Source organism: Rhyacophila brunnea, unplaced genomic scaffold (genome assembly GCF_057557595.1).
Source record: "Rhyacophila brunnea isolate RB1 unplaced genomic scaffold, BYU_Rbru_1.0 scaffold_13, whole genome shotgun sequence".
NCBI classification, from domain to species: domain Eukaryota; kingdom Metazoa; phylum Arthropoda; class Insecta; order Trichoptera; family Rhyacophilidae; genus Rhyacophila; species Rhyacophila brunnea.
The window spans coordinates 31,101,023-31,231,978 of record NW_028232785.1 but is presented as its reverse complement, the minus strand read 5'-3'; the positions used below and the strand labels follow the sequence as shown (position 1 = coordinate 31,231,978).

At 34.1% G+C, this 130,956-nt stretch overlaps 4 protein-coding genes and 2 long non-coding RNA genes across 8 annotated transcripts; 2 read left to right on the top strand and 4 right to left on the bottom strand.

The window, feature by feature from the left end:
* Positions 1 to 32,852: 32,852 nt before the first annotated feature.
* LOC147077274 (uncharacterized) lies at positions 32,853 to 41,772 on the bottom strand. Of its 3 annotated transcripts, none has more exons than XR_015069795.1 (4): positions 41,512 to 41,772; positions 40,899 to 41,162; positions 40,266 to 40,641; positions 32,853 to 34,149 (listed from the first exon to the last, which is right to left on the bottom strand). It is a non-coding gene; the product is annotated as an uncharacterized LOC147077274 (long non-coding RNA). The 3 variants fall into 3 exon arrangements; XR_015069796.1 differs by having other exon boundaries at positions 41,735 to 41,772; XR_015069794.1 differs by having other exon boundaries at positions 40,899 to 41,611.
* A 283-nt stretch (positions 41,773 to 42,055) lies between these two features.
* Positions 42,056 to 46,431, top strand: LOC147077273 (uncharacterized). Its single transcript, XR_015069505.1, has 3 exons — positions 42,056 to 42,244; positions 42,548 to 42,697; positions 46,324 to 46,431. It is a non-coding gene; the product is annotated as an uncharacterized LOC147077273 (long non-coding RNA).
* A 7,653-nt stretch (positions 46,432 to 54,084) lies between these two features.
* LOC147077272 (uncharacterized) lies at positions 54,085 to 64,528 on the bottom strand. The gene is made up of 3 exons (XM_085941481.1): positions 64,339 to 64,528; positions 57,651 to 57,806; positions 54,085 to 56,119 (listed from the first exon to the last, which is right to left on the bottom strand). Exons 1-3 carry the CDS (start codon positions 64,489 to 64,491, stop codon positions 56,033 to 56,035), a joined length of 396 nt encoding a protein of 131 aa, XP_085797607.1. The 5' UTR covers positions 64,492 to 64,528; the 3' UTR covers positions 54,085 to 56,032.
* An 18,272-nt stretch (positions 64,529 to 82,800) lies between these two features.
* Positions 82,801 to 88,236, bottom strand: LOC147077271 (uncharacterized). The gene is made up of 5 exons (XM_085941621.1): positions 88,058 to 88,236; positions 87,646 to 87,798; positions 83,507 to 83,656; positions 82,983 to 83,132; positions 82,801 to 82,860 (listed from the first exon to the last, which is right to left on the bottom strand). Exons 1-5 carry the CDS (start codon positions 88,196 to 88,198, stop codon positions 82,801 to 82,803), a joined length of 654 nt encoding a protein of 217 aa, XP_085797747.1. The 5' UTR covers positions 88,199 to 88,236.
* A 460-nt stretch (positions 88,237 to 88,696) lies between these two features.
* LOC147077270 (uncharacterized) lies at positions 88,697 to 94,895 on the top strand. The gene is made up of 3 exons (XM_085941620.1): positions 88,697 to 88,902; positions 89,209 to 89,358; positions 94,758 to 94,895. Exons 1-3 carry the CDS (start codon positions 88,756 to 88,758, stop codon positions 94,893 to 94,895), a joined length of 435 nt encoding a protein of 144 aa, XP_085797746.1. The 5' UTR covers positions 88,697 to 88,755.
* A 27,439-nt stretch (positions 94,896 to 122,334) lies between these two features.
* Positions 122,335 to 129,241, bottom strand: LOC147077269 (uncharacterized). Its single transcript, XM_085941039.1, has 4 exons — positions 129,027 to 129,241; positions 126,092 to 126,208; positions 123,653 to 123,805; positions 122,335 to 122,664 (listed from the first exon to the last, which is right to left on the bottom strand). The coding sequence occupies exons 1-4, from the start codon at positions 129,231 to 129,233 to the stop codon at positions 122,335 to 122,337; spliced, it is 807 nt and encodes a 268-aa protein (XP_085797165.1). The 5' UTR covers positions 129,234 to 129,241.
* Between the last annotated feature and the right edge of the window lie 1,715 nt (positions 129,242 to 130,956).

The window sequence follows — 130,956 nt, the reverse complement described above, 5'->3', positions numbered from 1 at the left end:
GTGGCGAAGGGTGGAGGTGGACTTTTAAGATCCACTATAAATAGTGCACACTTAACTTTGTAAGTCAAACGTATTTATGTTCATTTTATTCGATGACCATGACTGCAAAATTTAGATACTTAGTGTTTTTTAGTTTTAAATTTCAATTAAACTCTGCCTAATCCAAGACATAGTAAATAGTAAAAAAACATTTGTTTATCTATTAAATATCTAAAATTTTGCCACTAAATCATAGAAAATTTTAGATATTTAATATATATATATATGAATATTTTAATCGATCATGGTTTGGAGGTGTAGTGGTTTTGACGTTGCCCTGGTCCCGGTATAACCACAAAGGCACTATACCCTCAACCGGTCCTGCCCTTAGGCCTGGTTGAGAACTTTTGCTTAAGCTAGCTCAGCCTTAACAAAATGCGCGCCTTCAGCCGGCATTTCTTGCGACGATTTGGTGACGTCACAACTATTTCAGTCCGATCGTAAATGTCGATTTTGAATGAAACTGCGCGGCCTAGACGAAGCTATATGAACATGTAATAAGTCCCGTAGTACAGTCTGAGCGACTTTCAGCCACTCAGAGTGACCTATGGATGATTTCTTTCAGGTAGCCCAAACGGTCTTGTAAGACAAATGTGCGTAATTAAAATGTCTAGAATTAAGGCTAAAAATAAATACCTAATAACATGTAAACGACTTATGTGATATCATTAGCTAAATGTTGTAAACAAATGTCGATTCATAACTAATCCATTTTTGAATTATATAAAATCGAATTTTGTTTACGTGAAAGAATTTGAAATTTTACTTTAGATGTATTTGACGCTGCACATTGTAAAATATCTTAAATAAATAAAATATGATATCAGATAACGTCGTAATTAAAATCTAATGATTGAACATTGTGAGTATTAGCTGCGCACACTAAATTTAAATAATAAAATAATGTAATTAATTATAATAAAGTAATTACGAATTTACTACCTTCTTTTGTAGAAAAGTAGATAAAGGAATTACGTGAATCGGAAATCTAATAATGTAAGTCTGAGGACATTATTATTTTGTTAATTTACAAATATAAAATATTTCTTAGATCTGTCAATTAAGCCCTACAGGTCATTTTCAAATTGTAAAAAGTTACTCTAAACAGGTAAATTTCAAACCTTGCAAACCTATACTTGTCGTAGGAATATTATCTAGATCTAAAACTTTAATTCGAGTTTATAGTGCCCCATAAATGTAATTGTATAAATTTGAATCGTACCTACCCCTTGGCGAAGTAGAACCGGTGCGGAAAATACGGGTATAAAAGAAAAGACGAGATTCAATTTTGACTCATTCTCTTTACTATGATACCCCGAACTGTCGATTCTGACATGTGGATTAATAATACGCACCGTTTTAAACCGACTTTTCAATTTTCATTATTGTTATCCTGATAACTGAATCAGAAGATATTTATCTAATCTAGGTAGGTATGTTAAAAGTACCAGAAAGACTTTTGCGATGATTATGAAACTTGTTTCACCTATAGATACCTGTAGGCCGCTTGTTTTTACCTACTAATTAAATACTCGTAATTTTTCAGAAAAGCAGGGAAATAAACCGCTTTTCTGTAATTGGTCCAAAGACGTGGATCCTGGTCTGATTGAAGGAGGCAGAAAAAGGCCCCATTGGTATACTTTTCGCGTGTGAACACCTCCCGAATTGTCATTTACGGCTTTTTCCTATCTTCTTCTATACTTTAAGTTAATAAAAGCTATATTTCAATGATAAGTATTTAAACCCTTACGCATATACATAATTTCTTAATCAAAATTATGAACGATTCTTTAGATAATCGATGAAAACATAAATTTAGAGTGAAGGATTTTTCTATCTCTGACGTCAGTTTTTCGGGGACACCCCATCTGACGGGTATAAAAAGACATGTTTTTCTATACAAAGTCCGGTCCGGTCCAAAAAATAATCCGGTATAGAAACCGGGTGATAGTTGAACAGCTATTTTTGACATTTCGTGCACGTGGTTACGAAACAAAATTGAATTGAAGGTTAATAAAGTATTCGAAGGATCCTGACGTCAGTCTTTTACTAGGTGGCGATTCTTTTTGAACAATTTATATAATAATATTGTTACGGTGTGTTCAATAGTGTCGAATAGAACTTTACTTGACTACTCCCTCCGACTTAAAGCTGAGTTAGCCCAAGCAAGGGTTCTCAACATGGTCTAAGGGCAGGGCCGGTTGAGGGTTTAACGCCCTTGTGGTTATACCAGGACCGAGGTAACGTCAATACCCTGATAAAAGTTTGCAATCCCTTATAAATATGATAAAATAAATAATATTTCGCAAACTACGAGTATCTCCGCGAGAGGCGATCTTTGAGTACCTGCCCTGCGCCCAAGGCTATTTTCTGTTACTAAACCTGGGCTGAGCCAAGGTCGCTTCGATCCCAAGCAACGGTAAATTTTCAAAACCCAAGAAGACCTGAGAACATTCGGGAATTTAGCTATACTCTTCAGACTTCCTACGCATCTTCCTCCTTCTCTTCACAAATAATAATTAGAGATATTTTCTAATCAGTATGAAAAAAACTGCGAAAGCGATGGTACCACGCAAGGGTTCGCTGCCCACGTGACGGATATACCATGCCAACAGAAAGCCACGCTTGTTTCAACATTATAAATCAGTGTATCCCTTGAATTTTATAAAAATTCATATAACTACCTTTCAAGCACCCCGTGAACCTAATAAAGTGGATCAGTGTTACTTCCGATAATTTACCTAAAAAATAATTATATAATATTCCTATATATATAATTGGTTTATTTAATAAAACGCAAAAGTTTTTAGTGCTTCATCAACTTCCGCGTCAGAGAGGCAATTTTAAAGTTATAATGTCCCTCTGAAACGGACGAAACCAGTCCAGATTTATTAAATAGTATAAATAAAATAAGTATTTATAATTTTGCGATTTATTAAATTAATAATACAATGCAGTTCCAACATTTATTGACAGTAAACACATTAAAAGAAATTCCAATATGTAATTGACATAATTCATTATTTTTAAAAAATATTTATTGTTTTCCCTTGTTAGCTAGACACCACACTGCGCCTTCAAGAATACATGTCGCTCTTAAGTCTCTTAGCATAATTCCAAGTCATTCCAACATATCGTAGGTCTCCAGTGTGCACTCTATAGATAGATGGTATTTAACTACTTTCCAGGAAGCCAGAATCTATTTGGCTAGAAGCAAGTTGAAGTTTTTTCTTGAAACCCAGTAAAGCTACCACGTTCTCGGTACCTAGTTTTTTTGCTGTCCCGTGCATCCTCCGAACATTATGAATCCAGCGGTCTTAAGGGTGTACCTGTAGGCATTTAATGCTCCGCTCTTTGAAGACCACTGTAGGACGGCATTTGTCCAGCGGTTATCCACTCACTGATATACATCTCTAGTCTATTACCATTTCATCTGCTTAGCGAGCTCAATCACATCGCGTATTCCATTAATTTTTTTTGCAATCTTTAACCGTTGTGCCCAAGAAAAACCTTTTCATGTCAAGTTGCGCAAGCTATCCATTTTTTTTAAATTTTATCTTACATTAAGAGTTCATGTTTCAGATAATTACGTGAGCGTTGGTAGCACACATGGGTTGAACACTTTACGCAAACACAGTGTGAGGTAGGTCACTTGAAGATACTATTCAGGAATGCGAAAAGTATCACCTGCATAATATGAATATTATTGTTTTAAAAGGGTTATTCACCAGCATGTCTCATTTTATATTTTATAAGACTACTAAGTTGCGAGAATCTATATAAACATACATTGCATTGTTAAGGTTTTTTACTAGTATGTGTCATTTTATGTTTTTTAAGATTATCAGATGTTGAGGATCTATATGCACAAACTTTGCATTTATAAGGTTTTTCACCATTATGGGTCATTTTATGTGTTTTAAGATGATAAGATGTCGAGAATCTATATGAACATACATTGCATTTATAAGGTTTTATACCAGTGTGTGTCATTATATGTTTTTTAAGATTACTAAATATCGTACATCTATATGAACATAGTTTGCATTTATAAGGTTTTTCACCAGTAATTGTCTTTGAATGTACTTTGATATTACTATGTTGCGAGCCTACTATGCTTTGATTTTGATCAGAAATCGCGTCCATGTGCACCATTTTGTGAGTTTTTAGAGCATCCCCGCATCCAAAAACTGCGTTACAAATGCAGCAAATCAAATTACGTGAGAAATGGATTACTCTTCTAAGAATAAGTCGAATTTCCATCGGAGCATCTCGTTCTAAGATTTCTTCTTTAATGTTACTCTCATCTATCGTCACTTCTGAATACTGTATCGTTCTATCCTGGATGCAATCGTCTGAGAATTGTTGACTCTCATCTGTATCGTGATGCCTCATGAAAAATCCTTTGGTAGAAACCTAGAAAAGTCGTAATAATCGATATCAATATTATCAATTATTATGAGTTATAATATTCAATTTGTTTTTTTTGAGGCTTTTGTTTTTCAGCACCTTCAGACATTATTAAATAGCGAAGTGAGAGTGAGATATTGTTACGGAATCTTTTAACGGAAGTTTTTTTTGCAATCTTTAACCGTTGTGCCCAAGAAAAACCTTTTCATGTCAAGTTGCGCAAGCTATCCATTTTTTTTAAATTTTATCTTACATTAAGAGTTCATGTTTCAGATACTTACGTGAGCGTTGGTAGCACACATGGGTTGAACACTTTACGCAAACACAATGTGAGGAAGGTCACTTGAAGATACTATTCAGGAATGCGAAAAGTATCACCTGCATTATATGAATAATATTGTTTTAAAAGGGTTATTCACCAGCATGTCTCATTTTATGTTTTATAAGAATACTAAGTTGCGAGCATCTATATAAACATACATTGCATTTTTAAGGTTTTTTACTAGTATGTGTCATTTTATGTTTTTTAAGATTATCAGATGTTGAGGATCTATATAAACATACATTGCATTTATATGATTTTTCACCGGTATGTGTCATTTTATGTCGTTTAAGATTACATGATGTCGAGGATCTATATGAACATACATTGCATTTATAAGATTTTTCACCGGTATGTCTCATTTTATGTCGTTTAAGATGACCAGATGTCGAGGATCTATATGAACATACATTGCATTTATAAGGTTTTTCACCGCTATGTGTCGCTTTATGTCTTTTAAGATCACCAATATTCGAGCATCTATATAAACACACACTGCATTTATAAGGTTTTTCACCAGTATGTGTCATTTTATGTTTTTTAAGATCATCGAGTCTCGAGGACCCATATGAACATACATTGCATTTATACGGTTTTTCACCACTATGTCTCGTTTTATGTTCTTTAAGACTAACAATTTGCAAGCATCTATATGAACATACATTACATTTATAAGGTTTTTCACCAACATGTGTCATTTTATGTTTTTTAAGATTGCCAGATGTCGAGGATCTATATGAACACACATTACATTTATAAGGTTTTTCACCAGTATGTGTCATTATATGTCTTTTGAGATTACCAGGTATCGAGGATCTATATGCACAAACTTTACATTTATATGGTTTTTCACCATTATGGGTCATTTTATGTGTTTTAAGATGACTAGATTTTGAGAATCTATATGAACATACATTGCATTTATAAGGTTTTACACCAGTATGTGTCATGATATGTTTTTTAAGATTACTAGATATCGTACATATATATGAACATAGTTTGCATTTATAAGGTTTTTCACCAGTAATTGACTTTGAATGTACTTTGATATTACTATGTTGCGATCGAACTACAATGCACGACTACGCCCTATGTCGAGTAGTAAAAGGCAGACGCCTGATAATAGTACCACGATCGCAGCAGCGGGCAGTCATTAGGGCGTACCATAACGACCATAAAGCATGTCACCCCGGAGAGAAAATGACCAACAGGGCAATCGCACGACTATATTTCTGGAAGAAGCAACGAAAACAAATAGACGACTACCTCCGCAGGTGACGGACCTGCGCCAACAAGAAAAGGGGAGCCTTACAGACGACAGATACACAAAGGCCGCATACAGAAGCGCGCCGCCCATGGGACATAGCATACAATACCACTAAGAATGGCAGTTTTCATTTACACTGCGTATAAGACAGAAAAAATATGTAGCAAATTAAGATCCTTCCAAACTTTAAGCTACAGTATGTGACTGCATACATAATGATCAGTATAGCTCGCCCGGAAAATCTTTATGAATAGAACCACGCTGGAACAATGCTTATAAAGTATCCGTATTTACTTAGCAAATCCGTTGTTGATTTATGATAATTATAACTTTTTTTTCTAGATGCCTTTATGCCTCGCATTTACTAGAGAGTTTCATTCAGGAATTTGGCACTCAACCTAATCTACTTGATGCTAACCCAACTTATAACTGCATTTTATCGCAAAATTGCGTTTAGCGATGACGCTCATATTTGCTTAACAGATTTGTTAATAAGAAAAATTTCCTACACGGAAAAATACCAATCCAGAAGACATCTTATAATTTATTACATTCACAAAAATGCATCATTTGGTGCGGTTTACACGCTGGTGGCGTCGTCGCAGTTCTTCAAAAATGGGGACAAAGCTCACGTTAAGGTCAATGGATATCCTTGTCGAGCCATGATTATTACTTTATTTTAAATATGGAATCATTCTAAAGAACAGTGATTTTAACAGGAAGTGCCATACAGCTACCGCAACTATCGCTTTATTTGAATCAAGATTTGGAGATAAATTGATTTTGAGAAATCGACATGTCAATTATTAGCATACAGGATTGTGCGATTTGACATCTCTGGATTATTTCCTGTGAGGTTTCGAGGAGTCACTGTTTTATGCTAAAAAACCAGCAGCATTTAAAGCATTAGAACCCAACAACCCACAACCCAACGTACTATACGACCAATAGTGCTTTAATAAAAGTAGTCCGAATTGGGCGCCGAGAATTTGACTTCGGCCTATCGGACTTTAAAAAAACCACATTTGTTTTTAAACATACCTGGTCTAATGGCTTGTATTGTAGATACGAGCAGCCAGGTTGAGTTAATTTATCATTGATTTGGTGAATTGCATTCTCAACTAATTCTTCTTTAATGATGACTGCCTCATCATTATTCTCATACTTAATATTCATCAGACTGTTTTCACGCTTCTGAAAATAGCATTATAAATATTAAGTAACAGTATCATCATTACGATAAGCGAGAAAAGGTTTCCCAGAGATCTTTCTTCAGTAATTGGTCGCCAATGTTTGACTTTATTTGGCAGGTGAATGTATAATCACCGAACGAAATTCTAATTTTATGAACGATCCGACAAAATAGTGCACACTCTTTCGGTTATACTTATTTGTTTCAGTTGAATTAGGAGTACATTTTACAGATGGCTTCAAAGTTCATACAGCCTTGCCTATACCAAACCATGACTAATAAAAAATATTCTTCGATCTACAAAATATCCAAAGATCTGTATGATTTAATAACATAATTTTAGATATGTTATAGATAGACGAATAATTTTGGACTATTATTTATTATGACTTGGTTTCGCGGGGTTTTGTTGAATTTTAAAAACTAACCAACACATCAGTAAATTATGGTCACTTTAATCTAATGAAAACAAATATGTATGACTGACAAAGTTTTGTGTGTACTATTTATGTTGCATATTAGCAGTCTATGTACATCCTTCGCCACTGGATGATACCATATGATTATTATATGATTACAAATAAAAATATATATAGAAGCATATTATTCATATACGTTTCAGATGACAATATATAATACATTATATACTTAACAACAATAATCAAATGAGCATGTATAATATATGAGTTACCTGTGAATCACTTGCAAACGTCGACGCATCAAACTTATCATGCAAGTGACTGCTTTGGTCGCATGGAAAACCCACTTCATCGAAAGTCAGCGACGCATCGTGCATACGTTTATGGTAGTTTAAAATGTGCGCCGATGAAAAAAATTTACAACACACGTTGCAAACAAAATTTCTATCGAAAAATGAAACTCTGTGTAACCTCAGACGGACATGTTTCGCAGAAGTCAGGGCTATTTCCTTTTCACCAAATAACTGTGCAGATTGTCTCTCAAAGATATCAGGTGCTATCATACAATCCATGTCGCGGTTTACGAGCGGAGACTGTCAAGAAACAAAATACAAACATAAATCAATTAAAACATTTACACTAACAATATAAAAAAATCAACCAACATAAAGAATGCAAAGTTTCTGGACTATGACCACCTAGAAGGGCAATTTTTAAACGAAGCAGTATCGAAGTCATTGTATGAGAAAGTGATTAGAATGTATAAGAAATTTAATTTCTAATTAGATTTTGAATACCGCGTCTGAAAGTGGCGGAGGCTTTTGAGCTTCATAAGCTTCGAAGGTTGAGGCGCTAGTTTTGACAGATTAAATGTTGGAACGTAACGTCGAAAGGCTCTTTATTTATTGTTTTTTGTCTTTTACACATTACCGTTGGAAGTGTTGTTTTGTATTTAAATTCGCAATAAAGTATTTATCGTGTTTTGTTATACACAAACATACATATTTTATTAATATTAGGTTTGTAAAATACATCGGAAGTTCCGTTCACATTCTCGTAGGAACCTACTGACTATTGTAATAACACTATTATGAGGTAAATATTTAAGTAAGTAGCTTCTTTAAGGATTAATCATCTACGTACAACAATCAATCGTTTTAAGAATTCAGCGATAACTAATAAGTACTGATTAAATAATATGATAAAGACATTACCATATTTAGGTTATTTTACACGTACCCAAAATGGAAGTGATTCACGCTGAAATTTTGTAGTTAAGATTTGGTAACCGGACGGATCCATTCGAAATGACAGACGAGGCGTTTGTGAAACGATTCCGGTTATTGAAACCATTGGCAGATATATTCATTTCCAGGTTGGAAAATCTAATGCCAACCCCAACTAGCTGTCATGTGAGCATAGACAAAAATATAATGCAAACTCTTACGCAACCATAAAATTTAATGTCCATTCAGTATTTTTGTTGCATTATTGGACACCGTTCGAAGCACTATACCGCCCTTGAAGATACTGTTGCGTTTTGCTTCTTGTTTGCGTACTGCTTCGTTCAAAAATTGCCACGATTGAAAAGGCACGTCAATGAGGTTTGATTGTTTCGCTACGCTCATGGAGACACCCTTAATTGATTCACGGATGACCTACTATTTACTAATTAATTACCACATTTAAATGTCATGATAATTATATCTAATGGCCAACTAATACAAACGTGCCGTCGCGTTTTTAGGACTAAATGAGAACACAATCACTGCTGACCTTGACCTTTTAATTACCACATTTAAATAACACGTTAATTATATCGAATGGCCAAGTACTCCAAACGCGTCAGTCGCGGTGTTAGCACTAAATGAGTCAAGGCCGGTTCGGATCAGGCGAGAAATTTAGTAACTAAACGTGTTCGAACAGACAAATTGAGTCGAGTACTTTAGTAAAATCATTTAGTCGAGTCAATCCATTCCGTTGTAATTTCTCCGTCGAGTAGCGACCCCGACCGCCTCTCACTAAAAACCAAACATGTGATGATATCGAATCGAACTCTATGCATAGAAAATTTGGGAGGAAACATGGGTCAATACGACCAAAATCGGTTTATTGTTCGCATATGGTTACTAATGAATAATAGGTATCGGTTACTACGATATAATGCACCTACCTAATTCTACTGAACTCCTACTGCGTAAAAGTCTAAAATATTAATATGAACATCTCACGATAGGTATATAAATGCAGAAGAACCTCAATTTTTCTTAATCCTAAAAATATTATAATGTTCATAGGTAGCGCAATATTATGTAGAGAAAATGACATAGGTACGGAATATAATAAATGACCATCATTTTTAGGTTAGGTCCTGTCTAGACAGTTATTACTTTGACAGATCGTGACAAGTGGTTTGACGTTTTAGACCAAACCACTTCTGACGGTCAGAAAATGGTTCGAAGTTTGCTGGTACAGTGAACTAAACGTTAAAACTAAAACTATTCCGGTTTGCTTATGTGCAGTGCGCCAGTTTTGACATGTCAAACTGTTTAGCTGGAAAGCCTAAATTTATGTTGTCATGCAGCATGGTAGTGATTTAGAAAAATTTGAGGCTTACAACATAAAATTTTTACAAAAAGTTTTGAAAATAGAATTATTGGTCTATTCTCGCCCCATTTCCCGTAGATATTGCTTCTGTTAATGGTATTTTATGGCTGTAAGTAGTTTTATATAGACAATAGGCTTAGATTGTATTAGCTACCTAAAAAGTACTAACGGGCGATACATTTTATTCACCATACAATTGATCACAATTTTAGATAATCGCATTCATTATTGCTTTATATTCGAATTTATTGTGATATATAAATCACCATATTTAAATATACCTTTTCAAAAGATTTATGTACCTACTCAATACTGTCTCAAAATATCTGTTTTAGCAATCGCCAAAAACTCGAATCTACTCCGCAATTAATAAACGAAACAAGTATGGCCGAATTATAATATAATAGTTCCTTATGAAGTTTCAAAGATGCATTACAAAATCAAACCTTCAATGTAAGACGGCATCAAGGGAAGAAAACGGCACATATACCTAATGAACGTACCTGTTGTATTGGCCTGTAATCTGAATTAGAACAACCCGGTTGAGGGTATTCATCATCATATAATGGGTATGTTATATCTTCAATGATCTCGCGCTTGACGACAGCTGGTTGATTATCAGATGTTTTATCAGAGAGTTCCGCTATAAGGTACTGAAAGAAGCATTGTTACATTTTGTGAACACAATAAAACCAGTTTCAGTACACTAGACGTCCATACAACGATGTATAATAATTATATTTAACATGGATTAGTAGATAACCTAACTTATCACACGTATGTATCATAGCTGTCAAATTGTATAAACATGTAATTATTTGAAACAATGTTTAATATCACCTTATGTTCCTACATAGTATGTAAAAAACCCACAGTTTACAATATTAAACTAATTAATTTTAATCTCAATCTAAAGTGATTATAAAGGACTTTAGTTTCCAAAAACTAACCTCGAAATTGCAACTTGAAACGTCCGCATTCTCTTGCGTTACATGAAAGCGAGGGTCCGGGTTGTTTGGATGGCTAGCCAGCGTGTCAAACAAAGACTTGCCTTCTATATCGGAGTGTTCTCCAGCACATTCTTGCTTTACATCCATGTTAAGGGTATATATTACTATTATTACTGAAGCTATGTGTTACGTGACAGACAGGATCCATTTGATAATGTTAGAAAAGTGTTGCCACAATACTGAAAACTATTTTCCGTCGAAATTAATATATATAATAGGTCATTACCGACTCAAGTAGAAAGCCGTTAATTCACAACGACTGCAGTGGCGCACCCAGGGGGGGGGGGGGCAGGGGGCCCTGGCACCCCGCAAAAATGAAAATTATCAGAATGATTTTTAAACATTAAATTGAAAGCCAATAAACTATAACCTTTGGGCGTAGACAAACAAAAACACGGCATAAAAAATGAGTTGTAATAATTCTCCAACACCCTTTTTAGAAAAATTTCTTAGATTTTAATTTCGAAACACTAATGTCAGGTTTCTTTAGAAACCCAATCCCTAATGGACTGTCAAAAAATTCTCGGTGTCCACCCGAATTCCGGAGTGGTGTAGGTCATGGCTGGGGAGGGCTGACAGGGCTCTAGCCTTGGGGGCCCGGGCTGTGGGGGGCCCAGCGTATCGGGTTAACCAGATAAGTGAGATAACCATACATAATAAATTAGCTTTAATAGTAAAAAAGTCGCCTGCGGCGCTATAATACTTCATGACCAAGAACATTTTCAATTACTTAATAGGTATAATTGTGCAATATATTTTTTGATTATTATGTGTCGATACTCGACAGCTCCATTATTAAAGTAGATGTATTAAAAATCGCCAATAATTCACTGTATAAGTATCCTTAATTTTAACTTAAACACATTTTGAAAAACGTTAATGTAGTGTTTCACACTGCCTTTAATCTTAGCGGTAGGTAAGGGGCCCACCAAATATCCTAGCCTGAGGGCCCATTTCAGGATGTGGGGACCATGGTATAGGTACACTGAGTGCAATAGACAAAAGACCGATAAACGAGAAATTAGGCTGCGAAGAAGAAAAAGTGCCTATGGGACTAATTTACATTCTCCTCCTTGGCCCCCCCCCCAATATTAAATCCTGGGTGCGCCACTGAACGACTGGTCCTACTTTTTTCGTCCCCCCCCCCCGTTTTTTGTCTATGGATAACCTGTCATTGTTTTATAGAGTGCTTATACTGACGCGTCTGTCGTGTTCACACAGGAAAAAGTTTGATTCGAATAGTTACGTGACAAATTATACACTAGCATTAAATACACCTACAAAATGTAATGCATAGATCGATGCTACATATTTTTTGGAAATCGATATTACCACCTTTTTTTGTGAAGGACTAGTCTGATATTATATTATTTATACCTAATTTATTAATATTTGTGATTTGAGATTTTTAAAGTTAATTCAATTTGAAACGTGAAAGGGTGAATCACTATGTCAAGCAATCTGGGATCTAATTTTGACAGCTGAACAGTGGACCACTCGTTCCTTGTGCAAAAAGATAATAATATGCTCAGGCTAGATTAATCTAAAGATGGCGCTGAATAGGTACAATAACACTTGACACACTTCAATATGAATTAAGTATTTTTATGTTTTGTTGTCAAAACAAAACAATGGGGTGAAAATGAAAACATTTCCTCAATCATAACGAGATCAGCGCATCTCAATATTTAAAAGGCAAAACGTTGTTAAATAGTACAATTATTATAATCTTCAACGTGGCAAAAGAACATATCCGTCAGTGCAATACAAACCAAATAATGTCACCCGTATTTTGAGCCAGGCACACGGAAATTGGGTGTAATTTGCACCATGCACGGATAGACAAGCCAAAGTCAAAAGACATGGCCCGGCTCTATGTTACGACCGTACTCCCTGGATAAACGTCAGATTTTTATATTCAATACTTGAAAGCATCTAAGCGAGATTTTTTGAGCATAGACAATCATCGAAAAAATCGCTATTATATGGCGAAAACGCTATTATAAGCGTAGACAATAAGTAAAAATATAAAAATAATTTACAATGTAAGTATAAAATTCAAACATTTTAAATTAACAAAATTCGCCGTTTTCAAAAATCAGTATAGCATAATAGAGTTCGCCAATGCATTTCATAAAATTTAAATAATTATAAAGTAACCTAAAACATTCGTGCACACACCAAAGCGAATTATTCGCCAATCAAGCTCGTATTGGCTTACGGGAAAGAGAACGCGACGTTCAGATTTCGGAAGGGAATTAAGTTATTATCTTACAAAGTTCAATATGGAGCGCTGCGATTGTTTGACGTTTCGGTATCGAGCATTCAAATAATATATCAATAATTTTATATTATCATTGATACAATTATTTGCTCTGACACTGCCATCCATTCGCATTTACCACGTCAAAATAACCCGAAAAAAGCACCCGCATCGATATAGAAGGTCCGGTCAAAAGAGTCTCAAAAAATAGCCAAATATATGACAAATTTATGGCTTTCATTGTATCTTTTGATCCCCTGCGTGAATAAATGTCACGTTTGTTCATTAACAACAGGTAAGTAGAGAGCATTACAGCGGCATAGGCTTTTTTTGAGACTCTTTTGACCGGACCTTCCGTACCGATGGCGGGTGCTTTTTTTGGGATATTTTGACGGGGTATTTGGTGAATATTCGCGTTGGTTTGTGCGAGCCTTAACCTTCACATAAAAACGCTCTAAATAGATAAGTAGGTATGCGAAAATAAGGAACATTTTTCAAAATAACGTTATAGAAAACAATATTTAAATATAAAATTGAGCCATTTTAACTAAACGACATTGTTATAATTTCTTCACTGGCTTTTATTTACTCTTTGATTAGTGATTGTTTATATAAGATTGTAATATTAATATCCATAATCAGTATTCCGTATTAACGCATTACCGAGAAAATTAAGATTAAAAAAAATACGAGGTTAGTTTGGTATAATATTTAATATGAAAGATAACACGCTTCATGCATATTTATGATATGTATATTATGCCGAAAGGTAAGTTTTAAGTAGGAAAAGTGGCATTTTAATGAAAACCAGTGACGTTTAATTTCAATCAGTGTGAGCCGTTTTATCGAGGCTATTTGACCGGGCCATTTGTTTGTGGAAGCGAAATAATAAATATTATAAACTGGAGCCTGTTTTATTTATTATACATTTAATTAAATGAATATAAATTAAATACGGAATACTGACTATGGATAAATATTATTATCTTATAAAAACAATCACTAATCAAAGTGTAAATAAGAACAATTCAAGCCATTTTCACTCGTATTTCTTATTTTATTGATTAAATTTGAGTCGAAATTATCTGAAATAATAACAATATCGTTTAGTTATGTAACACGGAAAATTCTTATACAAAAAATATTGTTATCTATAACGTTATTTTGAAAAATGTTCCTTATTTTCGCATACTTAAGCCTCAATTACATTGAGCTTCTTTACGAGTTGTTTGTTGGCGAATTTATAATCTGCCTGTAAATTCGCCAATAAACAGCTCGTAAAGAAGCTCAATGTAATTGAGGCTTTAAGTACCTTTTCAGAGCGTTTTTTGACAAAGGTTTAAGCACGAGTGTCTTTGTGTCAAAGATTACTTTATAATTATTAAAATTTTATGAAATGCATTGGCGAACTCTAATATACTATACTGATTTTTGAAAACGGCGAATTTTATTAGGTAATTGAAAATGTTTGAATTTTATTCGTTGTAAAAAATTTTTATATTTGTTCTTATTGTCTACGCTTATAATAGCGCCTAAGCCATATAATAGCAATTTTTCCGATGATTGTCTATGCTCAAAAAGTGACGCTTAGATGCTTTCAAGTATTGAATATAGAAATCTGACGTTTATCCAGGGAGTACGGTCGTAACATAGAGCCAGTTAATCAACGAATTTTGGAAGTACGTACGCACTTTGTTGACCAGAGGGCAGGTGACATGGTTACACCTAATAATAATATTGTAAGTAATTAAACTATCGGTAGAGGCACAATAGTCATGGGTGTAACAGTATACGCTGTTAGTGTGTATTTGCCATTGGTGAATACGCGTAGTGCTTGAAAATATCGAAAGGCAAAACCCGAGTGGAAAAAAAATACCTACTCAAATAGTAGTACAAAACTTAAATCCAATAAAACACAGTTTTTTGTTTGATCGCTTCCACGGCATAGGCTTTTCAGTATTTCGGCCATACATAATAAATAATTACGTATTCTGGCAACACTTCTCTTAAATTAATGTACCTTGGATGGATGCTGTTTGTCACGTTCTTCCTGATATAAATTATTTACCATTAAAATGGACGTAAAGCGAGAATGTGATGGAGAACAATCTGATGAAGAAGTCAAGCTTTTGTTTGATACGCAGAATAGCCACCCAATCAGCCCGGAAGTTCGCACTCAAGTAAAGCAGGAGAAAGCCGACGATTCAAGTTGCAATTTTGAGGTTAGCTTTTTGAAACTATTTTTTTTAGATTTGAAATAATAACGATTAGTGTGGAATAATAATATGTTGCTTTTTTATAAACTTCGTAGTGATATACAATGATATTAATCGTTGATTTAAAAAAATAACTCGACTATACATTTTGACAGCTACGATACATTTGGTTGGGGCAGGTTATCTTCTAATTCATTTTGACTATAATTAGTATACATTGTTATATGGATATTATATGAAGTTACGTGAATTGGAAGTGGTTTTACTGTGTTAACCACAATGTTTCTTTCAGTATCTTTTAACGGACCTCTTTAATACAAAACCTGAGACTGATGATCAACTATCCGTCGTCAAGCGCGAGATTATTGAAGATGTAATAGACCCATTATGTGATGTTGAAGATCCTCAACCGGATTCAGATTACAGGCCAATACATCAGGTTCGTTCAATTGTATAATCTGTTATTTTTCTTCCCTTGGTGCAGTCTTATATCGAAGGTTGGAATTAGCAATACATGTTTTAATCTTAGAGCCGTTTCACACACGACACCGTTGTCTCGAGACGCTGCATGAATGGGCGCATTTAGACAGAGAAACAAGTGTGAATGTTATCACCGCTTTGTGAAAACAGTCTATTCAATTATGCGAATATATATTCCCCTAATAAAAATACACCCTTAGACGGTGACACAATTTAATAATGTGTATGTTTTGCTGTCTAAACAAAACAATGGTATGAAAATGATCGTCAGCATTTCGTCAATCATAACGAGAACAGCGCATATCGGTATATAATCATCATCAGCCGGGGTCATTCCACTGCTGGATGAAGGCCTCCCCAAGCTTTCTCCAACTCTCTCGGTCCTGTGTCGTTCGCTGCCACGTATTTCCGCCGAACTTTACCAGTTCGTCAATCCAGCGGCTTTTAGGGCGGTTTTTAGACCCTGTAGCCATTTCGTGCCCCTTGGGTACCACTGGATGACGGCATTTATCAAGCGGCCGTCCTTTCGGCGAGCAATGTGCCCGCCCATCTCCATTTCAGCTGTTTGGCAACGTCTATTACATCGCCTACTCTTGTCTGCTTCCTAACCCATTCCTTTCTCTTACGGTCCTTTCGCGTGATGCCCAAATTACACCTCTCCATGCCTCGCTGTTGGACATCACTCGTATTGAGGGTCCACGTCTTGCAGCCATACTTGAGCACGGGTAGCACACATTGGTTGAACACCCTACGCTTAAGACATAATGGTAGGTCACTCTTGAAGATACTATTCAGACGTCCGAAAGCACTCCATCCCAGCCTTGCCCTTCGAGCAATTTCATCGTGCATGCTTCCGTCTATGGACACCTGCTGTCCAAGATAGACGTAGCTGCTGACTTTCTCGAGTTGGGTGCCAGAAATACAGATAATCGCCTGGTCCGAAAAACAGTTCCTCATCACTTTTGTCTTTGAGACATTTATCTTTAGACCGACCGTTTGACTGACATCCGCGAGTTCTTGCATTCTACCTTGGAGGTCTTTCGGGTTTTGTGAGAGTATAACAATATCATCTGCAAAGCGCAGGTGACTGAAGTGTGCCCCATTAATTGGAACACCTTTTTCCTCCCAATCAAGTTTCCTAAATAAGTCCTCAAGAGTAGCGGTGAATAGTTTAGGTGAAATTGTATCACCTTGCCGGACACCTTTGTTAATGTAGAATTTACACGACCATTTGTGGAGTTTCGCGCATGCTGTGGCATCACTGTATATACTGTTCAATATGTTTATGTAGCGTCTCGAAATCCCTTGGTTGCTAAGGGCGTCTATAATTGAGAATTTTTTGATGGATTCAAACGCCTTTTCATAGTCCATAAAACCAAGATATAATGGCAGTTTGTACTCCTGGTAGCGCTCTTTTTTAGTTTCGAGATGGTTTGAGAGTATTTTCGTGAAAACCTTATACAGAATTGGCAGTAGACTAATTGGTCGATAGTTTTTCAGATCTTCAGATCGGTATATAATAACCAATGACATATAAATCAAATTGGGTTTTTTTCTCCTAAAATGTAAACACTGACGATGTCTTTTTCGTGACGGCTCTACTCTCTACTAGTCTCCAGAGACAGGACCAGGGCTCGAAATGGACGGGAGCGCACCGGAGCGCTGTTCCGGTTCGTGAAATCGGTAAAACTATTACTACGACTCGTGGAAAAATATTTTGACCGACCGGTCATATAATAGAAAATCTAACACAATTATTTTTATAAAATACACATAAAATTTGATAACTATATAAATATCTTCAGAAAATTGTTGAGCTCTCCGGATCGTAAAATTTTCCATTTCGAACGCTGGACAGGACAAACGTTTTGGTTACGATAAAAGTTCTACGTTTAGTCGGTGTAATTGACAATATCATCTGTACCATAATACCTACAAAATTTAATAGGTACATTATTGTTTATCAGACAATAGCTGCACGGAATATTATCAACTGCATTTCGGCAACACTTATCTAATACTACGACAGAACAGAAAGTTGTCTTTAGAACATTGCATACGATTGTTGATAAGCAAACATGGAAGTCAAGCGAGAATGTTATGGTGACCAATCTGGTACTGAAGACAAGTTTGATGTAACGACTAGCCATCAAAACAGCACTGACACGCCCACCTGTATAAAGCAAGAGAACACAGATGATTTCAGTTGCGATTTTGAGGTTCGTTTTTATTAATTAATTCCATTCCTGCAATCTTATATAATTATTTTAGCAGAATACCTACGATAGGTTTTTATTTTTTACTAATTGTTTAAGATACGACTGATTTTCTCTAAGGGATGCTTACATACTGTAGCTTAAAATTTAGAAGGGATCTTTATTTAGCTACATATTTTTTAATAAATAAATAAAAAATAAAAGGCGTAAATGTGAACTCTGTCATTCTTGGTGGTGTTGGCTTGTGTGTCTCTGATAACTACCTTAGGGATCGAGGGCATCCGCTGTTTGTTCTTCCACGGTGCAGAACTAACCTGCCATTAGTAATGCCAATTGGGATGGCAGTAACCATGTTTAATGAAATCGCTTCGGATATTGATATATTCCACTTACGTGAGGGTGAATTTAGGTGGACGTTGTTTTATAAGTTTTTAAGATAGGGTATATCAAAGTTCACTCTGTGTGCTTCCATCTACTTTTATTTTGTTACTTATTTTATTATTTTATTTCTTATTTTATTTTTTATTCTCTGTATTTTTATTTTTAAAAACTGTTAACACTTATTTTATGTCATGTCGTGAACGCTTTGAATTTTATAAATTGTTATGTTCATTATATGTAAAATAAATAAATTTGATTTGATTTGAAGAACATACGAGGATGTCAAACTTTCTTTCAAAAACCCTTTGACATACATTTAGACAGCTACCTGCCTCAATTATATAAATATGTATTGTTATAAAATAGGTACGCGAGCTCAAAATTGTTTTTTTATATGATTACAAAAATGTATAACGTTTCTTTCAGAACCAGGCAACGCGTCTCGCTGAAATTAATCCCGAGATTGACCTCCAGCTGGTTGACGTTAAACGCGAGTTCATTGCACACTCAAAACACCCATTCCATGATGAAGATCCAACACCTGGATGTTCGCATTCAGATAACGGACCAGTACAGCAGGTAATTGTATATTATGCTAGGTATATTTTCTTCCATTGCCTATGTATCATATCACAGCTTTGTGACTAAATTTCAAAAGTTATGTACATATTATTATCCTCGTCTCGGTTATACACGCTTAGTTGTACGAAGCTATTTATCTGGTTCACTAACCTATTTATCTGGTTCAGTGTGAGTGGGTGCATTGACCTCCAGTATTTGAATGTGATGTGTGTCCCTGATGATGACCGATCGACATATTCTTTCAGAAAGTACTTTTGTCATAACATTATTGTTTGTAGGTAGCAGAATATTGCTGCGATAACATTATGCACACGTCACATGCTGGCATGGCGACAAAGTATGTCTGTGTTTTTATCATTCCGCAGAATATTTTGAATGATCTCGTCGGTCCCTATTAAAAAAGTCGGATCTGCAAAATGCTATTTTTCAGTATGAGCAATCAAAGATGTTTCATCAAATATCCTTTGTGACCTATTGGTTGCCATAATGAATAAAAATACGGGTTATAGAAACATCGGTCTGTCCGGTGAACATAGCAGCAACTGTCAGATCCGACGCATCTTGCTCACCCGCGCCCAGCCAACAATGTCGGTTGGTAAGAACCGACATTGTTATTCGGACACTCTCAGTAGATCCGTCATCCGTCACTCGAAATTTTTCAAACAAACAAAAAATACTGTGATTGTGGTATAAATGTTTAAAGTGTTTAAATAACTTTTACGTAATAATTCGAAAATGACAAAATTTCAGATCCGACTTTTTTAATAGGGACTGACGATCTAATTTCAATGAACTTTAACAGTTTATATGTATGCGTACTTTAAAATTACTTGCGATATTGCATCCATACATAATATTGTGAACAGTGCCAGCGCAATCTTAAGATACAAAGCTTGAGCACAGGTATCTTATTGTACACGCATCTCTCAAACGAGTGATCCCACTGATCAGCTGTAAAATCAGATTTCAGATTTCAGATTTCCTCCAAAAGAACATAGGTAATTATAAGGTCTTTCTCGTTTCGTATTGAATTATTAATTTAAAAATCGCAAATCAAATTTATAACCTATCATAGTTTTTGTTATAAATATACATTCCTGTTATTCGTCAGTTATCAAAGTCCAACTATTTCTTCATGCAAAAAACGGTGGTCACATCGATTTCCAAAAGATGTCTTATGTAGCATTGAGCTATACATAACGTTGGAGGAAGATGTGTTAACTTAGTGTAGTAATAATGATGAACCTCATCTATCAAAATCAAACCAATCCCATTTTCAAGACAGCTGCAAACCAGCAGACAATAGATTAGGGATGGTCATATGTGAGGTCAACGAGAACCACATTCTGGATTTTCATAATTATATAAAGTACCACACCATAGTCACGTTCTCACATATATCGAGTAGGTTTATAGAAAGTGTTAAATGATATTACAATATATAATTTGTACACGATGGAATTAAAGATCTGAAAAAACACGGTTTCGGATAGAAAACGCGTTTTCTAAAATAATATAAGTTTCTATTAATAATTATGATTATGTCAAGCTTTTTAAGATTGTGCTTGATTTAAATTGAAGTATGTTCGGGACTCCGAAAATCGAAGTAAAAAATAAGATTATGTACCAATTTACACCACCCAGTACCACAGTCGGTTTTAATCGATCGATCACTCCGCGCCTTGTCAAGTGCTAGCCTTGGCATTCGGAAACTTTCCGAAAATGAGTGGCCTTACTTCTCCTGCGCCTCCCACTGCTGACTGATTAATTTTCTATAGCAGTGATGGTGAACCTATGGCTCACGAATGTTTTATGTTGAAGGGAAAAAAATCTTACCTAATATAATAATATAAAAAAAAACAACAAAAAGGTGATACAAATAAAAATATAAGTACTTATATACGCTGTTAAATAATAATGATGACAAAGCCGTGCGTAATTTCTATATTTTTTAATATTATTTATTCCACTAGTATCTGCCAATCGATGCGCAAGCGGAAACGACGAAACTCGTGCATAATCGTAATACGATCTGTCTATTGTATAAAAAAATAATAGGCTAATACTCTTCAAGAATTTATGTTTAACGTAAATATATAATTAAATAAATCGCTCCTAATGCATGAAATATAATATTATCGCAGTCACCTAATCAGGCGGCGGAGGAAGCCTTTTCGCGAAGTTATGATTTTGATCGATTTATAATGCTTGAGACCACTGTGGCGAGAGAATGCCTCATCTGATCGCAGCAATTCTGGTGTCATTTTCTGTGTAAATAACCAAGCTAAGTAATACAGTTACAAACAATTTAATTGGTACCAACAAAATTGCCTGCCCCAAATAAGAAACAAAAACTTGGTGGAGCTCGTTGTAGTAATTCTGACAGACAGTGAAAATGGAAAACCGTTCAGATTTTGGGAATATATAAAAGAAGTAAGGTTAAAATGCTCCCACGACTTTTTAAAAATTTGAAAACAAGGAGAAATAATATATTCAAAGAATAAAAGATATCCATTCGTCTAGAAACACGGTGAAATATAGAATTTCTCATTGTAATATTTAAACTTTTTTTAATAGAACTACCTTTTCATTATTCCATATATAAAAATTGCTCGGCACGTCAGACAGTCGAAAGATTATATTTAAAAAATTCGGCACGCGTGCCTACGTAAAAAGGTTCAGTAACACCGTGTCTACGTACAATATTTCTACCTGGATCTTATAATGAACTGTTATTGAAAAATCTCATAAATTATTAATACCTTTAAATGTCCTTTTTAGATTATCGCCAGAAGCACTGTAGCGGCTAATGTTACGAGTCTTATATCGTCCTGGGACGTGACTGAAGCACAAGTGTCTAGCGAAGACCTACACATTGAGGAGCAGGACATTAAGCAAGAACTCAAAGAATATATTGAAAGGTTGAAAGATGTCGCCTGTCGCAATAGTAAACGTGATATTTTTCAATCTAATAATATGGTAAACACAGAATTATTAGTGGCTGTTATACAACTGGAAAAAAAATCGTTTCATAAAGAAAACTTTGTGTGCAGTATCTGTTTTGATTTTTTTTCGTCGTTTGACCTAATGTTGCTTCACAAAGTGATACACAAAACCACAATTACGAAAACGACCGATTCCATTGCAAGGCCGGATAAATGTGACGATGGTCATTTTTCAAAAATTCGTCCTGTTCAAGTCATGAAGTCGCTCAAAATGACTCATTCGGGCGAAAAGCGATTTCAATGTGATAAGTGTAAATACTCATGCAGACATTCAAGTAACATGACAAAACACAAAATGACTCATTCTAGTGAAAAGCCATTCAATTGTGATAAATGCAAATACTCATGCAAACGATCAGATTACATGAAAACACACAAAATGACCCATTCTGGTGAAAAGCCATTTAACTGTGATAATTGCAATTATTCATGCACGACGCCTAGTAGGATGAAAACACATAAAATGACTCATTCTGGTGAAAAGCCATTAAACTGTGATAAATGCGTCTATTCATGCAAAAGACCAGATTACATGAAAACACACAAAATGCGTCATTCTGGTGAAAAACCATTTAAATGTGATATATGCAATTACTCATGCAATCGATTAGGTAGTTTGACAACACACGAGATGATTCATTCTGGTTACAAGCCATTTAAATGTGATATATGCAATTACTCATGCACGACGTCTGGTAGCATGAAAACACACAAACTGACTCATTCTGGCGAAAAACCATTTAACTGTGATACATGCAATTACTCATGCACAACGTCAAGTAGCATGAAAATACACGGAATGACTCATTCTTTTGAAAAGCCATTTAAATGTGATATTTGCAATTACTCATGCAGACAGTTGGGTAACATGAAATCGCACAAAATGACTCATTCTGGTGAAAAGCAATTTAAATGTGATGTATGTAAATAATTATCCAGACATTCAAGTGACATGGAAACACACAAAATGACACATTCTGGTGAAAAGCCATTTAAATGTAATATATGTAATTACTTATGCAAAAAATCAGGTAATATGAAAACACACAAAATGACACATTCTGGTGAAAAGCCATTTAATTGTGATAATTGCAATTACTCATGCACGACGTCTGGTAGCAAGAAAAACCACAAAATGACTCATACTGGTGAAAAGTCATAATGTGATAAATGTAATCACTCATGCATAACGTCAAGTAGCATGAAAATGCACAAAAAAACTCAATCTGGTGAAAAGCTACTTAAATTATAATTACTTGTGCATAAAATCTGGTAGCATGAAAAAACTCTGGTCAAAAGCCATTTAAATGTTATATATACTATTACTCATGCAGACAATCCATTGAAATTAAAAACAAAATGATTAATTCTAGTGAAAAACCATTTAAATGTGATAAATGATATTAATCATGCAGACATCCAAGTTACATGAAAACACACAAAATGACAAATTCTGGTAAAAAACCATTTAAATTTGATATATGCAAATACTCATCCATACATTCAGGTGACATTAAATCACAAAATGACTCATTCCGGTGAAAAGTTATTTAAATGTGATATATGCAATTACTCATGCAAAAAATCAGGTAATATGAAAACACACAAAATGAGTCATTCTGGTGAAAAACCATTTAAATCTAACATGCAATTACTCAATCACGACGTCTGATCATACTGTTGAAAAGTCATAATTGGATAATTGTAATTACTCGTGCATAACGTCTAGTAACATGAAAGTGCACACAAAGACTCAATCTGGTGAAAAGCTACTTAAGGAAAGACATGCTCAGCGTACGTCAAAATGAAGATTTTATGCTATTTTCAGAGCACAACCCTGGACATTCCTTAACCGTTGTAGATAATCTATTTATATAATTTTGAAGCCTTATTATCCTTTATATATATTTTAAACATTTGATGACTGCATAAAGTATTTTTATTACATAAAATAGTATTCCTTTAAACCTCTCGCTCTAATGTTTTAGAATATAGTCATATTTCAGTACGTCCATGTGAAGTGGTGTTAAGATTTTTTTATTCATTTTTAAAAGCATTTATAAAACCATTAGCAAAATACTATAATTTTAAAGGATTCAAGACGAAAAATGTTTCTGTACTATATATTTTTCAGAAATACTATAATTTTTACGCGTTTGTACTTTAATCAGCATCGAAAAAGATGGCAACACAGGTGTATATCAAGGTCTATGATCAAAGCGCTACGATCTTTGTTAAATTACAGCGTAAATCTCGATTTCTCAAATTACAGTATTACATTAAAATCCCTTTTATATTATTAACATGTTTAACATTTGTACTCAACTACTGAGTGATTATTCTTACATAATATTGCTTCTTTATGGTCTTTCGACCGACTTTATTTCTCCTTCATCCATAGTTCATTCGGAGAAGTTGTTGAGACTCAGCCAGAACTATATGACTTATTTACATTTCATTTCTACTTTGTCATGAGGTTGTCGTACCATTATTTAGTGACAGAATTGACTATTTTATTGAATATTTTATTATATTTTATTGAATTGACTATATTATTTAGTGAATTGATTTGTATAGTTATGTCGTTTAACTATACCCTTTTCAAACACCAACTGAAGGTCGGCGTTTTAGTTTATGTCATCCCCTCACAAGAGAAAAGAAGAGAATAGGTATATAAAATAATAATAATAATAAATAAAATAAAAACATAGCTACTTTAGAACGTAAGTACAATTTTATCCAGAGAAATAAATTTTTGTAAACAAAAAACACACCTACAATTTTATACAGAACAATAAAATAAAATTTCGAATACAAATCACATACATAATAACAACGGTTCTAATCCGTAGAACGCTAAGACTTGCTCTGGGTCTCTTTATCATCCTTAAAAGAGACATTAATCGACCCTTAAGTAGCAGTCACCAAACAAATGGAACCCCAGGTCAATCAACCCACGACAAAATACATGTCCAAGACGTGCTTGCCTCCTGTTGCTTGAACCTCGTTCGTATTAGGCCTTTCAGTATTCAGACCGGTCTTTAAACGGTCAATCCGATAGATCAAACCCTATCGGGGCTCGCGATCTATGTGACTTCGGGCATCCGAAATTAATGAGATAATGAAACTATTATATATTATATATATATTACTAATAATATTACTTTTAAATATACTTAACCAAATCATTGTGCAGTAGGTACCTCGTTCTTAGAAAAATATGACCCCATAATAATACAATAATATGAGTGGGGTCATTGGCATCATGGGAGAGGCAGTACAATAATTTGTGCAAAACCATATTGTAAGGCGACTTAAAGCTGTCAAGTGTTTATCTGTCTTGCAATATTTACCGAAAGACTAGATAGGTAATTAAGTAAAGTAATATAATAATAATGAAGGATTAACAAAATAGATGTACTTTTAAACTCTAATGGATTTACGTTTATAGTCGTTAATAGTTTGAAGTGTTTTTAATAACCTCCATATATTATCATAAATAATTAATTGTCAAAACCTAATAGATCATTAGTAATTATTATAAACAATAAAAATACTACAGTCAAGAGGTGTCAAACATCTATTCTGACTCATTACCGAGTTACTGACTAGACGGCGCTGATTCGGCTTCATCAGCTTAGGATCGCTCTTCACAGGCAGCACGAACATATTTGAATTTGACCGACATGTCTACCAACCTAAATTCGCCGTATTACGAATTGAAGATAGCCGCCGAAACCTGTTTAATGCATGGAATGCCTTCCTTTTTAATTTGGACAATGAAAATAATGCAAACGTACTAAAGTTATGACCGTCAATAATTCATTAAAAATTGGAGTTTCCGATTTTTCCCATTTGAAAGATGACGCCATAGTGTCATACCTTCGACTTGTCCCCCTTTGGAGATGTTTCCTCTGGGGGTCTATAGAGGTCGGGCTGACTCATAGTAATGGTCGATTACGAGAAAAAAATATCCTGCAACGTTGTTTGTCAGAACGCAAAAAAATGCAACGCTGCATTTGTGTTCACCGCTTTTGTGATGAGAGTTCGCTTATAGCGCTAAAGCGCTTCTCGCTGATAGCGAGTTCGAAAGCGAAAAAATTTAGGCTTCCAGAGATTGCAATAAAATTGTAAACATAATGTACATCTCGCGTTCCCAAAAATTGATAAAAATGTAATAAATAGTAAAAGTATGAGAAAAATAAAAATTGCTGGTTTAGACCAATCAGAGGTATTTATTTGTTTGTTTACTACTAAGTCCAAATAACAGACGATGACTAGCAACCAGCATACCGAGCGAAGAAAGAGAACGCATATTTTTCGCTCTGACTGGAGATGGCAATAACAATATGGGGTACAATGATGAATCGCATATTAATAATATAGTTTCCTTGTGCAAACAGGTGCTACCTACTTATGAATGGGATAGGTATTATGAATAAAAACGATAAAACCAAATTAGTTTCCGATTTTCTTTATTTATATCGACCGTGTTTAGGAAAAAGGGCGTAGCCCTCACAGAACAAATTTTACAGGAGAGGCTAAAAACGTTTTTTGAATGATTTTGGTTCAATATTAAAAATAAAATAGGGACAGACATTGGGTACAAGATGATTGATGATTTGGTGTAATATCTTTTCGATCTAATAATAATTAAAGAAGTTATTACAGAAAAATCATCAAAATTGAGGGTAAATGCCCCGGCACTTTCAAAATGCTTTTTCAGCCCCGGCAGGTTTTTATAAAACTTTCTTCTATTCCCGGACAAATTTGAGTGAAATTGGTTTTTTCTAGTAAATGATATAATCTTGGTTTATTGGCTTATTTGTGAGAATATTTAAATAAAACTTTCAGGAACAATCAAAAACAGTTTAATAATGACGAATAGTGTGATATTTCTGCCAGCAGATGCTTTTGTGAAGAGGAACATCACACTCTTTACACATGTACCGAGTCTCGCTCCTTTTTTTATTTTTGGCATATACCTTGCATAGCCTTGATGGATATGCCTTTTTCTACATCGCTAGAATCGCCTGTAAGGTATGTCTGGACATGTCTTCAGATAACCTTACAGGCTAATCCAGCGCCACATGATGCCTCAGAGCTGGTGAAGACGAGACATCGGTACCAAAAGACATTAAAGAAATTGAATACTCTACTAAAAAATCTTTAAATTCTAACTTACGACTCATTGTCAACATTCACTTTTACACTCGGGTCAGCAGTATACGGTTTAGGTGCTGGAGTGTAGTCTTTTGTTGACCACGGTTCAGTAACACTGGCACTAAGCCTCGCATTTCCTCCTCGGCTGCCTCTGTTACGACCGCCCCTACTTCCTTTTCGACGCCGTCCACCCGCTCGACCTCTGGTTTCTGTCCGAGATGGGCCAGGGAGTAGGTCCACGGACGTGTCGACTCCTGACACCATACTGGTTTCATCTAGCACCTCCGTAATGCGGTTAATGAAACCGTTGAAGTCGTCCTCAAAGTTGCTCGAGTGGCCGGCGGTGAAATCGGTGATGTCTGCGACATCGGTGGTGGCATCCAGTAGAACATCTGAATCAGAGTCATATAATAACTCGAATGCATAATCCTGCTCAGAGTCACCTATTCCAAAGGCCTCTCATTTCAATGTGTGAAAATAGGCTGGAATCAAAACAAAATTCCACATTAGTAAACAGAATTTAATTCTTGGGAAACATGAGGCTTTATCAAAATGTTCGATTATCTTATATAAATTATATTTTGCGTATAAATTATTATCTTGTGACGTAGCTGATCAGTCAATTATCTGGATATCATAGGCACATCGGTCGGTTTGGATTAGTTGTAAACAACAAAAAAATCGCCATTAGTAAACGAATTTTGAATGTTGGGAAAACACGTGGATTTAACTAAATACTCGTTCAAACACATTGAATTGTATAGAATATACATAATAATTCAATATTCTAGGCTTAAAAAGTGATATATCGTCACATTATCAAGTATTTGGTAAATAATGCGAACATTCAAACTTTGCATTCGGAAATTTTGACAGTACAGTCTCGTGTACGAAGAAACACGTAAAATTAATTTAAATTGCCAGAAACCATCAATAAACATATAAAATATCATAGATAACTTATTTATCTTACCTTATTGAATCCTTTTTTTTGCTTATTCATCTAATTTTTGTCCTCTGGAGGCAAATCGGTTGGTTTGGAACAGCTGTGAACAACAACAAAAATCGCCGTTAGTCAAGAAATTTTGAATGTTGGAAAAACACGTAGAATTAACTAAATACTAGTTCAAACACATATAAATATATCGAATATTCATGATAATTCAATATTCTAAGCTTATAAAGTAATATATCGGCACATTATCAAAGGGATTGGTAAATAATGAGAACATTCAAACTTTGCATTCGGAAATTTTGACAGTAAAGTTACGTGCATGAAAAAACACGTAAAATTAATTTATATTGCCAGAAACCATAAATAGTTATATAAAATATCATAGATAAATTATTTCTCTTACCTTATTGAATCCCTTTATTGCTTATTACTGTAATTTTCGTCTTCAAAATCAGTACGTAATTCGGTCACACGAGAGAATGATCAAAAATGGCGTCTCGCAATAATAAAATTGTGATTTTTATTTAATAATATCACAGTAGGTAAAACAGATATTGATATTTTATCTATACCAGTCGATACTGAATTTTATAATCTAACAGGATATGTTAAATGTTTTCGTTGGAAATACATAGATGTCACAGTAAACATATTTATTTAAAAACGCGCAACAAAACGAGGATCCTCGAGCGCGGTACTCAGCGTAATTATTGATATACCGAGGATTCTCGTTTGACAGCCTCTGACAGCCAATCCAGTCTTGTAGCTCTCCAAAACCCTTCATCGACACACCCACTCGTAAGAGCCAGCCTGACACATACATCACATACAACATAAACATCACCCCCAGGTTCATCTGGATAAGGAGTCACATTGGTATAGCCGGAAACGAAGAGGCAGACAAATACGCAAAACAAGCCACCACAGACAAAAGACCCACCACTTACACAAAATTCCCTCTCACGTTCGCAAAGAGGAAATTAGAAGATGACACCACATATCTATGGAACAAAAGATACACTGAATCCACCACTGGATCGACAACAAAAATATTCATACCAGACATAAACTCAGGAAAACACTTCACACGCAACACCACACTCAATCATGAACTCACACAAATGCTGACGGGCCACGGGGCAATGAGAGCCTACCTGAAAAGGTTTAAACTGAGAGCCGACGATCACTGTCCATGCGATGGAGTCGTGTCTCAGACAGTCAAACACATATTGGCCGATTGTCCTATACTTGAGAAAGAAAGGTGGACCCTCGGGGTACAGTGCCACCAGCAAAATATCACAATAGACTTATCAAAACCAGACAAAATACTCAACAACAAAACAACACGAAAACTATTCACTGAATACCTAACAAAATCGATCAAAAAAATAAAGACAGTAAACGGAGGGACATAAACACAAACACAACACAACACAGAAGGCACACACCCTCACAGTCTCATATCAATATAATGTATACTATTATTTTACTCTGTTATAATAACTAAAATTATTTCTGTGCTTTTTATATCATTAATTAACACATCTTTATTATTATTTATATTTTATATATCTCTGTATTTTTATCTCATTACTTTAACACAAATTTTTATATATGCTTTTCTTTTCTTTTATATTTTATACTTTAATATGTTATATATCTCTGTACTTTTTTTTTTAACTTTTTTTAGTTTAACACATATTTTAATATTCTATATTTTCTTTATGTTTACAATATTGTGCTCAACTGTAAATTATGTAAATGAAATATGAACAATGTAATACCTACTTAAGTAATAACCCTTGTACGAAAAAGCAAGGATATCAATAAACGAATTTAAAAAAAAAAAAAAAAGTACCGAGCGTGTTAAATCGAAACTTAATTAAAGCTCAAATAAAACCAGAATTCAGATAATAATTTGGCATTTGCGGCTTACTTCTTTTTTACAGAACGTGTATTTAGTTGTATATATTGTTAATATCTAATAAAAGCACTTTTCAAAAAATTGAGGGTTACACCCTTTTTCCTAAACACAGTCGATATATAAAATATAATACATATTGTCACTAAATACAGTTTTTAATCAAGCTATTGTCATACTCAGCAGGTACCTCCCGCTTGTCAAATGGATAAAAATGTTGGGTTCAATCATTCAAAACAAAAACTTCCGTCGGCTGGCATTTTGTTTAGACAGAACCAAGTCCAATCTTTTTGGACATAACTATTATTACCATAACAAGGCAAAAATTTAATAATTAAGAGGAGAATGCACAGAACATTAAAATAAATAACACCAATTTACAGACATAAACGAAAATACGATGACAGTTGTACAATTTTTTGTATTTAGTGACGTCACACGTATGATTCAATCAAGGAGATGTCTTTCCCTACCAGCGCATCTTTTCTATACACAAGACTATATCGGCCGCTATCGGCAACTATCGAAGGTAGTTTTTCATTTTTTTGTATCGAAGTTGGTTGTTTGTTTAATTGTCACAATACTAATACTTCGATATAAAAATGAAAAACTACCCTCGATAGCAATCTTGTGTACAAAAAAAGAAGCTTGCACACATTTATATTTTTATAAAAATCAATCTTTTTTTAAGTAAATATAAAAAATATTAAAACTATGCATTTGTCAAAAATCTCTTAATTACAACTATTAACATAGAAAACTTAATAAACTAAATTTTATTGTTGTTTTTATTTTATAAAACGCAATTTTTTTGTAGTACTTATTCCACTTTTAATCGAGAGACTAGAAATTAATAGGTATAAATTTTTGCACAATTATATTTTGTGTCTTCTCCAATATTATACCCTATTTAATATTTGGGATTGTTATAACATAAATAATATATTGTACATTATTTATTATTTTTATTTAATTTTGACTCATATATTGGTTGTATTTGTTTTTGTAGTCGTTCTCACTTCAATTGATTGTTTTTTAATTTTTTTTTTTAATTTTTACTGTAAATTTTGACTAATCATAATTATTTGTTGATTTTAATGTTATTGTAAGTGTTGATTGTTTCATATTTTGAGGTTGTTAATATTTAAAATAATTTGTTTAATGCCCCAGATGTAGTATGAAATATTATTTTCCAACCTCATTAATTTTAAATTAATCTGTTATTGGGAAGGTATTTTTGGACGGATAATTGTTATATTATTTCTGTCGCTTTGGATTTTGTTTGATAAATATTGTTTTAAAAAAATGTATTCAGTTGAAAATGTCCATCTGAGGCGGACGAAACCGGTCCTAATCTATTGATTAAAAGTCGAATAAGTAAAAAAAAAATGCGTATTATTAAATAAAAACAACAATACAATGCAGTTCCACCGTTCCACAGTTAACAAAATAAAAGAAACCAAATTGTAATAATATCTTAATATTACTTACCTAATAATAAGATAGGGTCCTTTGACAAATTGACAATTTATAACTTTTTCTACAATTGTAAATTTAGTGTGGACTTAAAATAAAAAATATTTTTCTTTTCAATGTTTTCAGATACATATTTATTAATGAATACGGTTGAAATTGTAAATTATCAAAAAAAATAGTAAAAGTTTACTTTTGACTTATCGGCCTACAAGCTAAGCGTAGGTCAAAACGGAGCTTTTATGGAATTTTCAGAGCATAACCCTGGGCATTCCTTAAACGTTGTAGATAATATATTCATATAATTTTGAAGCCTTATTATCCTTTATATTTATTTTGAATATTTGATGACTGCATAAAGTATTTTTATTACATAAAATAGTATTCTTTTAAACCTCTCGCTCTGATGTTTTAGAATATAGTCATATTTCAATACGTCCATGTGAAGTGGTGTTAAAATTTTTTAGATTTATAAACTTTTAAACGCATTTTCAAAATTATGATTAAAATTAATATCAATGTTATATATAGTGACATATTTACGATAAAAAAAAATTATTTTATAATCTTTTTGATCCCAAATTTGACAAGAATTAGGCATTTTGTTATTGAAAATGGGCACAATTAACACATTTGAAGATAATTGTAAAGATAATGATTATACGTCTTTGACCATTCAAATGTGATAAACATCCTATGAATAATGTTAGTTTTATAATGATTATTGACCTAAGAATAAAGTAGTATTTTTTTGAAATACGCCTATATATTTCTTTTTGCATTTTCCAGTGACTAAGCTACAACATACGGCCATAGCCATAAATTCACAAACGATGCGTGTTTTTGTGATGTTTTATGGTACCTGACTGTATGTATAAGTAATTTTGTTAATCACATTTCACTTTTCATTTTTTCTTTATTTTTTATTTTTACTTTCACATTTGGTTTTTCACCAGAATGAGTATTTTTAGCCAATTTCATGCTACCAGATTTTATGCAAGAGTAATTATCATAATTAAGTAGGTTTTCACCAGATTGAGTCTTTTTCTCTATTTTAATGCTACTAGACGTTATGCATTATTAATTGCATTTATCACATTATACCTTTTCACCAGTATAAGTCATGTTGTGTCGTTTCATGTTACTAGACGTCGTGCATGAGTAATTGCATTTATCACAGTTAAATGGTTTTTCACCAGAATGTGTCATTTTGTGTGTTTTCATGCCACTAGACTGTCTGCATGAGTAATTGCATTTATCACACTTAAATGGCTTTTCACCAGAATGACTCATTTTGTGTGTTTTCATGTGACTTGGATGTGTGCACGAGTAATTGCACTTATCACATTTAAAAGGTTTTTCACTGGAATGGGTCCTTTTATGCATTATCATGCGACTAGACGTTCTGCATGAGTAATTGCAAATATCACATTAAAATGGCTTTTCACCCGAATGAAGCATTTTGTGTGTTTTCATGTCATCTGATCGTTTGCATGAATAATTGCATATAACACATTTAAATGGCTTTTCACCAGAATGACTTATTTTGTGTCTTTTCATGCTACCAGACGCCGTGCATGAGTATTTGCACTTATCACAGTTAAATGGCTTTTCACTAGAATGAGTCATTTTGTGTATTTTCATTTTACTTGAATCTCTGCACACGTAGTAGCATATATCACATTTAAATGGTTTTTCACTAGAATGAGTAATTTTGTGTGTTTTCATGGTACTCGTCGTTATGCATGAGTATTTGCAAATATTGCACTTGAATGACTTTTCATCAGAATAAGTCATTTTGAGTGATTTCACGACGTGACCAGGACGAAATTTTGAAAAATGACCATCGTCACATTTAACATGCCTTGCAACGGAATCGGTCGTTTTCGCAATTGTGGTTCTGTGTATTGCTTTGTGAAGCAACATTAGGTCAATCGATGAAAAAAAATCAAAACAGATACTGCACACAAAATTTTGTTTATGAATTTTTTTTTTACCAGTTGTATAACAGCCACCAATAATTTTGTGTTTACTATATTCGATTGAAAAATATCACGTTTACTATTGTGACACGTGACATTGTTGTATCTTTCAACATGTTCCCCGAGATCTTTCTTCATATTATGTGCCTCAATGTGTAGGTCTTCGCTAGATGCTTGTGGTTCAGTCACGTCCCAGGACGATATGACACTCGCAACATTGGCCGGTACAGTGATTCTACCAATAATCTAAAAAAAAAACATTTAAAATTATTATTAAATTGAGATTTTTAAATAACAGTTTATTATAAGTAAAAGATCTAGGTAGAAATACTATACTTAGACACTGTGCTAGTGAACCTTTTTACGTAACGTACGCGTGCCAAAATTTTCCAAATATAATCATTCGACTATCTGACGTGCCGAGCAGTTTTTTATTGGAAAAAAATGAAAAAGTAGTTTTTTAATAATTCTATTAAAAGAGGGTTAAAAATAACAATGAGAGATTCTATCATTCACCGTGTTTCTAGACGAAGGCATATCTTTTATCCTTCAAATATATTTTTCCTGTTTTCAGGTTTTTCAAAAAGGTCGTCGGATTATTTTAACCACGCTTATTTTATAGATTTCCCATAACTGAACGGTTTTCCATTTTCAATGGCTATCAGAATTACTACTAGTAGCTCAACCAAGTTTTTGTTTCTTATTTGGGGCAGGTAATTTTGTTGGTACCAATTAAATTGTTTGTTACTGTATTACTTGGCTTGGTTATTTACACAGATAATGACACCAGAATTGCTGCGATCAGATGAGGCATTCTCTCGCCACAGTGGTCTCAAGCATAACAAATCGATCAAAATCAGAACTTCGCGAAAAGGCTTCCTCCGCCGCCTGATGAGGTGAGTGCGATAATATTATGTGTCATGCATTAAGCATTAGGAGCGATATGTTCAATTATATATTTTCATTAAACATAAATTCTTGAAGAGTATTTGCCTATTTTTTAATACAATACGATTTGTCATTTATGCACGAGTTGCGACGTTTGCGCATCGATTGGCAAATACCACAGGTAAAAATAATATTAAAAACTATAGAAAATACGCACAGCTATATCGTCACTATTTTTATTAAATTTATTAATATATATATTTTTTTAAATAAATTTTTATGTATTATATTAATATTATATCGACACCTCCTACGTATAGTATTGTAACTTCATAATCGCAACTTTACAGGAGAGCGGTTTAAAGATACAAAAGCTTGGTGTAAGTCGACCTTTTGAATGTTTTGCACCAAATTTGGGATGTCTATTGTCAATTATAAATAGATTTGTTTTGCATTTAAGGATATCTAATATTTTTTGTAGTTTATCAGAAAATGCTGTTACAACATTATACTGCGGAAAAGGATTTGTTCGAAATATTGTATCAAGCACATACAATAGTTTACGGCGGAACCTCTTACATGCATTTAGTTGTATGTGATACTTATCATAATTTACGTCGTCCTAGTTTTGTTGAAATATATTGTATATACTAAAAACATTTCGTTACCTAAGATTTTTTGCGTATTTTATATCATAATTCGGTAATAACAATAATTAAAAATTATGGTATGGGTCGTCAGACAGGTAGGTTGGAAAAAATACTCTCTAAATAAAATTACTTAATAAAACATAAAATAAATTTAAGTCTTTCATGACGTGATAAAAATTAAACATTCAGACAAAAATAGAAAAGAAACAATTTCAATCAAAAATCCAATTCAAGGAAGTATGTAAATATTGAAATAAAATTAAAAGCAAAAAATAAAAATTACAATCACTTCAAACCAACGTTCTTACGAATTCTTGGTAAATTAAAATATCAATAATATCAAAGTAAAATCAGACAAGGGAATAACAATGGGTGATTAGATGGAAGGGTGCACTTCAGGTTAAAATATACGTGAAACTGAAAAAAAATCATTATGCAACTATATTTTTAGTTTGGAATTAATTTTCAATTATATGATCTGACAAAAGAACCATGCAAAATTTTAAACATACAACCAAAAAGAAATTTTTTACACTGGCATAATATCAATTATTAAGCTGATTTTATTTTCATCCTACGAGAACACAATTTGGTATAGGTTTTCGTATTCACAAATAATAAAATCAATCTTCCTCAGAATCTGCTGGTGGAATTTCAGTGGTAGGTATTGACATGTATGAAATTACTGAAAAACTTGAGATAACTCCAGGAATGATTCCACTGTTGCACATATTCAGTAAATCATCTGTCTTAGCTTTTGGAATTGGCAATATTTGTGATTAAAGAAAATGAAGTTTCTCGTTGCGTGGGCTAGGTGTTACTTTTCACGACCATGGTCGAGTAGACAGTGCTAGACAAGTCGCACTTGTAACTAATCTTAAACGGATCATTGTGATTTTATAGTAATTTGCATTAGTCCATAATATATGATATTTTAATAGAGCTCTGAAATCAAACATGTCAACGTGATTGATCCCTACCACATCTTCGGGTTTTCTCTCTTGTTTTGCCCATCTAACTAGACAGTACCGTTCTGGAGGTGCAAAAATTTGTTTGTTTTTTGAACATCTTTCAATCAGGGCTTGAGCGCAGTCCTCTTCATTTTGCGTATGTCCTCATTCCAAAAATGTGTACTTTACATTAACATTATATTTATGGACCGCATAAAGTCATGTTAAAGTCATAATTAATGTGATTTCTGTTTGTTAGACCAAAACCTGAAGTCTTTTGCTCATTGGGCACAATATTTGGTTACAAAATTAAGTAAGCAACTTGAGTCCTCATTTGCACCTCGTTTGCCTTCAGCCTTCTGCTACATGTATAATGTAGCAACCATTTGTGTGAATTGAAAAACAGTGAAATTGAAAACCGATAATTTACGTTTATAATAAAATATACTCAAATTCCCGTGAAGGGCATTCTGCCATTTGATGATTGAACATCATGTTTATCAAATAATTTGAACTGACGATCAAGGTTCTTGCCATAAACTGGGAGTTGCTCAGTGGATGCTACTCTTACTTGTAAGTTTTTGAAAATGTGACATTGGTCACACTGGTCCTTTTTAGGGACATAGTTACACAACACAATTTAAAATTTTCATTGATTATGAATAATTGATACTGCCTTTCTGTTTGAGCTTTATGTGTGTATATTGTGGGTTCATACCATTCATTATATAGTTTAAACAGAGGGATAAAATCCAGGTCGCCATCCAAGTAAAATTTGCTTGATCGCTGTCGAACATAATATGATTCGTCCGGTTGGATGGACTTAACATGGTCGGAAACACTGATTTTCATATCATAAGTTAATACAACATTATAATGTTTGTGTCGACTTCGTTGATCAGGTATTAAAACGCAAGTTTCATTATCCACCTTGTCCAAAGCTGTGCATACGAATTGGTTACAAATAGAGAATGTAGCTAGAAACTTTTTTTGCAGACTTTTACCAATTCTATGTTATTTTCATTTCGTCAGATGACATTTAATGGTAAAACTTCGCCACGAATGAGTTTCAGTAAAAACTCTGCATTGCTTTTCATTTATCGCTAATTTAGCTACATATTTCCACTTTATTTCGATCACCCAAAACCTTAACCATTAAAAATGGGGTTTTTTTTAAGGATTATAAATCTCATGCCTTATGGTAACAGTACCTCTTTAGGTGATTTTTCATAATAATAGCTCTATATAATTTATCCAATTACTTTTACTATTAATCTTTTCGAGAGAATGTAGTCTGTTTGTATCAGCAACGCTGGCACTAGTCTCATCATCGGCACAAATAATGTCTAAAAGTTACATTATCATATTTTAATTGGCACCTGGAGGCAGTAGTGACTCTGTAAAAAGCAAAACAACTAAATAAACATGAATTTATAAAAGTTATCACACGTATACTATTGCAACTAAAATTGTATGTCGCCGTATAATATGATAAGTACTACATACAATTTATTTTACTAAAATAAGCACGACGTAAATTACCATAAGTGATAGATACAATATTTTTTTTCAGTTTTTTCCGACGTAAAATATGGTAAATATTACATACAATAATAGTTACAAGCAAAGAAACGACGAAGACAATGGTAAGTATTACTTACGATACTTTTTGTTGTCGTACGAGAAAAAAATTAAAAATATTAACTTACCTTGAATTCTAAAGTCACAGTTTCCCTGGGTAGAATTTATTTCGTCCATTTTTGTTTTACTATTATTATCCGTTTCTATAATATTATACGCTGTACTATTAATTGTCCCATCTGGCCTTCACACATTTTTGTGAACGCATAGATTTTCTATCAATTTTTGTATTCTTGACACTAAAGTGCTATAGATGCGGGCATATTGCGCAATTTTCATTGGCATTGTCTAGATCTCTTCATTATGGTATTTAATATTTACCAAATCATACAAAAAATACAATATAACCAAAAGTTCACACTGGTAGCGGTGTGTCACCTCCCGTCCGAAGTGAAGTATCGTAATTAGCAGTAACAATACACCCGCGCGGCAAGATCTCCGTGTGTTTCCCGCGTATAGTATTGCTAAATACTTTACCATACTTCACGTCGGAAAAAATTCAAGATATTTGAGATACAATAATGTGCAATGCTTGAAAATCGCACTTATAATACAATTTTTGAAATTCTGTAAATTGCATCATATGTAATACATACTATGGATACGAAAAATGAAAAAAAGTGAAAAACGTCATTTTGTTAGTTACAATAGTATACGTAGGAGGTGTCGATATATTAATATAGAATAATGATTGGTAAGCAGTGGGAGGCGCAGGAGAGGTAAGACCACTCGTTGTCGGGAAGTTTCCGATTGCTTGGGCTTAAACTTGAGTTGGCGTTGCACGGAGTGATCGATCGATTAAAACCGACTGTGGTGCTGGGTGGTGCAAAAAGGTACATAATCTTTGTTTTTACTTCGATTTTTGGAGTCCCGAACATACATCAATTTAAATCAAGCACAATCTTAAAAGGCTTGACATAATCATAATTATTAATAGATACTTATATCATTTTATAAAACGCGTCTTCTATCAGAAACCGTGTTTTTCAGATCTATAATTCCACTGGGTACAAATTAATTATTGTAATGTCATTTAACACTTTCTATAAACCTACTCGATATATGTGAGAACGTGACTATGGTGTGGTACTTTATTTAATTATGAAAATCAAGAAAGAAGTTATCGTTGACTTCATGTATGACCATCTCTAATCTATTGTCTGCTGGTTTGCAGTTGTCTTGAATATGGGATTGGTTTGATTTTGATAGATGAGGTACATCATAATTACTACACTAACATTAACACATCTTCCACAAACGTAATGTACCTATAGCTCAATGCTACATAAGACATTTTTTGGAAATCGATGTTACCACCGTTTTTTGCATGAAGAAATAGTTTGAATTTGATAACTCGCTCTGTTCTGGCAGAACACACTTACTGGAGAATACTAGTTTTGAGTAATTTGACTTAGAAGTTGATAACATATTTGAAATGGTCTATCATGTGAGTTTATTAAGTAATCGTAAAAAAGGATGACTTTAAAATAAAGACTGTTTATTTATTAAGAAGGTTTCCAGACGGTAAAGTTTGAAATAAGGAACACTTAGGTATAACTAACTCAATGTAATTTTTTCGTATTAGTGTCTTCTGCCAGAACAGTGACGAACTGACGAATAACAGGAATGTATATTTATAACAAAATCAATGAAAGGTTAAAATTTGATTTGCTATTTTTTGATAATTAAATACGAAACGAGAAAGACCTTATAGTTATGTTGTTTTACGGGCAATCTGGGATCTAATTTTGACAGCTGAACAGTGGGATCACTCGTTTGAGAAATGCTTGTGCATAAAGATATGCTCAGTGTCTCGTATCTTAAGTTGGAGTAATACTGTTCACAATATTATGTATGGATGAAATGACGCAAGTAATTTTTAAGCACGTACACGTATAAACTGTTAAAGTTCATTGAAATTAGACCATTCAAAATATTTTGCGGAATGACGAAACCACAGACTAACTTAGTCGACATGCCAGCATGTGACGTGAGCATAATGTCATCGCAGCATTATTCTGCTACATACAAACAATAATGTTATGACAAAAGTACTTTCTGACAGATTAGGTCGATTGGTCATCATCAGTGACAGACATCACATTCAAATACTGTAGTTGTACGAAGCGTGTGTAACCGAGACGAGGATAATATGTACCTTTTGAAATTTAGTCACAAAGCTGTGATAGGATACATAGATAATGGAAGAAAATATCGCATTATATACAATTACCTGCTGTACTGGTCCGTTATCTGAATGCGAACATCCAGGTGTTGGATCTTCATCATGCTTCAAATACACTCCATGACGATCGGTCATATATATGTCGAAAAACCCGTTTCTTATGTTGGCGTCCTGTGTCACAGGGTGTCACAGAGTGTAAATACGATGTCATAGCTGTCATACAATATGTATGTATAAATGTCGGAATGGCATAGATTTGATCATAGACACTAAAACGCTCTTAGCATATATGTGCCCGATCGTCATATAGTCTATTTGAACCTTCATGGAATGTGTGTTTTGCGTCTGCAACGAACTCTCGTTTAACGTCAACCAGCTGGAGGTCAATCTCAGGATTAATTTCAGCGAGAAGCGTTGTCGGGTTCTGAAAGAAACGTTATACATTTTTGTAATCATATAAAAAAACAATTTTGAACTCGCGTACCTATTTTATAACAATACTTACTTATATAATTGAGGTAGGTAGCTGTCTATATGTAGGTATGTCAAAAGATTTTTGAAAGAAAGTTTGACATCCTCGTATGTTCTTAAACAAATTGTAAAAAAATAAACTTATCGTAGGTATTCTGATAAAATAATTATAAAAAATCACAGGAAAGGACTTAATAAATAAAAACTAACCTCAAAATCGCAACTGAAATCGTCTGAGTTCTCCTGCTTTATATAGGTGCACGTGTCAGTGCTGTTTTGATGGCTAGTTGTTACATCAAACTTGTCTTCAGTACCAGATTGGTCTCTATCACATTTTCGCTTAACTTCCATGTTTGCGTATCAACAATCGTATGCAATGTGCTAGAGACAACTTGACAACTTTCTGTTCTGTTGTAGTACCTATTATATAAGTATTGCCGAAATGCAGTGAATAATATTCCGTGTAGCTATTATCTGATAAACAAGAATGTACCTATTAAATTTTGTAGATATTATGGTACAGATGCTAATGACAAGAACACCGACTAAACGTAGAACACTTAGGCCATCCTCCCACGGCGCAACTGAAATCTGATGGAACTGGTTTGTAAAGGAACTCATAAACTGACCAATGCGATGCTTCGCACACGGCGCTACTGAAACCCAGTTGAAATAATAATCACATAATCTCAAACTGTCAAACTGGACTATCAGCTGTGTTGAACAAAAACTGACAACATGCGCGCTGCAGCGTTTACATAATGTTATTTTAATTTTCCGATTAATATTTAACCAATTTTGGTAAGAAAATATGATTTTTCACCGAAATCTTATGATGTTGGTACCACTGTTTTACGGTGACTGGAAACTTCAGAGACCGCGCGACTAGCATGTCGCGTCTCTTCGCGACCGTTTTGAAGCTGAGAGATTCCAGTCTCGCCGTCAGCGAGCCGCCATTGAAATACATTAGCTAGATACTGGCTGGAATTTTAGTTTCAGTTCCGTCGGACTTCAGTTGCGCCGTGGGAGGATGGCCTTATCTTAACTAAAACGTATGTCCTGTCGCTGGACACTAGGAGAGAGTGGAGCCGTCACCGAGAAAAAGATATCGTCAGTGTTGACATTATAGGAGAAAAAAACCCAACTTGATTTATTTGTTATTTTATACTGAGATGCGCTGTTCTCGTTATGATTGAGGAAATGCTGATGATCATATTCGTACCATCGTTGTGTTTAGACAACAAAACATACATATTATTAAAGTGTGTCTCCGTGTCAAGTGTGTATTTTTATTATAGGTAGTTCTCACGAAAATACTTTTCAGTATTGCGGCAACACTATTCTAACATTACCTTGAAAGGATCCTGTCTGTCACGTAACGCGTTGCTTTTGGAAAATATACCCTTAACATGGATGTAAAGCAAGAATGTGATGGAGGACACTCAGATATAGAAGGCAAGCCTTTGTTTGATACGCTGACTAGCCACCCAAACAACCCGGACCCTCGCTTTCATGTTACGCAAGAGAATGCGGACGTTTCAAGTTGCAATTTCGAGGTTAGTTTTTGGAGACTAAATTCTTTTACATTTTTTTTAGATTGAGATTAATAACGATAAGTATACTATTATAATAATATGTTGCTTTTTTACAAACTATGTAAGGACATTCGATGACATTAAACTTTGTTTCAAAAGAATACTTGATTAAGCAATTTGACAGCTACGATACATCTGTGATATTATAGGTTAGGTTATCTGCTTAATCATGTTAAATATAATTATTATACATTGTTTATGGATGTTACAAGAACAGAAACTGGTTTTACCGTGTTTACAAAATAAAATAATTACTTCTTTCAGTGCCCAATGGCTGACCTCTCTAATATAAAATCTGAGACAGATGATCAACAAGCCGTCGTCAAGCGCGAGATTATTGAAGATGTTTCACACCCATAATATGATGATGAATACCCTCAACCGGGTTGTTCGCATTCAGATTACAGGCCAATCGTAAGTAGACATAATGTGTGCTGTCTTATAATATAGAAGGTTGAAATTTGAAAATGCATCTTTGAAACTCATTACACCATTATTAATTCGCTCCAACTTGTTTCATTTGTTGGTTTTAGCTTACACTAATAATATGTTAATACAATATATGTGTTGGTCTGTACATCTTTCGTTAAATCGTGAGTATTTAATTATGATAATTTATACATCACAATCATTCGAATGTAAAGCAATTTTATTGTCAATAGGTATCTTAAATTGCGATCCACTATACGGTAAATTAATCTCCCGTAAGTGCCTTTTAAGTCATGCAAGGTAAGATATGTAAAAAAAAAAAGTTCATTTGTTATATTGTTTAAAAAAAAATTGCTTCCAGCAAAGAGGAGGTTTATCGCACGCATCCCGACGCGTAAGCTGCTCGGCCATCGTTACGTTATTTAGGTGATCATTAGTTATTTTATCAAGAAATATCAGGAATAAACATAGCACAGTTGCAGAGTGAACATATTTCAATTATCAGTCAATTATGTTATCCAATCTTTGAATTTGCATTCAAAACTATATTAATTTTGTGGTATATGGCCACCGCGGAGTTCTTGACGAAGTGCATTCTGTACTTCCGGTTTTGGGCCACTTTTCGAGCACTGCTGGCGTATATTACAATAGCACTAACAATGTTGGTTTTCAAGGCGTCAATTGTGTATGGCTTATCAGCGTCACCTAGCCTCTCTGGAAATATTCCATATTAGTCAAATCGCACGACTTTGGCAGCAAATTGACAGGTTCATATCATAAATAAACCTGATGCAATATATCAATGGTTGCGGTCGTATCCTGATACGTTGTTTCATCCTGTTGACACCACATCCTGTACGGATCAATCCCATCCATACGTGCAACAGCAACAAATATCATTGATCATGGGCCAGTGCCTTATGATCTCCATTGACCGTAACGCGAGCTCCCACCTCTTTTTTAATAAATGACGTCCGATGATTCCACCAGCATGTAAACCGCACAAGCTAGTGCATTATTTTTATGTAAAGAAATCTGTTCTCCTCCGGATTGGACCCCATATGCGCCAATTTTGTTTATTAACAAACCAAGCGTCATCGCTTAAGTAAAACATTATTTATATCTTTGAATCGCTGTTCGATCGTCACTTTATTCATGATTTGCCTGTCTAAATACTGATCATAAGTGTCAAAAAGGATGCGCAGTATTACAGGTCGGTTTGACGATTAACCCTTTCGCCAGTTCTATTTAAGCAAAAAGTGAAACTCTTTTTTACCATTGTGGAATCTTGAAAACAGAGGGTAATGGTATTTCATACGAATCGAGTTGAAATATCACGAAATCGGTGATTTAATGTAGTACCTAATTATAATATTTCACCTGCCATGAAATACAAAATGTCGATTGCCTTTTTCATCTTTCACGAATGTAGTTATGTGCAGTGGATAAAAATTCATCTCTTAAGTAAGATATTTTTTGTCCACTTCTCTTTGTATGTAGTGTGTATTTTTAGTATGGATACGTGATTGCACCTCTCACCCTACTATACCTTACATTATACAATCAAAAGTTTATGGAAAATCTAACGACCAATAATTAATAGGCGAAAGCGGGATGTGCCGCAAGAGTGGGCAAGCCAAACGTCATTAATTTAATTCACAAATTAATTATGGGGATGTTTAATAATAATATTCCAAATTCACGAAATATTGAAATCATCCGTAGAAGTTTTGACTGGATATAGTAATTTTGAGTTTTGTTGTCTAATAGTCATTCCCACACCCCACAACACTTTCTCCAATATGGAGATTATCGTGTAGTGAGTGTTCTATTAAATGATGTGGAATTTCGAAGTATGATATTAAAATATTGTTTATACTATTGATCGAGGTTGTCTGATGAGATTTGAATATTTTTTGTGACTTTTGTTTCGCCCTTAAGCTAGGCAGGTGACAGTCACCCAGATTCGACTAGCTCAGCTATGTGATCTGGGGGTCATCTATGTGAGGATCTTGGAGTACATAGTGAAAACATTCGATGATGGTGCTTCACTACAGTTATTTTAACTAATAAAACTCACGTTCAGTATTACGATATGTTTTGTTATTGCACTACTATTATTCTATGTTCAAGGTTACATATAATTTATATATTGTATAATTTATAATTCTTAGAAAAACTGTAAAAAATATATATATAGTTTATATTTATAATTATACGAACTTATTCGTAGAATTTTATTGAGTATTAAAGTCCAAATCTGTTTATAAATATATATTTATTTAATTTTTATTAACTTATAAAAGTCTTAATAATGTCTTAATATTATAGAGTCGCTAATTAGAAAGTTGGAGAACCGCACACGCAATTAGGATGTACTTGCGGCATCAGGTTTGGCCATAAAAAGACGAGATACGCTGGGCGATTTAAAGTTTTACCTCTCAAATAGTTACATCTTGAATAAGAGAAGTTAATAGTTTACATACATAATGAATCCTTAGCTCATCGACAGGAATTGTAAGGATATGCGTTTAAATTTTATCGTTATATCGTCCAGTTTTGAGCTTTACAAACTATGATTTTTCATCTCTATTTATGTTCGGACATACTCGTCTAAAGGATAGATATAAAGTTATAAAGCCCTAAGATTATCTTAGTCTATTGGTTAATATATTATGTTCGCCTTATATCTAAGTTTATATAAATCAATCATGGCATCACGAATAATTATTCTGCAAGAAAATTTTGATTAATTCTGTTTAAGCATTACGGTATTATCTCGCTCACTCGTATGGAGTTTTCTATAGAAAATTGCTCACCTAGTGTGTGCTTTTTCCACTCACTACACCTTATACTTCAAACAAAACGTGTGTGCAAATTTGGCCCGAGCGCTGGCTCTGTCTGACATACGGAGTTATATAGCAATTATAAGAAGGAGACCTTGCACTATATTATTAAATTTTCGTAAATTCGCATTTGCATATGCTGCTTTTTACACGACTCTATATAAAAACTACGTATTCTGATACGTCATTTTGATTATAATATAATGGCAATTATATAATAATTATTAATTTAATCGAATCTATACAATGAGTAATGACATATTAAATTTGCTCGGTGATCTTATGACAATACAATTAAACATTTAAATACATATTAATTCGTTATGCATACCAGTAATACCTATAAATATATTTAATTATTCCTATATACTACATCTATAATACTTACCGCTAAGATCGACTCTTGGCATACACAGCCCATCCTGAGTAGTTGCTAAACTGGTCAGTATAAATTGCCGGACTTACTCCTTGGTTCTTACTTTGGATTTGTTATAGGTTGTTAACGTCATTTTATTAGCGACAGTATTTATTATAAGGCTGAAATATGCAGTTATGTCATCAAAATTTCACGTTCACGAACACCAACTGAAGGTCAGTGCTCTCTTACGTGTTGGTGTCACAGGCCTATGCACACCCTCCAACGACACTATTGACAGTTTACTCTCACTTCGTTATTTAATAATGTCTGCAGTTGCTGAAAAGGAAAAAAAATACAAATGGAATTTAATAACACATAACAATTGATAATATTGAATTTTTTTCTAGGTTTCTACCAAGGCAGTTTTCACAAAGCATCACGATACTGGCGACAGTCAACAATCCTCAGATGATGGAATCCAGGATAGAATGATGCAGTATTCAGAAGTCACGATAGATGAGAAAGACATTAAAAAAGAAATCTTAGAACGCGATACTCCGAAGGAACTTCGCCTAATTCTGAGGAGAGTAATCCATTTCTCACTTAATTTAATTTGCTGCATTTGTAGCGCAGTTTTTGATAGCAGAAGTGCTCTAAGAACTCACAAAATTGCTCACATGGACGTGATTGATGATCAAAATCAAGTGATCGTATTTTCTCAACATTGTAATATTAAAGCAAATAAAAATGCAAGTACTGGTGAAAAACCTTATAAATGCAATGTATGTTCATATAGATGCTCGCGACTTGGTCATCTCAAAACACATAAAATGACACATACTGGTGAAAAACCTTATAAATGCAGTGTATGTTCATATAAATGCTCGCAACCTGGTGGTCTTAAGATACATAAAATGACACATACTGGTGAAAAACCCTTTAAATGCAGTGTTTGTTCATATAGATGCTCGCGACTTAGTGATCTTAAAAAACATAAAATGACACATACTGGTGAAAAACCTTATAAATGCAATGTATGTTCATATAGATGCTCGCAACTTGGTTATCTCAAAAAACATCAAATTACACATACTGGTGAAAAACCTTATAAATGCAATGTATGTTTATATAGATGCTCGCAACTTGTACATCTTAAAAGACATAAAATGACACATACTAGTAAAAATCTCTTTAAATGCAGTGTATGTTCATATAGATGCTCGCGACTTAGTGATTTTAAAAAACATAAAATGACACACACTGGTGAAAAACCTTATAAATGCAATGTTTGTTCATATAGATGCTCGCATCTTCGTTATCTCAAAAGACATAAAATGACACATACTGGTGAGAAACCGTATAAATGCAATGTATGTTCATATAGATTCTCGCAACTTGGTTATCTCAAAACACATAAAATGACGCATACTGGTGAAAAACCTTATAAATGCAATGTATGTTCATATAGATGCTCGCAAGTTGGTCATCTCAAAACACATAAAATGACACATACTGGTGAAAAACCTTATAAATGCAATGTATGTTCATATATATGCTCGCAACTTGGTTATCTCAAAAGACATAAAATGACACATACTGGTGAGAAACCATATAAATGCAATGTATGTTCATATAAATGCTCGCAAATTGGTCATCTCAAAAGACATAAAACGACACATACCGGTGAAAAACCTTATAAATGCAATGTATGTCCATATAGATGTTCGCAACTTGATTATCTCAAAAGACATAAAATAACACATACTGGTGAAAAAACTTTATGAATGCAATGTATGGTCATATAGATGTTACTTAACTTAACTTAAGATGACTTATAAATAAAATGTTTTATGGCAATAGATCCTCGACATCTAGTCATCTTAAACATGTTTATATAGATGCTCGAAACTTGGTGATCTTAAGAGAGAAAAAATGACACGTACTTGTGGAAAACCTTATAAATGCAATGTGTGTTCGTATAGTCATCTTCATATTCATATTCATCGACATATAGTCATCTTAAAAAAATAAAATGACACATACTAGTGATAAACCTAACAAGCAATGTATTTTCATATAGATGGTCGCAACTTTGTGAATTTTAAGAGAAATAAAATGACACATACTGGTGAAAAACCTTATAAAAGCAATGTACTTTTATATAGTTGCTCAACATCTAGTAGTCTTAAAAATCATACAAAGACATACTGGTGTTATAACCTTCTAATCCTAACGTATGTTCGTATAGATACTCGCAAACTTATCCTTTATTTTATATTTATGTTATGACGTTTATGAAGACGTACCAATTATGCAGTCTGTCAAACATCATGTTGGTAGTATTGGCCACTGGTATTTATGTGACAAATTAGTATTTGTGGCATATCATCTGAGCGTATTGACACTAGGGAGTCCATCACGGGATCCCTCCCGGACAATTTTCGATACCTATGAAATCCGTGATTAGTAAACATTATCCCGAATCTTTCGAGTTGATTTTTTCATCAATCACAAACAATCGGTATGTGTAAAAAATCATTCTGTTAGTGACGTGTATGTATCTACACACGTCACTCGTGGAATCGCCGTTTGCTCGCGGATAATAAATAACTATAGACGTTATGACCTATTGTTGTAAGTTGTGAAGATATAACGTCTATTTTTTGTATGTAGAAGATTGCTTCGTGTGTGTGATAATATAATGTTCAGGGCACGATTAAATGAGACACAGTTTTGACATGGATTGTTTTATATTGTCCTAAAACATTTAAGATTAACATTAATTAAACTTTATGCGGAGTTGCTCGCATGATTGACTGTACTGTTGAAAGCCGGTTTTTCAATTCAATTATTGACTCATTTTATTATTATTGTCTATAGTCAATCAATGACCATAGACAACAACTTGACATTTGTAAGTTAAAATATAAAACTTCACATAACCATTTTTACTGCTGTACGTAATTGTAACATTGGAAGAATAATAAATCCGATTATTTAAACCAGTTAGACGTCACTGAAGTCATGGCACTTGAGCAGAGATAGTTACTACATTTAAATAGCGTGTTAATTATATCGAATGGCCACTTCACCGTTACGCGCTTGGTGCGTCTTTAGCGTGCAATGATTTAAACCTAATATGTAATTCCAAGATTTAACGAACACAATTTTCATACTAAATGTCTTAAAACAGTGTATACTATGTTTTGTTTACCGATTTTATCAATGCTATAAGAGTTGTTCACAAACAAAGTGAACCAAGTCCATTCTGGTTAGTTTCAAGTAAACTAGGTTCACACGTCATAATCTTGGAATTTTTCTGTAAGGGTATTATTGCCCTTACAAAATAACCCAAATGTACTCGAATTTCAATCATATTATATAATCATATATAATTTATATATAAAATATATATAATTTTATATTTTATAAGTATATAAAAATGATATATTTACTATCGAAAAAACTACCAATCTCGGGATTGGATTCCTTAATTGACACATAGGAATAACGAGATTTTTTTTACTTTATAACTAACATTTGTAATTATTTTGTAATATAATTATTTTAAAGTATAGTAATTATTTTGTATAATATTGGAAAATAATATTGTTATAGCAATTTGTAGTATAAAATTCTTGTAGCTAATTTAATTTATTTATACTATATTTTTTTACTATATTTTTTTATTTATACTATATTTATACTATACTTTTTAGCTACCTTCCTAACTATAGTGCACTTAGTAGTACCTAATGGCCTAGAATTATTTTAAATGCCAACATTGAAAAGATCTGTAGGTAGCGTTACGTTCCTGGACTTTCGTCTTATACCATTATCCATCCTTGAGTAATTTATTAGCGTGAACACGTTTCCTGACCTTGTAGTCAAAAGGCTTAAAACATAATATGATCGATTTTCTTCCTCAGATAAAAGTGGTATGTATTGCGTATCTAGCTGGTATACGAGGCATAGAAGTAAACGCTAACAAAGGTGAAAGATGAGGGAAGTACTTGTCTAGTAATAAGATTGGATAATTTTATAAAATGTCTAGCGATAAAATATGGAAATTTTGTCTACATAATATAAGCTAATTGATAAACATATAGGTATAACGTAGATGAATACATTATACTGCTAACGGAAAGAAGGAGACGAAAGCTAAAGAAAATTAGTAGGTAATAACAATTATATTATAATGTTTGATTTGGTATTATTTTGAATTGTAAATAAACATCATAATGTAATTGGGCATGTGTATTAAGATAAGAACCTAATATTCATTATTAATAAGTTTTGTACTTCGACAATGTTGGGAATATTTGTAGATTTAAGTTTTTATGTATTCGGATAATCATTTTGATGCAAACCGTTAGATAATGAAAAGCAGAGTTACGCAGAGTAATTTATCTCTGTAAAAGGAGCCGGTTCTCGCGAGAAGGGCGATAAGAGCCTCAGACTGAGATGCACCTAATATGACCTCAATGGTTTGTTACGAAAAATAGTGCAAACTTACAGCCGACGCCGGTCGCTGCAGAAGTTGTTTAATTATCCGGATAACTTAAAGTCATCGCTAGGTGTTTAAGTGATAGCTCAAATATAATAATCTCTATATATATAAAAATCTCGTGTCACGATGTTTGTGGTCTAACTCCTCCGAAATGGCTCGACCGATTTTTATGATTTTTTTTATGTAAATTTGTTAGGTATGAGAATAGGTCAACAAGTATATTTCATACCGCTAGGTGATTTGGGTATCTCTATCCAGAAATTTTAATTTTTTATTTTTTTGAAAATTTCTTTTTGTATTTTTTTTATTATTTTGCATCAAAAAATACTTATAACCCCAAATTTTCACCCTCCTACCCCCACACTCCCATTTTTTAATCGCGATTTTATTCTTTTTGTATGAACAAATTTAACCGTCGTTCGTATTTCAAACAGAAAGAAATTATTTATGTTGTTGAATGACAGATGGCGCTACGTCCGAGAAGAATTCAAGAGAAGTATCGCGTCATTTTGACATTTCATTCGGCATATCACAACGCAGTGCGTGCAAAATTTTGTACTTTTTATTTTAATTTATCTATTTTTATGTGCGTGTATTACAGTGCACAATGCCATCAAGACGCTAGGGGGGCCATTTGGGCCGTCGAACGAATAAAGCAACAATCATGCGAAATAGTAAAGCAGAAAGAACAGACGAACAAATCCAACAAGATAACAAAAACGTGCGTGTAAACATGTTGCAATTGCGTGCATCCCAATCACAAGAGTCACGAGCTGAACGAAATCAACAACGACAATTGGAACGGAGCCAAGCGCGCCGGTTCGTAGTTAACACACGCAGAGCAAATGACCGACTACGCCAACAAGTACATCGAACATTTACATCCGCTTCGTTCCTTCGTCTCGCATTCGAGTACGAGCCAGATATTGAATATTCCGCTCATCCGAAAGTGCTGATTGGTGCTATGGACAAAGAATGTCCCCATTATCATGCGCTCAAATTCAAACATGAGTCAGCCGGGATGTGTTCCGCATCAGGAAAAGTGCAACTACCAGAAATTGAGATACCACCAGAACCATTGAACGGCTTGCTCATCGGCACGGTTTCAGATTCAAACCTGTTCCTGAAGTCCATTCGCACATTCAATTCATGTTTCCAAATGACTTCGTTTGGAGCAACAGAAATAGTTCACAATACTGCGGCAAATGGTCAACAATTCCATTATACGTTCAAAATCAAAGGCCAAGTATACCACAAAGTAGGCTCATTGCTGCCAATGCCGAACGAACCACATAATTTTTTACAAATCTACTTCATGGGTGGTGAGGACATCAATCATGTGGATGCACGTTGCGGCTACAATAGCCTCAATTCGAGCTCAATGAATTATTGAAATTCTGCAAAGCACACATGCACGAATTGCAAAGTGACAATCACGCTTTTGTCATCAATCCTAATAAAACACCAGCTGGAGAGCACGTGCGTCGATTCAATGCACCTGTTGTTGACGACATTGCTGGAATCATGGTTGGCGACCGCACATCAACGCGAGAAATCGTGATTCGAAGAAGAAACAATAATCTGGAGTTCATCGCTGACACACATCGTTCATACGACGCTCTCCAATATCCGCTAATTTTCTGGAAGGGACAAGACGGATATTGCATAAACATTAAACAACGAGATCCTGTCACAGGTAATTCATTCATTAGGAACATCATTACTCATTTTGAATTGAGAAAATGTATGGTTGATGTTTTTTGTTTTTATCGGCGGTCATCATCTACAGCGCTCTATTCCTCTTTTTGTCATATATCCCATCCCCACACACTTACGATACATTCGTTATTTTTTATTTAACAACCAAAATATTCACTAGAAATAATTTATATGGCAGAACAACGTTTGCCGGGTCAGCTAGTAATTATTATAAAATAAGAACAATAAGGATTGTAATCCAAAAGCCACAATTGTTAATTAAGAAACAATGAGGAATGTAATTCAAAGCAATAATAATTGTAAAGAGTAATTCTGATTGTGTTATCAAACATTAATTAGGTACCTAAAAAATAAGAAATATTTAGAACCTTGTTATAAAGTATTTTCGTATTCGTATTAAGTCATAAATTAATATTAAGATGCAAGTGTAAAGGAATATTATAAAAATATCTGGTGAAAACAATATACGAAGTAAAGCTAATCCTGGTGTTGTATTTAATTCTGGACCCGTGCTCCTTTATAGTATTAAATTACAAAGTTGAAACAAACAATTTATTGACACCCCAAGTGCATACCAACACCCTGAGCTAGCTTTGATCTTGAGGGTAAGTACATCAGTAGATGTGTTACGTTCTGGTCTATTAAGTCAAAACTGAAACATAAATAAGAAGAGGGTAAGGCTCTCTATGTGTGGCTGTAACGGGGACCATGAAGATATCCTGGGCTGATCACATTACTAATTTCAAGTTTTTAACAGCAGAAAATAATACAAAATAACTTATAGGTAGGTAAATAAAACTATCAAGCACAGAAAAGCTGTATATTTTGACCATATTTACCTCAATGAGAAGTATGATTTGACTCCTACTCTATTTTCTGTTGCTCAGTTTATTGAGGAATGCATGGAATCAACCTCGTTTGTGCATGACCTATAGCCAAGTTATAGTCGGTAGGTAAGTTCCCAATGGCATTTAGATAGGTAGGTACTAACACCGACAGAACTGTCTGCCTTCAGCAGACGGCTCCCATAGAGTACGAAAAGACCGGATAATCGCACTCCAGTATATTAGTCAGCTGATCTTGAGTAAGTAAGTGACCATCTTGCTAGCTACCAGTCGAATACAATGAAAAAATTCATTAATTATAATAATATTAATTGCATTAATAATAAAAATCATTCAACCTTACAAGGTTAAAAATAGCGCTATCTTTTAACATTATTCCTTATGCTAAATTTCTCGCGTTTATTTTTTTACGTTCTCTCGACTGGACAGCTTTCTTCTACTGACCTACGACCTACTATCCCAATCTTCAGACCACTCTCGTGGACGATGCGATGCGATCGGCAACGCAATTCAAAAACATCCAACGTTCCTCGCCCAATAGCTAAGTCCACATTTAGTCACTACAACGCCGACTTCCTCTTCAACTTGTAGATTCTGGTTTTACACCGAGACGTTTTGTGCATGCGCAGAGGAGATGAATCCGTTTTACCATCTACATTCGTTCATCACAGCTTTCACTTCGTTGAGTCATAGATTATACATCGAAATAAATTCGCAGGTGATGAATAAAATTATTCAAGGTAATACAGCGCCACCACGCAGCGTACGGGAAACTAGTGTAAAAGGTTAAAAGAAAACAGTCAGATTTGGAATGACAAATACTTAATTATATTAGTTAATTTTTAAACTTATTGTCACAATCATATTGGTTATAATAATTATATTCTCTAAGAAATTGTTTTTCAAAATTATATATGTTAAGTATACTTTAATTATTATTAAAGAATGTTTAAGAGGAATAAGATATATAGTGATCACACAGTCTCAAATTATGAATAATATCAAATAAAAGCAAAGAATAATAATTATTTTAAATACTCTTACTCACCAATGTAATTAACACAAAATTAAATTCTTATATATACCTCCACCCATATACTTAAAAAAGACAATACTTATAATTATATAAATTCTCGGTACATATATAAATGATGTGCCTGGAATTGATTTTAATAAAAAACATTCTTAATGAATATTAATACTGCGGAACAATACATTGATATTCGTCGAATAAGTGACAATCATTATAGGTACTCATCTCTCTTGTATGAGTAAATGGCAAAATGAGTTACTGCTCCGCACTGCAGTACTTCAATAATACACCAGTCGAAAATCATATTACTAGCAATCATCACATTTATAATATTATTATTCAGGATTATTAGTGATTAATTATTCTTTCAACTAACCAAATCGCAAGCATTTCATAATAATGCGATATAAATAAATTTCTTCTTCTTCGGTCATATCCACTCCTTAGTTGGAGCATATGGACATCACGCGGCGCCTCCAAGAATCTTTGTCGCTAGCCAGTCTTCTTGTATCATTCTAAGTCATACCAGACCACCATATTATATAATATTTAGCGCCCTTTAGAACCCCGGAATATGTTTGATTTCAAGAACAAGGAGCCCGGTTGAGGTTCTCTTCTGGCATCTGCAGCACGATGCCTCTTCACTATCAGCGTGTCAATAGCTTGCTTGATGCTTTTTCTTATCTACTCATTCCTCCTAAAGTCATACCCCACCGCACACCCATTATCCATCAGAAAAATCTGTTTACAAAGCTCAGTATACGGTTCCATTCGTTAACGTAAAGCAGCACCATCACAATGCAAGAGTCAAATAGGCGCCATTTGCTAAACATTAGATACATATAAACAAAACAACATTGTTTATTTATTCTTCATTCAGCAAAGTCTTTTTACAATAAATTTAAAGATGAACATTTTTCGAGTATGTATCGCATTGATATATTTTTTATTCACCAGCTACAACACTAGTATGTTTCCTGCTATGTATTTTTAGATTATTGAGTTGTGAGCATTTCAATGAGCAAACCATGCATTGATATGGTTTTTCACCAGTATGTCTCATGGTATGTGCTTTGAGATTACCAAGTTGAGAACTTTCAAATGAGCATAAATTGCATTTAAATGGTCTTTCGCCAGAATGTATTATTTTATGCGTTTTGAGATTACTTGAAAACGAGCATTTAAACGAGCAAATGTCACATGCAAATGGTTTTTCACCTGTATGTTTCACGTTGTGTTTTCACGGAACCGCGAGCATTTAAAGGAACAAATAAGACATTGATATGGCTTTTCGCCAGTGTGTGTCATTTTGTGTGATTTGAGATCACTTAGTTGCGTGCATTTTAAAAAGCACACATCGCATTGATACCGTTTTTCTCCGGTATGTGTCATTTTATGTCTTTTGAGATCACAGAGTCGCGAGCATTTAAATCCGCATTCTTGACATTCGTGTGGTTTCTCCCCAGTGTGCGTCATTTGATGTCTTTTGAGATCACTAACTCGCGAGCATTTGAATGGGCAAACCGCACATTGAAATGGTTTTTCGCCAGAATGTATTTTTTTGTGCATTTTGAGATAACCGGGCAGCAAAACTTTTAACGAGCAAACGTCGCATTGATATGGTTTTATACCGGTATGAGTCATTTTGTGTATTTTGAGATGATTGTTCGACGAACAATTGTATAGACACACGTCGCATTGGTAAAGTTTATCATCAGCATATCCAACCGCGTTAGTATTAAAACTTTCAGACTTCATGCACGAAATATGGTGGCTTTTTAGCGTACTAGGAGGTGCGAATACTGCATGACATTCATTACAAACGAAATTGCGTGGGAAATGCATGACTCTTCTTAATCTAATTCGCACTACCTTCGGGAAGTGTGGTGTTATTTGTAGTTCTTTTTTGATATTATGTTCATCTATAGTAATATCCGGATGCTCTGTTATTAAAAGTTGAACACGTTTGGCTGCAGACTCCATTCGTCTGATGAAGTCATCCCCGTTGACTATTGACTGTTGACATCCCCCTTACTAGTGGTCACTAGTCGCTTCTCGAAGTTACCTCCTGTAAAATATCGTTGGGTGGGAGTAATCTGCAAAATGATCAGGCAAGGTTATTCAATTTATTTATTTAGAAAAAAGTGTATTATGAGCAACGTGATATTTACTAATTTTTAGGTAATAGTATATTATTGTGTATTCAAGAAAACGCATATTTCTTCATAGTTTTTAATAATAATGAAGGCAATTGATGCCCTTGAGATGTGGTGTTGGCGCCGAATGCTTCGCATTTGTGGACGGAGCACATGACGAACCAGTCAATCATCCAGAGACTGAAGATAAAGGAACGGCTCTCGACGATAAGTCTGAGAAGAATTCTGCAGTTTTTTGGACATATTGTCAGGCGAGGACCGGACAACCTGGAGAGACTGGTAGTTTTGGGTAGTCTCCAGGGATGGCGAAGCAGAGGAAGAGCGTCTGCGCGATGGAGCGACCGAGTGAAAGAGCTGACTGGAGGCACCATCCATTCTGCCTTTAGAGAAGCGGACGATCGAGAAGGATGGAAAGCCTTGGTCGCTCAAAGGATGGCGAAATTTAAATGTGGTCACGATCCTCAAGCCATGAGTGCACGACCAAGAAGAAGTTTTTAAATATTAATGAAAAAGGAATAAACACATAAAAATAAATAATTTATGCTGTCTTATATTTTTCTGAAGAAGAAATTTTATAAAAAAAATATTATTTTATAAAAAAGTGTATTTGGTTTTGATTTCAAATAAGAATAAATTTATGGCAGGACTTATTCACTAGAGAAAAGACCCTTTCTATCGGTGCGTTAGTGCCGGGCAAACATAAAATGTATTAAAAAATTGTACGAAAGTTCGTATGATTCAAATTATTGGTGTGAAACTGTTTGAATAATTCTACCCAACAACTTTCAGTTGAAACATTCCCAGTGTTCCCTTCTAGTTACATTTTAGTTATAATTAGTACCTAATGTACTTACAAATAAGTGAATACTCATTAAATACTTCTGTATTTTGGTTAAAGTAGCCCATTCAAACATTTCTAATTGCTACCATGGGCTGCTGTCTTTCTGCAAATGGGACATTTCGGCGTCCCGAAGCTGTGCTTAGGGACAACGAGATAGGTTACCTAAAAATGGGATGGACCCGTTCAAAACGGGACGTATGGTCACGTTAATTATGACCTGAGAACTCAGAAATAACGGCAACTGAAATACATAACGAATGTGGAGTAACAGGCAACCGATATCGGATGTAAAAGAATATGTGATACATTTAAACACGTGTCAATAATACCGACATCCTTTATTCTGACAACTGCTTTCGGTTTACCCACTGACGCTCATTGAATATTGATGTATTTGATCACACACTATTTGCCGTGTATAATGTATGGTTCATTTTAATATGTAAAATAAAAATATTTTTTTTTTGACCTAGAACGATGCAAGAAGACTAGCAAACGAATGGGATTCTTGGAGGCGCCTTGTGGTCTCCATACGCTCCAACTAAGGAGCGGATTTGGCCGAAGAAGAAGAGGAGAAGAAAGAAGAAGAATATTATAGAATGATTAATTGTAAATAATAATTATGCATACCCGATTTAACAGTGGCGTCCATTCAGAGTAAGAACATCCGGGTGCAGGATAAACATATTCAAATGGACGCTTCGTGTCTTCACCGAAACTTACATTTGAATTTTCCGACTGGCTAAAAGGTTCAGCCTTTATGTTGATAACGTCTATAGTGCCAGGCTGGAAAAAAAATAGATTTGCTAATTTAATGCAAAATTTACCTACCTAATGTGACCGTACGTACTTGTATCATGTACAATTGTCTGGATAGTGGTAGTCGAGAACGCGGCAGGTAAAGAGAGGAGCTGACTGGGTGTGACGACCATCGATCGCAAGGCTAATCCCTACTCTGAGGCGGCTCTCGTGGTGCAGTGGGTAAGGCGCTCGCCTTCCACCCGAGAGTTCCTGGGTTCGATTCCCGGTCATGACAAAAACATTTATGTGTTTTTCTCAAAGCCTGGGTGTTTGTGATTGTTCAAAATTACTAACAACCACCTTGTACGAAAAAGCAAGGACATGGTTATTAATAATTCTATATAAAAAAAAATCCCTACTCTGGTGTATCATATGTATGTGTAATATCATAATATGTAAATCTTTATTACTTGGATTCCAAAGTACACATATGATTCTATAACAACGACTATTAGACTGGCTGAGCTATTTTAAATGCCCTGTTATTAATAATTTTTTTGATGCAATATTGAATATACACAACGTCTTAAAAATGTTTGATTCTTTATTACTTATAGAAAATGCGTAATTCTGAAAAACCTCTTACCTCAATTCGTTACAAAGCAGATTATCTCGTGATTGGTGGAATTTGAAGTACAGTTCCACAAACTTACCTATCTGAAGAAAGGACAAAAATGGAACCACTGTGACGTCATATGGACGCCATATTGAATACGTCATTATACTTTCAGAATTTGTTCAGTTGCGAGTCTTGATTGGGTTGTTTTCGACCCCCCCCCCCATTTACTAGGGAACTAAAATACCTAACGGGAGTGGAGTAACAGGCAACCAATTTTGAGTTTGAAAGAATATTGAATAAACTTAAACACGTGTCAAGAATACGTCATTCTTAGCTTGTCCTTCGTATAGACAACTGCTCTCGGTTTATGCACTGACGCTTATTTAATATTGGTGTATTTTTAGGTTGCAATACACACTATTGCACGACTATAAAGTGTGTTTCATTTTCAGAGGACACTCACATATTCAACACCCTGCTTCAAAATGTAGGGTATTGGAGTATAAGCCTATCGGAATTCTATTTTTTAATCTCTTCTGTGGTTTCATCCTTAGCATTGACAAAGTAACCGTGCAGTATAGATAATTACTATTAACACATAAACTTTCACTTATGATGTTGTTACTTCCTATTATCCGTTTATATAAGTATAAATTCATGATGGTAAACCTTGAATATAGCTCTATATTATAATTATAATCGATTATATTATACGTTATATATAATTTTAATTTTAGTGACACCTGTAAATAAAAAATACGATCGATTTTTTCACTGCACTCTTTCTTCACTGCAAAGTTTTTAAATAGGTAATATTTCATTTACACAACAAAATGGTGTTTTGTAAAAAGGGCGAATCTAGCATTTTGGCGAAATCGAGATTTTAATGAATTAACAATATATGTACCTCACTAGCTTTGTTGTGTAAAAACTGCGAATTTGTATATCCACAGAAAAGTACCTACCTAAGTACATAAAAACGATAATCGTAAGGTCGAATATTCATTATCTATATATATAAAAGAAAGTCAGGTTAGTTACACCATTTATAACTCGAGAACGGCTGGACCGATTTTTACGATCTTTGCATTGTTGGATTTGTCTCAGCCCCGAATAGCAGAATAATTATTAAAACATCGGAAAAATTCACGGGGAAAAAATTATGAAGAAAATTAATTTTCTCATACATTTTGACATTTTGAACAATGAACGCGCAATCGAAAATAAAAGAAAATAAACAAGAAACAAACAAACAAATGAAAGGCATTGTGTGCATTATCTATCTTTTGACAGTTGATTCAGTTCAGCCTTAGATAATCCCGAAAGACTTTGTTGTATACTCCGGTGAATTTTGGAGGAAGTTGTCCTGCCTGAATCTTTTTTACTTCTTTGACAGCGTCCAAAAATAAAGCCAAGGATAAAATTACATGATCTCATTGCTGGTATTGCTCATTATTTACCTACCAATTTCAAAAACCATCATTCGAACTTCATTCGACAATCGATCTACGTGAATGATCGAGCCGATTACCAGCTAGGTGCGCAAATAGCTATTTCGATCGTGATTTTCAAACGGTAAGTTGCCTTCGAAGATGTTCACTTTGTGAGGTTATCAAATTTGTGATTGTGTGTGCATCGATAACTGCTTCAATATGTAATTTTGAATTATGTAATTATGTTATTAATTTTCCAGTGTTTTGACAACTGTTTGCTGCGATTTCGTCGATTGCTTAAAATCGAGACGGATCGCCTCACTTTCATTCGGTTGAACCAAGCCAAACTGCGATCGGAGGAGTATATTCATTAACGCGATGCAATCAGCACCGTAGGAGATGCAGCTAATGATGGTCGATTGACTATTTTATCGGCGATGTACATTGGCAGCCCACGTCATATGCATGAATATGCGCAAGATGCAATGACATATTATGTTCGTCATTACGGTCGTCCAGATCTATTCAATACCTTTACATGAAATCCGAAATGAATAGAAATTGTTCAACTGCTACTCCCCGGACAAACATCAAGTGATCGGCACGACATCACCGCACGTGTGTTTAAACAAAAAATCCAGTCGCTGATGAACTATATTGTTAATCATCGCGTCTTTGGGAATACTCGATGCTGGATGTATTCGATTGAATGACAAAAACGAAGCTTGCCGCATGCACACATTCTTATTTGGTGAGTTGAAAGAATTCGACCAGACCAAAACGATGACATCATATGTGCCGAGATTCCTGATCCCGAAACCGATCCAGACCTGCATGATGTTGTAATTACTTACATGATTCATGGACAGTGTGACGCCATCAACCTCCAATCACCGTGCATGGTCGACGGCAAGTGTTCCAAGCGTTATCCATGAAGTTTAACGGCGGAGACTATCACTGCCAATGATGGTTATCCACTGTATCGGCGTCGATCACCCAATCATAACGGTAAAACTATCGCAACGAAAATTAAGTGAAACGATATCGTGGTCGACAACACTTGGATTGTTCCGTATTCGCCACTTTTTTCCAAAACATTCAAGGCGCATTGCAACGTGGAGTTTTGCAATTCAGTGAAGTCCATCAAATACATCTGCAAATATGTCACCAAAGGCAGCGATATTGTAGTTTTTGGCGTTCAAACTCCCAATACCAACGATGAAATCACGCACTATCAAGTTGGTTGATATGTGAGCTGCAATGAAGCAATTTGGCGTATTTTCTCATTCCACATTCATGAACGTCATCCCACTGCTGTACATTTGGCGATGCATCTGGAGAATGGTCAACAAGTTTATTTCAACGCATCGAATGTTGCTCAACGTGCTGAAATATCTCCAGCGCCAACATTGACCAGTTTCTTTTCGATTTGCCAAAGCGATCCGTTTGCACAAACGTTGTTCTACTCTAAGATGCCACGTTATTACACTTGGAACGCTTCATTGAAGAAATTTCAACGTCGGAAGCAAGGCGATGCGGTTCCTGATCATCCGGATGTGCATTCTACTGATGCTCTTGGTCGCATTTACACAAATCATCCGAAGAATGGCGAATGATTCTACTTGCGGTTGTTGCTGGTAAATGTTCGTGGACCGACATCATTTGAATCACTTCGAACTGTCAATGGTGTAGTGTGCCCAACATTTCGTGCTGCATGTCAAAAGCTCAATTTGCTTGAAAATGATACTTAATGGGACATGACAATCGCTAAAGCATTTGTTTCTGCATCTCCAAGTCAGATACGCACATTATTTGCTATCATTATTTTGACATACTTCCCATCAAATCCACCTGAGCTGTAGAACAAGTACAAGGATGACATGTCAGAAGACATTTTACATTGAATTCGTGTCAGTTCAGAGAATCCCGATCTCGAAGTGAATGAGGAAATACATAACCAGGCTTTGCTTTTGATCGAAGACATGTGTTATCTCATGTGCGGCAGTTTGTTAGTTAAGTTAGGAATGCCAACGCCTGATCGTGGAATGAATGACGCTTTTAATCGAGAATTGGAACGTGAACGTGAATATGATCAAGATGCATTGAACCTATCGGTTCGATCTAATGTACCAATGTTGAACCCCAAACAGAAGGAAGTGTACGATACGTTAATGAAGGCAATTGATGATGGAAATGGTGGTTTATTTTTCCTCGATGCACCAGGTGGAACAGGGAAGACATTTCTCATGACATTGATTTTGGCCACTGTTCTTGCGAGATCCGAAATTTCTGTAGCAGTCTGGGATAGCGGCCACGTTGTTAGAAGGATGCCAAACGGCTCATTCAGCGTTGAAATTGCCGTTAAATCTTCAAATGACTGAAACACCGACAAGCAGTATTGCGAAACACTCAGCAATGGCCAAAGTTTTGGTAGCAAGTAAAATCATCACCTGGGATGAATGCACAATGGCGCACAAATGCGCATTGGCAGCACTCAATCGAACTATGAAAGATCTGCGCAATTACTCAAGATGTTTTGGTGGCGCAATGATTCTACTATCTGGCAATTTCTGCCAAACACTACCAGTCATTCCAAGATCGACCTCTGCCGATGAAATGAACGCTTGCCTCAAATCATAGACTCTGTGGCGCTATGTGAAGAAACTTTGGCTGACGACGAACATGCGAGTTGTATTGCTAAATGATCCATCTGCCGACGATTTCTATAAGCAATTGCTGACTATCGGTAACTGCCGTGTTCCTGTCGACGAATCGAACGGATTGATTTCGTTTCCGCCGAATTTTTGAAATTTTGTCTCAGCGAAGGACGACCTCATCAAAAAAGTGTTCCCGAACGTCATTGCTAACCACAAAAATCACAATTGGTTGAGTGAACGAGCAATTTTTGCGATAAAGAACAAAGATGTTGATCACTTAAACTCCACAATTCAAAATCAAATCGTTGGTCCAATGCATTCCTTCAAATCTATCGACTGTATAATAAACGAAGGAGAAGCAACCAACTATCCAACTGAATTTTTAAACTTATTGGATTTGCCTGGCTTGCCACCGCACAATTTACAACTGAAGATTAACTTGGTAGTTATCATGCTTCGAAATCTGAACCAACCAAAACTATGTAATCTATTTCATTTTGATTTGATTTTTGCACATTTATTGAACTTAATTCATTTTGAGTATTTTAATTCAGCTAATAAGTTAACACAAGATTATTGATTCTGAGGCGGTACGAAGTTCGCCGGGTCAGCTAGTTACAAATAAAAAGCGAATGTGACATATTACGCCTTTTATAAATAAATAGCATATTATAATGCATATTATATAGACAGTATTTTTTCTAAACTTTATTATAAAATTGTTAGACATTTATCATCCACAGGTAATTATTAAATAAATGTCAAAAGTTAAAAATCCTCCTGTAAAATAGGTAGCATTTTGGTTAGGTAATTCGCCTTTTCCACAAGACACCGACGATATAAAGGGTACCTAAAACAGTTTGTTTCTGAAATGCAACATCATGCAGTTAAGTTAATTAAACTTCAAACAAACCCTTCCATATCAATATCATTTATAATATATATTATATTGTGATGTGCAACCTGTTATTTTTTTGGTTTTTTGTGCTTTTACGCAATCAGTTTTGCTGTTCGATCAGTCTCCGTTTCAGTAGAGCTGTCAGTTAAACTGACGTGAATTCCGACTTTAGAGTTCCCAGTTCAATTGACGTGTAAATTACTATGTATTACCGTATTTTTCATACTAATTTTGTAATTTCGATTGAAATATTGTTATTTATTATTATTTCTTCAAATATACGTTCTGTATTATACCACCCTGTATGTTTAGAAAGTTATTGTAAAGATAATTGTCATTTTTAGTCGACAAAAAATACATAAATATTACATAATTTTGAAAATACTTCTGAAAAAATGACCAATAGAAAAAATCTTTTTGAAAAAAGTAAGACAACCCGCAGGAATCGAAGCTGTATTTTTCCAGGTATCGCGCCCGCCGCGCATAGACCACTATGCCAAAGCTGTCATACTAATTACGACAAATTTTAACTTTTGGCTCTTATAATACTCTTATAGGTAATACTCTCATAAGTGCTTCCCAAATTGAGCTACGATTGGCAATCGCGGCTCGTGGTGGCTTATGCGCAGCGGGCGCGATACCCACCTGGAGAGATGCAGCTTTTTAACATGTTTTCAGAAGTGTTATCAAAATTATGTATGTTGAATACTTAGAATATTACATTCTTAAAACGTGTGAATGATTCGTTGGATAAAGAAAATAGTGTACCTACTTAAATATACATCGCTTTTTCCCAACTGAACTGTCGACTGTGACTGAACGGATACTAACTGAACTAATCATCAAAATACACCGCCGTTTCAAAAGTGAAAAGAACGAAACGGAAACCTCGACTGAACTGACAATGAACCTGACGTTTAATATCTTTAGAATGGCACTTGATACAATTTGTTTTTAAAAAAATGCTTACCTCAATTATACTGTTAGCGTCATCGATGCATTCTTGCTTTATGTAGATGTCGACATCCGTTGCGTCTGCATTCTCTATGGGTACATCAAACCAATGCTGTTTTTCTGTCAATGAATCTGATTGTAATATGTCTGGTTTGCGTTTTACGTCCATTCTGCGTAAGTATTTATAAAATTGAGGACAGGGGCTTTCTTATGGTCTGACATCTGTCATCGTGGCAGTTACTATCTCTTTACATGGGACAGTGTTGCCACTTTTCATAATATTTATTTTGTATTACGGCAAAAATAATGATGTTTAGTATGTACGCGTTGTCCTAATGTTGAAAATGTATAGGTTTTTGTTCTCTCTTTTATGATATTAAAAATAAGTTTCAACGCGTGGGTCATTTAAAAAGCCTACGTTGGTCAGTGTCTGACCCGCGGGTCATAGGTTTGCCATCCCTGACCTATGCAATATTTGTTGTAAGTACCTACTATTTTTTATGTCTTGTCAAGTGAAGAATGTCTTCAAATCTTTGGCTGACGTCAGAATGAAGAGCCGTTAAGTGTTGACAATAAGCTACCTAGCAAATCATAATATCGGTTTTGCAATTTTGAAATATTTGGTAACTGAGAGCAATCCTCTTCTATCCTAGTTTTGTTTGAAAAATTATTTTTGCAACAAACGCACTCAATTGATTTCTTTTAACTTGGCAAATAAGTCAGTATTAGCAGTCATTTTTTGAATTAATGAAATTGCACCACGTCATATTATTGTATTTTTTACTTTACTGCCGGCGCTCCATTGGCACGCAAGTCAGACGATTTACAGTCTTCGGACTTTTTTTTCGCGTGGAGCATCCCAGGTCTGCGGACTTTTTAATCCGCAGACGAGGCTCGTTGGATTTCAAACATGTTTGATATTTTACTCGCCGAGCCGCTGAAATTCGTACGTTCACCACGCTTTACCGTCACATTATCTAATATCTATGCCGACGGACGACAGCGCCATCATTATTTTACTGTCATTCAAAGTGTTCGGACATCTAAAACAACACTGGTAGATCTACGAGTGCATTCGAAAAGTTTCTTGGAAGATTTTATTAGTTGTTTTAAAGACAACCCGTCGTTATGGAAGACGACCAGCCGACTTTAAAGAATCGTGATGCCAAGTCCTTGGCGTATGCGGAACTTTTGGAGATATTAATCAAGGTGGAGCCACAGGCAAGGGTCGACGATGTTAAAAAGAAAATACAGACATTGAGGTCGTGTTACAGAAAGGAGAGAAATAAAGTAAGGACATCATATCGAAGCGGAGCCGGCACAGACGCAATATATCTACCCAAACTGTGGTAGGTACTATAAAAATTTGTAGTTCTTGAACGACCAAATGGAAGGTACGTAGGAATGCTTTAAAGCTATTTATTATACACGTGCAGATTATGAAATTGTCGTAGCTCTGAAAGTGACATCGCGTTAGATTAGCTATACTATAAAGCAATTAAAACATACAGCTATGGATCATTTCTAGTCACAATAAAATTACTTATTCTTTGCTGAGGTAGGTAATAAATAATAATAATATATAGGTACGAGGGAATGCTTTAAAGCAATTTATTATACACGTGCAGACTATGACATTGTCGTAGCTCTGAAAGTGACATCGCATTAGATTAGCTACTATTAAGCAATTAAAACATACAGCTATGAATCATTTCTAGTCACAATAAAATTACTTATTCTTTGCTAAGGTAGGTAAGAAATAATAATATATAGGTACGATCATGGAGGTGGAAGCGCGGCTTAAGCGTTGGCTTATTGAGTCGTGGTCGGGTCCCAGGTTCAAATCCTGGGTCTGACAAGTACACATTGAATTTCAATTTGTGTATGAGTCAGAGTATGGACCTAATACCTATGTTGAGCAAGTGGCTGACATACATTTCTCGTAAAAACAAAATCTGTCAATAGAAACCTCCACTCCGTGGAGGTCCATATTATGATCGGACATGGTCGAAAGAAGAAGAAAAGAAATGATCATGAAATCAAAAATCGCTCGAGTTAGGTTCCTTCAGAGACAATCAATAAATCGTCAATCATCAATCAAAATTAATGGTACAGTTTGGTTATGAGGAATACAGCGGAAAACACATTTTGAAAATACCCGATATACTGGATTACACCAATTATACCAATATAAATAATCATATCAATATTAACCGTATGAAGGAATGGGTACTTAGGGGAGAGATAATAAAAAACAAGTTTGAGTATTATATTGTTGTATTTTAACAATTTACATTTTGTTTTACAGAATCGAGCTCAATATCCAGCATGGCGGACGATTTGGAAAACATGTCTCCTGATGAGAGTTACTCCAACTCGTTAAACAACGAAGATTTTATTGAGGTAAAACAATTTAACTAAATTGTTACATTGGTTTAATTTATCTATTGCTTATCATACTTTCTTGCCATGTGACAGCTCCGGTAGTATTAAAATATTTTTCGAAATCTCCTCGCGCTTTCTGAGCATTGGCAGTCGAGTTCCGATTAGTCGTTGCTTCCAAAGGCGCTAAGGTGTCCTGTGACCTCAGTCCAAGCTCTATTAAACCTGTCTCAGGATTTTCCCTATCAAGGTCATGAGAAGGAGTATAAGTATGTGTTGATTTGCGACGAAGAAAGTTGTTCAGCACAACTGTATTGATATTTTCAATTTTCATGTTTATTGGAGCTTGAAAAATGCGGAATCTAGCAGCTAAAATGCCAAAAACATTTTCTATAATTCGCCTGGCTCTGCATGTCCGATAATTATATATTCTTTTACTGTGATTTAATTGGCTTTGTGAAAACGGCTTTAAGAAATCGTTACGTAATGCAAAGGCTTCATCGCCAATATAAACAAATGGCAGTGCATCAGAATTAGCAGTAGGTTTTTTTGGTGCAGGTATTTTTAATTTTCCTTCGTCTAAACGTTTGAAAAAATCAGATTTTCTCAGTACGCCTCCATCAGAAATACGTCCATTTGTTCCAACATCAACATAAATAAATTCATAATTAGCATTTGCAATCGCCATCAAAACAATGCTGTGGAAATGTTTGTAATTATAAAAGTGGGAGCCGGCGCCTGCAGGTGGCACGATTGCAATGTGTTTCCCATCAACTGCGCCCAGGCAATTTGGAAATTGCCATTTACTATTAAATTCTTCTGCAATCGTCTCCATTTCTTCGTGCGTATCAGGGAACTGCAACAAAAAATAATCAATATTTTATTTACAGATAGAATATTCGCCTTCAACATCAACGTTGTCGACTACTCCAAGGTCGAATCTCAATAGAACACCAGACCCCCCATCGTTCAACCGAAAAAAATCGAATGATAGCGCCAACAAAGTGTTAGAATTAATCACCGACAAACTAAGCAAGACTGAAGATGAATTTGATGTTTTTGACAAAATGATGGCCATGAAACTACGAACGATGTCACAGGGACAAAGATTGCTGGCCGAGAAGCTGATGCATGAAGTTGCCTTTATGGGACAAAGTGACAAAATAATGCCAGCAACTACTGTTCATACCAACTAGTTTATCGTATATTAAGCAAAAATGTACAAAAGCCGGTATAATAAATTAATGTTTTTTGTGTGAATAAATATCTTGTAAAATATTTGTTTTTTTGTTTGTTTTTTATGCCTATAAACCTTAAGGCTTAAGCGATACAACAAATCGAAGTTTTAGTGTCAAACAACACTATCTACAAAAGTGCAACTTTACAAGAGAGCCAAAAATCGTTATTTTAGATTCTTGTAACTCAACAAGAGAAATGTTTATTTAAAACCTAATGTTAATATTTTATAATTTATTGTGTATTGTACATTTATCTTGCTTATGATGATGTTAAAATTTATAGGGATAGTTTTAAAAAAATAAGAAAACAAGGGTAACTTATGTTGTTAGCGTTAAACTTTACTGACGATTTGATAATAAATTAGAAAAGATTGACATAACGTTGTTTGACTATCATGTAGCCGTAAATGTGAAATAACGTTATCTCAAAACAAAAAAAAACACTTTTTTGTAGATAACGTTGTCTGACTTTAAGCACTCGAAATAATGGTAAGTATTTGAGTTATGTTAGCATACCTATATTATTATGTGGCCTCATTTAGAAATCAAATTCCATGCTTGCTTTTCGAAGAATATGACTAGTATTACAATACATTCAACAGGAATAATTAAGTAGCTTGCTTACAGCCTATATGGAGAGTCCTAGCTAGGTACAGAATTCTGATGGTCTATTGAATATTTAGCATGTCAACGATGGCCTTATTTGTGACTATATATATACCTATCTCAAATGCATCTTGTCTGTCATTCTTATGCTGTTGCCGTCTATGAGTTATATAGGTAAAACAATCCACTAAACGTTCACTTTATAAGACCAACCGATGTCTACTTGTTTATTATATATTTGTAAATTTGCCCAACTTTATTAGATGACGTATAATATAATACACACCTTGAAATATTCTCCTTTCAAAACGTCAATGATGACTTGGCAAGTTTCGGGAATTATCTTGCCCAGAGTTTGTCTTCCAATCGCAGTTCTATAATGCAAGTCAGTGAACTTTCCGCCGGCAGCCAAAAATCGCAGGGTTGCACATAATCTATCATGAGGAGAAATAGCTTCCCTCATAATAGTATTTTTTTTTAATAAATGGGTTGACCAAATTATACAGTTCTGTGTATACATCCTCCGACATTCGCAAATAATTGCGGAAATCGCTCGGTTGCAAACGCAATTCTCGTAGGTATTAAATTTGTGTGGGATAATGTCGTTCGTTTCCTTATCCAATGTTTCACCCAGTATTTGTGTACCCTTTGCTTCGTTATTAGATTATCTGCCACCCAATAACCCAAAAAACACAAAACGTCGGTTTCATTTAACGCCATCACGATTTAAATGTCAAATTTACGTAGGTACCTATATTATCTATGCTGTCAAAGTCGACGGTTTTACTCGTCAAATTAATAATATACCTCGTTTCGTTGAACGTCTGTTAGCCAGTAGCAGAACGTAGAAAAATCTGAAGACTTATTGTCCTCGGACTTTTGGCTCGCCAATGGAGCGCTGGCATTAGAATAACCCCGATGATCAACGAAAAGAAAAAGAAATAAATTAGTAAAATAACACCTCACGCGAAGAAAGAGAAAACCCGATCTCAAGCACTTCAAAGTAAAGATGAATAACAAGAATTTTATTGGTATATAAAACTCCTTTCTTTAGTTTATATGGCCTAGTTTTTTTTTTAATAATAACCATACCCTTGCTTTTTCGTACAAGGTGGTTGGGTGGGTTAGTTGCATTGATGTGGGGCTAATTAGGTGCCTCCATTTATATCTTTAATTTTCTTTATGGCCAGGATTAAATATTTTGTGTAGTGTTCTTGTGTTGTTCTATTGCTTAGTGCTTCGTGAGGCTTTTGGAGGTCAATTTCGTGATTATGTTGTCTACATCGAGTCCTGAGAGTCCATCGCTCCCTTTCTAGTATAGGGCAGTCGTTGATGACATGCCACACAGTTTGAGATGTGTTGCCGTCACATGGACAACAGTCGTCATCCCTCAATTTAAATCTTTTTAGATAAGCTCGCACCGATCCGTGGCCTGTTAGTATCTGTGTGAGTTCGTGTGATATTTTTAAGTTCCTGGCAAGAGTGATGGCACAGTTTATGTTTGGAATAAATTTCTGCGTTATTGATCCTGTGGCGGATGTTGTGTATCTGTGGTTCCATAGCTCTATGGTATCTTCGTTTAGTTTTTGTTTTGCGTAACTCAGAGGGAAGTGTGTATAGGTTAAAGGTCTTTTGTCTGTTGTGGCTTGTTTAGCGTATTTATCAGCTTCCTCGTTTTCGGCTATCCCTGTGTGACTTCTTATCCAGAAGAATCTGGGGTTTGTTCCTATCATTCGAAGCTGTGTTGACAGTGTTAAAATGTCTCTTACAAGTGGGTGTGTCGATGATGGGTTTTGGAGAGCTACCAAACTGGATTGGCTATCTGAGAATATGTTTACATAGTCGTGTCTGTGTAACTTTAATCTTTTGAGTGTCCACTCGAGAGATTCTCTGATAGCAAATATTTCTGCTTGGAAAACAGTGCAGTAGCTTTCGAGCTTAAATTTTCGGGGTGTTATTAATGTTCCATTTTCGTAGGCTACAAAAGCTGCCCCTACTTTGTTATCGATTAGACTGCCATCTGTGTAGATCTCCAATCCTGTGATGTGGTATTTTGTTTTAGTGTCTTCGTCAACTGTTCCTATGTATTCTATATTTTCTAGATGTCTGTTGCCAGGATGTGGAAGTTGTGTGTAGTGTATTTTGTTTTCGTATGTTCTGTCTGTAGGTAAGTGTCGGGGAAGTATGTGGCTTGTTTTAACTTGGTATATTCCTGTAAGTTCTTGTATTTTTATATCTATTGGCGCTATTCCTGCCAGGGCTTGTGCTGACGTTAGCGATATTGTGCGATATCCCTTGCAAATTGATATTGCGAAAGGTCTTTGCGCGGAATTCAGTCTTTTTTGGATCGACTTTCTGTGAGTTGCTTTATTCCAGACCGATGCCGCGTAAGTTAAGGTTGGCTCCACAGGCCTAGTTGAATAATAATTCATTGTATTGTTTTTATAATTACTGGCAATACAATTCAATTTTTACATGAGACTAACGTCAATTGTCACGGCGGCCATTAATTTACATTGTCCATTTGTTTTAATCACGTAGCAATGGATGTAAAACGCGAAGCAGGTGAAACTGAATCTTATTCAGAAGGGCAGCAATGGTGTGACGTGCCAATACTACGTCCAAACAGCTCGGATGATGGCGTTTATAATATAAAACAAGAGAATGTCGACAGTGACATGTGCTCATTTGAGGTTAGTTTTTTAAATGTAATTTTCTGATAGTTTGAGATTTGTTTTCCGATTCAGACGACTTAAGCCGCATTGTCTTATTAAATAGCATCTCCGAAGCATTCGCGTGTGCTGAAAATATAATTAATAATATCTATTGTTACACCCAAGCACTCGGGCTTCTCCCCGTGCAAATAAATAACCGCTTTAATAGACTAAAACATAACCCCGATCTCACAAACGAGCGCTTTGGCAAAACACGTGCAGCCTGAGATATCTCTGCGAAAATTAATCTTCGCAAAATGGATGTAAAACGTGAACTAGGTGGTTTTGAATCTGACACAGAAGTCCAGCAATGGTTTGATGTGCCAATAATCCATCCTAACAATCCGCTTACAACGATTTGTATTAAGCAAGAGAATGCTTATGATGCCAAATGCACCATTGAGGTTAAGTTTTACAAACGTATTAATAATAATTGTAATATTGTGTTTATTCTTCATTGAAGTGGTTTCTTACTGATGCATGATACATTGTACTTTACTAACTGAAACATGACGTAATAAATTATACATCGTTGTATTGACACTTCACAATGATTATTTGACTAGGCACCTACCTACCTATAGGTTCTGCGTCTCTGTGGCTGCAGGTTTACTACTTTTATTATTTTGAAGACAACTTTACTATTGAACATTTATTAATAATAGTACACAGTATTGAATCGTGATAATAGGTCACTTACAGAAACGTCCGTGTGTCACATACGAAAATAATAATATAAGTGTAAACACGTATTATAAAATACCTTCTGTCTTGTTTTTTAGAGCCCTGTAACCAGCCTTGCTGGTATTAAAACTGAGATTGATTCCCTCCAAGTTGATTTCAAAGAAGAATTTTCCGACGACAGTGATCCGCAATCTATTTGCTCATATTCAAAATGCGAGCCAATAAATCAGGTACCTACTTACCTATTTAAACAATATTTCATTATTATTATTTTAAATAGGTACATATTGTGTAAGTCACATCGTGCTTGTTTGCGATCATTTATATTAGTCTCCGTTATTATTATATCATTGGATACAAATTGTATTTTATAAGAATATGTTTTATTTAAATTTAACGTAACGATCAAATGTTTGGACTGTACACTCCTTCGTTGCCTTGTTTTAGGATACTAGATTTGTGAAAAAGACTGCCTGTTATTTGTATTAGTATATTGGTATTTTACTATTGACATTCAATAATCTGTCTTATTAAGTGGGTCGAATAAATTTGTTGCATAATCAATCCCGGTGCTGTGAGTATCTACAGCAGTGTTTGCCAAACGTTTTTACTTCACGGCACACTCGTGAATGGGATTTCTTCCGCAGCACACAAAATGCGTTAAAAAGATAAAATGTTCCTTATTAATATGAATAAAGGAAATCATAGTGTGCGTAGATCCATTTTTTTATTATTATTTTATGAACAAATATGTACACAGGTGGTATAACTTTATTAGTGAGAAGGATGCAATTGATTTTTAGAAAGAATTCTGTAAAATGCGGCTCTAAATTAGATAAACAAACACGTAACTCCACATCTACCATTTGTAACTGCTCTCATTTAACGATTTCATTTCCACGAGTGCTGAAAAACCAAATTCGTAAAGATACCACGATCCAAACGGCAACAGAGATTTAATTGCTGCTGTATCCAATTGAGGATATTGACGCCAAAACGATATCCAAAATGCTGACAACTCGAGCTTAGAAAATGAGGCTTTGTGCTCAGGATCGTTATTTAGATCCTTTCAAATGTCCTCCTCTGTTAATGTCAGATATGTACCGTCGAATCTTGAGAATGGATTGATCACCCACTGGTACATTTGATAATCATCATCATCCACTGCAGAATAAAGGCCCCGCCAATCTTTCTCCAACTCTCTCGGTCCTGTGTCATTCACTGCCACGTATTTTCGCCGAACTTTACCAGTTCGTCATTCCAGCGGCTTTTAGGGCGACCCTGTGGCCGTTTCGTGCACCTTGGGTACCACTGGATGACGGCATTTGTCCAGCGGCCGTCCTTTCGGCGAGACATGTGCCCCGCTCATCTCCATTTCAGCTGTTTGGCAACGTCTATTACACCGCGTACTCCTGTCTGCTTCCTAACTCATTCGTTTCTCTTACGGTCTTTTCGCGTTATGCCTAGCATACACTTCTCCATGCCTCGCTGTTCCAATTACTCAAGATCATGTGATTTGCAGTTGCAACCCTATAGATCTCAATGTGATATATGTTATTAAAAAGGCAGATTAAAGTACGCAATGTACTGCAGTTAGCTGGAATGTCTTTTGGTGAGTATAATATATATTCACTTGCCAAATGCAGTCGTAGGTAGATTGGTCGTCACCGAAAGCAGAGGATACAGCTGTGGCAGGTCTTATCCAGAAATGGATTGACTCTGGCTGATCATAATGGTGATACTGTTATATAATATAATTAATCATGTTGTTATTTTCAGGAGTGTGAAGACAGCCTGATCAATATAAAGTCAGAGAATGATAATGAGGGTGTCATCATCAAACAAGAATTTGGTGACGATGTAATTCGCCAAATCAATAATGAGAATCCTCAACCCGGCTCCTCCGATCGACAATACAGCCCAGTAGACCAGGTACGTTCATTTACAGGTTCACTAATAACACAACTTTTAAACATTTTTTTAATATTCGAAACATCGATATCTACTTTGCATTAAAATTTATATGGTCACCACAGTTGTTTTCAACAAAGAAAATTCTGGTCACCCAATTTGGATGTCACTTATTCGAGCACTGCTGGTCGTATATCGCGAACAATATTGGCTTCCATCGGGTTTATCAGCATAAACCAGTGACTCCACGAAGTTTTACAGGAAATAGTCCAGATATATCAAATTGCACTACCTTGGAGGACGCCGATAATTTTATTGTCAGGTCCATTTTTCGAAATCAACTAAAGCAATCGTTTATAATCTGTTCACGAAAGAAAATAAACGACAATCGTGTCGTACTCACTTCATCAGGCGGCGGAGGACGCCGCTGCGCGAACTTCTGATTTTGATCGATTTACAATGCTTAAGACTACTTTAGCGAAAGAATGCCTCATCTGAGTACTACAGTAACAAACCATTTAATTGGCACCAACAAAAATGCCTGTACGAAATAAAAAACAAAAACTTGGTGGAGCTAGTAGTAGTAATTCTGACTGACACTGGAAATGAAAAACCGTTAAGTTATGGGGAATATATAAAAGAAGCGTGGTTAAATTGCTCCTACGAGATTTTTGAAAAAATTTAAAACAAGCAAAAATAATATATTCAAAGAATAAAATACATGCACTCGTCTAGAAACACGGTGAAAGATAGAATCTCAAGAACTCATTGCAAAAATTAAAACCTTTTTAATAAAATTCGTAAAAACTACTTTTTCATTTTTTCATTTACTATAAAAAAACTGCTCGGCACGTCAGACAGTCGAAAGATTATATTTAGAAAATTTTGGCACGCGTGCCACCGTAAAAAGGTTTGCTAACACCGTGTCTAGGTATAATATTTCTACCTAGATCTTTTACTTATAATAAACTGTTATTTAAAAATCTTATAATTTAAATTTATTAATACTTTTAAATGTCTTTTTTAGATTATCGCTAGAAGCACTGTATCGGCCAATGTTGCGAGTTTCATATCGTCCAGGGACGTGACTGAAGAACGAGCGTCTAGTGAAGACATACACATTGAGGAACAAAACATTAAGAAAGAACTAGGGGAATATATTGAAAGGTACAAAGATGTCGCCTGTTGCAATAGTAAAGGTGATATTTGTCAATCGAATATGGTAACCACAGATTTATTAGTGGCTGTTATACAACTGGAAAAAAAATCATTTCATAAAGAAAATTTTGTGTGCAGTATCTGTTTTGATTTTTTTTCATCGTTCGACCTAATGTTGCTTCACAAAGCGATACATAAAACCACAATTGCAAAAACGACCGATTCCGTTGCAAGGCTGGTTATATGTGACGATGGTCATTTTTCAAGATTTCGTTCTGGTCACGTCGTGAAGTCACCCAAAATGACTCATTCTGATGAAAAGAAATTTAACTGTGATAAATGCAATTACTCATGCAGACAATCAAGTCAGATGAAAACACACAAAATGACTCATTCTGGTGAAAAGCCATTTAACTGTGATAAATGCAATTACTCATGCAGACAGTTTAGTAGCCTGAAAATACATAAAATGACTCATTCTGGTGAAAAGCCATTTAACTGTGATAAATGCAATTACTCATGCAGACATCTTGGTAGCCTGAAAATACATAATATGACTCATTCTGGTGAAAAGCCATTTAACTGTGATAAATGCAATTACTCATGCAGACAGTTTGGTAGCCTGAAAATACATAAAATGACTCATTCTGGTGAAAAGCCATTTAACTGTGATAAATGCAATTACTCATGCAGACATCTTGGTAGCCTGAAAATTCATAAAATGACTCATTCTGGTGAAAAGCCATTTAACTGTGATACATGCAAATACTCATGCAAAAAGTTTGATAGCCTGAAAATACATAAAATGACTCATTCTGGTGAAAAGCCATTTATATGTGACACATGCAATTATTCAGGCACACGATCAGATGTCATGAAAAAACACAAAATGACTCATTCTGGTGAAAAGCCATTTAAATGTGATATATGCAATTACTCATGCATACAATCAAATGACATAAAATTACACAAAATGACTCATTCTGGCGAAAAACCATTTCAATGTGATAAGTGTACTTACGCATCCACAACGTTTGGTAGCATGAAATTGCATAAACAAACCCATTCCAATGAAAAACCATTTAAATGTGATATATGCAATTACTCATGCAAACAATCAAGTAACTTGAAAACACACAAAAAGACTCATTCTGGTGAAAAGCCATTTAAATGAGATATATGCAATTACTCATGCAATCGATCAAGTAGATTGATAAAACACAAAATTACTCATTCAGGTGAAAAACCATTGAAATATGATATATGCAATTACTCATGCGAACAACCAGGTAACATGAAAACACACAAAATGGCTGATTCTGGTGAAAATCCATTGAAATAAGATATATACAATTACTCATGCATCTATCAAGTAGCTTGACAATACACAAAATGACTCATTCTGGTGAAAAGCCATTTAAATTCGATTTAGATAATAATTGCATTAGATGCATTAGATGCTGGTTGCATGAAATTGTATAAAAGGACTCATTCTAGTGAAAAGTCATTTACATAATTATTATATAAATTTTAATAAGATGAAATTACATGAAAGGACCCATGCCAGTGAAAAGCCATTTCGTGTAAAAGATACTGGCTGTACTTTTCAGTGAATCGTAAACTGTGAAGGAATAATTTGGATGCTGCGAGGACAGGGTATGTCTTGGATGCCAGGCCCTGACCTTTTATGCTATCGAGGCTAAATCTATGGTCTGGTTGTCAATCTTGGTCGTCTTATCAATCTCGTTCGGTATTGTTCATTGGGTCATCCGGTGCGTGAACTTGACGTTTTAGTTTAGGTAAGTGTTTATATGCGCACAGTTGATGAATGACTGGCCGATATTTGTCGCGCCAGGCAGGGGTCAAATTGTTAGGTGAGTATGAATTTATCTGTTATATTAGGGCCATCCTAATTGGCGTACTCAGCAAAGCCATTTGAATATGATATAATTACTCATGCATAACTTCTGGTAGCTTATTTCACGACTTATTATTTTTAAAAAAATCCCGCATTTTTGTGACATAATTTCACAATAATATATTATACCAATAAAGTCTTTGGCTACCCGTTCATTTATTGGCTAGGATAAAGTAGCTGTTGGTAAGAATTTGAAATAATGGTCAGTCGAGAAGGGACCGAACGTGCGTACGTCATTTTTATCATCAACCGATAACGTAAACAATTAAATTTTTTGTACCCCATTCTATATCGACATAATATTATGTAATCATATGTAATATTATTTTAAAACATACAATAATAATTATTGTCTCTGTGCTTAATACAGTTTTTGAATACTTCATACCCACTTGCTCTAAGAAATCTCGTTTGATGGTTGGTGTATTTTAAAAAGTTGAAGTTAGGTCTTAGTGACATAAATTGAAGTGTATCGAACTCCACTACCGTAAGCTAGTTGTTTTTTTTTTAACCATATCCGATCCTAACAGGAACATATGGGCCTCCAACAGATTTTATTTTTACGAGAAACGGATGTCAGCCACTTGCTCAACCTAATAAGTCAACACTCTGACCCTACACAGATTGAAAAACAATATGTGTACATGCCAGACCCAGGGTTTGAACCTGTACCCACGACGCTATAAGCCCACGTTTAAGCCGCGCGGCCATCGTGTGATTGTTAGCTAGTTTATAGCTTTGATTGGGCGATCCGATAATATTGTTCACACTTTTTTGTTATATTTATTTGTTTTCGATGAATTGAAAATACATATCACACACATTGTTTGTTAATTTTTATGCCCTGCCCAAACCAAACTATAATTGATAAAAATATTTTTCTATTTCAAAAATATCTTATTTTATATATGATAAATGGCATAATTTTAGATTTTTTATAGATATATGAGTATTTTTTGATAAAAAATATTGTTATGGTTTGGTTTCGTAGGGTTTAAGACGAGACATCTTTTTGATAATTTACAATATCAACTGTAATAATTGATAAATATGTAAGTACCTACATATCTGTAAACATTAAAAAAAAATATTTCAAGTCAAAGAAAAACTTACAATAGTAAAAAAATGTTATAATGGCTCAAATAGAATCGATGACGATCGGTCATATTAATGCCGAAAACCCCGTTTCTTATATTGGCGTCCTGTTGCACAGGGTATCGCAGAGTGTAAATACGATGTCATAGCTGTCATACAATATCTATATATAATATGTTGGAATGGCATAGATATGATCATAGACACTTAATCGCTCTTGGCATATCGCCCGTTAGCCCATTAGCCCGATCGTCATATAGTCTATTTGAACCTTTATAACATGTGAATTTGTCAGAGAACCCTATCTTATTATTAGGTACATATATTTTATGTTCATATTTAGGTATTATTAAAATTTAGTTTATTAAGTTTTCTATGTTGTGCTTAAGAGATTTTTGACTAATTTATATTTTTAATTATTTTTTTATATTTACTTAAAAAACACCGATTTTTGTAAACATATAAATGTGTGCAAACTTCGTATTTTTGCGCTAGATGCCTTTGCGCATCTATTCTTTACACAAGATTGCTATCGGCCGCTATCGAGGGAAGTTTTTCATATTTTTATATTGAAGTATTACTTAACACCCACTGTAACAATTAAGTTAGCCGTCTAAACAGTCAATATCTTTATCTCGCTATAAAATTTAACACAGGTAGGTGCTGTTAAAACATAGCACGTATTGTAACAATTACAACCAACTTCTTCAAATTGTTACAATAAGAGCTAATACTTCGATACGAAAAAATGAAAAACTACCCTCGATAGTTACCGATAGCAGTCTTGTGTATAGAATAGATGCGTTGGTAGGAAAAGACATCTCCTTAATTGAATCGTAATACATGTGACGTCACTAAATACGAACACTTGTACAACTGTCATCGTATTTTCGTTTATGTCTGTAAATTGGTGTTATTTAATGTTCTATGCATGCTCCTCTATAATTATTAGGAGTTTACTTGTTATGGTAATAATATTGATGTCCAAAGAGATTGGAATTGGTTCTGTCTAAATAAAATGCCAGCCGACGGAAGTTTTTGTTTTGAATGAATCAACCCAACATTTTTAGCCGTTTGGCAAGTGGAAGGTACCTGCTGAGTATGTCGATATCTTGGTTAAAAACTGTATTTAGTGACAATATGAATAAAGAAAATTGAAAACTTATTAGGTTTTAATCGTTTTTATTCACACTATCCCATTCATAATAAGTAGCACCTGTTCGCACAAAGAAACTACATTAATATGAGATTCATCATTGTAATCCATATCGTTATTGCCATCTCCCGTCAGAGCGAAGAAGATGCATTCTCTTTCTTCGCTCGGTATGGTGATTGCTGGTCATCGTCTGTTATTTGGACTTGGGAGTAAACAAATAAATACCTCGGAATGGTCTGAAACGGCGATTTTTATTAAATCTTCTTTACTCCTCTTCTCTCGATGGCATGCTGTCAATTGACAACGCGGATTACGGAGGAAACAGTGAGTTTATTTTTCGGAATACATTTACAGGAAAACAGCGTAGGTATACATTGAATATTTCAAATTTTATCACCCGTATGACTGTAAAATAATGTTTGCACCATTTTCAATATCTGAATGTATTACGATGGTTTGCAAATAATGTAGACGTATCCTTTCCAAGTCTTTGGGTTGCCTAGTGCTCCGAAATTCTAATATTAAATTTCCTCGTAGTTTTATCAGTATTATCGTACTAGATCCGGCCCCTCTTTTCACCAGCTATTGCGTGGAGTGATCGATCATCGATCTGTTATATTATGACCTCCCAAGCTTCAGAATAAATGTTATACCTATCAAAGCCGATGAAGTACCTAGCCAACTTTATAAGTCGATACAGGCTAATCAGTGAACACAAACTTAATGGGAACAGAAATGTGTCGAAAAATTGGAACAATAAATTATTTATTTTATTCAACAAATAAGACACGAGATTTGAGAATGTTACATTCTACATTATATTGAAAATACGTTTGAACATATTATCCCATGCGTATATTATACACTACTAAATATTTTTTTCTGCGAATTTATGAGAAATAATCAAAGTTTCACTTTGTATTTTAATTAATCAATACGTATCTAAAAATATTGGAAAGAATAATATTAACTATCTACTTATATATATATATATATATTACTTAAGTGAGAGATAAAACCACATTTTTTTTATTTTTACGAAATGCGAATTTGTTAAAAGATATCATCTTTTATTAAAATTTATTTCATGGTTATGTTTTTCACAGAGAACTCAAATAGTGGAAACTGATAAACCTAATTGATGCGGAGTAAGTGGATGCAATTGTTTACATCAAACGCGGAATAATCGAAATAATTACAATTTCGTTACACTTTAAATGCCTCTCGAACTCAATTCGTAGCAAGGGCTTTCTCACGGAAAACTAATAAATGCATTGAATGCACACTATTTACGCAGTTAAATCTCGGCTTTCTTCCTGAGTGAATAATTTCAACTTTTTTCGGCAGAGGAACCAACACGACCGTCCTCTGCGGATTACACTTACCCACTACAATATTAAAATTTTTAAATCAACATCCCAGACGCTATCGGGAAAATGACAACATTTCTGGCGAATCATAGTCCAGTTAAATGATGACATTTATGTTTAATTTTATACTGATAACCATTGGTCGAGAATGTCTTCGCATTCGACCAATTGAATGCTATAAAAATCATACTACTGAATATTTTTTACATTGCCCGAAATAGATCAATTACGTTATTGATTTTATTTTCTCGCGCGGATTCAAAATATTACGTATTTACCCAAAATGATTTTATATAATGCAAAAAAGATTATAGATATAAATTAGCTTTAGCTATTGATATCGCATAAGTTATTTACATGAAATGGTTTATGTTTAACCTTAAACTCTTGACTTCTTAATTACTTACATTTTACATACAATACCGTTTGGTCTTTCTGAGAGAAATCATCCATAGTTTACTCTGAGTGGCTGTGAGCTGTTCAGACTATTTTTTGGGACTCACTACATAATTGTTATAGCTTTGTTTAGAGGTAGAACGCGTAATTTCAAAAAGAAATCGACATTTAAGGTCGGATTGAAAAGTTGTGACGTCACAAATGTATCGCAAGAAATGTCCGCTGAAGGTGTACATTTCGTGGCCGTGTCACATGCTTACTAGTAAAAATAAAATGGTATTTTACTGTTATATTAATTTCAATTTTTGATAGTATGGCGTTGGGTTAATGAGTGAATATAAAAACAACAATCTTACAATCGAAAATAATACATAATTATTATTTCTGACTTCGTTACACAATCCTAAGTTTATAAAAAAAGTTATTATAAACCAGTAGGTAGTTGTAATCTTTGAGCGCCACATAGAACCGTTGACGTTTAGCAGCTGTGCTAACAAAAAAACTCGTCCCACGTCCCTTCTCTCTTCCACTTGGGCATACTAATAAAAATTATATATTATGTTTTTGTCGTCGACATCAGGCCGTTAAAGTAAGGCGCATATATAAATGATTTACGCGCGGACTTAGTATGGTTCTGCATCGCACTCTTAGTTTGTTTGGAAAGGCATTGCATCGTCAGTCTTTTTCTGCGGGATTTCTTTACGATAAAAACTTTGTACAGATATGAAGAAATTTTTCAAGACATACATCGCATTAATGTAGTTTTTCACCACAATGCGTCATTTAATGATCTTTTAAATCTTTGCCTCGTATGAATTCTTTAAAACACACGTCACATTGGTGTGGTTTTTCAAAAGTAGGTGTCATTTTATGATTTTTAGATTGATTATTTGCAGATTTTTTTTTAAACATACATCGCATTGATTTGGTTTTTCATCAGTGTGTTAATTTATGTCTTTAGAGATCACTATTTGCTGACATTTTTAAAACACACATCGCATTGATGTTGTTTTTCTCTAGAATGTGACATTTTATGGTTTATGAGAGTACCAATTGCAGTAAATTTTTCAGAACACACATCGCATTGATGGTGTTTTTTAACAATATGTATCATTTTATGTGTTTTGAGATCACTAAGTTTCCGGATTTTTTTAAACACACATCGCATTGATATGGTTTTTTGCCAGGTATGTGTCATTTGATGTGTTTCGAGATTAGCAAGACGCAATTTTTTTTAAAAACGTACATCGCATTCTTGTAGTTATTCATCCGTATGCGTCATTTTATGTCTTTTGAGATCACTATTTGATATGAACTTTTTAAAACATACATCGCATCGATGTGTTTTTTTACCAGTATGTGTCAATTGATGTCTTTTATGATTAATAATTGTACGAAATTTTTTAAAACACAGTTTGCATTGAAGTGGTTTTTCATCAGTATGCGTCAATTTATGTCTTTTGAGAGCACTGTTTTGAATGAATTTTATAAAACAAACATCGCATTGATGTTGTTTTTCACCAGTATGTGTCATTTTATGTGTTCTAAGATTACCAATTTGAGTGAATTTTTCAAAACACACATCGCATTGATGTGGTTTTTCACCAGTATGCGTCAATATATGTGTTTTGAGAGTACTGTTTTGATTGAACGTTTTAAAACACACATCGCATTGATGTGGCTTTTCACCAGTATGTGTCATTTTATGTCTTTTGAGATCACTAATACGCAGGAAATTATTTAAACACACATCGCAGTGATGTGGTTTTTCACCAGTATGTGTCATTTTATGTATGTTGAGATGACCAATTCGAGAGAACATTTTTAAACAAACGTCACATTGTGGTTTTTCACCAATATGTGACTTGTATGTCTTCAGATACTGAGACTTCACGCATGAAATGAAGTGACTGTTTAGATGATTTACAGATTCAAACACTTCACAACAATCATTGCAAATAAAGTTACGTGGAAAATGTGTAACTCTTCTCAACACAATTCGAAGCTCTTTCGGCAAGTATAATTTCAGAACTTTCAGTTTAATGTTTTGCTGTTCTTTATTCATCTCTGAATGCTTTATCACATTAGCATGTGCTATGTTGTTATTGTCCAGGTTATTCTCAACCGTATCTTTTTTTACGATGTCCAGTGGTTTCTGTGTGAAATATTGCTGGGAAGAAATCTACGAAAAAATAGGATTGGCATATTCAATTCAATAATATTAAAATCAATAAAATTAAATATATTGTGTTCCCGCAACTTATTGTAACCGAAAACAGAAGTCGATTTTGATAAATGGACCTGCTAATAAAACAACGATTTATTGGAGCATTGAAACCCAACATTGTTTGTTTTATAGAACCAGAAGTGTTCGAAAAATGTAGTCCAAATTGGAAGCCAAGTATCTGCTTCATCGAGCACAGCTGCGGTCGCTATAAGCTCTAAATTATTAAAAATGGTGACGTTATGTAAGTATCCACCTTTGTAGTTTTTATAATATAATAATATAATAGTTCTATCGGACTTAAAGTCGCTTCCTTCATAAATTGAACGTACCTGATCTAATAGCATGTATTGTTGATCAGAGAAACAACGTTGAGGATTCTGATTATTGATTTGGCGGATTGCGTTGTCAGTAAATTCTTCTTTGACGAATCCCTCTTCATAATTTTCAGACTTTATGTTAGTCAGGCTGGTTTCACTATTCTGAAAAAAACAACATTATTAATTTCATGTAACGATTAAATAGCTTTTGCGTCTGCTCTGAGTAGCTGTCAGTGTATGATTGCATTTTGCAAAACAACATATTCTCAACGAGCGATATTCCGGACCAATTACATCTCATGAGTTTGCTGCACCACATCGCGTACTTTTTTCTACATCTGGAAAATACTATTTTAAAATCTTGTCGCATGATGTCCAAAATGCACCTTAGAGTGTTACGTTGAAGTTACTCGTAATTTTTCAGTATTGGATTAAACACTATTTACACACATTTCACATCACACCTTCAGCAAAATGGGAGGTCATTTTTATGGTACATTCGGCGCTTAGATGTGTTTGATGTCACATTGGTTTTTAAATACTAGATATTGTTAAACTGCGGATATCAAAGTTATGTTCCAGCAAAACAAACCGAACTGAACGAAACAAATCAAATCCAGATGGTTGGATCCTTGCACATTTAATAGACATTTTGCGGGAACGACTACTAATTATTACCGTTGCCAATTCTTAAAATTCATTGAATAACTAGTTGTTGTCTCTAAAACAGCAACACATTTATTGAAATGTAAACTTGTTATGAACTTCCAACCTATAATTAGTAAGATGGATTATATTATAACCTGATCATTCCGGGTCGATTTTACACTTAGTTTGTAATTTAGAATCCGTTACAAGATATAAATTAAATTAAAATAAATAAGGTCTTACACGATAAAGGTAGGTATGATGATATTATCAAATCGAACTTTTTGCATAGAAAATTTGGCTGTAATTATGTGACAATACGACCACAAGCGGTTTCTTGTTAGCATATGTTTACTAATGAAGAAAATGTATTGATTACAAAGCTATAATATAACTAATTCAACTGAACTCCTACTGTGTAAATGTGTAGGTAACATATTTTTATGAACACCTCACGAAATATAAATTCAGAATCTCAAATCTTAATAATAAAAAATGTTATAATATTCATAGGTAACGCAATGTCGATAAAATGACATACGGAAATAAATGATTATCATTTTTGGGTTAAGTTCTCTCTGAATATTTATCACTGTGTCAGATCGTCAGAATGATGGTCAGAAAATTGTTTCAAGTTAGCTGGAACAGTGAACCAAATGTTCAAAATGTTTCCGATTTACCTTCTTAGTTTTAGTTTTGACCTGTCAAACTGTTCGAAACGTTAGCTGGAACGCCTAAATTTATGTTGTCATGCAGCATGGTTATTGTAACCATTTATTTTTGTCCTTAAAACGGGACATCTACCAATTTTTACGTTATAGTATGTGTATTCAAGAAAACGCGTATTTATTCATAGTTTATTTATTAATAAAAACAGGAATGTTGATGAAGGGATGAAAATGAGATGAAAATAACAGGAATGAATAATATAAATATAAAAAAAATATGTTGTTTTATATTTTTCTGATTTTCTGAACAAATTTTCTTAAGTATTAAGTAAGTTTGCTTTTAAATAAGAATGAAAATCTTGAAAGAATTTCTTAAAATTAATTTTAATTAACAACATCGCTTTAAGAACTGCGAATGGCAATTGCGTTTTTTCGGTCGTCCACAACTTGTTCATCTGTGAAAAGACTCTTTCTACGGGTGCTTTAGTTCCGGGCAGGCATAAAATGTATTATACGAAAGTTTTTCTGATTAAATTATTGGTGCGAAAGTCTTGGAACAATTCCACGACTCAACGACTTTCGATTGAAACGTTCCCATTGTTCCATTCTGTCACTTTTTGCGGTGTAATAGTTAGTAAAAGTGAATATACATTAAATACTTCTGTATCTTGGTTACAATTAATAAATCCCTTTCGAATCAATATATCCATTACACCTTGCATTTCTTATGTAGGTGTTTTGGTTAAATCTGCCCATTCAAATATTTCTAATTCTTCAAAGAACAAAGTCCACTGCTCCAAATAGTCTTTGCTTATTTTATAGAACTCAGCAGCTGTAGTTTTTATTTGTTCTTCGTCAACACTGCTGCAATCACTTTCTTGCAATTTTGCCATTAATATACGAACAGAGTGGGGAAGAAACAGAGTACTTTGTGTCATGGCCAATTTATTTTTAAGTTGATTTATTTCCTTCGTGGCTTTAATTGCAGAAATACTCTGACCCTCGATCTTTAATATAGCTTGATGGAACGTTGCTGAGTGTGCATGCATAAAAAAACCATAATTTAGAATTAGGGTTTTCAAAAAAGGTTCTCAATATGTTTGGACATTTATCTATACTCAAAAAGTAGTTTTTTATTGGCCTGTACAGTTTTAAAACTCTTTCAATAGCGGGCATAAGCGCAAGCCACCTAGTTTTACTATAGCCTTGTAATTTCTGATACTCTGTATCAACTCCATTACAAAATTATTTTAGAGTTTCCACACAAACACAATAGATATAAAAATGTGATTATATTTTCACAATAACGCATTCAAAGTCTAAAGGTAGATAATCTGCAGCAGTTTTAATCGCATTGTGAATTATGTGAGCTCCACACCCCATTCCTATCAATATTCTTCCAAAAGTTATTTAGTTTTGCATAAACATTATTAACACCTCGTCTTTTCAATCCGCCAAATTGCAGTTAGTATTATCTACACAAAATGCTACGACTTTTAAAGTCTAATTATTTTCAGTTAATACTTTCATTAGATAACTGAAAATAATGTCTAAAGTTTCGCCGGCTTGGTCTTAAAATTCCAAAAGTTTGACTTGTTCGCCTTCGTATGGTAAAAACGGTAAAAAGAAGCGAATTAAGACTGGAAATATTTTCTTGCTTCCGTGGTTTGAAGCATCAGTTAATATAGTAACACAAGTGCATTCGTTGAGACGATCTTTTAATTCACCTATTACTATTGGCGCTAAAATATTTACAACAATAGATTCTGTTTTCGTACGAGCACATCTAAATTTGTGTTCAAAACATGTTTGAATTAACTTAGAAGCACAATCGTTTGAGGGAAAGCTGTGGTTCTCTTGCACCGTATGATAAACCCAGGCGCCTTCCATCGCAGCAACTTCCAGATCTTTCGAAGTTGGTGAATCTGTGTTTTTTAAAAAATTAAGCCCTGCAGAACTTGAAGCGGCGGCAAGATCAGAATTTCTATGTTTTTCTGATCTTAGGTGTTGCTCAATATCGCTGGCACATTCGTGGCCTACGCTAAATTCTCACTTTTCACATCTGACATCCGATGGAGTAATACTTTGCTTTAGAAACGGGTACTTAATTTGTAAGTTAAATTAAAAGTGCACTTCTGTTTAGGCATTGTTAAAATGAAGGGTTCACGTAAAAAAAATTGACTACAATAACACACGTCAATAAAAAAAATCAATCGTCAAGATGCGCGAGCTGTTAACGTGTACCTACTCGCAAACGAGCGAACTGCCGAATTCTAAACAAACATACATATGTGTGTGTATGATGTTTTGCGCATGCACATGCGCATGACTCGCCGCGCCCCCGCTATAGCCATATGCACCGATACACAGTGTATGCAGATGAGAAATCAAGCCAGTCGATTTTTTGCACTTTTTTTTAAATTGTTACCGGGTGTCGATTTGATTATAAAAAAATAAATGAATAAATAAAAGGACGTTGATAATTAAAAGCAATATTTATAATTGCTAATCAGGTTCTGTCAAACATATTGTTTTATGTCATAATGTCATCGCAGCATTATATACTGCTACAAACAATAATGTTATGACAAAAGTACTTTCTGACAGAATAGGTCGATTGGTCATCATTAGTGACAGACATCACATTCAAATACTGTAGGTCAATGCACCCACTCACAGTGAACCAGATAAATAGGTTACCTAGTGAAATAGTTCTACGAAGCGTGTATAACCGAGAAGGGGATAATAATATGTACCTTTAGAAATTTAGTCAGAAAGCTGTGATAGGATACATAGCCAATGGAAGAAAATATCGCATACTATACAATTACCTACCTGCTGTACTGGTCCGTTATCTGAATGCGAACATCCAGGTGTTGGATCTTCATCATGGAACGGGTGTTTTGAGTCTGCAACGAACTCGCGTTTAACGTCAACCAGCTGAAGGTCAATATCGGGTTTAATTTCAGCGAGACGCGTTGCTGGATACTGAAAGAAACGTTATGCATTTTTGTAATCATATAAAAAAAACAATTTTGAGCTCGCGTACCTATTTTATAACAATGCTTACTTATATAATTGAGGTAGGTACATAGCTGTCTAAATGTATGTCAAAAGGTTTTTGAAAGAATGTTTGACAACCTCGTATGTTCTTAAACAATTTGTAAAAAATATAAACTTATCGTAGGTATTCTGCTAAAATAATTATAAAAAATCGCAGGAAAGGACTTAATAAATAAAAACTAACCTCAAAATCACAACTGAAATCGTCTGTGTTCTCCTGCTTTATATAGGTGCGCGTGTCAGTACTGTTTTGATGGCTAGTTGTTACATCAAACTTGTCTTCAGTACCAGATTGGTCTCCATCGCATTCTCGCTTGACTTCCATGTTTGCGTATCAACAATCGTATGCAATGTGCTAGAGACAACACTCTGTTCTGTTGTAGTATTATATAAGTGTTGCCGAAATGCAGTTAATAATATTCCGTGTAGCTATTATCTGATAAACAAGAATGTATCTATAAAATTTTGTAGGTATTATGGTACATATGCTAATGTCAAGAACACCGACTAAACGTATAACTTTTATCGTAACTAAAACGTATGTCCTGTCGCTGGAGACTAGGAGAGAGTGGAGCCTTCACGAAACAGATATCGTCAGTTTAATAACGATAAACCCAATTTGATTTATTTGTTATTTTATACCGAGATGCACTGTACTCGTTATGATTGAGGAAATGCTGATGATCATATTCGTACCATTGTTTTGTTTAGACAACAAAACATACATATTATTAAAGTGTGTCTCCGTGTCAAGTATGTATTTTTATTTTAGGTAGTTCTCACGAAAATACTTTTCAGAATTGCGGCAACACCATTCTACATTACCTTGAAAGGATCCTGTCTGTCACGTAACACGTTGCTTTTGGAATATATACCCTTAAGATGGATGTAAAGCAAGAATGTGATGGAGAACACTTCGATATAGAAGGCAAGCCTTTGTTTGACGCGCTGACTTGCCATCCAAACAACCCGGACCCCCGCTTTCATGCAACGCAAAAGAATGCGGACGTTTCAAGTTGCAATTTCGAGGTTAGTTTGTGGATAATGATATCTTTTACAAACACTTTAGATTGGCGATAACAGCGATACGTGTAATATATTAAAATATTGCTTTTTTACAAACGGTGAAGGAACTTGCGATGATATTAAACTTTGTTTCAAAAAATTACATGTTTATACAATTTGACAACCACGATACATGTGTGATATTATAGGTTAGGTTAGGTTATCGACTAATTCATGTTCAATATAATTATTATACATTGTCATATGGGTGTTACCTGAACTGAAACTGGTTTTACCGTGTTTACAAAATACAATAATTGCTTCTTTCAGTGCCTAATGGCTGACCTCTCCAATATAAAATCTGAGGCAGATTATCAACAAGCCGTCGTCAAGCGCGAGATTATTGAAGATGTTTCACACCCAATATATGATGATGAATACCCTCAACCGGGTTGTTCCTATTCAGATTACAGACCAATTGTAAGTAGATATTATAATGTGTGCTGTCTTATATAGAAGGTTGGAATTTGCAAATGCATCTTTGACCATTATTAATTCTCTCCACTTGTTTCATTTGTTGGTTTTAGCTCACACAAATAATATATTAATACAATATATGTGTAGGTTTGTACATCTTTCGTTAAATCATGAGTATTTAATTATGATAATTTATACATCACAATCATTCGAATGTAAAGCAATTTTTAATGAGAATAGGTATCTAAAATTGCGATTCACTGTAGGTTAAATTAATCTCCCGCGAGTGCCTTTTAAGACATGCAAGGTAAGATATGTAAAAAAAATAACGTTAATTTGTTTTATTGTTTATGTTTCGCCGAATGTGCGAAATTGACTATTACATGAAATGGGCTAAATTTTGGCTATTTCATGTAATACTCAAGCCTGTTGCCTGATTTATGAATTAAGTAAATTATCTGCCGACTACGTGAATTCGCCAGGGTATGGAATTCTTAAACTGTTAACATGACATTAGAAAAAGTAAATTTAATACGGATGGTTTTATTAGTTCTAATTGGTCATAATATAATATTACCTATTATTATTAGGTTTGGTTAGGTTAGTTTAGTTTAGGTTAGGTCTTGTATTTCTGAATTAAACTGAATGTCCATTTTGAGGTTAGCCAACAAGTGTCGACAAACTATCACAAACATACATTCGACCATTGCACAATTGATACCCAAGAGCGAATTAAATCGCGAAAATACCTTTTAATAAAAAATTTCCGTTATCATATTATAGTTCTAGATTTTTTTGCGCATAGTAAATGGATATGAACGTCATTGTAGTTATTGATTGGTATATTTTTATATTATAATCACTGACATTTGACATATATTATTTTGTCTGTTTGATTAGTTGCAAAAAACACCACCGGAGCGAGACCATCTATTTTGACCATAGTTAATATACGTAAATTTTTGACCAATGCATGAGCATTTGACACATTTTGTTTAGTTGCAAAAAACACCACCGTAGCGCTACTATCTAATTTGTCAAATGCATGAAATTACTGCCGAATTCACGCACTCGGCAGATATTTTGTCTAATTCATGAATTAGGCAACGGGCTTGCATTTTTCATGACTTAGGCAATTTGTGGTATCTGGCCACCGCAGAGTTCTTGACGAAGTGCATTCTGTACGTCCGTGTTTGCTCCACTTTTTGAACACTGCTGGCCGTATATTACGAATAGCACTAACAATGTTGGTTTCCACGGCGTCAATTATGAATGGCTAATCAGCGTCACCTAGCCGCTCAGAAAATATTCCATATTATTTGTCAAATCGTACGACTTTGGAAGCAAATTAACAGGTTCATATCATAAATAAACCTAATTCAATAAGTCCGTGCTTCTGGTCGTAGGTATCCTGATACATAGTTTCATCCTGTTGACACCACATCCTGTTCGGATCAATGCCATCCATTTTTGCAACAGCAGCGATCATGGGCCAGTGCCTTATGACAGCGGCGGCTCCTCTAATACCATGTAAGTGCAACGCACTGCCTGCTTTGTTGAAGACATCGATCAACTTTTCATTGTTATTCATACCGTGTATCACTCACTTCGCGAAGTAGAACATGTAGCAGTATTATGAACAATACTACGTTCATGGGCACAAAGTGATTGCGATCCAAATAGATTTTCAGTGTGCACAGGATTAGAATGAGGTCATTGTATATTTCTTAAACCGTCGTCCAATGTTCCCATATTCGCGTTTTGTGTAGCATTTTTTACACACTTTATGATCGGCGCACGAAATTAGGACTCTAGTAACAAAAAACGCCAGTTTCTGTTTATAGCAATGTTGACGAGTTAATTTTTAACATTTTTACATTTAAGATTTAATGAATCGCCAACATTTTACGAAAATAAAAACCTGTCGCGTTTATTTCTGAACCATTCAAATTTATTTAAAATAATAAAAAAAAACATCATCGGTTATTTATTTGGCTAACGCGCTAAAGCATTGTTCGCTCAGAGCGTAAGCCATAAATTGTGACATTTATATTTATTTATTGATATTATTAAATCATTCTTGCTGTTAAAATCTTTTTTGAGAAATAGTATAAATAAACAAAGACATATTTAATTTACCTTCTGAGAAGTCGGTAAGAGAACACGGTAGCCTTCGGTGATTGACGTAATTATGAAAAGACGCTTTACGACCTTATGTGGCTTGGACGCGTGCTCCGGATGCCGCCAAAAAGTGTAACACGTCGTACCCTTATGGCACAGCCTCAAGAGTTCCGTCGCCATGGCCGGCCCTCACTCACCCTGCAGCGGTGCCACAAAAGCGACCTACGTGATGCAGGTCTGACATGGCGGGAGGCGCAAGAGTTGGCGATGGACCAAGGGAAGTGGCGCGAACTTGTGCATGCCATATGCTCCAATGCTGGGTTAAAGAATAAGATCTTCTCTTTATAGAAGGTAAACCATTGCGCACTACCAGAAAATGCTATTCTGAAGACCACCGGCCGCCACTGCCTTATGATCTCCATTGACCGTAACGCGAGCTCCCGCTTTTTTTTTAACAAATAAGGTTCGATGATTCCACTAGCATGTAAACCGCATAAGCTAGTGTATTATTTGTATGTAAAGAGATCTGTAGGGTCTCTTCTAGATTGAACCCCATATGCGCCAATTTTGTTTATTAACAAACCCGTTTAGCCCAAAATAAGCGTCATCGCTTAAGTAAAACATTATTTATATATTAATTAAGTTAGCATTTACTTAGTAAAATTCCATTTTAAAAGAAATGAAAATATAATTAATATTAAAAAACCTGTAGAATTTTATATTAATTATATTTTCATTTCTTTCATTATTTAAATCTTTGAATCGCTGTTCGATCATTACTCTTTTCATGATTTTCCGGTCTAAATACTGATCATAAGTGTCAAAAAGAATGCGCAGTATTACAGGTCGGTTTGAGGATTAACCCTTTCGTATGTTCTATCTAAGCAAAAAATAAAACTCTTTTTCCATTGTGGAATCTTGAAAACAGAGAGGTAATGGTATTTCATGCGAATCGAGTTTAAATATCACGAAATCGGTGATTTAATGTAGTACAAAATTATAATATTTTACCTGCCATAAAATACAAAATCTCGATCGTCTTTTTCATCTTCAGCGAGTGTAGTTATGTGCAGTGGATAAAAATTCATCTCTCAAGTAAGATATTCTTTGTCCACTTCTCCTTGCATGTAGCGTGTATAGTTTGGATAAGTGATTGCACCCCTCACCTTACCCTACTACACTTTAGTTTATACAATCAAAAATTTATGGAAAACCTCAAACAGCTATTCATTCATTAAAGACCAATAATTAATGGGCGAAAGCGGGATGTGCCGCAAGAGCGGGCAAGCCAAACGTTATTAATTTAATTTACAAATTAATTATAGTGATATTTTTAATAACATTCCAAAATCACGAAATATTGAAATCAACCGTAGAAGTTTTCACTGGTAATAGTTATTTTGAGTTTCGTTGTCTAATAGTCATTCCCACACCCCACAATTCCTTCGCCAATATGAATTAGTATCGTGAAGTGAGTGTTCTATTAAATAATGTTGAATTTTGAAGTATGATATTAAAATATTGTTTATACTATTGATCGAAGTTGTTTGATGAGATTTGAATATTTTTTGTGACCTTTGTTTCGCCTTCAAGCTAGGCAGGTGACAGTCACTCAGATTCAACTGGCTCAGATATGTGATCTGGGGGTCATCTATGTGAGGATCTTGGAGTACATGGTGAAAACACTCGAAGATGGTGCTTCACTACAGTTATTTTAATGAATAAAACTCACGTTCAGTATAACGATATTTATTGTTAATGTTACTACTATTATCCCATGGTCAAGGTCACATATATTTTATATATTGAATAATATAGTTCTTAAAAAAACTGTAAAGAAAATATATATACTAATAATTATAGGAAATAATTCGTAGAATTTTATTGACTATTTAAGTCCAAATTTATTTACATATTATATTTATTTATTTAATTTTTAATAACTTATAAATGTCTTAATTTTATAGAGTCGCTTATTAGAAAGTTGAAGATTCGCACACGTAATTAGGATGTTTTCGCGGCTTTTTATCAGGTTTGACCAGAAAAAGAAGAGATACGCTGCGAGGATTAAAGTTTTACCTCTCAAATAGTTACATCTTGAATAAGAGAAGTTAATAGTTTACATACATAATGATCCCTTAGCTCATCGACTGGACTTGTAAGGATTTACGTTTACACTTTATGGTTATATCATCCAGTTTTGAGCTATACAAACTATGATTTTTCATCTCTACTTATGTTCGGACATACTAGTCTAAATGATAGATACAAAGTTATAAAGGCTTAAGATTATCGTAGTCTATTAGTTAATATTATTATGTTCGCCTTATATCTATGTTTATATAAATCTGTTTATTATGTCATCACAAATAATTAATCTGCAAGGAAATTTTGATTATTTCTGTTTTAGTATTACGGTATTATCTCGCTCACTCGTATAGAGTTTATCTATGGAAAATTGCCCACCTAGTGTGTGCTCTTTCCACTCACTGAACCTTATACTTCAAACAAAACGTGTGTGGAAAATTGTCCCGAGCGCTGGCTCTGTCTGACATACGGAGTTATATAGCAATTATAAGAAGGAGAGCTTGCACTATATTATTAAATGTACGTAAATTTGCATAATAATAATGCATATTTAAAAGATGCTGCTTTTTACATGATTCTATAGAACAACTTGGGATTCTGATACGTCATTTGATTATAATATAATGGCAATCATATAATGATTATTAATTCAATCGATTCTATACATCGTGTAATGGCATATTAAATTTGCTCGTTGATCTTATGTTAACAATACAATTAAACATTTAAATACATATTAATTCGTTATGCATACTAGTAATACCTTTACATTTATTTAATTGATCCTATATACTAAATCTATAATACTTACCGCTTAGGTCGACTCTTCGCATCCACAGCCCATCCTGTTTAATTGTTAAACCGGTCAGTATAAATTGCGGGACTTACTCCTTGGTTCTTACTTTGGTTTTGTTATGTGTGGTTTACGGCTTTTTATTTAGCGACAGGATTAATTATAAGGCTGAAATATGCAGTTATATCGTCAAAATTTCACCTCCACGAACACCAACTGAAGGTCAGTGCTCTTGTGCTGGTGTCACAGGCCTATGCACTACCTCCAACGACACTATTGTCAGTTAACTCTCACTTCGTTATTTAATAATGTCTGTAGATGCTGAAAAGCAAAGTGAAAAAAAAAAACAAATGGAATATTATAACATATAACAATTGATAATATTGAATTTTTTTTCTAGGTTTCTACCAAGGCATTTTTCACAGAGCATCACGATACAGGCGACAGTCAAAAATCCTCAGATGATGGAATCCAGGATAGAATTATGCAGTATTCAGAAGTCACGATAGATGAGAAAGACATTAAAAAGAAATCTTAGAACGAGATACTCCGAAAGAACTACGCCTTATTCTAAGAAGAGTAATCCATTTCTCACGTAATTTAATTTGCTGCATTTGTAGCGCAGTTTTTGGTAGCAGAAGTGCTCTAAAAACTCACAAAATTGCTCACATGGACGTGATTGATGATCAAAATCAAATCATATTTTCTCAACACAGTAATATTAAAGCAAATAAAAATACAAGTACAGGTGAAAAACCCTTTAAATGCAATGTATGTTCATATAGTAGCTCGCGACTTAATAATCTTAAAACACATAAAATGACACATACTGGTGAAAAACCCTATAAATGTAATGTATGTTCATATAGATGCTCGCGACTTTGTGTTCTTAGGAAACATAAAATGACACATACTGGAGAAAAACCTTATAAATGCAATGTATGTTCATACAGATGCTCGCAGTTTGGTCATCTTAAATTACATAAAATGACACATACTGGTGAAAAACCTTATAAATGCAATGTATGTTCATACAGATGCTCGCAGCTTGGTCATCTAAAAACACATAAAATGACACATACTGGTGAAAAACCTTATAAATGCAATGTATGTTCATATAGATGCTCGCAACTAAGTAGTCTCAAAACACATAAAATAACACATACTGGTGAAAAACCTTATAAATGCAATGTATGTTCATATAGATTCTCACGAATTGGTAATCTAAAGACACATAAAATGACACATACTGGTGAAAAACCTTATAAATGCAGTGTATGTTCATATATATGCGCGCGTCTTAGTGATCTTAAGAGACATAAAGAGACACATACTGGTGAAAAACCTTATAAATGCAATGTATGTTCATATGGATTCTCACAACTTGGTAATCTAAAGAAACATAAAATGACACATATTGGTGAAAAACCTTATCAATGCAATGCATGTTCATATAGATGCTCGCAACTTAATGATCTTAAGAGACATAAAATGACACATACTGGTGAAAAAACCTAATAAATGAAAAGTATTTTCATTTAGATGCTCGTGACTTGGTCATCTCAAAACACATTAAGTGACACTTGCGTACTGATAAAAAACCTTATGAATGCAATGTATGTATATATAGATGCTTTGTACTTGCTTATATCAAATGACACATACAGGTGAAAAACCTTATAAATGTAAAAGTATGTTCATATAGATGCTCGCAGCTTGGTGATCTTAAGAGACATAAAATTACACATACTGGTGAAAAACCTTATAAATGCAATGTATTTTCATATAGATGCTCCTCATCTAATAATCTTAAGACAGAAATTTATACAAACTGGTGAAAACTTTATCAATGCTCTCTGTGTTCATATAAATGCTCGACATCTAGTTGTCTTAACGACCCATATGCTCAGCGTAGGTCAAAATGGACAAAACCATGATCCTGGTAACTCCTTAAACGTTGCAGATAATCTATTTATATAATTTTGAAGCCTTATTATCCTTTATATTTATTTTAAACATTTGATACTGCATAAAGTATTTTTATTATATAAAATAGGATTCTTTTTAACCTCTCGCTCGAATGTTTTAGAATATAGTCATATTTCAGTACATAATTGTGTAGTTGTGTTAAGATATTTTACATTTATTAATATTTAAACGCATTTATAAAACCATCAGTATAATTTATGTCGATATTATTATAGTGAAATATTTACGATAAAAAAATATATTGATAATCTCAGTGATCCCAAATTTGACAAGAATTAGGCATTTTATTATTCAAAAAATAGGCAAGATTAACACATTTGAAAAAAATTCTAAAGATACTGATTATAAGCTATGTCTTTGACCATTTAAGTGTGATAAACATCGTATGAATAATGATTGCTTTATATTAATTATTGACCTAAGAAAGAGGTAGTATTTTTTTGAAATACACCATTTCTATTGGCATTTCATAGTGGTTAAGCTACAACATACGGCCGTTGCTATCAATTGACAAACGATAAATGAAGTAGGGATTAAGATCATAGTAACGCGCGTGTTTGAACATGTACCGTTTTAAAAAAATATTTTTTTTTCGGTTAGGTACATGTTCAAACACTCGCGTAATTGTAAGAACATTAGAAAATAATCAAACCTTTTATTTAAAACCAGTTAGACGCCACTGAAGTCCTGGCACGCGAGCAGCGTCCACCAATGCCAAGGATGTACAGGCACGCACTTGTTTCAGTGCCGAATTTTTTGAATGTAAGTAGGTACTATGTTTTAATTTTATCGTGTAATTTTAAAACAAACACATTCGCAAATGAATAGCAATTGACAGAAACTCGGAATGTTTGTGAATTTTATTATAAGTATGTATTGTAGTCATTGTCAACACAATGTTATGTTATTTTAATCAAACTTGTATTTTTTTACTTAAATAAATTAATAAAAGTATTTTCGCACTAATATTTTCTACATAAAACCTATGTTTTTCCAAGATTGAACGAACACGATATTAATAATAAATCTCTTAAAACACTATAAACTACGCCAGGAGGCCAATCCCCGAATGAAGCATGGCCGAAGTGAGTAGTGGTGAGTAGTCATAACGGGATAGTGTGTTCTCTGACGCGTCCGCGGAAGTGTACCACCCCTTCCTGTGTCCAATAGTGCAACCTAATAATTGCCAAAAATCGGGTGTACATATTATATGATCGCCTTACAGTTTGCATTATATTTTTGTCTATGCCGTCATCTGACGGCATAGACAAAAATAATATGTAGAAAATAATATGTAGCAATCATACTAAAAGTGTATTTACTTATTCCTTTGCAGAATTAACAAAATGTCAATGGCCAATAGGTATCAGATGGAGCTGTTGGTAGAATTCATGGAAAGTAAGTACATAAACGTTTTTCTTCAATTTGGATATATTGTAAACATATCTCGTATACTCGTAAGAAATGTAGCCTACTAAAATTATGCCAATATGTGGAGTTAACACAGTTCGAGACATAACCTGTATCATTATTATGACATAATTTTATTATATGGTTGAAAGTGTTTAATTTGCGACGGCGAATTGTGTAATGACCTCGTTTTTTGAGACTAAAAACCAAACCATATCCTACTGTAACTCAAACCAGTGACACGAACATAATTCGTAGACCCTAAGTGAATGCCCCTCTGGGGGAGTAGTTGGAGACCCAACCATTTTGGTCTGACCTCAATAGCCAAATCTACCACTGGACATATGACAGTTGCCCCTTGACAAAGCTAAACATGATTAAATATGTAAATGAGTCCCACAGTTTGCCTTGCCAGGTCCCATCACCTCTCAAGGTGAACTGTGGAGGAGAAAAATCGGTCACAAACCATGTATATATAGGTAATAAGGTAATGTAATTACAATTTCAAGTAAATTCATGTTAGGTAAAGGGTTAACTAAGATAGATTGAACATAGAGTACGATATAATTGGTAATGTAATTTGTAATATAATAGGTAAATGTAATATAATATTCAATGGGTTGGATAAATAATAAAGCGGGATATATGGACGGGGGTTAATTGTAAGTATATGGTAATTAATGTAATTGAGGTAATATTAATCATTTATAGGATATAACAAAGGGCTACTAGGAAAGTTAAGTTGATCATTCAATATAGGAAAGCGCTGCAACTGTGCCCAATTTATTTCTAATATATATTTTTTTAAATAATGTTATAAAACTAGGTACCATGTAAGAGTATTATTAATGACTAATAACTAATTAGTTAACTCCATTAATTATTTTTCTTAGAATTGACGATTTACACCTCTTGAGTGGAATATTTTTATTGTTTATAAAGAATAATGACCTATTATTAGGTTTGACGATTTATTATAATAATATGCTATCCAGTGTGTTGATATTAATAAGATAGGGTTTTTACTAATTAGGTTTTTTACAGACACTTCAACTATTCATAATTCGTTAGTTGTATTTTTTCTTTTTTGTAAACTCTGACTAGATACGTAGGTAATGGAGTTTTTACCTACTCTATTGTATTGATTTACTATATTTTTTTTTCTTTCACCATATCACGTCCAAACATTGGGGCATAAGGCAAGCACAAATTGGCGCCACTTCCCTCGGTCCATCGCCAACTCCTGCGCCTCCCGCCATGTCAGACCTGCAGCACGTAGGTCGCTTTTGTAGCATCGCTGCAGGGTCAGGGAGGGGCGGCCACGGCGACGGAAGCCTTGAGGCTGTGCTACAAGGGTACGAAGTGCCGCACTCTTTAGCGGCATCCGGAATACATGTCCCAGCCACGTAAATCGTCTCTTCGTGATAACTTCAATCACCGAAGGCTGTTGTGTCTGCTCACGAACTCGGGTGTTTGTAACGCGGTCGTACCAATGTACCCCTAAGATTCGGCGGAGACATCGAATCTCAAAGCTCAAAAGCCGAGACTCTTGAAGCTTAGTTAGATGCCATGTCTCACAGCCATACAGGAGCACAGGTAGCACGCACGCGTTAAACAAACGACATTTGGTCCTCACAGAATACAGCCTTGACCTCCATGTGACTCCAAGTTGGTTGAACGCAGAGCCCGCCACACCCATGCGGATTCCGAGCTCACTAGAAATACCACCATCATCGGCAACCGTGGCACCCAAGTATTTGAATCTGGACACCAGCTCGACGGGCAGACCAGAAACCCGCAGAGGAGTGTCGGCGTCGATGCAAGCAGCACTGCACATGGATTTGGTCTTAGCGGCATTCAGATGAAGACCCACACGCATCGAGTTTGCGGCTAGCCTGTTCACGGTCACCTCCAACATTTCGATCGTCGAGTAAAACACGACTGCGTCGTCTGCATACTCCAAGTCGCACAGTCGTTCTTCGCATAGATCGCTTGTGTCATCATGATATAGGCGTGTCCCACTGTCGGGGCAAACCGTCTTATGCATTATGAAATCCATCATGATGATAAAAAGAAAGGGCGCAAGTACACATCCTTGCTTGACTCCTGACGTGATTTCAAAGAGGTCAGAGGATGTTCCGGCTGCTCTCACGCGACACTCTGTATTGGTGTAGAGAGCACTTATCACGGCGACCAGTTTCCGTGGGACACCATAGCTTAGCATAATTTGCCACAGAGATTCACGATGAGAACTGTCAAATGCCTTTTCATAGTCCACGAAGCAGCAGTCGACAGGTATATTCATCTCTTGGTACTGTTGCAGGAGGCATCGGAGAGTTGAAATATGCTCTGAGCAGGACTTCCCCGGGACAAATCCACTCTGCTGCGCACGCAAAACGTCCAGCATGGGACGAAGATCTTGGCATAAAAACATCAAATGTCCACTTTTTTCCATTTTCATTTTATTGCATTTCTATATTCCCTGTGTATGATTACATACAACTGTGCAAAGATATATTTAAAAAAAAAATCATAAGTCCCTCAAATCTGCTCTCAAAAATATGCCACTTTTCTAAAAACCGCAATAGTCCAGGCATTTTTGTGTGAAAACAGCGAAGGTCCAGTAGTTCTACACTTTTATCACCAGGCGGCGTTAGTAATGTTAGTATACATTCCATACAATTTAGTGTCTAAGCTGTCAAATTATCCTTGATTCGTTTAATTATTGCTTTTTATAACGTTTTCTTATGATTGTTTTTTATATTTTATCATGGATATTACTAGCATAGACATCTGAAACGTCTCGAAAGAGAAAAATTAACAAAACCATGCAACGTTTTTACCAAATAACGGTGACATTCATTATTGTTCAGTTGGATGCAATAAGGAAATTTCTGGGCCCTTCATTATAAAATCTAAAGAGTCCGGTCTCCTTAAAAAGATTTTTTTTAAATGAAATATAGGTTAAAACTTAGGCATTTTTCGGTAAAAATTTGTAGGCTAGTGCTTTGCGAACATTTCAGTTTCTCTCTAGGCTGTGGTATAGATTCAATGTAGTGAATAAAAATCAAATGCAAGTCACGATTGCATTTAAAACAACATTATATATGGTGGATTAGTTCCATTGAAAGGAGCTAAGTAAAAAAATATTTTAAAAATAGCTAAATATTTACAAAACCCAATAATGTATCGTTTAATTTGCTGATAGTGAAGGTGTCAGACGAGGCTTATCGGTTTTCTTTTTTCGTGTTAACTATCAATTCATGGTGGAAATCCATTGTGTTAATGATTTTATTTAATAAAACACATTTTTTTAGTACTTATTCCACTTTTAATAAATAAATATGGATAGGTTTCGTCCACCTTAGAGGAACATTTTCAACTGTTGAAAACAGTTGGCAGAAAAACAGAGGCGGACGAAACCGTCAATTAAATTATTTAAATATATTATATATTAAATTAAATCAATAATAATAATATGAAGCTAATTAGTATTAACCCGCAAATGATTAAAACATTTTTTCAAATATTTAATTCTTGATTTTTTAGAAACATTTAAGTCGTTTGTTAATAGGTAAATAATATGCCCAAACCTTATTAAAAGTTGTATTATGATTAAAAATTAACAGAAATATATATTCTTTATTTTATTTAATAAAATTATAGTTTTAATCATACTATTTACATTTCGATCTTTTCAATTTTGCAATAAAAACAACAAATGTCCAAAAATTGTGTAAAAACAGCAAATGTCACACTCATTCTTTTTTAAATATCTATTTAACCGAAATAAATTTAATATTTTTTTTACATTCATATAGTGCATATACAATTTCTCTATAATTTCTCATTGTCAAATTAATAAAAAAAAAATTGACAACCAAGATATTATGTTTTTACCTTCTCCTGAAAAAAAAGTGTTTTGTGACATTTGCTGTTTTTATGCCAAGATCTTCACTTCTAATCCTGTACAGGAGAATCTGCGCCAACACCTTCCCGGGATTCCTCTGTAATTATTACAGTCTTGTGGGTTACCCTTTTTGTGCAGAGTAACAACGGTACCATCTCTCCAGGCTTTGGGGCACTGCTCCCTTTCCCACATCTCGTGCAGAAGGTCACACAAGGATGGCAATACAGCGCTCTATGTATACTAGCGCGCCTATGTACCTATAATATAATCGTCAAAAATGCGTAATATTTGCTACTAATGTGTGATACCAGTGTTCACGTATGTGGGTTAAACATGGAAGGTAAATAAAAAAAATGAGATTAGCGCAACGTGGCATGGAATGTGCATGTTGGGCATAAAATAATAAAATCACAAATTAAATAATGGATACGGAAGCCGACAAGAGTAGTGACACGAACGAAAACGCCGACCTTCAGTTAGTGTTTGTGGCAGAGTATGGTTTAACGACAAAACTATACAAATCTAGCCTTATAGTCAATTCTACTTCTCAATAGCCGTGCGACAACCTCACGACAAAGTACAAACAGGATATATAAGTCCCATGGTTCTAAACTATGGAAGGAGCAGAAATGAAATTGGTCGAAAAAGACCATGAACAGGTAACAAGTAGCGTAATCGTTTAGTAGTAGAAAGTAAATGTATATTGTTAACCTTTTCTTTTGTAAATGTAATAAAAATTTTACGTAAAAGTTTCGCTTCAGAAAATCGAGACTGATCGAGTGTAATTGTAACACTGTGATCACAGGCCTCGAAATGTCACGTCGTATATTTCGACCGCGATCTATTTTAAATATAGATTTCCGGATAATGTCCATTAAACTTAGAAAATAAATTATGAGAAAAATTGTTTACGTAAAATTTGACAAGTACATGCTTGAATAATTTTTATATGAGTAATAAAAATGTATGGAAATTGAAAAAGAAAATTTAACATTTATAAATTTATGTACTGTATAATTATGAGCAACGAATTTTAACACTAATTTTATTGAAACAAGATAGAGGCGAGCTATCATAATAAAAATATTGTAAACGCGTACCTATGTTATGGACGCGTAATTATTAATTATAGACTTTAGTAATACTATAACTCGCTAACTATAATAAATATTATAAAAGTAACTATTAGAAAAACTTGAGACCATGGTATAAATGGGTTTCTGCTCATAAACAATAATAAATCTCAATCGCGTCCTAGGTAAATAATATAATAAAGTATCGCTTCGTAAAACACAAAATAACTCGCGACCTTGAACTTTGAAGAAAATCTGTCTCGGTCAAATACGCGACTCAGCTGTTTTGCGTCGCGAGATAAAAATAGATTAAAGATTGCATTTAAATTACTATGAAAAAGCTATTATGAAAGATTGAATAAATTGGTAGTTGCTCATAATTAACATCTTGTTTAAATCAAACATTTATATACATACGTGTAAATGTTAAGTGTGATATTATAGTATTTTTACGTAATAATATTTACCCGAAAGGTAATTATCGAATGAGAAAGTCTCAGAGGGATCAAACAGTTTTATTAAAACTTAGTAAAATTCTATTGGCCTAAAATAACCTAGAGTGGTGGAAAAGACCAGTGTAACCCTTTCGTTCTGTCGTTTTAAATTTAAAGACTGCCATCCCCTTATCTAGTACACGAATACCTATTCCGATACCTCGTTGGAAAGCTAAAAACTTTCTTCTTCGTTTGAACACGTAAAATTATACAAAATCAACTATTTTGGTTACGTCTTCGTAACTGCGCAATTAAGAAACATGTTCTAGAGGGTGTTAAAAACACCCCAATTGAAACCTAATTTTACAAAAATAAAGTAGAGTAAATTCAACCCGACTAAAGTGGAAGTTATCTCTATTAGAAAGTTGTCAGGAACAGGAGATATACGTAAATTTATCTCATGAGAGAAAGGGATAGATCTTCCTTCCTTTATGGACTGTTTCCTATTAAACCTCTATCCTGAGGGTATAAAAGGTGACGCTTTTTTTCCGTATAATCATTAGTTTTCTACACTATTCACCAGCGATCTTCAACAGAGCAGCAGTCCTCCCTGCAAGTTGCGAGACATGGTTCTCATTAGCATTCGTGAAATCTACGTACAGTAAGACCCCATCGGCGGGCGAAACGTAACGCGAATACCACGTATCTGTCGGTAGTGACGTGTGCCGCGGAGTAATTTTCTTTTTCATTACGCATCGTACGAGGTGACGCAATCGGGATAAATTACGTGATCGAATTTGTTAAATAAAAACAAATTAATAAATTCAGTTTGTAATAATAAATTTTAGAAATTATTTCGGGATTATAAAATAAATTTTTGAAACTTTAGTAAACAATAATTATAAAACAAATTTTAGTAAATAAATTTGTCAATATAAATAAACAATTGTGAACAAGTTTGTAAACATAAACAAACCTTCTGTAAACAAGTTCGTAAATACAAATAAATATTTGTAAACATAAATAAATTTTGTAAACAACAATAAAATAAATTCTATTTTTTTTATAAACCCAATACTATGTGACTAAAGAACAAATTATAATTTTTCTTACGAGAAAACATTTTATGAAATAAAAATATTCAAAGAACATCTGCGTATACATTTCCTGAGTTAGGTGTGACTTTTTGGAAACTTGTGAAAGATTTCACAGAGATTCTATGGCGAACAAATAAATAGTTTACTGACACTTTAATGGGATTTAATTGCGAGAACAATGACAGATAACTTTATTGTGAAGCCGTGAACTAAAACCTGAATAAATTCGGTACCACACCTAACTGAGGTCCATTTACCTGGATCACCCAATGTTAAAACTCCAAATTTTTTTGGGTGCGTTTGTTTGTGCATCGTTAGTGCACGTCTGTGCACGATTTTTTTTCGTTTGTGCACCTATAATAACCGAAAAATTCCAATTTCAAATTGGGTGTTCCAGCTAAACGTTGGGTCACCCAATGTTGAAATTTCAACTTTTTTTGTGTGCATTCGTTTGTGCATCGTTAGTGCACGTTTGTGCACGCGTTTCTTTCGTTTGTGCACGCACATTAAGGGGGTTATTCGCATTTCAATTTGGGTGACCCAGCTAAATGCTGGATACTTGTGTCACTAAACTTAGATTTTTTTCAAAATTTAAATTGTAAACACTAGTGCGTTGGTAGTGAACGTTAGTGCACAATTTTTTTTTGCCTTTTCATCTGTATTCAGCGCGCTTTTTAATTTTAAAGTTTGTATGCAAAACCTGACTGCGTGGGTTTAAAAATATTTTTTTTAGTGAAATCTCTTGTCGCAGAGCTAATGCGCAATTCTGAATACTTTTTTAATTTTTTTCTCATATAGTGCGTGAGATATTTGATATGAAATATTTGATGAACGTAAAGTCGAACCACCCAACAAACTTTTTTAACTTTTTATTAAGTCATCAATTTGTCTATTATTGGCTTACGTTTGTGCACGTTTTTGATTTCGAGATTATATCTTGAGAGATATTATTTTTTTAAATTTAGTGACTTGATACTTGAACCATTAAATATACTTTAAATTTGTTTTGTTAAATGCATACGATTACATATATTTTTTTAACCTTTTAACATGATTTTTCAATTTTTTATCTTTTACATTAAGCTATAAATTTGCTTTTGAATGGCCGTCAAGTTTTAACATCAAACATTTTTTTTCCACACTTTTTAAATGCACGCCTTTGAGTAATTTAATTACATGATTTTTCATGTAATTTGTATTGTTTTCCCATGTAAATTACGTGAAAAATTCGCATTTTTCCATTTTCACTAAGTACCCCGTCAAAATATCCCGAACAAAAACAACCGCATCCGTTTGGAAGATCCAGTCAACAGAGTCTCGCAAAATAGCCAAAACGGTGTATGCCAAGTGTATGCTCTCTAAATATTTCGGTTAATAATAGATTACTTAAAAATAATATTTTTTATACACAAAAGTTTCAAAATTTAAAAAAAATCATTATTAAACTTAAAATTTGTCTTTTTATTTATGATTTTGTTATTTTATTAGCAAAAACGCAGTAAATAATAATTATACGTACCTTTTTTGTTTTTAACTTATGATCCGTAATAAAAAATAAATAAGTTATAATACAATAATTAGGTTGGTATGCATATTTTTGAAAAATGCAATGTATTTTTATGCAACAATATTTTCTTCAAAATATAATATTGGAATGACATTCCGTCAACTAAATGCGCGGAACTTGTAACTCCGTATTGACCAACTTCACAGAAGGAAGAAAAAACTGTTTTAAAATAAAACGGACTGGTTTAGGAAATTTGAAAACCACTTTAAAGTTATAAATGAGTAAATCTGGTCATTTTTACAAAATATTTATTAACAGAATATAGAGGAGTTACATGGTATGCTTTTGTTTTTTTTTGAGATTTGAGATGGGAGTTACAATGTTTGAATTAAAATTAACAGCACCAAGTCTTACAGTATCTATTAATTGCTTGTCTACATTATGTTGGAAAATTCAATAAAATTGCATAAATAGGGGTAATAAGCATCACATAAATGAACGAAATAATATTTAATTCATTTTAATTTTCGAGTTAGCTTTCAACTGACAGATTATTATAAAATTAGTGATAATCAGCCACCATACTTGTTTTCAAGAACTGAAGGTATTCTTACTTATTTTATTTTATTTCATGCCTTTCTTGATATAGTTGAGGGGAGGCTGCAAAGAATTTTGGTTGCATAATAGTACTTTAATTTATTCGTACAGGGAGCTCTTGCTATTCTTCACTAAAACGCAGTTTGGAATTAATATTTCCATTTATTAGATCCATTATATTGCAGTGCTCGAATATAAATCATTAGTTTTCTTCCTGGTCGTACCTATGGATTTGTAAAATCTAACACTAATATTTTTTTTATTAAAATGATGGCATTTAATATGTCGTCGCCTTAGGATTTGTTTCCCGAATAGACCAAATGTCAATTTTACAGGAGACGAAAAACAAATTTCATTGTCGTATATTTAAATATCAGTAGATGTATCAATCATTCTTTCTACACTGTATGATTGCAACATTATCTAAGAATAGATTCCAAGAATAATATACTGGTATAAATCATTAAATGCACAGAAAATACGTTTTATTTACAAGTACTCACTGTGGATATTCGGGAAATTTTTAGCGCTCTCTCAGAATAATGGATATTCGGGACAAAACAAGGACGTTCGGGATTTAAGACCGTAGCTTATTGCTGCACGGCCCACGGATTACTGAGTGGTCAAAAAGTACGCGCCTCAAATGTTATATTTATTTACACGATAATTGTTAATAATTACTTCTACTATTTAAATACTTAATGATCGTCATCACCGAAGTTCGTATATAATAATAACATGCGGCAATCGCTTTTTCGGTTTTTTTCGGATTAAGTACCTAATAAAATAGTTTTTAAGTAATTAACTATTTTTTTATTGAACGAATAATCCACAAGATTTAAGAATGTACCATTCTAATAATTGAACATACATAATTTTTAAAATCACTTCTGAGAAAATATATTATAACCAATAGAAAAAATATTTTTGAAAAAAGTAAGACACCCGGCAGGAATCGTCCCTGCATCTCCTGGGTTTACGACCCAGTCCACGAAGTATCCACTATGCTACGAGGTGACATACTTATGACGACAAACTTTAACTATTGGCCTTTTAATACCTGCTCATCAGTATTCTTCAAAATTAAGCGACTATCGGAGATCGGTTTTTGTTTATTAAATAAAAGTAGGTATCTACTACTTCAATTACTAACCGACGTCACGGATTTCTCCAATATTTTATGATGGTACTTACTCGTACTTGCTAACAATTTTATATTAATAGTTTTTCCAAAAAAAAAATCTATGTATATATATCTGTATATTATTATATCTATATATTTCTATAATTAACAATTAAACTTATTACAAACCACCAAATAAATATTATATATTTACTTTTGGAATGACAACACAAAATAATAGCATCTATTAATTAATTACCATTGGCTGCTAATATTAGGTAGGTACCAATATCCTAAGAATATAATATTCACCAAATAAATAGTTACTAACATACATATTAAATTAAATTAACTATCAGCGCATTAAAAAATAAATACTAGCATCGCCTTTATTTTCATAGAAATACCTAGATTAAAAGTAAAATAAAGACAAACAATGTTTGATTAATAATTTGAAATAATAATTATTTTTTACGTTATAGTAGTTGCCGGGTCATACTGTAGAATTCATATAACCGTTGGGATTTTGTGTCATTTATCAAAACAAAATGCAGTTATTTAGGTTAAAATACTCACTTCCATAACTTTACTATAAGTTCAGGGCGAACTGGTCATGTATCAGCTATAAATGATCTCTTCAAATTTTATGAATTCACTATTAAAACAATAGTAACTTTAAAAACAATATCAATAAGACGAAATTTGAAAGAGCACTCCGGACGGCCGAAAAATATGACAGTGGGCGTGATTGTTTTAGAGCTAGACAGCGTGAATGTGGGAGCGAGATGCATGGTGTCAGCGCGGTTTGATTGGCTAAAAGTCATATTCGGGAAATAAAAACAGCCAGAGATTTATTTCGACCGAAATTAACTTGGATATTCGGGTACGAATAGTTGCACATTCGGGAGTACACCACGGAGTAATTGTAATTTAACATGGCGTATTCGGGTTTTTTTTTTTTAAAATATCTCTGTTCCTAGATAAAAATATATTGTTTTTATAAATGATTTCGGTAGAGTTCGATAAAAGAAATTGAACTGCATTAAAATGTCGATTTCGACAAAAATGGATATTCGGGAAACAAATCCTATAGCGACGAGTGACATGGTATGGCTTAGGTTTTTCCTGGCTTCTTTAAACGCAGTTACATAATCAGCATGAACACGTTTTTTTTATTTCTCAACCTCATTTCAATTACAGAGCGAATCGTTCAACCTCAATTTGAGTGTGGTCCTTCTCCTTTTTTTACTGTACATTGGTGCACTGCACGTGGCATTGCAATTTTAGTTTAATAAAGCATTGGTGAGTACTAAATTTTTTAATGGTTTTTTTCCCTGCTCCATCACTATACAGAATGGTGGTTTTATAGTCGTCGTCGTCGTCGTAGAAAGAGGCAGAAGAGGAAGAGTAAATTATTGACATATTACACTGGAAAGCTAATTTGCAGCAAGCCCACTTTCGACTTTAATCAAAACATTGCAAAAACCATCAATCGTTTTTGGTTGCAGAGAGTAAAATTATGAATGGCGAGTTTTGTTTTAAAATATGCGCTGGACACATTAGATTTTGGATATATCAAAACGCATTGTAGGTCTATTGTAAACACATATTTTTCAGTAATTTTGTCAGATTCCTTTTCACATCTGGCGTAGGTATTTTTTCTTTTCTTGCTGAACAAGGTATTTTAGTCCATCTAAATTATTTGATTGACTGAAATAGTTTTCAATTCAGGTATTCAAATTTCTGACTTAAACTTCCATACTATGTTTAAAATGTTTATTTGTCCCTTAAAATGGTCGAAATCAGTGTTTCTAAACCTTTTTACAGCTGCGGATTACTGAAATTATTAGAAACGTATTACGCACCGCTAACGTATAAGGAAAACATATTATATATAATATATTATAATAACGTATGATAGCAGTTAATTTCGTCACGTAAAACAATTAATATATTTTAAGGACAAAAACACAATGCACAAATACTTACAGTTGCACAGGTTTTTATTAAAATTGTATTAATTATTAAAATTAAAAAAAAGACGCCAAAAATCGCGGACCACCAGAAAACTTTCTGAGGACTACTGGTCTAAATTATACATTGGCATCATTAAATGTACAACCAAACCAGGGCTCGAAATAGACGGGAACGCGCCGGAGCGCCGTTCCTGTTCGTGAAATTCTAAAAGATACCGTTCCGGCTCGTGGATTCTTTGAAAATTGCGTTCCGTTTCATGTTATTGAGATAATATTGCATGTAGGTATATAGTTTTTAAAGTTGTAAGAACCGATTCGTGAGAATATGTTATTTATTAACGATTAGTCCTATAAGGTCTATAATATAATATAAGTGTTCAGATTTCAGATGTGCTCCAAATTTGTAATTATTTACTCTTACAAGCAGGGCTGAATTTACAAAAAGGGCTACAGGTCCGGGACCCAAAATTAGTAGGTCTACAGAACCCGAAAAATAATGTGAAATCACAAAAGAACCTTGCAGCGAAGGAATACAAAAATACGAGCTTCTAGAATTTTTAAGATAAGAGCCCAATTCTAAGAAAATTGATGAAAAATAAGTGATTTTGTACAAAATGAGTAGGTACCTTTAAAAAAAACTATATTTTAATGTTGTATTGCTGAGGGGGGGGGGGGGGTAATGTTTATTAGCTGAGGGCTCCTTCAAGCATAAATGAAACTCTGATTACTATGCATATCGCCCTTATAATATCCGAAAAATATTTAACCCACTTTCATATTTTAGAATGATTATTCAGCGCTCCGGTTCGTAAGATTTTCTATTTCGAGCACTAAACCAAACTAACTGCTTTCTGCTTTCTTGGGCCATGATTAATTGAAATTGATGTAAAGTAGAAACAATGATCGAGTTTGACACAATATTAAGACAACACGGATGGTATACGAACAGACCGATAGACAATAATTAAATTTACTATATAACACTGCATACTTAACTCATTTTAGACCAAAAGTGGAGTTACAAGTTCCGCGCAATTAGGTGACGGAAAATAAATGCTTATTATATGGCTCCAAATGGTATAATCATGAAGATTTCAGTAAAATTAAATAACGTAGGTAGGTACATATGTATTTATTAAAAAGGTTCATTGAAATTTTAAAAAAATATATAAAATAATATGAAAAAACCATTAAAAAAATAATTGAAAAAACGAGGTTTCAGTATTTCACTGTATCCATCATTTCAGAATCGTCCTTGTTTCTCTTATGAATGCCGGATTTATCTGAAATACCATCTGAGATAGTATCTGGCACCACATAATGCAAGACACAAAAACAAATCATTATCTTCCAATACTGGAGCAATATTTTTTGTGTTAAATATAATAATTGCTATAAGTACTATATAATTATTAAAATATCATTAATATCGATAATTCCTATTATGTATCATCTGCAAAGAATAATATTTTCCGAATTAGGTATTCGTACCTATTTTAACAACAACTGTAGCGTTTCACTATTGCAAAAAGAAGTTTTTAATTTTTTTCTTCAATTTTCGTTTAGGTTTTTTAACCGGAATACATAGTTTTTCAACTGCGCCACAGTGGATCAAATAAACAGATGTGGATGGTTCAATGTCATCTTGCCGAGATAATAATATTATGTATGATTGTGACTATGGTTGTATATCTTTTAGTGTTCTTTACTGTTTCTGTAACTGTTTATTATTGTGTATTTGCATGGTAGAAGCTGTTACCTTGTGGCAGTGAAATTTAATGCTGCTCTGGTCTTTTCATTTTCTGATGTTTTAAAATAACTCCACAATATTGAAACAAGTTATAAATTTTTGTAGAGTCTTCACAGCCTTTCTAGTGTTTATCATTTTGAAGTTTTCATATTTTTCTTCACCAATAACTTTTCTAAAAAAATCACAGGGAATAATTTTGGTTCAAGTTGTTCTGTGTGAAAATGGAGACCAAGCTATTGACACGAGCAGAAACGCCGACCTTCAGTTAGTGTTTGTGGCAGAGTATGGTTTAACGACATAACTATACAAATCTAGCCTTGTAGTCAATTCTACTTCTCAATAGCCTTGCGACAACCTCACGACACGGTTCAGACAGGATATATAAGTCCCATGGTTCTAAACTATGGAAGAAGCAGGGAAGAAATGGTCGAAAGAGACCATGAACAGGTAACCAGTAGCGTAATCGTTTAGTAATAGGAAGTAAAATGTATGTTGTTAACCTTTTCTTTGTAAATGTTATAAAATTTTACGTAAAAAATTTCGCCTCCGAAAATCGAGACTGCTAAAGTGTAATTGGAACGCTGTGACCACAGGCCTCGAAATGTCACATCGCGTAAGCTCAGCGCGATCTATTTTGAAAATAATTTCCGGGAAATCTCCATTAAACTTAGAAAATAAGTTATGGGAGAGATTGTTTACGTAAAATTTAGCAAGTACATGCTTCAATAACTTTTATAGCAATAATGGAAGTGTATGAAAATTGGAAAAGAAAATTGAATATTTATAAATTTATATACTGTATAATTATGAATAAAGAATTTTAATACTAATTTTATCAATACAAGATAGAAGCCAACTACCGTTATAAAAATACTGTAAACGCGTACCTATACTTATAGACGCGTAATTATAATTATAGATTTTATTAATGCTATAACTCGCTGACTATAATGAATATTGTAAAAGTAACAATTGGAAAAACTTAAGATTCTGGTATAGATGGGTGTCTACCCATAAACAATAATAAATCTTAATCGCATCTTGGGTAAATAAAAGAATCAAATACTGCAACTAAAAATACAAATTGACGTGTGACCTTGAACTTTAACTGAATTCTGTTCGACTCGAATTTACGGCCCAGCTGTGTTGAGTTGCAAGATAAAAATAGATTCAAGGTTACGTTTAGATTACTATGGAAAAACCACTATTAAAGATTAAATAAATTTGTAGTCGCTCGTAATTAACATCTTGTTAGGATTAAGCATTTATATATTTAAGTTGAAATGTTAAGTATAATATTATAGAGTTTCTACGTAATAATATTCGTCCGGAAGGTAAATATCGAATGAAACGTTTTCTGCGGGAATAAATAGTTTTATTAAAACTTAGTAAAATTCTATTGGCCTAAAAAGGCCGAGAGTGGTGGAAAAGACCAGAACGTGGGTGTCAACCTTTCGTTTTGACGTTTTAAATTTAAAGACTGCCATCCCCTTATCTAGTACACGAATGCCTATTCCGATACCTCGTTGGAAAGCTAGAAACTTTCCCCTTCGTTTGAACACGAAAAATCATATAAAATCAACTATTTTGCTTACGTCATCGTAACTGCGTATTTAAGGGACATGTTCTAGAGGGTGCTTAAAACACCCCTATTAAGTCTTAATTTTGCGGAAATAAAGTAGAGTAAATTAAACCCGACTAAAGTAGAAGATATCTCTATTAGAAAATTGTCAGGAACGGGAGATATACGTAAATTTATCCCGTGAGAGAAAGATATACATCTGCTATCCCTTACGGACTGTTTCCTGTTAAACCTCTATCCGAAGGGTATAAAAGGCGACCACTTTTCCCGTAAAATCATTAGTTTCTACACTCTTCACCAGCGATCTTCAGCAAGCAGCAGTCCTCACTGCAAAGTTGCGAGACATGGTTCTCAGTACATTCGCGATTCATACGTACCAGTAAGTCCCCTTCGGCGGGCAAAACGTAGCGCGAATATCACGTATCTGTCGGTAGTGACGTATGCCGCTAAAACGTAGCGCGAATAACACGTATCTGCCGCTAGTGACGCACGACGCGGAGTTATTTTATTTTTCATTACTCATCATACGAGGTAACGTAATCGGGATAAATTACGCGATCGGATTTGTTTTATAAAAACAAATTAATAAACTCAGTTCGTAATAATAAATTTTACAAATCTTTTCGGAATTATAAAATAAATTTTTGAAACTTTATTAAGTAAACATAATTATAAGAAACAAATTTTAGTAAATAAATTTGTAAACATAAAAACAAATTTTAGTAAATAAATTTGTAAACATTAAGCAAACCTTTTGTAAACAAGTTTGTAAACACAAATAAATATTTGTAAACATACTGTGAACATAAATAAACTTTATAAACAACAATAAAATAAATTCTATTCTTTTAATAAACCCAATACTATGTGACTAAAGAATAATTTATATTTTCTTACGGGAAAATATTTCATGAAAAAAAATATTCAAAGAATATTTGCGTATACATTCTCCGAGTTAGGTGTGACTTTTTGGAAACCTGTGAAAGATTTCACAGAGATCCTATAGTGAACAAATAAATAGTTTACTGATACTTTAATGAGATTTAATTACGGGAACAATGACAGTTAACTTTATTGTGAAACCGTGAACTCTAGAACCCGAATAAATTCGGCACCACACCAGCTGAGAGTTTTATTTGGGAATTCAAAAGTTGTGACACTACAAAGGAGATCCACCTCTCCTAGTTCATCACTAGTCTCCTCAGTGACGGCCCGGTAGCATTATTGAGCTAGCCGTGAGCCGGGTCATGTCAGTAGCCAACATTTTAAGACCGCCAGCACGAGGTCGGCCAAGAAACATGTTAACCTCGACATCCCAGGTAGACACAGAGCCAGCTGCTCGCAGGAGAAATGTTGTCCCTCAACCGATCGCTGAGGTGCGGTTGGAACACGTTGGCCATCTTCCTTGCTTTCAGGATGACCATTCAACATCCGTGTGCAGATATCCTGGATGCAAGTCCCGCACCAGGTATATTTGCAAATATTAAAATGCAATATATACCTGTGTACAAAATTTTTCTTTGAGCTGTATGATGCAGCTCAAAGCAATTTTAAAGTATATATTTTAAGTGTAAATATATTTAATTATCCTATTTATAATGTTTTTTTATTGTTTTTATTGATAATGTTCTAATAAAATTATCCATTCCTTTGAAAAAGTTGTTCTTTTTACCTTCCCTAGGTTTATAGAGAAAGTAATATTCATCTCCAGTGTGACTTCGGGGATCTAGGATCATAAGGGCGAAACTACAAAAACACTGTACTGAGATAAATGGGAAAATAGGGTAAAATAGTTTTTATTGTTAAAAAAAACAATTTCACACTGTAAAAATACAAAAAAAAAACTAAAGCCGTTGTAACATATTAATAAGAGTAATGTAGAGCATCAATATCGTCATTTTTGTCATTAGTTAGATTGGAAAAAATAAAATATAATTAACGGGAAACATTCGCCCTTTTGTCTCTCAAAATATTTTCAAATAAGGTTACTGGTAAATATTTGTTCTTAATACAATATAGATAATACAAAATATAGGCGAAATATCTTTCATCAAATTCTATTCCTAAATCTAACTATATACATAATTTTGTTATGCATCTTTTTCATCCATGTTTTCCTAATTATTGTAAACATTTGACAACTTTAAAGAATTGTAAAAATAATGATATTGTTCCTGAATAATGCCCATTGATATCTTTTTCGCAGTGAGGGAAAGTGCTGCGTTATATTTAGGCTGGAGTCGAAAAGATGAATGGTTAATTATTCTGGTTTCTCTTCGTATGACTTGGAGCATTTTGAATGGCTCGTCACAATCATATTTTCTCAATCCGTATGAATCGTATAACACTTTCTCCATCCGCATCAATCTTCTTATTTTTATTTTTATTCTTTTTTATTTTTATTTTATTCTATATTTCTTATATGCATTTTTGTCATTTTGTAATTCAGAAAAATCAAGAAAATCTTGTTGATCCATCTCAGTTACATTGTATTTTTTTGTGTGCCATCTGAACAGCAGAGTACCATGCGGATGGATGGTATTTATATCCAAATGCTTTAGTTTTCGATTCTCGCATGAACGGAATCTCATTTCATTTGCGAGTGCCTGGATTCAAAGAACATTTGATTAACTATCGGAATTTTTGGGAACGACTATGTTTTATAATGAACATCTTGTGGCACCATCCAGTCTTTGTTTTTCAATATCGCCTAAAGACCAATATGAATTCAACATTGTCTGCCGTACTGTTTCGGTGAAATTCTCATTGCACTTTCTGGGACATTTAGAACAGTCTTTGGGCTTTAAATAACTTCCTTCAATTTGCTTACCTGTAACTGAAATATATAACGTTCCGTTTTGTCTATTAGTTATATGCTTATTTTTCCATTCGTAGGGCTTAGCAATACAATATGTTCGTTTATTATTTAACTCATCAAAAACACAATCTTATTTCTGAATTGAACATTATCGGACATCATCGAAATTATTTCTTATTGTAATTTCTTCTGGGCATCCATTAAATTTTTCAAAAAACTGGTTGAGCTATTCAAAGACGTAGTAATTCCTGAGATGCTGTAAATGAGTTTGTTCTACAGGAAATCGATGAATTAACTCACTTTTATCTGTTTTCATAATATAATATTATGAAGTATATACCATGGTTAAATTCAGCATATAATGGTGGTTCATGCGTAGGTTCTAATATATTTTCTACTGACAATAATAATTGTTCCGAATGTCCTGGTAATGGCTCAAATACAATCTCTTCAAAAAATCCTGTTTCACTATTCAACCACGAAGTAAATTCTGGGATGATGTGCATGTCTAAGAAAAGAAATAGTATTTTTAATACAAAAGACAGATATTTTGAATCCGGTTTTCTAAAAAAAATATAAAATATTAATTACATAATACATAATAGAGCTCAATTCTGTCTTTTATGATGAGTGAATATTCTGCATTATTTTCCATTAGTAATTTTGCTGGCCATCCTGGTAACGACGTATCAGGGAGAAACTCTCGAAAATATTATCTTGAGCTCTGCAACCATGAAGTAACTCCTAAGATGATAATATGCATGTCTGAGAAAAAAAAACGTATTTTTAATACACTCAGCTAGTGGATAAAGCCATATTTGAACAAATGAACAATTCATTATAATATTTCATCAAGGTTAACTGTTTATCAGAGTTATTCTCCTTGAAATTATAATCATTAGTCGGTGTATTATCTGGTACATGATTTGAGTTCAAAACATTCAGTTCTTCGTCTTCCAATTCTGTATTTCGATCTGCAAAAACATGATTTATAATGATGCTGTAAGTATATAAATATTTAATCAGATTACATTTAAAAACAATTTGACCGGTTAGGAGTCGAAATAACATAACTTAAATATATATTACTCTTCGCATGCTTGTACGTTGGTTCTGTTTAAAGATATCCACAATCATTACTTCTTCAAAACATTGTTGATATGCAAGTATGAACCGATAACAAGTGTTTACTTAAGTCAAATTGACAACTTACGCCAAACTAAAAATTACGAAACTTCCATAAACTAAACTTTATGTCAGTGACATAAAGGCGAAACGCCACTTACGTCGAAGTGTCCTTGATTAATCGGCATTAATGTCAGAGTCACACAGGTGTAAGAGGACATTCACCCATATGACATTAAAATTCCACGTGGATTTGTACATACGCCAAGTAATATCTGGCAAACCGCTACACGTACGAGTTTCATCTTTGTACATATGATAGAACTGCGTTCTAGCAAGACAATGCAATATTTAACTCAAAACAGCCATTTTTGTAGTTTCGCCCTTATGATCCTAGAACTCAGACTTGATATCCACATAATGTGCATATAGAATACCTATTTGAGGCGCCGAGCGCCAAAGGAGCTCAAGCACCATTTAACAAAAGTGCTACAAAATGGCCGTCAAGTTTTCAGTGAATTTATTTTTTTAATTTTAAACTTGAATGTTGAAATGGACAATTATTTTCTAAGCAAAGCAAATTTAAAAAAATCAAAGTATTATTTGCAATAATATTTAATGAAAAATATCTATTGGATTCCAAAAAAAAATGGTGTTTGAGCCTCTTTGGCATATAGAAAAATGAAAAAAGGTGGCACTTGATACTTTTATTTGTTGCATAAGCTTCTGTGGCATTAACATTTTCAAACTCAAGTAATGGCATTAATTTAAAAAAAATGTTTTAAAGTAAGGGTTTGGTAAGCAATAAAAAAACATTTTGATATAAACAAATTTTATTATGCCAAATAAACACTGAAAAAATGGTCAAATTTGTTATGATTGTTACATGAGTTTGTTTGGCACAAAATTTGCCATATAATATTAAATACGTTTTTGCCATTACAGCAATGATTTCAAAGCCTTTGGATTGTTTTTTTTTTGTAATAACTATCTATATACCCAATATTATTAATAATACTAAATAAAATCGTTACTCCAAACTGGCCAAAATAACAAAATCATTATTCTCAAGGATTCAGGTGATTTTTTAAATACTTTTTTTAGTGTATATCAATCGTAATTGGATATAAAACAAGATGAAATTAGAAATAAGAATTATTTTCCTTTCCACACTTTATGTGTTAGTGGACATAATTACTAAAATGATGTTAATAACCATATTTCAAAAGTAATCTAAAATATTTTAAACAGCTGCGTACCTATGTGAGAGAAAAACGGATAGAACATGTTAAACTTACCGCGATTTTCCTCGTTTACAGGTTTAACACACATCGAAACTATTTTTCTAATCCTTCTTGAGCTCATTTTTAGTTTTTTTCACTGTTGATAACGTATATTCAATACGACAAATCTGACAGCTGTTTTGGTCTCGCGCTCTCCATAGTATAATGGCGGATAAGCTTCTGTGGCGTGCCGACATAACTACCAAAACAATTATGCCACAGAAAATAAATGTCTATTGTAAAATATCTATAATTATTTGAGCGATAAGACTTTGTGGCATGAGACATATCGATTTATAGAAATATCCTACATTCAAATGTCAAAAATCGTAAAGTTGGCGCTTGAGCTCCTTTGGCACTCGGCGCCTCATTTTACTTGTTATAAAATAAAAAAAAAAAAATTTTTTTTTTTTGTCATAGACTCTCTTCTTCCTTCTTCTGAATTAATTCAATAAAATCAAAGAAATATTTTTTTCAATGGCTGGTTCTCCCTCGGGTCTCAAGAGGTATGTTACGACGGTATTATTTGCGACCCGGGTTTCGCCTTTCGGCATCTTCAAGGTACTGTGTTCACTCACCAAAAGGCAAATAAACACTTACAATGAGTACGTCTTTTAACTCTTACTTATATAAAAAATCAATACAATAAAGTAGGTAACATTTCCATTACCTACCTATCAAGTCATGGGTCACAATAAAAAAATATTACAAAAAAATTATGAATAGTTGGTGTTTGTAAAAAACCCCCTCTATTATCATCAATAATAAATCGTCAAAACTTAATAGGTCATTAGTAATTATAAACAATAAAAATACTTCACTCAAGACGTGTAAAACATCTGTTTTGACTCATTGCCGGATACCGAGTAGACGGCGCTGATTCGGCTTCATCAGCTTAGGATCGCTCTTCACAGGAAGCACGATCCAAATTTGACCGACATGTCTACCAACCTAAATTTTCGCTGTATTACGAATTGGAGAAAGCCGCCGATAACTGTTTAATGTATGGAATGCCTTTCGTATTAATTTGGACAATGGAAATAATGGAAACGTACTAAAGTGATGACCGTTAAGAATAGACCTGTTGGAAAGGTCTATTCTTTACGTCGATACTTTATTAAAAAGGAGCGTTTCCGATTTTTCTTATTTGAAAGATGACGTCATAATGTCACACCTGTCACACCGCGTCTCGCTGATAGCGATATCAAAAAGCGCTTCTCGCTGATGGCAAGATCGTAAGCGAAAAATATCTAATAGGCTTCCACCAGAGATTGCTATTGTAAACATATGCATTTCGCATTCCGAAAAATTTATGAAAATGTAATAAATAGTAAACTAGGTATATGTCAAATAAAAATCTCCGTTGTGTTTATTTGATCTCTCCCAAGTCCCAAATAACAGAAGATGACCAGCAACAAGCATACCGAGCGAAGAAAGAGAATGCATATTCTTCGCACTGACGGGAGATGGCAATAACTATAATATTATGGGTTACAATAATAAATTGTTTCCTTGTGCGAACAGGTGCTACTTATTATGAATGGAAAAGTGTGAATAAAAACGATTAAAACCAAATATGTTTCCGATTTACTTTATTTATAAACAAAATATAATACATATTGTCACAAAATTCAGTTTTTAACCAAGCTATTGTCATACACAGCAGGTTGGTATCTTCCACTTTGCAAACGGCTAAAAATGTTGGGTTCATTCATTCAAAACAAAAACTTCCGTCGGCTGACATTTTATTTAGACATAGGTACCGAACCAATTCCAATCTCTTCGGACATAACTATTATTACCATAACAAGCCAAACTCTTAATAATTAAGAGGAGCTTGCATAGAACATTAAAGAACACCTATAATTATTTACAGGCATAAACGAAAATACGATGACAGTTGAACATTTTTTTTTGTATTTAGTGACGTCACACGTATTTCGATTCAATGAAGTAGATGTGTTTATCTACCAGAGCATCTATTCTATACACAAGACTATTACTGGCCGCTATCGGCAACTATCGAGGGGCGTTTTCATTTTTTTGTGTCGAAATATTAGCAGTTCTTGTAACAATAACAAGAAGTTGGTTGTAATTGTTACAATACGTGCTAATACTTCGATATAAAAAGGAAAAACTACCCTCGATAGCAATATTGTGACAAGAATAGATGTGCAGAGGCACCTAGCGCAAAAGTACGAAGCTTGCACACATTTATATTTTTATAAAAATCTATGTTTTTTAAAATGATTATAAAAAATATTAAAACAAAGAATAAGTAAAAATCTCTTAAGCACATCATAGAAAACTTAATAAACTAATACCTTAATAATATGACATTAAACTATATGTCCCTAAGTAATAATAAGATGGGGTCCTTTGACAATTTCACATGTTATAACATTTTTTTTTAATTGAAAGTTTATCTTTGACTTTAATGTTTTCAGATAGGTAGGTACTAACATATTTATTAATTTAGTTAAAATTGTGAATTATCAAAAATATGTAAATCGCCTTAAACCCTGCGAAACCAAACCATAACAGAATATACTTTGTCAAAAAATACTCATCTATCTATAAAATATATGCATGAGAAATTGCAATTATCATATGTAAATGGCTTTAAACTAGAATGAGTCATTTTGTGCAATTTTATGCTACCAGATTTTATGCACGAGTAATTATTACATAAATCACGTTTAAAAAGCTTTTCACCAGACTGCGTGTTTTTGTGTTTTTTCATGGTACCTGAATGTATGTATAAGTAATTTTTCTTAATCACATTTCATTGTTGTTTAATTTATTAAAACGCATCCCTCTGAGTCAGACGAAACCGGACCTAATTTATTGCTTAAATGTGGAATAAGTACAACAAAAAAAATGCGTTTTATTAAATTAAACAATACAATGCAGTTCAAAAGTTTTTCACCAGAATGAGTCTTTTTATGCAATTTCATGGTACTAGATTTTATGCAAGAGTAATTATAATATAATAATAATAAATATAATATAATAATATTAAAAATAAAGTAACATTTAACACATAATAACTTCCCAACAGGATGAGTAATTTTTTGTCTTGTCATGTGACTAGACGTCGTGCATCAGTAAATTCATGTGTCACATTTACATGTTTTTTCACCAGAATGACTTATTTTGTGTCTTTTTATGTCACTTGATTGGCTGCATGAGTATTCGCACTTATCACATTTAAATGATTTTCACCAGAATGAGTCATTTTGTGTCTTTTCATGTTATCAGACGTCGTGAATGAGTCATTTTGTGTCTTTTCATGGTAAACGACTGTCTGCATGAGTAATTGCATTTATCACAGTTAAATGGTTTTTCGCCAGAATGAGTCATTTTGTGTATTGTCAAGCTACCAGACGTCGTGCATGAATATTTGCATTTATCACATTTAAATGGCTTTTCACCAGAATGAGTCATTTTGTGTCTTTTCATGACATCTGATCGTGTGAATGAATAATTGCATGTGTCACATATAAAAGGCTTTTCACCAGAATGAGTCATTTTGTGTGTTTTCATGTTACCTGAATGTGTGCATGAGTAATTGCATTTATCACATTTAAATGGCTTTTCACCAGAATGAGTTATTTTGTGTGTTTTCATGTTACCTGAATATCTGCATGAGTAATTGCATATGTCACATTTAAATGGCTTTTCACAGGAATGAGACATTTTGTGTCTATTCATGTTACCTAAATATCTGCATGAGTAATTGCATATATCACATTTAAATGGTTTTTCACCACAATTAGTCATTTTGTGTGTTAACATGTGATTTGATTGTCTGCATGAGTATTTGCACTTATCACATTTAAATGGTTTTTCACCACAATTAGTCATTTTGTGTGTTAACATGACATCTGATCGTTTGCATGAATATTTGCACTTATCACATTTAAATGGCTTGTCAAAAGAATGAGTCATTTTATGAGTTTTCATTCCACCAGACGTTGTGCACGAGTGATTGCATTTATCACATTTAAATGGCTTTTCACCAGAATGAGTCATTTTATGTATTTTCATGCGACCAGACTGTATGCATGAGTAATTGCATTTATCACAGTTAAATGACTTTTCAACAGAATGAGTCATTTTGTGTGTTTTCATATGACCAGATTGTTTGCATGAGTATTTGCACTTATCACATTTAAATGGCTTATCATCAGAATAAGTCATTTTGAGTGATTTCACGTGACCAGAACGAAATCTTGAAAAATGACCATCGTCACATATAACCAGATTTGCAACGGAATCGGTCGTTTTTGCAATTGTGGTTTTATGTATCGCTTTGTGAAGCAACATTAGGTCGAACGATGAAAAAAAAATCAAAACAGATACTGCACACAAAATTTTCTTTATGAAATGATTTTTTTTTCAGTTGTATAATAGCCACTAATAATTCTGTGGTTAACATATTCGATTGACAAATATCACGTTTAGTATTGCGACAGGCGACATCTTTGTACCTTTCAATATATTCCCCTAGTTCTTTCTTAATGTTTTGTTCCTCAATGTGTAGGTCTTCACTAGACGCTCGTTCTTCAGTCACGTCCCTGGACGATATGAAACTCGCAACATTGGCCGGTTCAGTGCTTCTAGCGATAATCTAAAAAAGACATTTAAAAGTATTAATAAATTTAAATTATAAGATTTTTAAATAACAGTTAATTATAAGTAAAAGATCTAGGTATAAATATTATACCTAGACACGGTGTTAGCAAACCTTTTTACAGTGGCACCCGTGCCAAAATTTTCTATATATAATCTTTCGACTGTCTGACGTGCCGAGCAGTTTTTTTATTGTGAATGAAAAAATGAAAAAGTAGTTTTTACGAATTTTAATAAAAAGGATTTAATTTTTGCAATAATTCTTGAGATTCTATCTTTCATCGTGTTTCTAGACGGATGCATATATTTTATTCTTTGAATATATAATTTTTGCTTGTTTTAAATTTTTTCAAAAAGGTCGTAGGAGCAATTTAACCACGCTTGTTTTATATATTCCCCATAACTTAACGGTTTTTTATTTCCAGTGTCAGTCAGAATTACTACTACTAGCTCCACCAAGTTTTTGTTTTTTATTTCGTACACAGGCATTTTTGTTGGTGCCAATTAAATGGTTTGTTACTGTAGTACTCAGATGAGGCATTCTCTCGCTACAGTGGTCTCAAGCATTGTAAATCGATCAAAATCAGAAGTTCGCGCAGCGGCGTCCTCCGCCGCCTGATGAGGTGAGTACGACACGATTGTCACTTATTTTCTTTCGTGAACCGATTATAAACGATTGCTTTAGTTGATTTCAAAAAATGGACCTCCTCCAAGATCGTGCAATTTGATATATCTGGATTAATTCCTGTAATACTTCGTGGAGTAACTAGTTTATGCTGATAAACCCAATGGAAACCATTATTGTTCGCGATATACACCCAGCAGTTCTCGAATAAATGACATCCAAATTGGGTGACCAGAATTTTTTTCCTTGAGAATAATTCTGGTGACCATATTAATTTTAATGCCATGTAGATATCGATTATTCGAATATAAAAAAAAATGTTTAAAAGTTGTGTTATTAGTGAACCTGTAAATGAACGTACCTGGTCTACTGGGCTGTATTGTCGATCCAAGGAGCCGGGTTGAGGATTCTCATTATTGATTTGGCGAATTGTTTCGTCAACAAATTCTTGTTTGATGATGAACACCTCATTATCATTCTCCGACCTTATATTGATCAAGCTGTCTCCACACTCCTGAAAATAACAACATGATTAATATTATGTAACAGTATCGCCATTATGATCAGCCAGAGTCAATCCATTTCTGGATAAGACCTGCCACCAATGTACGACTGCATTTGGCAAGTGTGTGTATACTCACCGAAAGACATTCGTAAACTTCGTACTTTTTGTAAACATATAGCACATTGAGATCTATAGGGTCGTAACTGCAAATAACATGATCGTGAGTAATTTGAGTTTGAATGTTAAATAATTAACTACAATTTAATTAATTGCAGTAGACTGCAGAAAATTGTACCATGTTTGAATTCTTTTGTTACTTTACCCTGTAGTTCTTAAATATATTAATATATTTTAAAAATTATATTGTGGATTTTAGCAGTTGCGGCCATATAGTTTTAGAATTGACGAACATACTTGCAAATGCGGCTTCATAGTTTTAATATAAAAATTCTTTTATTGAAGAAATAAAAAAACTAATAAAAATAATATAGAACATATAGAAATAAAAGAGGACAATAAAAATAACTTTCATAATAACTCCGATTTGAAATATCATATATTTCAATGTCGGACTAATAAAAATAATCGGTGTGTGTACTTATGTATTCACGTTAGAAGTTATACTTCTTTTGCGTAACAAAACAAGAACAAAACTTGCGATAACCTAGATTCTTCGACTAGCTCTTAATCATCTTGTTAAATTACACACGTAAGAAATCGGGCCGCCTATTGAAGCGCCGTTGGTTTATTTCTATAAATTATATAATTATTTATCGTTTTTTTTTAATTTTTAAAGTACCAACTGTCACTCTGACGTTTAATTGTTTGTTTAGGTAAGGAATTGCAAATTGCTGACAATAATAAATTCGCTGCCTAGGCAACGGAACAATTCTTACCTATAATATTATAGTGTATAATCGTCACGATTGCAGTATCATACTGTGGCGTAAAGGCAGCGCGTTCGGCTGATAACTGAACAATCGGTATTACGAATCTAATCGACTGCGTTTTTTTTCGTGTGAAAAAATAAATTATGTGTACATTTTTGGATAATTTTGCAGTTGCGACCCTATAGATCTCAGGGTGCGATAAGTATTTATCATACCATGTTAAACATACATAATTTATAAACACTCATGAGAAAATATTGCCAATAGAGAAATTATTTTTCGAAAAAAGTAAGAATCAAAACTGCGTATCTTGGGTATCGCGCACTGTGCATTACCACTATCCTACGACTGCCATGCTTAATTACGAGAAATTTTAACTATTGGTCTTTTAAATACCTGCTCATAAGCGCTTTCCAAAACTGAAAAAATCTATAAACACAAAAATGTCGATCCTCAGCCATGAGTGTACGACCAATAAGAAGTGCAAAGCATAGTGTTAGCCGCGTTAAGCAGGCTCTCACGTAAAAACCCGTCCATCTGCAACGTGTCGAATACGTCATCGTTATTCACAAAACACACGGTGCCAAATGGATCTGCGCAGATTGGCAAAAATAGTAAATTAAATTATTAGCAATTTCAAGTAAGTTACAACATCTTCAAGTGATCCGTGACGTCAGTTTGTAATTAATGTAATTAATACTTATTTTGATTTAAAATACAAAATCTAACTGCCGATAATAACTCAATTTAGAAAGCGCTTCAGAGAATATTGTAAAAATTGAGAGTTCAGAGTTCGTCGTCGCAATTAGATAAGATGCCTATACCACTGTGTTCAATGAGCGTCGGCGCAAATTCCAAGATGCAGGGTCGATGCTTAGTGGGTGTCAAAAAAGATTTTTTTCTATTGGTTATATATTTCCCAGAAGTGTTTTCAAATTATGTATGTTCAAACATTCATAAATCTTGTGAATTATTCGTTGGATCAAAAAAAAGCTGATACACAGTTACGTATATAATCACCTTTCCATAATTTATAGTGACTTGCCAGATATATTTTCAAACTATTTCTGTATATCTTCCACTTATAAGTATATTATGCGTCAATAATTCGCAACAATACGAGGCGGTGTACGCGTGTCTAGTAATCGAACAATTGTATCAAGATGGCCACGCGGCTTAAGCGTCGGCCTACACCGTCGTGGGTCCCAGGTTTGAGTCCTAGGTCTGGCAAGTATACATATTGTTTTTCAATTTGTGTATGAGAATATATTGACCTAACAGGTTGAACAAAGGGCTGACATCCATTTTTCGTAAAAACAAAAATATGTTAATACAAACCTCTACTCTGATGAGGCCCATATGAACTTATTAGGCACGAACCTAGATCTGAAAAAATAATACTCACCAAAGACGGATTTGGGCGTTCCCTAGATTCGACGAACGTATGGCTGCTTTCATTGTCAGTCTCTTTGAGAAGAGGATCAACTTCACATATTATTTCCACATCAGGTTTGATGTCAACCTATAAACAAAATAGTAAGTATGCACTGTCATTAATATATTTATAAAATAAATAATGTGTTTGACGAGATATCGTTGTATAACATTGAATCATTAAGCCTATTCCAGACCAATATAAATACAATGTCACCTAAAAGCAGACTTAGAATGCGGCGACTTTTAACTTTTAGTTTGAAATTGTCAATGGACAGATTTTGACCACAGGACATCCTTACAAAATGGGAAACGGAGTAAGTCGATTCTACTATCCCCACGTTTGTTGTCCTGGTTTGTAGAGTTTCCTTTGAAGAGAAATGAGTTTAAGCTGATACTGAGGCTAAGAACAGGACACATAAACGATTTGATTTCCTCATGGGAAGAAGAAATCCGCACCTCTGCAATGAATGTGATGTTTTGTACATTAGAAGTACAATGCTCAAAATATAAACAATACAGAGTACATTGCGGATATCTTTGAGAATGCAAGTGCCCTGGAAGTGAGTAGGACGAAAGAGATTGGCAGAATTATATAGTTCTTTAACAGAATAGGAGTGAGATGATGAGAAGAGGCGATATGACAAATGACACACTAATGAACCCACAAACCGTCCAAAATACCTAGTAATCACCTTAGACTGGACGCTGTCCTATAAGCAAATTGCATTAATACCAAAAAGTAGACAGAGGCAAGGAACATCCTGAGAAAACTAAGTGGCAATACGTGGAGAGCTCAACCACATACACTCAGGGTCACAGCCCTTGCACTATGCAACTCGGTGGCCGAGTACGCCTGTCCGGTATGGCACAAGTCTGCGCACAAGCCTCAAATACAGAAGAAACTTTATGGCAACAACCATACCTCTGACCGTCCCACCCGAATAAGATATACTATCCGCATGGGAGGCGAACCTGGCCTCTGAGAGTCTCGAAGATTGGGTAAAGCCAACAGAGCATCTCCCACCCGGAGCCAGTCTCGGGTATCGTACATGGAACGCCCTAAACAGACTGACAATCGTGGTATGGCGCACTCGAGACAACATGGTGAAGTGGGGGTTCCTAGCCTAACCTAACCTGTGAGTGCGGTGAAATACAAAGCATGGAGCACCTTTTTTCATGCAAGGTTTGCCCAAAAAGCTGCAATTTCGACGAAATTAATTCACATAGGTATAACATGTAAAACAAAGCTAAATCAATACAGACAAACTAAAATATGTGAAGAGAACTACACGTCCGCAATAAGACGTCACAATTTTTCTAAAGAAATATAAATACTTGGCCTTTGTGGCGACCAGCTCGGACGGCCCGATGGGATTTTTCAAAACTATTATAACTTCAAAATTTCTAATAAAGCGACAACAGCGTTTACTTTATGGATATATCTGATATTTTCATTGGATCCTTCATTCGCCGCCTTTTAAAATATGCCGCATCTATACAATGCGTATCCTTCCAAACCCCACGGGACGGCACCGTAAATATATTATATCTGCATACAAACAACTGACCTATACAATTACATATGAAGCTATACGTCACAGTGTATAGGTATAAGGATACTAATTGAATGTCCACACCTGCAAACGACGATACCACATAATACAAATTTGGCGTATGTTCTGAATTGAAACAATCCACACCTGTCGTACAAAAATTATTCTTCTCTACACATATTATAGACCCACGTGTAAACGTTGACGTCACCAAGGCCGTTGCATCGAATGTCTTCGAAAAAAGGTGCTGAGTAGGATATGTGGCCCTATACCAGAAGGAAACCGGGTGCCCTACACCAGGGAACACAGAATTAATGGGGACTGAAATACCTAACGGGTGTAGAGTAATAGACAACCGATCTAAGGTGTGGAAGACTATGGAATAAAATAAACACATGTCAAGAATACAGTTATATTTCGTTCTGACAACTGCTTTCGGCTTAGGCACTGGCGCTCATTCAATATTGGTGTATTGTAAGGTTGCAACACACACTATTGCACGTCTATAATGTTAGGCTCATTTTTGTAGGAGACTCTCGTGGTGCAGTGCGTAAGGCGCTCGCCTTCCATCCCGGAGCTCCAGATTCGATCCCAGTAAGGTTAAAAATATATTTACATAATCTAACAAGTAGGTAAATTCCTTAAACCGGAGTTAAGGAGTTTTGCTACGGTTATCGGGCTTTAGAGAAACAAAAAGAAAAAAATCCTGCATCAAAAGGTAGTGTATTGGGGTATTATACCATAACGGAAGTCTATATTTTATTACTCTGTTCTGTACTCAAAAGTATGGTAAAGTACTGGATACAAGTTGTTATGGGGAAGCCAGCGGCAAACACATTTTGAAAATAGCCGATATACTGGATTATTTGTTAGGTTGAGTTAGTTTAGGTCAGGTTAAATTAGGTAAGGTTATAATTCTTGAATTCAAAAATTAGGTATGCCGATATCGGCTATGACAATTAGCGCGGTTCCCGCCTGCCTTCCCCATAACCGTCTTGTACGGAAAATTGTAATTACCAAAACGCCAATCTTGGTAGATATATAAACATATAATGTATTTTACTGCGAACCGACAACATATTATTCAAATACACTGACAGACAAGCTGTGTACATGGTTAATGTTTTTTTTAAGAAGAAACAACGCGTGGCATGTGGTGTTAAAACAAGCAAATTACTACAGGATGGTTACTACTTGTCCACACTTCATTTAATATGATAATATGACCGAATGATTGTACGCGTTGTGTTTCAAACAAATGGTTCCGCGCCTTCATTGGTATGCGTCAAGCACTGTACAATAATTAGATAATAAAGGTACTTAATATTAAACATAAACATATTATATTACCTCCAAAATGGCGGCGTACGAATGCTCGATACGGAATTGTTGAATAAAATATGATTGCGACGTTTGTCCTTCCGGGCTGTGCGAGCGTTTTATCGGTATATAGATAGAACTGAACGACGTTCCGGGATCGGTGTCAAAGTCTTCTGGTTCACTTTTAATTTCCATGTTTAAAAATGTTACGTAAATTGAATGAACAATAATTGGCATCAGTGACAGCTGACAGCTCACGCAAACGTTACGAATAGTGTCAGTGTTGCCATAAGAGAGAAGGTTGTACTAAAAGGCGACGAAATAAAATTTAGTTATAATAATATGTGTGATAGATTAACATAACAACTCATTGAGAGCAATATAGGTATGTTGGTAAACAATCTATGTGCCTATTTAGGCGAAAGCTTCCATCCAATGAGTGGGGTTTCGGCAGCTAAACGATTCACTGAACAGCTGACTTCGGTTCAGAACTGGTCTGAAGTTTCATACCAAACCATTTCTGACGGTCAGAGAATGGTTTGATTTTCGCTGGAACAGTGAACCAAACGCAAATCTTAAACGGTTTCCGGTTTACCTACTTTCTACGCCTTCGATAATTATTTTACTTATAATGTCTATGGTCACGCGGATGAAAACATCACTGGATCCCCCCTTAGTCAATTGTCTATTGACACGTTTGTCATTCTTCTTCCCTACCTATAATTGTGATATTTTGCGTCAATTAAACTTCTTAAAATGGATGTAAAACGTGAACTAGATGGTTTTGAATCTGACACAGAAGTCCAGCAATGGTTTGATGTGCCAATAATCCATCCAAACAATCCGCTTATAAAGATTTGTGTAAAGCAAGAGAATGCTTATGATGCCAACAGCACTATTGAGGTTAGGTTTTCCAAACTTATTAATCATTGTAAGATTGTGTTTATTCTACGTTGAAGTGGTTTCTTACTGATGCAAATGAAACAAATGCGTGATACATTGGACTTTACTAACTGAAACATGACGTAATAAATTATACATCGTAATATTGACACTTCACAAGGATCATTTGACTAGATACCTACCTACCTATAGGTTCTGCGTCTCTGTGGCTGCTGGTTTACTACTTTCATTAATCTGAAGACAACTTTACTATAGAACGTTTATTAATATTAGAAGACAGTATCGAACCGTGATAATAGGTCACATACAGAAACGTTCGTGTGTTTGCGCACAACGCTTAATAATAATATATAGGTGTAAACACGTATTATAAAATATCTTCTGTCTTGTTTTTCAGAGCCCTGTAACCAGCTGTGCTGGTATTAAAACTGAGATTGATTCTCTCCAAATTGATTTCAAGGAAGAATTTACCAAAGACAGTGATCCGCAACCTAGTTGCTCATATTCAAAATGCGAGCCAATAAATCAGGTACCTACTTACCTATCTATACAATATTTCAATAATATTTTAAATATGTAAATATTGTGTAACTCACATCATGCTTGTATGCGATTAATGCGCTCATTTATATTAGTCTCCGTTATTATTATATCATTGTATACAAATTGTATTATGTAAGAATATGTTTTATATAAATTTAACGTAACGATCAATTGTTTGGTTTGTACACTCCATCGGAGCCTTGTTTTAGGATACTAGATTTGTGAAAAAGACTGCCTGTTATTTTTATTAGTATATTGGTATTTTATTATTGACATTCATTAATCTGTCTAATTAAGTGGGTCGAATACATTTGTTGCATAATAAATCCCGGTGCTGTGAGTATGTACAGCAGTGTTTGCCAAACGTTTTTACTCCACGGTATACTGGTGAATGGGATTTGTTCAGCGGCACACAAAATGCGTTAAAGAGGAAATGTTCCTTATTAATATAAATAAAGGAAATCATAGTGTGGGTAGATCCATTTTTTTTATTATTATTTTATGAACAAATATG

Bases quoted from the DNA above. Each gene is read 5' to 3' on its own strand.
- LOC147077272 (XM_085941481.1), bottom strand. From the start codon at position 64,491: ATGGACGTAAAACGCAAACCAGACATATTACAATCAGATTCATTGACA. The intron at 57,807-64,338 runs GTAAGCATTTTT...TTTTTTTTCCAG, and splicing joins ACGCTAACAGTATAATTGAG to CCTGGCACTATAGACGTTAT. The intron at 56,120-57,650 runs GTATGCATAATT...ATCATTTTGCAG, and splicing joins GGACGCCACTGTTAAATCGG to ATTACTCCCACCCAACGATA.
- LOC147077271 (XM_085941621.1), bottom strand. From the start codon at position 88,198: ATGGAAGTCAAGCGAGAATGCGATGGAGACCAATCTGGTACTGAAGAC. The intron at 87,799-88,057 runs GTTAGTTTTTAT...CGTTTCTTTCAG, and splicing joins ATTTCAGTTGTGATTTTGAG to TATCCAGCAACGCGTCTCGC. The intron at 83,133-83,506 runs GTACGTTCAATT...ATTTTTTCGTAG, and splicing joins AATACATGCTATTAGATCAG to ATTTCTTCCCAGCAATATTT.
- LOC147077270 (XM_085941620.1), top strand. From the start codon at position 88,756: ATGGATGTAAAGCAAGAATGTGATGGAGAACACTTCGATATAGAAGGC. The intron at 88,903-89,208 runs GTTAGTTTGTGG...TGCTTCTTTCAG, and splicing joins TTTCAAGTTGCAATTTCGAG to TGCCTAATGGCTGACCTCTC. The intron at 89,359-94,757 runs GTAAGTAGATAT...TTTTTTTTCTAG, and splicing joins ATTCAGATTACAGACCAATT to GTTTCTACCAAGGCATTTTT.
- LOC147077269 (XM_085941039.1), bottom strand. From the start codon at position 129,233: ATGCCAATTATTGTTCATTCAATTTACGTAACATTTTTAAACATGGAA. The intron at 126,209-129,026 runs GTAATATAATAT...TTTTGTTTATAG, and splicing joins CGTACGCCGCCATTTTGGAG to GTTGACATCAAACCTGATGT. The intron at 122,665-123,652 runs GTACGTTCATTT...TGTCTTTTTTAG, and splicing joins AATACAGCCCAGTAGACCAG to ATTATCGCTAGAAGCACTGA.